The sequence below is a fragment of the Limanda limanda genome, chromosome 1 (genome assembly GCF_963576545.1).
Source record: "Limanda limanda chromosome 1, fLimLim1.1, whole genome shotgun sequence".
In the NCBI taxonomy this organism is placed as follows: Eukaryota; Metazoa; Chordata; class Actinopteri; order Pleuronectiformes; family Pleuronectidae; genus Limanda; species Limanda limanda.
This window is the reverse complement of record NC_083636.1, coordinates 26,030,002-26,139,213: the sequence shown is the minus strand read 5'-3', so window position 1 is coordinate 26,139,213 and position 109,212 is coordinate 26,030,002. Positions and strand designations below refer to the sequence as shown.

Genomic DNA, 109,212 nt, shown 5'->3' with positions numbered 1-109,212 from the left:
GACAACCGGTGTTTGCACCAGGTAATGGATTGTTTTGTTTTTTTATCCTCAAGACCCCGCTGCTGATGTGCTGAGATGCCATTTCTACCACAGACCCCCCCCCCCCCACTCCCTCCCGCCTCCCTGTAAAAGACCAAACATTATTCTATTTGTTCATTTTCCTGCCGTAGGAATCCACAGCCTTTGTTCTGCCCTAAGTGGCGTTGTGTAGAAATTAGTCCCACTGCGGTGTTGATTCTATCACAACAATGACCCATTACAGGATAACTGAAAAAACTAACCCAGATAATTGTTTATAGTGGCCTTAATTAATGCACTAATGACTGGATTTCATGCCTCCTAATGAAAATAAAGTATATTTTCAAGCATATAAAGTTTGTGGCCAATAGGGCGGGTAATTGTCATAATGTCTTCTCATTGATATTTATGTAAATAAGCAAGTTTCTTTAATCACACCATTGGAATCAGGTGGATTTCATTATAAGGCGCGTGCGGAGAATCAATGCAGCATTTATTTCTAGGCCCGTGGACAGCGGCACTTAAAGCTGAGGACGTATCGGCCCATTTGCATCTAAAACGACTCTGTCAAGCATGTTTTGGTAATGCGTTTATGAGTGTTATTCAGGCATTAGTGCCGCGGATAAGGAGCAATATTAAGGTGGATTATGTTCCCTCGCTGCAGTTAAATAGTCAGGACTGGTAGAGTGTTGTTAAATAGCTGCACTAAAGTGGCCTGAAGTTAAGGAGTCTAACAGTGACAAAGAGGAACATTCCTCCAAGTGGAATCAACATAATAAGATAAAATTAAGACTCTTTCAAACATAACAGTGCCCTGTTGGAATCTGAGATTTGAGGCTTTGCAGTCACACCAGGAAACACAGCTGAGGAGGTTTTCCTTCTGAACAGTGCTAACAGGTTTTTTGGGGAGAAACCAGTGGCGCTCATTAAGAGAAGAGTGAAAAATGCACACATTCCTCTCCATTCTGTGACTTTTATGTCAGGCAACACAATTTAAGGCAAGTCAGTGTCCGAGTTCTCACCTTAACGATGATTTTCATCATCCTGACAAATTGGAATCTTTTGCCTAACATACCTTCCGTGGCTGCCACTTTAACGTCTCCCAGGAAGCACACGGTGTTTCTCCTTTTTCCCCCAATGCTGCTTACGTCGTCCAGCCTCCTCCTTTATGAAGCTCGTAACACTGAATCACCTCTTTACTGCCTCATCTTATATTTACACAGCACAGACTTGTGTTTATAGTGTGAGGACAAGCTGTATACGACATAACTAATTAAGGATACGCACCGATTGGACGTAACCAAGTACATTTACCCAGTTATTGCACTTAAGCACAGTGTTAATATAGGACCACTGTACAGATGAAATTAGCTTTGATCAGCTGCAACGGTTAAATGCTACAAACGAATGCATCAGAGAAGATAAACTATTAAATGTGATCTGTATTAGTAATAACACATACATGACATTTTTAGTGCAGGAAAGAGACTTTCTATATTGAATTATTGTTACTTTCACACTAGTAGAGTATCTGGATACCACCAAGGAGTATATGCACATAATGTGTATTCTACCATATGTAGAGTATATATATATAATATATATATGGAAGCAAAGACATTTACTCATGTAAATGTAACTTTCAAGACGGCTTGAGAACTTTACTTTGAAATTGTAATTTTTTCACGTGACTTTATACTGCACTACATTTCAGAATGGAAAAGTATATTGAGTGTATTGTAGCACCAACATAGATATGCTCAACAGTCAAAATAATAGTATTACTAATGGCATGACATTTTCCCAGATTTCAAGTATTTTTTATTTGTAGGGAGGCCTGCTTCTTGCTACTTATATACTTTCACTCAAGTACATTTTCATTGCAGGACGTTTACTTGTGAGTACATGTATATTGTCCATATAAGTCCAGTTGATTGAATTTACTTCTGTGTATGTGTCTTTACTAAAATCTGTATTTTGCCACATATAAGTATGAAAGCATGTGGTCCATATATTTCACAGCTGTAGTAACTTATATTTACTGCGACTACTGAATCAAATATTGTATTCAAATACAAATTATTGCTTTGATGCAACCAGTTAAATCATTAAAATGCTGCTTACACATTTATAATTGTATGATAGTAATAAAAATATAATCATCAAATATAAAATATAACACTGACAGGAGCCACTCTGTTACATATAGAGTGGTTACTCTTGATACCTTAACTACAATTAGCTGATAATACTTTACCTAATTATTTATAAATAAATATAAAATGCTTAATAAAAATGAATAAATGCAATTCTTAATCCATGTATATGTATTTTTACATTGTTGTAATGTTCCTTAAAACAAAGTTAAGGCCCTGAATACCTATTCTGTATTTTCATATAGATACAAAACAATACAAAGTCTACTTGATAAAAAGCAACATACGTGTTCACATGCACAACATTGTGCAACTGCTCCCATCTGGAAACACACAAACACATACATGGATTTGTGTGCACGAGAAATGAGAAGTGTGCAGGGAGATGATTTTTCATTTTGTGTTTCGCTCCCGCTCTGCCCCCTTCTACAGAGGATCCAATCAATCTGCCAGCTATTAAGTTTGTTAATTGATAATGCATACTAATTAGGCCGTGCGCGGTTACTTTGGAGACTCTGAGGAGGTAATTGTAGGCACAAGTCCAAATGGAGTTTAAAACAGTCTGTGCCAGGTAAAAATTCATTAGGCGGATAGATTGGAGAGGAAGAGGAGAGGGAGGGGGGTGCGGAGCGGAACAGGTGGAGAGGAGGGGAAAGGGGGGGGGGGATGCGGTGAGGATGGGGGTCAATGCTGATGCCTGTCCATGGAGAAATTTCCCACCGTGATCCAATCATTGTTCCTTTACCGTGTGGCTCTCCTGCTTATGGACAGAATTTTGTTGGCGCCCGAGTTGAGTTTTCTATTCCGCTCCGGTGGAACTTATTTGATATTTTCAAACCACGCACATATGTACTTCATCTTTTATCTTAGTTTCTTTAAACTCACACATCAGAACATAGTTTGCTATAACCACCACCACCAAGGCAACCCACTCACATCACCACCTCCTTCCCCGTGTTGCCCTGCGGCTCGTGTGTGATTGACATGCATTTAACATAATGAGACCTATCTCCGGGAAGCCCTCGCGATGCCTTTGAATCAAAGGCCCCGGCTGCTAATTGAGACTGCTGTGGTGTGTTTACTGTCCCCTCTCCGGTGTCAGCCTGACGACCCTTTGAACCGTCTGTCGGTCTCTCCCGACAAATGGATGTGTCCCTCACCGTGAGAGGCATGCCAGGGGATCATGTCAAAAGCATGTTTTACAGCTCGCCTCAGTGTCTTTGTCACCGAGACAGAGTGACAGATATACACACTGTGCAGAAGGGGAAATAGATTTGACTCAGAAGTGTCGTTCGAAAATCCCCTGCAAGAGTTTCGAGATTGCCGATGTGTTGTGTTGCAGTGGAAAGGAGAACACACATTGTTTTGCTCTGACTGAATTGAAACATTTGCAAACACCTATAAGAGCGTCGTGCGCTGGGTTGACGAAAACTTTTCTCTGTCAGACAGTCGTCTTTGTTTTTTCCATCTCGCTGCCTTTGTGGCTGACAAAGTGAATTAGCTATTCTGCTGCGGTAATATAAAAAAAACTAAACATTTTTTTTGCCATCTGAAACTCAATGAAGAGAGAATGTAAACTCCACAAATTGCTCTCATGTTCTGCTGTTGTCACATTATTTATCCCCTGTTTTAAATATCGCCAGGGCCCTTTTTTGGGGGGGTTCATAATCATTCATAGAGTGAGAGATCTCTCTCTTGCAATGTGAGCCTGTCCTATCACTCTCTTTTTTGGCGACTTGTTAAATAATCTCTCTCTCTCTCCCTCTCCGCCTCTCAGTTTTGTTTGTTTCCCGCCCGCCTCGTGGGACACCCGGAGACAGACAGCCTTGCCAGATTCATTTTCTGATCAAAGCTGTTTGATTTGGTCAATTTTGCCACATTGGAGACGTTCTCTATTACTGAGATAAATAGCCTCGGGCTAACTGTCAACGAAAACTTGTAAGCTAATAAATTATTCCAATTTCTTCCAGCTGGATTTCTCTTGGGAGCCAGCCTCTAGGAAATACACTTTTTGATTAGTAAATTTCCGCCGGTGTGTGTGTGTGTGTGCGTCTGTTTGGGTGTGCGAGCGTGCACACGTGTGTATGTCTGGACATTCGGATGTGTCGTTTTCGATTAGCGGGCAGGCTGCCGGAGTGGAAGGCGGCAGAGGGGCCTGTCAGTAGAAGGAGGCCTCTAATGCATTATGCATTGACAAGGCTTTGGATCCTGCCACCTTCACTGGCACGCCTGGGAGAGGAGGCTGAGTCGGGCTCACCTGAGGGGCCGCCGCTCTGCTTTCCCTTCCCTGCTCCTCCGTCCTCCGTTCTCCTTCACACTCCTGGGAGAGGAAACCTTGACAGGAGCCAGCCTCCTCCCCTCCTGCCACCGCCGCCGCCGCCGCCGCCGCCATCGACACTGATCCCATCGGACAACCCTCCCTGGTGTGTGCTCTTTCTCTCTCCCCGCCTCTGACTGACAACACACACAAACATGCACATTCAAGACAAATAGACACACCTAGACTTTCTTTTTTCGCTCCTGGCCTGGAAATGGGCCGACGGGCAGAGAAAGTGTGTCATCAGCAGAAACGGACAGAGTGAGAGGACATGACTGATAGGCTGGAGGGGAAAATTGATCGGCTCCACGTCTCCCAGCCAGGCGGTCTGTCCTCCCTCCGTCGCTCCGTCCCTCCTCCTCCTCCCCCTACTCCTACTCCTCCTCCTCAACCGGGCCTGTCTCTCCACTCAACTAGCCCTGGTGACTCAATAAGGCTCAGCATGCTCCACATCTCCGGCCCTGCTCGGCTGAGTTTAGGCCGGAGCAGATAAATAGGTGTGCGTTTGTGTACGAGCACCAAAGCCACACACACCATTCATCAACCTACCAAAACTGTCCCTAGATGATTACCTCTTCCAAGCTCCCCAAAACCAGGGGGAGGGAGATAAAAGGGGGAGATGGTAAATGAAACTTTTGAGGGGTCAGTGGTTTTGTACTTTGGCTATTCATCTTCTCTCTCACCTCGCAGGGGCTGCCGAACAGCAGGAGTGCTGCTGGGTAATTACCTCTCAGCGTGCCGCACTGCTTCATTATGTCCTGCAACTCCAATCCACTGAAACATTTGTAATTTAGTCGGGGAAGCTTTGCACAGGCCATGCTGCGAGGAAGATGGTTGTGTGTATATGCTTGCGTGTGTGAGAGCCGTTGTGTGTGTGTGGGTGTGTGTTAGCCTCTGAGGGTAATATGTGTATGCATATTATTGGTTGGGATCATTTCTATCTCTGCCTATCCCGTTTAGGAAATGAATCGAAATTTAATTCATCAGTTGCAGAGATTGCCCATTATTTTCAATGAGTATTGTTTTTCAAATCAGGGACTGGATCTGGATTTACTGACCCCGGTTGAATGGGAATATTTCAGTATGCATGATGCATACAGAAATATTCTTTCTGCCGAACACTGTGGTATTTCCACATGCTCTGCAGCTACTGCTCAAGGAAATTGACCAAAACCTGACATGCCTTCTTCATGCTTGGCTTCAGCGTGAAACACTAAAAATATCAGTTGGACTAGAAGTTCCACGTCTTTCCTATCACAACCTTCACCTAATCTTCTGTGCCAAACCATCGCCCAGTGACATCACGCTAAGCTGGAGTCAGACCAGCGTCGCTCCACTTGTCACGAAGAGAATCCAGTGAGAACACAATCATACGTCCAAACCCCCATGGGGCTGCAGTGCAGGACGAGGCCTCAGTCCCTCAGATGTGGACTCAGACGACAGGACGGATGAATGAACAGGCCTTTGTTTTGACAGATCCGGTGGGACTGGGGTTACAGTCCCTGGCAAGATGTGTTTTCTGATCTACTAAAGGCTCCATTCTGACAGGAACCACAGCGCTGTCACTCAGACGGCTCTGTAGACGACACGTGTGTTACCTCTCACTTAACACACCGAGAGGCTCTGTGTGATCCACCAGGCTCAGATGAAGCTTGTTCTAAAGCTATGACATTAATCAAGTAATTGTCTAATAATGCATTGAATTCAATACTTTTTGTTATTGTCAGCAAACTCAATTATAAAGCAAAACACCCAGATTAGGAGTGAAAAGGTTTTGAAATGGTAGATCCTGGTAAAATTCCTAAAATTAGTTGCACCATCACAATCTTTAATTATTGTTGTTACCATGGTGATTTGATTGGATCTGTAACAGCACCTGTGTTTCGATTCAGCAGCTAAATCCTTCAGAGGGCAGAGTCTAACTGGCCCATGAAGACACGCCTCCTTTCTGGGCCACATAGACTCTGATGAGATGGTCTGGTCCACAGCTGATTTCCGTGATTGGCATCATCAGCTCGACCCGTCCTTATTGCTGTTGCCTGGGAAGAGAGATGATGTTGGACACGTAAGAAAGTTTTAACTCCACTTGGTTTATTGCACTTCAGTGTCAAACCGTTTTTTGAAAGAGGTAATGGTGCCGACAGGTGAAGAGACACCGTATCAAGCTTCAACTCATCCGAACCGGAAAGGGTTTACAGGTTAAAACTCAAGCATTGGACGTCTCGTCACATACTGGCGCCATACCTCTTTAAAATATGGTTTGTCACCGAAGCACAAGGAATCCTGGGATAGATTGGGCTGGGAGAGATCCACCCGTTGGAGCCTAGTTACTCTGAGAAGAAAGCATTTGTCAGCCATATTTGAAGGAGTCCTCGAAATGGAACACGTTGTTCGTAATCAGTCTTCAAATGCAGCCTCCAAAGGATGCAGCTCCTGAGTTGAGACACAGCTAATATAAGCAACTAGTGCTCTGGCCATAGTTAGCAACAGCTAGCTTCCACTGTCACTTGTAATGAATTATGAACCCTCTCTCCTCTGCTCTATTAGTTTTGTGTTTGTGATATATGCACATTGGATTAATTTGAACCTGCATTACAGGAAGTAAAACAAAAGTCTCCCTCAGCAAACTAACGCCTTTCTTCCTTCTTCAATGTTTATGTTGCACAGTTGATATTGTGTTATTTACATGTATATATTGTTATTTCTATCGAAAATAAATGTATCATTACAATATAAAACATGGATAAATTACTTTGTGTAGTTTAGTTTGTGTATCAGTACATACTTTTTAACAGTACAGCTGACCCCAATGATCATTTACGTCATTTTAAATGTGCAAATGTGCAAAATTTTGCTCAGATAAACTTTAATATTGGTGAAAGTTAGGGTAACACAAGGGAAGAAGATTAACATTACATCACAACATAACATTACACACATTTGTTCTCTGTCCCAAATCAACAAATACATATTTCTGTAGCTAATTGACCTGAGTGAGTGTGCACATGGAAATCTCTAACATCACATACAGTAAGGCTGTACTCTGTAGCTATAATAATAATAATATTGATAATAATAATAACCTTTAATTATATAGCACATTTCGATACAAAGCGCTTTACTTACCTAGAGTCACTTTCTCTTTAGTAAATTGCCTTAAAGTAAAAGCACAGTACTTTGTTGCAGCAATGCTTTTATACTAATTGAAGTTACAGAACTTTTATTTTGAAATGTTGACAACCTCTGAAAAAGCCAACATGCAACGTATGAAAATATAAGAACAGTTAAGTCAATCCTAACATGATCAGTAACAAAGCAAATTTCGAGTTTGACGTATGAAAAACATTGACTATAATATACATATCAGATCTTCGTCGAAGATAAACCTGGTAGGATGACCTCAAAGTTGTCTAACTGCACCACAGACTGTTTATTAAACGCAGGTTTACAACGGACCCAAGAAAATATACTTATCTACAGTATACCTATATCCCAATACTTACTTTAATCAAAACACTGGACTTTTTATGTCATCCCCTCTGGACTGCTTTTCACCATCATAACCACATCTCACAAGTTGTGGAAAGTGCACATGCATGTCCTCTCGCTGTTCCCTCTTTCCACACTTTTTAAGCCCAGTTGGATTTATATCTCGTGTCGCTTCCACTTCCTCCCCCCCCCCGCCTCCCCTCCGTCATCTGAGGGCTCCCTCTAACTAAGCAGCTCCCAGACATGTCCCCACTGTTGGCCTCTAAATCTGCTAATCAGAAAACTCATTTCCCCCCCCCCCATCCACCAACTCCCAGCAGCCTGCGAGCACACACACACACATACACACACACACACACACACACACACACACATTATGCTTGTTCACTTATATATCTACAAACACACACACACACACACACACACACACACACACACACACACACACACACACACACACCCTACCACACACACACACACATTATGCTTGTTCACTTATATATCTACAAACACACACACAGACACACACACATACACATACACACACACAAACAATGCTTGTTCACGTATATATCTACAAACACACACACACACACACACACACACACACACACAGTCCTTCTGTAAGAGGTGGGGCCTTACTGTAGGAAAGAGAACCCCCCCGCCCCATCCACAGCCCTTCCCGCGCCAGCTCATCTCCCCCCCCCCCCCCCCCCAAGTGGAGAGGAGAGAGTGTAGGGAGGGCAGGAGCAGCCAGCTGGGTTGTAGGAGTAATAAAGAAGGAGAATCAATAGGGCATGCAATGGAGCCAAGGTGCTGCCATTCATCACGCCGCCTCCCTGACTCCCATCATTCATCATGCTCAATGAGGCAGCAAATAGGAAAATGACTATTTGTATCAAACACATCTGCACTCATCCACCAAGGTATTTTATTCCCATTAACTCTCAGAGTAAAATACGCACAGGGTTGTTGTTTCCCCCCCCCCCCCCCCAACACCCCCCTTCCTCCCAGTGATTTTGTGTGTTTGAGTGTGTGTCGTCTTTGTGTTGCGTTTACACGCGTCTCTCTGTTTGCACAGAACAGTGGTGGAAAAAATTTCTTGGGGCGAGGAAACATATTTATGGTGGAGTTAGCTTTTTTTTTTGTGCCTCCTACTTTTTCTTTTTTCTCTCTTCTCCTTTGCAGACAAATATTTTTTATGAGTCAACCACACCCACATCCCCACCCACATCAGCCCGGCTCCCCTCCCAGGTCGCACCCCCACCTCCCCATCATCCTTTATGTGCTGTCATTGGTGGGTTTTCATGGATGTCTTCATTCTCGAACAACGACTACAAACTCACACACACACACACACAAACACACACACATTCGAGCCGGACGATTCTATTTGCCTTTTGGGTTTACAGTCCTGTAATAAATCTTTGCGGTTGACTCTAAGTGTGGGTTGTATTATTCCAGAGCGGCTTATTCATGCCTTTGCTCTATAAATTACCCGTGCCAGGTAAGATGGAGGTGCGGCACAGCAGCTAAAGGCTGGATGGGATGCAAATGTCGAGGACTATCATCATTATAGTGTAATACCCCATGAAATGGCAGGGTCATTACAGTCTATGGCAGGATCATTATTGTCTATGAGCTTTATGAGGGTTCCGGGGAATGAGAGGAGCGACAATATGGGAAAGTAGGCCGGCGTGCACGTGCGCTCGCAGCCGCTCCAGCCTCCTCTTCAAGGATCTGTGATCCAGCTCCGCAACCTTTACATTAAACTAGTGCTGTTTGTTTTGAAGCTGCTCCCCTGGTGGCAAACCCATCACATCATTATGGGCCCACAATTTTAATTGGATCTGTCAAATTGTAATTAATGTGGATGATCCTGAAATCACAAAACATAAACAACCAGATTCTCATTAAAATTAAAATAATGCAATCGCAGTTTTGAGGAGCGCTCTCTGCTTTTTTTTTTCTGTGTCTGCCGTCTTTCTGCTGCTCTCGTGAGAGGACGCCATTATGGTTCGCCATTCGCATATGTGATGAGATTTTTGCTGTTCCTCACACATCCTGGGGTCGGGGGGGAACTGCTGATCGAGCCGAGTACAATCTGAAACTTTTCTGAATTAATTGATTTGTTTTACTCTAAATTTGACTTCCAATCTTGACCATGTGATGCTTCACTCATTTCATTAAACATTCACAGTGGATTGCGATAACGAATCAAACAGTTTTGAATCATCACATTGCTGCTGCTGATCACTCAGGTATGAGCTGTTTATTGAACCCAAGTACAGGATGGTAAATGGCAACCCTCAGATACTGTTGTCTTGGAAACAACAACTCATCCTGGCGTCCATATTCAAATAAAAGATATACGATCAACAATGTTTGCTCTAAGCCTACACGGCAAACTATATAGTTACATTATCACTGCTGCTAAATTACAAGAAGGCCGTACAAGTAGTATATAAAAACATCAAAACAGAACAATTTCAATTAGTTGACTGCCTAAGAAGGAAAAACAATCACAATCACAACAAAGTTGTGGGATGCTGGTACTGTACGTTAATAGGAGTGCTTCATTGAGCCTGATGTATCCACTGTGTTTTTCTATTAAGTATAGTATTTTAGTCTTTATTTTATACAAAACAATAATCCTCCAGTGTTGCGGATAACACCTCATCTTCCATGAAGACTGGGAGGATACCCTGTGTATTTTTTTAGTATGCTGATTATATTCTAGAAATTGCAGTGTCTTCAATTCAACTTTCCCTCAGTTTAATAACTACATTTGTTATAAGATTTTATTTAATTATTTTATAGGTGTTTTGACAAAAACAGTAACATGTCAAGATGGAACATGAACACCTGACCCAGGACACACTGAAATATAGTAACTGCTGGTGAGCTCTGAAATCCTTATCTCTTCGAACAGGTGGATACAATACAAGTGCATTTAAATAAATATTGCAGATTTGATATTTTATCGGTTAACAGTAAAAAATTTATATGTTTTGGGGTTGTACCAGGATTAATGATAAAAAATAGACGTAGATGTTAAATAACTGACAGACTTACATAACAATTAGTTAAAAAAAATAAAAATAAGTGAGCTGCACTGCAGTAAGAGTTTTTTTTTTAAAGATCAAACATCAATGGTGGGGACTTCTTTCAGTGGTGGATTAACCCACATTTGATGTTTTAATATTTAAAGCAGCAGGATGTTGTGCGTGAGATTGATGTAAAATAAAGAAATGTGCACATTATCAGGATGATGAGGAATCTTGTCAACCAGTGCAACAACGTGGATCACTGATGTGTGCGATGGAGCTCTACATTACACGCAATACTTGTTAACAAGAGCAATTTGTTGTCAGTTTTTGGTCATTTCATGGTATTTGTTGACAGAAAAGGAGAAAAAAAAGATTATTACCAGACTTGTATGTTAACATGATAATGGACAGAACGAGACAGAACAACCCCTTCAGACAGTTGCTCTAATTATGCAGAAAAAGTACAATAAACTGCGCTAAAACCAACAAATTCCTGTACTTAGTACAAATATGAGTTACATGATCTTCTTCCAGCCCCCATCAAGTTTATTACAGGCATCAAATTAAACTGTGTTTTATATCTAATTGGAGATAGATATGAATCATTGTGTGACATGTGTCTGAAGCTGTTCCAGCCCAGGGAACGTTATTATTATCATTGGTGTCAGGCAACCGATATTTCTCACTAACCTCTCAGTCACAGCAACCTAAATGGTATCGCAGCATCCTTCACTAACATCTAACAGTGCTTCTTGTCACCACGACAAGGCTAACAGGCTCCCTTCTTACTGGCCCCATATTGTATCCATAAAGTTCTATAAAAACCTTTGCACTCCTTCTTCCTCTCTCCTCCAAATCTCCTCCATTTGGCCGTCTGCCTGTGTCCCACTTTCCTCCAGGCCCCTTGGGGAGCAGCCGGCAAAGTCACAGGCTGCAGGAACAGACCTTTCAAATTCATAAAATTCATAGGATTTTTCACAAATGAATGAACACAATTTTCTACCAATTTCCTCATTATGCAAATATGCAAAATATCGCATTTAGGCCAATTAGGGCTCCACACAGTTCCAAATTTAACCGTTTAGGCCGTAATTGCAGAAACTATCAAATAATTACCGCCACTAATTGTGAATATTTGTGACAGATACAACAAATTCTCACACAAATTACATTTTATTCAAGGAGCCACTGAATGCCACTGCCAGTAGTTTTTTTCTTGCAAAGTCTAATTTAACTTACATAATAAAGCGAATTGAGTGCTTGTTATCAAATTTGAACAATTCATAAGGCTGTAATGTTTAATGATGAAGTAAATTGGTCTGAGATCCGCACAATATTTTACTGATCTCCTTCACTGGCCTTTCTATCTGTGGGAAAATGTCTCCCACTATTACTGTGTCTGTCACAAAGTCTTTTAGAGAGTGATGGCTGATACAAGAGGATGGGTCTCACTCCTACTGCAGAAAAAGCTGATTTAAGATGAACATTTTTTTGTTAAAACCAGACATTTAATAACAATATCGTGAAACATTTCTGTGACAAAGCCTTTCTTTCTTTTTTTCCCCTCCCTATCCCATAATAAACTGCAGGGAGGGACGGGTGCTGCATTCAGGGAAGGTCATCTTTGGACACGGACATCTATTCTACCCCTAATGCTAGACACAGGCATTTATAACTGTCTTGCTGGTGACCCGTTAGCGGATTATGGATGTCCCCCTCGGGCAGTGATTTGTTTAATCCGTGGAAATGGTCCTGGTGCTATGTAAACAAGCCAAGTGCGGAATGAAGGTGGCCATCCAAGCGTGGCGGGGAGGCCCTATTTGTCAGGGACCCCCACATAAAATACGAGGACGGCGTTGGAGATGTGATGGCTTCATTTTACACACAGGGCAGAAAAAAAAGAGACTATTGCAGCGAATTTAGCCACAAGAGGAGTTTTGATCTCATCGTGCAGGAAAAAAATGAAGTTTTACTCTAGTCAGCAGATGGCATGAAAGTACCTTCGAGTTAATTGCCTGGTTATAATATTTTTTGATTAAAGATAATCACTTGACAATCAAATAGAAAATTGGATGATTTTGTATTTGTGCTTTCTAGATAATGACCAAAACTACTTCATTTATTTATTTTAGTCTTTTAGCCTTTTTATTATTATTATTTCTTGTAAATTATGTGCCTTATTAGTTTTTATTTTTTTTTATTTGATGAGCTCTTAGATGAATAGTTGGATGTTTTGAGATTCACTTATTTGCTTTCTCTGTTATTATGTCTCATAGAAATTATAGTAGCCTAATGCATACACAACAAATTAGAAAGTAAACATGGTTTCAATAACATAGTATTTATATAATAAATGTTGATGCCATTCGTATTTTCAATGTGTTTGTTTTGACCATAATACCTGATGTTCAGTACAATTTTCACTTCAACTTTCAATTCAATTCCACTGTTTAAATCCTCAGAACTTATTTGAGTTAAAGATATTGGATGACAAGTAGACGACCAATAGAAGTATGTCTGTGTGACTAAAGCAGCAAGCTTAGCTTACCTTTGCTTAGCTTAGCTTAAGAAAGCTGAACCGCAGAGATGTTTACTGAGACCCTTAATGTCTTCTAGAGGACGGCACACAACAAAAAACATGACCCACATATCATTATGCATTAATATCCACCAGCCTGCATTCTTATTCAATTCCATGTTAGACGTTCAGATCAAATGTACTGAACATGTGAGAATCATTAAGTTACAAATAAATATCCCTCAAAAAGTCATAATTATCTGGGGCCATTCCTTTTCAAGTAAACACACACACACACACACACACACACACACGCACACACACACACACACACACACACACACACACACACACACACACACACACACACACACACACACACACACACACACACACGCACACACCCACACACACACACACATGGCTGCAGCGTTGGCCCCTCATGGAGAATGATTTTGGGAGTGAATAGAGATGAAGGAGGGGATATTAAGTCACTCTATATAACATCCAGGACACAATGCTGCAGTGATTGATGGGGGACAAAGTGGTAACAGCAGGATAGGGGGGTAGAGGGGATCCTTGGAGACAGCAGGGGGGAGTAAATATGAGAGAGGAGGTGAACAGAGAGAGAGAGAAAAAAACACATTTCAGAGAAACCAGGCAGAGTTTTGAGTCTATTTGTATGAGTAATCAGCCGCCCATCTACCACCTCACACACACACACACACACACACACACACACACACACACACACACACACACACACACACACACACACACACACACACACACACACACACACACACACATGCGCACAGACTGCTCTCCCTCTCTCTGTCAGCCGTGTTTACTCACTGATTTTCTCAACAAGACAGCCATTGACACTGGATGGATGGGGCTAATCCGACACAGAGAGGAACAGCTCTGCCGGGGTTACAGGTCTGAGATGGAGCGCCCTCGACACACTCCCCTCACCTAATCTTCCGGCAAATATTTATCACTATCAATTTGGCCTGACTCTGTGACATTAAAATACCACGTATAGATAACCTCTCGGTGGAGAATCGATCGAGGGCTGCTGATGCCGGCCCGTCCGGCTCCGTCTCCCTGCCTGGCGGACCAGAGGATCAGATGGAGAAGGTCACTTTAGTGGCACATCACACCTGATACCAAACAGGTCATCCGTGCTGCTGCTGCTGCCGCCTCTCCCAGGGAGGCCGTATGCATTTTAATGCCCCCCCCAAACTGTGTCCTGCTGCCAGTGGTGTCCCTGAGATGAGATGAAGGGGGGGGCAGCATTGGGGTCTCCTGGCAACAAAGTGAGGAGTTGTTTCACTTCTTTAAAACGACAAAAAAGATTCAGCTCTGAGGAAACTAAATAAATCCAGCTTAGTTGTGATACATTTTTGGCATCTTTCTATTTGGACTTTTTTTTATTACCTTTAAAACTTCCCACATTCACTTTCTGTCATTTCTTTTTAGCACAAACTCAACTACAAGCCACGAATATAACAAATATGTCTGTTTAATCATATAAAACCATGCATATAAAGCCCACATAAAGAAAAATATATCGTTTTATACGTCAAACTATAAATGAAACAACTAGAATATAGTCTGTTTAAATATATTTATGCCCTGTGTGCTCTTTCTACGACGCACGCATGTAAATCACTAACAAAATTAACAATTCAGTTTTTTAAATGTCTTTGGAAAAATTGTTAATTATGTCTTAATAAACATTTGTTACTATAGATAAAACAGGCTCCTTGTTCTTATCCATAAATTGACAGACACCAACAGGTCACTCAACCCCTCCAAAAGACGAAACATATTTGACTGATTATTATTGATTGTGTATGTTTTAACCTTTGGTCTTGTACGCACGGCACAATAACGTATATAGAAGTCCATCAAAAAGAAAGAAAACACGAGTGAACAGGTCATAAAGGCTGCCAGTGAAGTGATTCACACACATAAACATCATAGGAGGCAAACAGCCCCTGATACCCATCATCATTTAGATTAAGAGTTCAACCTGCTTCCTTTGACCTTGATTTACTGCTGCTATATCTTGTTAAGTTGCTTTAAGGTTGTTAAAATCATCATCTCACTCTGACATTACATCACTCACAGTAGCCTATACATATTCTGTATCAGCTTGTTCCAGCTGCTGAAGCTACATAATGAAATGATCATGGGAGGGATCAAGGCTCCACCTCATAGAAAACATTCTTGTGTGCCGTTTTCGACACTATTTTCCTATTTGGTGTCTCTTCTACTAGAATTTGAAGTTGTGTGGCTTTGAACAACGTGGGTTGCTGATGGTTAAAGGCTTTTTTACATTACGTGATCAGGTGCCTATAAAATCATTTGTTACACAGACTTATTTTTCATGTAAACTATTGGTTTTACTTTTGTTTGAAAGTACATTTACTGAAGTATCGTTCTGAGGTACTTGTACTTGACTGCACTCCATTTTTCTGTCAAAGGGGTGTATTCTACTTATCTTACAGTTTGACAGGTTTAGTTTATAGATTTAAATTTTGTATACACAACATAACTGAATGAAATATGCTGCATTGTTATAGATGAAGTGCTAAGAGTATAAACTATACGCTCCACTGTCACGGACTACAACATTAAAATGCAGCTCACACGATAATGCAGCAGTAATTATAACTCAATAATATCTAATAGTATAACACTCACAGGGGCCATTTTTTACAATTAGGAATAATTGCCATACTTTAAGTTAATTTTGCTGATATTTACAGTGCAGAATTTATTACTTGTTATCGAATGTTTTTTTTATTGCATTATTGCAAATAACTATAATTAATTGGAATACTAATGTTTTGGGTTATTGCTTGTTGATACCACTCTTTTTCTACTGTTTTTATTGCGTTTTACACAGATGGAATCTCATGTAATGCTTGTGTTCCATGTGGGATGATAAAGATTGAACTGAGATGATCTCTTACCAGAGACAATGTCCCTGAGTCTGGATAATTCAGTTGTCAGAGCTACTGTACATTCTAATGGGTCTGAGGCTAATTTAAAATTAACTTCTCCTGCATTTTGTTCAATTCGGAGCACTACAAATTAATATGCACTTCCATTGTTTTTGGGACAGAGGCACAAATGTCAGAGACAGATATCTCAAACCCAATGTCCGCACGGCTTGATACCTCCAAGGCAGTAAGATCATGACCTGACCCTTAAAGATCAGTGACAAATAGGATCTGGAAAGGCAGCCAGATAAATATCCAATAATAACACACTTCTTATTAGTCCTCATCCAGTCAGAGATGTTATTTTCCCAACTTTATTAGAATTCAGAGTCAGAATCACATAAGGCTGGGAAGGGATGAGTGTGTGTGTGTGTGTGTGTGTGTGTGTGTGTGTGTGTGTGTGTGTGTGTGTGTGTGTGTGTGTGTGTGTGTGTGTGTGTGTGAGAGAGAGAGAGAGTACTGTGAGTACCAGCTGATTTCCTCGCCTCCTCTTCTTCTCGCTAATTGACCAACGACGTTCATCCGCACATTTCTCACTAATTTCACATTTGCTATTCCAGCAGTGGCCGAGGCACGTCTCGAGGAATACATCTCAGCCTCAGCTAAGATGTATTCTCACCTCTGCTACTGCAGAGTCCATCAACGACCCACTAACACACACACACACACGATCACACACACACACACACGCACACGCACACGCACACGCACACGCACACACACACACACACACACACACACACATACACACACACACACTTACTCAGTTACAAATTAGCCGTTTTGCTTGATAATGTTTGATAATACAGGCTGATTCAGTCAATCTCTCTCTATCTCATACATACAAAATCTGATGGAGACAATTTGTCAAACTGTATTGATATCTGATATCAAACACACACACACACACACACACACACACACACACACACACACGAGCACCTGCATGCATGTTCATATAGGCTATAAGACAATAACAGACTCCGAATGAACATGTACACCCACACGCACGCACGAGCGCACACATGGTCGCATACAACGCAAATAAGGACTACGTATGGACATATAAAAACGCTCGCACACAAACACACACACATACGCGCGCACTCAAACACGCACACACACACACCTGCACGCAAGCACACATACGCACGTTCATATACACGCACGCAGCAGCAGCGCATTAGAAAACTCCAAAGTCATCCAGTTTGCTCTAATCATTACAATTAGTCGTGAATTATCACCGGACTCTGACAGACGTTCCTTGTAACTCTCTTTTATTTCCACCCCGCGCTAATCAGCGGCTCTCATTACAAACGCTGATTAAACTGCAAATTACCCAGCAGCGGCCCCGTCCGCGCCCACCACAGCCCCGCTCAATATCAATTAAGTCCAGCAGCCCGTCTGGAGTCTCTCGGCGCTTCCAAATGCTTGATAGTGCCACTTATTAGTTTGGAAAACTCGGAAAATACCAATAATCAACGGGCATGAAGCTGCAGGAGGAAAGAGCCCAGGGTTTTCCCGGAGCTGCGCTCGGCTATAGGATTTATCTGATGCTGCCATGCATGCAGACCTCCATCACTCTTGATCCACGTCCACAGTGGGGGAGAAAGACATATATTGGACAAGTGGTGGGGTGGTGGTTTTTGAAATAATGACTTGCATTAATGCACAGTAAACCTCAAATCTAACATCATTAGATGGTTCCGGTTGCAGAGAGGTTCCTACCCCCGCATGTTAAACCATTTAGTCCTGGAATGATATAAATTAATAGCAGTTCAAAAGAAAACCTTGCTCCTGCATGTTTCTGTCATAAAAACATGTCAGAGTTCAGCAGGAGGAGAACTCATATATTCAGATGTTTAGCATTTCCATTTTTCAGAAAATAATACTCCATCATAAGTCAGCAGAATGTATTTAGAAAATACTTCAGTATATAATATACTGTTTATACAGTATATGAATTATGCCTGGACCATCATTCCAGATACATTAGCACCATGTTTAAACAGAGGTTTAACCTCATTAAGCTGGTGCATGCTGGAGGCACCAGGAAACAGGTTTGTCATTTTAAACTGTGTTTTATTTACAAAGTGCAAAGGCCCAGCAACCATGCATCATTTTCATTTATAATCAACTTCTTTGAATTTGTACTGAATTGTGGTATCAATTGTATTTCATCATCGTCCTACAAATAAACATAGACAACATAAAGCTGTAAACATAATGTATTTTTACCTCGATAAGAGTTCAGATTATTCTCTTTTCGAGGTTAGTATACACAAACCTACATCGTGTGACATATTATTTATTTTATATCAAATTTATTGGTGAACGTAGACTTGTATTCTGTATGAATTTACCCTTATATAGAACAGTTAAATGTTTTTTTTATTATTATTACGCTATTTGGAACTTTAAATGGACAAAAATACACAAAATAGTCAAACTGAAGTCAGTGAAATTGTATTACAAATAACAACAGCACCACCATAGTCCAGTACAGATTGCCCTGATTGTCATTTGACCCCCTTCTGAATGACCACGAAGGGTCATATTATAATTATTTCTCACCTCAACTATTTCTTGTTAATGCTGTGTTCATCAACGTTGCACCGCTAAAGGAACTTTTGTCCCACATTGAGACAGTGACAACATCATCATGGATGAGAGAAGGTGTGAATTACCTCCCTCTGTTGTAACATCTGCTCCGCTAATCAGCTGTAGGTTTTGTTTCTATGATAAGTGGAGAAGAGCAATTTAGACATTTCAATTCTCTTTTTAAACTGTATGGTAATTAGTCAATTTCTCTTATCTTTATGGAAAAAGCTGTTAAATACGCTTTATATGCAGAAATGTGAGAAACTTTTAATTGTTTTGGTGGAAGATGATGATACAATACATATCAATATAGACAAATATTTTTTTTTTCTTTTACACAAGTAGCCTTGAAGAATACTATGAAATTGATTATTTTTCCACAGATCACACCGATCAATATCAGATGCACAAAGATTCAAATGATATTGAATGTGCTGTATTTGTAACACAGCTTCATGAGCCATGTCAATTGTTAATCTTAAGTGATATATTGTGTGAATTGGCTTAGAGTCAGAGTGGCTTCAGAGTCGTATAAAAACTAATCTCACACGGTGTCAAATATTTATCTGTATATAGGGTTTGATGTCTGTTCAAACTAAAAGTGAAAACACAACATTACAGAAATGAAGAAATACGCTGACCTACATATGGATCTGCCGTATATGTAGATGTTGTGAGATGTACACTTAACCAGCAGAGTAAACTTTGGTGTAAACTGTGATTTAATTGTCCACTCAACTATAAGAACAATGCAAAGAGTTTCATTTGAGGCTCTTAGTGTCATTGTGGAAAACTGATTTTAGATCAGTTTGAAATTATTGTGCAGTTGATAGTGTTTTATATCTCATATTTTGTTATGCGGTGATCCGAGGAGACAGGTAACAAATGCAAAATAATTTATTCTTGAACACGCATAACAGTACATGTACTTCATAGACTGGACATGAGTATTACAAATATTGTTTTATAAAGTATTTAGCCTGTAGATAATGAGCTGCCGGTTTTAGAACTTAAAAAACTTGGCCGTCAAAGTTTCTTAAAACTTGTTAATATGCTCTGCACGAGAAACAGAACTAAGCCGACATATTTGTGACTACTGATTATATTTCTGTACCACATACTTAGGATAATTATGAATTTCAAATAAGAAAGTATCATTAAAAACAGAGTTAAGAAAGAAAGATATACTGTATGTAAACCACATAGCACACACACACACACACACACACACAGACGCATGCACAAGCACACACACACACACACAGACGCACGCACACGTGCTCATAAATGCACATATAAACATGAGCTATAAACATTAACCTTCTTTACATCTAGTCATTATCATCACAGCCTATCTCTTCAAGGGTTAAAACAACATTATCACCACTGATATAATATAATATGGTATATTGATATTTAAATGATATAATTAAGTTGGATAATGTCTGTGCCTAGAATACTACTGGTTTTAAGATTACAATCCTCCATGTGTTTTGTTCTCCACCACGTTTGTGCACTGTGATAACACATAACCTGAGTTAAAGAGGAAAACAAATTTTTAAAGTTTTCTCTTTTGAATCAGATATGATATGTTATTCCCTTTTGACTTTCTAACACAGTACATTTTGCGGTATTGCAGTCCAGTTCTGTTTATCTTTGATTAAGTTTGAAGTGCTTGTACTACAGTATTTGTGATTTATGATTATATTTCTAAATCGTGTTATTTTTACTCCACTACAGAACAAATGTATTATGGCAGATTAACTACTCCAAAATATGTTAAGTAGGTAATAGGGACTTAACACACCAATATTTACAAAACTTCACAGCCACAAAATGAAAAAGCTTTATTGACAATATTGAATGCAGAAATAGCTTTATTCGCATTTAAGAAAAATCCAAATACTGTAAATGTTAATACATGTATCTCAGTGTCCAAAGTGTTCCACTGTACCTCCGTCATCCTGATCGCTCTCTGATCCTGTGCTCGATTTCTCTGTGATCATCTCTTCAGGACTGACTTCCGGCTGCACATCGTCCACACAGCACCTGCGTCACTCCTCTACTGAGCATTAAAAACAGTATCTACAGCCATGGCTCACCCGGGAATAAGACAGATAAAGATAAAGACTGGCATCGTTAAGCGGTGAGTCTGGTTCCGCTTATCGTGGCATGTTTAGAAAACCACTCACGTTGCAGGAGCTAGTTAGCTTAGCCTGGTGGAGCGGCCGGCTCTGCATGAAGCCAGGCCGCGCATGGGGGACTGTTTGCCGCGGAGGTGTTCACTCTACTCCGGTGTTTCGCCGGGGCCTGTGATCAGTGAAGTGACGTTGAAGCAGTGTTTGTTTTCCATGGCGCTGCACTTCATTACTGTTGGACGGATTCTCGATGATAGCTCTGGTGCTACAACGTAAGATCGTCAAAAGCTCAAAGATGGCGTAAATAACGCACATGGGTTTATTGTAGCGGTGTCTCAAGTGTGTCGACTCATGCTAGCTGTCAGCTAGCCAGCTAACATATTGCTAAGAACAAGTTGAATTTGTGACTCTTTGGTGACTTTATGCCCGATCCACAGTCATTTACACTCATCACGTATACCAGGGGTGCGATATATTTTGTTCTTATGACCTCACATTTGCTCAATTGTATCACAAAATAAACCATCACCAGATCAGCTAGCAACACATTTATTTAGTGCTGTCAAATGGTTATTTAATTCAATCTTTAAATAGAAATACCTTAGCCAGACTGCAGTGATGGAGGTATGTGGTGATGTAGGGAATTCATTATCTAAACAGACACGAAACAATAACAGGGTCCATGGTTTCCAGAAATACTTTGTGCTCTGTGTTAAACTACCACATATCACGTGGTTTACTGTCACAGCAAAGTACAGAAGTTTCAGGCAGTAAAATAAAGTGAGGATGGTGTACTGGTTTTTATTTACCAATGTTTTAATCGCACACAATCTAGTAATCAGTTGGTGTGACTTTTTACATTGAAAGCAGCTCAGACTCGCCTCTGGACACAAGCACACAGTTTGTCATGGTGCTCAGCAGGTGGGTTGTTCCCAGTATCTTGGAGAACTTGAGATATTGAGATCAGTCCTCTGTGGAAGGTGGTGGGGCATTTATTACAGGACTCCTTGTTCTACAGGCTCTGAAAATATTTATATGTAAGTTTGGGGTTGTTGCCCTGTTGCAGAACAGATTTGGCACTTATCAGAAACTTCTGGGATGGTATTGTGTGTTGAATGACAATCAAAAACATCTTAAGTGCTTAAATCCCTATACAGGGCATCATAAGGATGTCTTATAAGTTGTCAGTAAGTCTATTTTGGCACTTTATAATTTACATCTACACAGTTCAAAACAGTACATGTGTCAGAAAAGTGAAATAGTCAAAACTATTGACATGTCTGCATAATATTATTAACATTTCATGCTTGCTAACATTATCATGTTTATCAACACCACTGCAAGCCACGACTTCAATGATCAGCATTTAAGGAGATTAGATTAGAGATTAGGAAATGATCTTTATTTCAGAATGTAAACTAAATATTAATATAATTATTTTTCTTATTTAGATGGGTTTTTTTTAAATTTTCTTTTATGATTCCGTGGGAATAAAAAACACTTTTTATATATATATATATATATATATATATATATATATATATATATCATATTAACTCACAGCAACATACCATAATGCCAAACCTTTGTGGTGGCTCATCCACTAACCACAGGGTTGGTGGTTCGAGCCCCGCCTCCTCCAGTCTGCATGCCAAAATACCCCCGGGCAAAATACTGAACCCCCAAAGCGCCCCTCCCTGACGGCTGTGTCGGCAGTGTGGGATAAAAGCTGTATACGTAAACACAGGCCATTTACTCAGCATCTGTTGCATTGAGAGCAGTTTTATGTCCAATTCTATTCACTTTGTTCCTGCTCTACATTGTTTTCTCGCTTGTGATGAATGTTGCTGGTAAATATACTGGGGGTAGAGTGGTCATCCTCTAACCACAAGGTTGGCGGTTTGGTCCCAGTCTCCCCCATTTTTGCATGAGTGGTCATCAAGATTAGAAAAGCACTATATTAGCACTTAAGATTTTAAATTTTTAAGATTTTAAGATACATTTATTTGTCCCAAACACATGCACAGACATGCACATGCACACTCATGCAATTGTAGGGAAATTTAACCTCTGCTTTTAACCCATCTAGTGCAGGACACACAGAGCACTATTTGATTTGATATAATTGCAGACCACAGACGATACTGTTTAAATTTTTGTCTTTTGGCAAAATAGGAAAATTGACACTTGCTCTAAACATTTATGATGAATATAAACCAAGCATTTAAAAGTGTGATATCATCAGAATATATCTAATATGCCTTTTGATGTAAGAGTGTTTGAGCTCATCATCCATATTAAGTGTCTATTAATAGTGCTTGCATCTATTCAGAGTTTACATCTGAATGTGGAGAACATATTGTAGCTATCATGAGGTGCTAGGTTCAGTGTAGTGGTGTGTGTGGTGGTCTGGGTGTGTCTCTCGTCGATCAGGCAGACCTCTAATTCCCTCCTGTCAATGGCGTTTTGTAATGTGCTATCGATCGTGTTTTGATGAGGGTCAGATTGCTAACAGGCTCCCTGAGGTGGTAATGATGGAGGCTGGATTTCCCACTGGGGATAATGTCACACAGTGTCCAGTGTAGGAATAACAGCAGTGCTGTAGTGTAGCAACAGTGTACCTCATCAGAACTGTCCCTAACCAACGCACTGGTGTCTCTGAGAATACTATTTGGACATAAGGCAAAAGTTATTACATCTCACCTCCTCCAGGCCAAGAGTGCTGCCATGACACGGACCCTTAATCAAGCTGTTAGGTTTAAATGTACAGACTGCCTTCGCTTTCTGTCTCTTCGTAATCTTGCGTTCCTCCCGTTCAGTCTCTTTCTCCCGTGCCTCTCTCCTTTTTCCCTCCTCTTGCCTTCCTCAGTCCCTCCTCCTTTTTAGATATTGAAGTTTAGAGGAAACCTGCCTGCTCTTTTAGCCCGGCCTATTTCCAGTGGCTTTTGCACATTCCATTCAGTGCCTTTCTGCCCTAGCGAGGCGGATGCCCTTAATAAAATGACAACAGTAATTTGCCTTTGTCATTCCGGTCCCAGCACAGACTACATCGTGGCTCAAAAATACAGTGCTAGAGGAGGCGGCCAAGTGGTGTGTGTGTGCGTGTGTGTGTCGGCTCACTCTAATTCCTTTTTTTCTATTTTCCAGAGAGCTGCCTTTTCCATTAAGCCTGAGGTGGCAGGTCTATTTAAAACCAGCCACGACCCCACCCCTCATTCACATAGTGCTCCAAGTCTGGGAGAAATAAGAAATTAACATCAGGACTGGAAGGGGAGGAATGGACATTTTGTTATTAGACTGTCCTTCAGTTTTATTCAAATTATTCCAGCCCTCCTTCCTCCATCTTTTCCCTTCTCTTTGCCACCTCTTTTTCCTCTAAACAGACGACATCACTCATTCTGCATCAAGCACGAGAGTGGAAGGCGCGAGCTGCTGCTGCATATGGTGCCTGTTTAAAAGCTTCTTGATGGAACTGTATTAGAATCCATGGTAATTGATGTAAAATATGACAGAGTGCTGTTGGCTTTCTTGGCTAAGCAAGGAGCAGTGCAACACGGAGGGAAGGGTCTCCAGTAATTTGACTGATTAATGAAGGATCACTCACTTATGCACACGCAGCTGATTTTATGAAAAATGAAATTTGTGTTGTCATTCCAATAAGCAGGCACAGCCGGAAAAAGACTATTAGCTGGGAATTATTATCAATAGCGATATTTTCAAACTCCATTATGCCAATCAGGGTCGGAATCTGTTTAATAGATTTTGTTCCATTTGGCCCGTAATTGATAAATAATCAAAATTTATCAATGTACTCAAGCCCATTTTCACTAACAATCAAGGAAAAGAGGCCCATTTACCACCTGACTTGGTTCAAATTAGGGACTAAATTGATGATCAATTAATCTCTAAAAAGGAGTAGTAGGGTGTGTGTGTCTGTGTGTCTTAGTATCTGTGTGTGTGTTGGAGGTGGATATAGGAGTCAGATAAGCGTAGTGATAAGGTGCGAGCTGGAAGGCATCACAAAGTTAACAAGGACAACAAGAGGTTTTGTATTTTGTGGCTGCTGCTGATTGTCTTTTGTCGCTGAAAATAAGGACATTTTAAATTTGGGCTTATTTCAGATAGGTAACAATAATTTAATTCAGAAGTTGGTTTGCTTCCCAGTAAGAATTAACAATCTAAATGTTTATCAAATGACTGATCAAACTCATTCAATGGAATTTGTCTTATTTGTAACTTTTGTCCCTGCAAAGTTTTTCCTTGTATATTTTTGAAAAACAATTTAACAGTAGTGCACTAAAACATGCTTAATATAATTGGAGGAACGAGACAACTCTCTTAAATGATGGACATATAAAATACTTTTCGGGCAAAAATGCCAAGCATGTTGATTTGAATCCAGCTTCACAAATCTCACTCCCAGCTCTTTTTATACGTTTCTAAAATTCATCTTTTGGTCGTGAACTGCTGGACACACAAAACAAGCATGAACATGTCACGTTGACTTTTTGGGAAATGATTATACCATACCATAGATTATGGTAAGTGGTCTGAATTTATATAGTGCTTATCTAGTTGTGATGACACTCAAAGGTTTTTACAGTGCAGTGTTATGCTATTCACACACATTCATAGAGTGGCAGCACTTTAAGAAACAACAAATTAACAAATACTTTCAGCCCAATTCTCGCTAAAATAAGAAAGAGGTTAAGACAGTTGTTTATTGAGGAACTGTACCACTTTTTATTTTTACATGTAATTTAACCAAAGTTACATTTATTTTACTAGTGCTATTGTTGTATTTAAGGTGTTTTCATTTAGAGACCAAAAAGGAGATTTTGATTTATCAGTTGGACACGAAAAACACTCAAATGACCAATAATTTTGCACTGTATACTGAACGTTTAAATAAGCCATTCTTTGATAAAAGGATCGCCAACTAAAAAAAGTTTTGATATTCACAACCTGTTTCTGCTGCCAAAAGAATGAGCTTTCCAGGGTTTGTTGTTTGAAGCAATTTCTATACGCACAATAATTTACAGGATCGCACAGACTTTTATAAAGCCTTGTATTTTCGAATTATTGTACATGAATCATTGTGTCTTGAGTAAGAATCTTATCAGGCAGAGGCATTTGAACAATATTCTGTTGTAATAGTGAGTGGTTGTTCCGGCTATAAACCATCTTTCATTCAAGCACATCCTGTCCTGAGTTGGTTTTAGATCCCGGTATGAATAATAATAGCTTTCATATGGAAGCCTAAATTGAGGCTGATCTCCACATGGATACCGGTGTTGTCTGAGGCCTTGCAGCAGTGAGGAGGAATGATGTGTTCGCTGGTTGTTACTGAGGTGTGTATCTTGCCATCCTGCGGGAGATGATCTCACTGTGTCCCCTCAGTCAGAGTAACGTAGGAGAGAATGAGGATAGATGGCCTCGTCTGTAAAAGGTGACCATCACAGCCTGCCTTTTTCATGGTTCAGCCTATATTATCTGTCTGAGAGGCTGTGCATTTATGTTTCATGTTTGATGGAACAACAACTGTGTCACTGCCTTTAACTATGAACTGTGTTTTCCTCTCTTCCCGTCCTCTGCAGGCTGGCCAAAGAGGAGATTTCATATATAACTGAGGCAAAACAGCAAGAGGAGAAGGTTGCGCGCCTTAAAGCTGAGGCTGGAGATGAATACGTTATCAAGAAACAGGTATGGGGGTCCTTTACTTCTATTTGTTACTATACTTCTTTGATGTTTTTGCGTGTCTTAATTTGACAGCTTTGTATTCATCACCAACTGTTATGATCCTTTAGTAGGTGAAGAGGTATTTTTCACTTTCCAAGTGTTAGAAGGCAAATTGTATCTCGATGATTTGAGTAACCCCTCATTCATGTAATGAGGTCAGTCCACAGTGATAATGAAGAATTAGGCTTTGAGAGGACAATCATTAGTGATTTTGTAATTTGCTTGATGCAGATGTAATTATATCATGTTACTTTAGAGGAGTTTGATAATTACTGACACATGCTAGCAATTTAGTGTCCCTAACAGATCACTGGCCCATATCCTGTTCTCCATTCTCTGTCACTTTGCCTGCAGCCCTCCATCATTTGCGTGTTCTTTGCAGTTAGCAGTTAAGAGCGCGGACATTTGTATGACATGCGTCATGCTAGCTCGCTCAACATCTGACACACAAACTCTATCTGTATGAGGAGAATTCTGTGCTTTGTTTTCACTTTAACAGAGAATTTAAAATTTAAAGCGAAAAGACAAAAGCCAAAGACAGGGTCATTGATTAACACAGTCAGATACAAGGGTACAGTTCATTACACAGGGATTCAGGCCAAAAAGGTGAAATTCAGAAGAATGCCAAATAAAATGCATTAACCAGTGTGTCCAGAGAATAGCAATCACAGTATGTTAAGCCAGGCTCCCAGTGTGGCTCTATGGATGTCTCTCACTGAATTGTGCCATCCGCTGTGGGATCGAATCCAAGGAAAGTCTGTGCAGATGTTTATGAGAGAGTATGTGTAATGACTTTGGTGATACACTGATTTGACAGATTTTACTCTTCTGCCATCAAGTGGTTGACATTTCTGAAATGTCTCTACGACTATTGGATGCATTGTCACAAATACCTGCAAATCTAAGCATGTTGACATTAGCATTTAGCTCAAATCAGTGCTGTGAAAAAATACTGCAGCTATATCTTATTTGTATACAGTATATTGGCTGCACACAGCATGAACCAGGAGATGCTAGCAGTGCTAGCCAGCTGCTGGCTGCTATGTTTGAATGCAGATGGTGTGCTACACACAAGCCTGTAAGAGTTGGCACTGCTTTTAAATAAGTTTAACTTACATGGAGGCGACAGAAGCACCAACATGCCAGTGAGACCCAATTCATCCATCCATCCATCCATCCTCTATACTGCTTATCCTTTGCGGTGCTGCATGGGGAGCTGGAGCCAATCCAAGCTGACATTGATACATTTTATTTTACAATACATTTCAGTGGTATGATTTAAGATTCATAGAAGAGATTGTAAGGACATCCATGTTTTTCTCTAGTTAAAAGCTGGAAGTTATATTTAGCAATGTCTATGAAAACTTCAAAACTTCAAAGCATATGATTACATTTTTGTCACTTGCAAGCATAAAGATCTTTAATAAGCAGATAATGCATTTATACATTTCCACATCACAAATATCTCTTAAGAGAAAGAAACGAAACACCTTTAATTAAACCCAATTGGTGCCAAATTGTAACTTATAGAAGCTGACTTAATTGACAGTAACTAAATAAGTGGGTCCACTACTAGTTAACTACACTTCCTGCAGAAGTACTAAGTTCATTTGAATTTCTTTTGTACACATTTCAAGCGGGAGCTTCTGTGCAGCATCCAATTCTGATTAAATCTACTGGTGACATTAAAATTCAGCCTGTGTTTTGTTTTGTTTGTTCATTCCCAGCGCGGCGGCTCGGGCTGAGCAGCCGGCTTGGCTGGTGTTAAATGGGGGAGTTTGGGAGGCCAGATGGATTATGGTTGGAGATGAGAGGTCTGAGGCAGGATGGATTAGAGGTTTTTGTTTTAATTGAATCAATACACTGTAAGTGTCATCTTTATCCAGCACTGATGGGATCATTCCACTGCACTGGGAGGGCACTGTGACTTTTCTCTGTTTTAGCACTCCTCTGCTTAGTCTGGCTCACCTTGTCACATCTACATGGCAACCGACTCAACTAGTTGTCTACCGCGTTGCAGTATGTCAGTTAGTCTGCCAGCCTGCCCGCGCACAAGTTCATCTGAGCGCCTGTTACTGTGCATAGCCGTGTAATGTACCTGTGTGTAACTGAGTCCATGTTTTGACTCTCCAGCTCGACAGAGGGCTAGGTGAGGAAGCATCTGTCATGAGTAAGTGTGTCTGACAGCGTTAGCCAACTCTTCTCTGCTCTTTAGGGTGCCAGCCGGGGGAATTCCACATTAGCCGCGGCTGTGAAAGTTCCCCAGGTTATAACGCAGTTTCACTCCAGGCGTAGTAATACCTGTTTACGCCTGATCACAGTGCCCTCGGCTCAGGGTTTCTTCATTCATTCAGGTGTGCAGTCAGATCGAGGCTGTCTCCTGCTGCCCAACTCCCTGCCCAATCGATAACTCAATAACATTTTTCATACCGCCGGCTTGTTGGGAGATGTTAACCACAGCAGTGTGCATGTGGGACAACCTGCACGTTACTGTCAGAAACGAGGCAACAGCCAATGAATATTCCTGTGTCTGGCTGTTTATAATGAATGTTGAAACTTTGAAAGAAAACATGTTCAATAAAGTGTTGATTTTTGTGAAGACTGGTAATGAAAAATAAAATTGGGATGATGTGGTCTCTTGTGGGGTTTCAGATTGAGGTGTTGCAGGAGGCAAGAATGATGGTCCCGGACTGCCACCGCCGACTGTCCATAGCACACGAAGATCTGACGAATTTGCTTGTAAGTATCTGATGATATGTGTCCCCATTAAATGGAAATATGAGAAATTGTTTCATCTCATAACATGAAAAAACTGTTCTGAAGAATCTCTTAATCCATTTTTGTTTCTATTAATTTTACACATTTTTAGTCATAAATCTACTCTAATCATTTGCTCTTTGCCACCAAGTGGTGCTTGCTTTAGTTCTTATCCCAGCATATGAAGATAGGACATAGTTAAACTACAGAGAAACATTACGTCATATTTTCATGGATAAAAATGTACCAACAGGCAAGTTAAAGAAAATCAAATATTTAAAGTAAAGATGTAAAGTAAAATATATGATGTAAATATAGTAAAGATGTAGTACAGTAGCATTTTTTTTGGCCAGCAGATGCAGAAAAACATAAAAAGAAGCTGACAGATGCACTGACCTGACACATCATCTTTTATAGCTGTCATGACTGACATATTGGCAAATAATTGACATTGTATAGATCCAAGTTCAAATGCTAGATGTTGTCTGACTTGACTGTCTGCGTTGACGGGAAAACTGCTGCATTCAGACATGTGCGAAAGGCAAACTGCGGAAAAAGACAGAATTGTATCCGGAATTTCTCCGGTGTTTATGTACGAAAACTTGAGACTGAATCCTGCAGTGAAGGTGCTGTTAAGCTAAAATAATGATCAAAAACTAAAATGCATTAAACATTTATTGCAATACATGTAGCTTCCAATGCTCCAACACTGTTCATACCCCAAACTAAACAATGTTTATTTGTATTGCCACCGCAGAATCATGCTTTCACCCAAATACACTTTAGCTGAATAGGAAATGTGGAGCGCAGAACATAAAAACTTCTGCTCAGTTAATTGTAAGGATGTAGTTTTTATGTCTCACTGCGAAATAATGTAATATTTACAAATTGAACAAATAAGACACAATTACCAAACAGGCACACAACTATAAACTACGGTAATTAACTATCAAAGTTACACAGTGGAGTTTTTGCTAGCCGAAAGGTTGTAGGATCACGTATTTTATCACCCCTATGACACATACACGAACCCTGGTAGGTAAAATGTGTTCCTTACTGGTTGTCTGTGTTATAGCTGTAGAAGCTAAATGGAAAAAACACAATGGAAATAGTATTTCAATACAATTTATTGTTCTGCTAATAGATTTAGAATGTTTGATATTTGGTTAATAGGATTTAAAGGAAAACTGAATAAAGTGCAACACCAGTGATGGGCTTAAGAATCAGACTTGTCCTTCTTTTAGCTTTACATTTAAATTTGTTTATCAACTTGGATCCTTTTTAGCCGGTCTGCCATGCTCAAAACAGAGCTGCAGGCAGAGGGAGCTAACCTGCAATTAGCAACATGACCTCATCCCTATCACTCATCCTCCCCTTTTATCTTCTTTAACGCAGACATGCGCATATGCACATGCTCATCACAGATCATTAACAGTGCTGTCACCGCGGTGACCACCACACAAACCCACACACACTTGATTTAAGGACATAGACGCCATACAGTCACCTTAACACCTGATCCCTTCCTTTACTGCTAAATTAAGATCTCAGAAACATGACAGTGAGTGAAATACGACCTCAAGTTTTATGTTAATGAAGTGACATCCAGACAGTTTTGTTGGAATATTTTCACATTGCGTCACTCAAAAAAGTCCAAGATGAGGACTTATCCCTTGGAAGCCAGCTCTATACCTCATTATGGCTGCAGGTGGTGGCAGTGCTTTTGTAAAATGGCAATAAAACACAGCTGTGGGTCTTTGTGTGTTTGTTTCTTCTCAGGAAGCAGAAGTGGATTTGGCCGAATCAGAGGAATTCAAAGATGCTCGGAAGATGTTGGACTCAGTGAAGCTTGAAGGATGATTCCTTATGTGTTTCTTGTTCTCACTGTGAGATTCACCTCTTTCTTTAATGTGCATTCCCTTCATCAGGCCATGGAGACAAACTGAATCCGATCAAAGCCTCTGCTCTTGATGTTATTATTTCTGCTGTTGACTTTTCCCCATGCCAACACATTTGTTCATGCTTTTGTTCTGTCTGTATAATCCCACATTTACCATAAAATGTTCAGTTTATTACAGTCAACGAGTGGAGTTTTTTTTTTTTTTTTGTCATGTATACACTGTCTGGCCTTAATGGATACAATTAAATACAAACGCATGTATGCCATTCATCTAATGACAATTCATTTGAAGGTTGTGGTCTATTGTTTAATCAATCTGAATTAAATGGTCACCAGTGTAAATAAAGAAACTGTCGATCACTACAGATGCTACAGTGTTTTATGAAGTGATAATTTTCCTCCCTTGTTTTTTTTCTTTAATTTAGCTTTTGTTTTATATGTATCTTTCAGGACATTAATTGGCTTTAACCCTTGATATAACACAAACTAACATGAGGTGCAATTAACATTTTTTTATTCTGTTGATTAATCTATTTGAAGTCATTGATAGGGATTCTATTTTCAATATTACTCAATAATATAACAGACAATCTTTCTGAGTAATCTGGTTTCAAAAACACTTTATAGATCATCAGTTTTTGGACTTTCGATCAGCTAATCATCAATCACACATACTAACTGCTGGATTGACTTACAGTGTCTTCGCCTGCTGGTATTCCTGTTAACAGCTCTGAAATGAATTGTGTTTGATTCCTACAATAAAGACAAGAGCACTTTGGGCATCCCTGTCAGTCAGATGACAAATGTTGGTTATGGCCATGAATGACAAAACCGGGCCGCCTGACGTCCCTGCGGCAGCTCCATCTCTTATCCACATGGCCCTAAAATAACGATACCTAGTATTAAGGCTGAGAGAGTCCTTCCTAAATAGTCATACTAATGAATGAACTCAATTGCCAGACAAATTAAGGTTACATTTGACTTGATCCTTATTTTACAGATTTCGATAATTATCGGGATCACCCCAAAGTCTCATTACCGCCCTAATGAGGCGCTGCTACTCCGTGACATCTACCCACTCCATCTCGTTAAGGAAATCGCTCTTCAATGCTGATTATTTTATTTGGAGGTATAATTATATTTCTTTCGGATAAATCACGGCCTAATCGAGTCCGTACAGAGGGCAGCAGTGCTAATTGAGGCATGAGATGCGGCGGTGGTGCGCTGCACCTGGGTTTATGTGACCAGAGGACCCGTGCAGGCTGCTTGCTGCTCTGTGAACACGTACAGGCTGGATAAGAAGTATCCACATCCTGTACCGACTGTGTACAAATACTCTGTTAAGATCTATACACTCTCACTCAGTGAAAGGAAGTATCATTTCAAAATATATAACCGTAAAGGAGCTGATTATGCAGCAGAGTGGTCCCTGGAAAGAGTTATTTATCATGTGATAAAAAAATGTATTGCATGCCTTTGAAAGCAGGATGTTAATATTGACTGTTTTGGGTCCTTTTATCAATTCAAATCCATATTTTACTGATCGTGAAAGCTGAGAAATGAGGAGCGGAGTAAGATACTATATTACTTAAGGATCACTAAAGTAGTACATAAAATAATTAACTTGAGTACTTACTTAATGAGTATTCTCAGCAAAGCAATTCATTGCTCATGAATTGATTTGGGCTTTATTGAGGTTGACGTGATATTTTTCCTGTGCAGCAGCAGCAGCTCCTCGTCTTGATATCTTCATTTCTTAAAAAATATTTCCTTCCCTGAAGCACCTGAGTTGGATTCTCTAATGATCAGTGAAATCTAACATTAGGCAGGTTGATATTACACAGAAATCTAGATGACCCTAGAGCGAACTAACTTGCCATTTCCAATCTAATAGTGGGAGAGTTATTCAGCTGTGGAAAGTCATTAAGTACTTATACTCAAATACTGCACTTAGTGAAGTCCATAGATCCAAGCTATAACACAGAGAAAGTCTTAATACTTTATGTACTCCATCAGTTTTTTTTTATACTTGGTTATTGGTATATTAGGGGGGGGGGTAAAAATGTAGAGGATGTGAGCACTTCTATGGTTTTTGTAGATCATGTAAATATTGTTATTAAGTTTATTGATATAATTCATATTAACAATAAACCATAGGGATAGAGCCTACATTTATAAAGCAGCACAGTTGGGGATGATGCTGCGTTTGCCGCAAATTTAGCCCGTGTCAAACGTTTGCCGCAGACTGCACAGAGAGAGAGAGAGAGAGAGAGAGAGAGAGAGAGAGAGAGAGAGAGAGAGAGAGAGAGTGTGCGTGTGTGTGTGTGTGCGTGTGTGCGTGTGTGTGTGCGTGTGTGACTTGCAGCATCAGCATCCCCTCCTCTCGACGCACAGTAACTTGTTTTTCTCCTCAGAAATCTCTAACTGAGTGAATACAGACTGCACAGACGGATCTGAGAGGGAGAGAGAGAGAGAGAGAGCGAGAGAGAGAGAGAGAGAGAGGAACAACGAAAAAGCACCGGGGGCCTGCGCGTTGGGTTGGGATGAGCCAGGTGCGCATGTGACCAGGAGGTCGTGGGTTCGAGCCCCGCCAACTGCGCGTCCACCGGCCACAGTCACACACATGGATCCGACGCTGACGCTCCGGTGCACCACTTACAATATAAGACCTGCATTTAATTATTTTTTACAGTTTTATTAAAAGTCAATCCTCATCTCCACAACGCGTGAAAATGTCTACTTTACACTCAGATGCGCCGCATTAACTTTGCGGCGGCCGAATTTGTTTGTCTATTTTTATTTGTACCATGCATGAGATTGATGTGAGCACGAGGAGAGATGAAGCAAACTGTGCTTTGGTCCTTGTTTACCCCAATTAGAGCCTCACACAGACACACAGACACACACACAGACACACACACACACACACACACACACACACACATACACACACACAAACACACACACAGAATCTATTGGCACTATTAAGTGAAAAGTATCCTTTGAATTAGTTAAACTAAATGCATTGGATGTAAAAGGAATACCAATTTAGATTTCTCAAAGAGCAAATTGATTCATATAAAACGAATTATAATAAAAATGATAATAATAACTAGTATTACTATTATTATGATAAAATAGCAAAGGGTTTTATTACATTTTCAAAATAAAACATGAAATCCCTTCAATCTATAACCAGTTCAATAGTTTTACAGGCACCCAGGGTTTGTGGTAATCAAATGGATTTATTCTGTTTGGTTAGAATAAAAACACTCATCCATCATGACGAATCTCTGTTTATAACTATGCTGCCTTTTTTTTACACTGAAACATGAGGGAGACTAAACAGTGTATAATAAAATTCATAATTCTTTTAGCTTTATTCTTTATCATAAATATCTCATGACAAATACATGATCCTCTCTGACTCTCAGGTTAAATATAAACACGAGCAGTCTTTCACTTCTTTTTTTGCATACATAAAATATGGAAACACAAGAGAAAATACTATCAAATTTCCACATTATCATTAAATTAAATAACCGAAGTCTGTATAAATTGTCACTAATTTAGTTATTCTGGAGGAAAACAAATGTAATATTGGCTTTATCCCCCCAAATACGAATAGCCTGATCTGATTCAACAACACATACAGTTCCAGTTTTAAACCGTTCAGTCTATACCTCTAAAAAAAAAGAGCCGGGAGAGGACACGAAATATCTCCAGTTGCGCATCTTCTCCTTTCCCTCCCTTGAAGAAAGACGCAGACATCGGCGCAAAGACGAGATCTCCTCCTCATCCCGCATGGCAAGACGCGTCCGAAACAGACGCCCGCACACGACTCCACTCCCGTGAATCCCTCCATCCACCCCTCCCTCCCTCCCTCCATCCCTGCCCTGTCTGTGCCACCAGATTGCAGACAAATAAAAAGATGAGCAGAGGCAATTGGAGCCTGGATGGATGGAGAAAAGAGACCAAACGAGCCCCGGGTTCACGCTCGGACGCATCCTTTGTACCACTTTTCCAAGCACGTAATAAATTAACGTGACATCTGTCAGATTTATTTTTGTTCCTAAACGTTTGGCACATTGTGGTTTATTCAGTGACGACACTTTTTGTGTTTCATCCTCTTATTTGAAAATGAATACAAAACTCACTTCAGGCAGTTTACTATAGGAGACATTGCGCATAAATCCCTTTTCCAAGTGTCTTGATTACGCGTTTCAGTTTCCAGGTGCCATCTCATTACAGTAACTGCGTCGTCTTATCAAAGCCATGAGTCCACAGCTCATGTCCAACTCCCTCCACTTTCCGCCGAATTAATCTGCTCACACATCATTTACACCGAGGCCCGCCCCCCTCCTGACAGTGGGCCCTAAATACTAGTAAATCACCACTGATTTATACTGATCTCGCCCTGATATTTGCAATAAAGGCGCACAGATTTGGCACTGATTACATAAAAGCCTAATGGCCTTGAAAACGAGCCGTGGTGAGAATTAGGTAGAAAGTTCGTTTGTTCGACTGCACTGGAGGATTTAAGATGGTCTCCAGGAGCCATTTAGAGTCGTGAGGAGGTCAAGGAGACTACAACATTACGGTAATGATGAAAATAATTAATGCTAGTTTGAGTTTGTAGACAAGGTGTGTCATGGAGTGTATGATCCACAGTGTGCTGCCTGTTCATGCTGTGCCTATAGTCCTTATGTGAATAAGTCCCAATTCTTGCGCGCAAAGCAGGGCGCAGAGCAGCACGCACAATTAAACAAATATTGTGGTGATCCAACATTTCTCGAACGGGTCGAAGCCCTCACACAGATATTAGATCAGGTTATTTTATTGGATGTAATTTGGAGGAGAAATCAAAGCCAATTACAGGAATGAGGAGGAATGAACTTGTGGATGTGAGAGGAAGGAGGGGAGGAGGGATGGGGGACGCTGGGGTCTCGGGCTGAGGCTGACATACCTCAGGCTTCAGCTCTGATTGGTCCTCGTTTGGAGCAGCTCATGGGTTCATTCCGCCGTTAAGCGCCTCCCCGTTCCTCTAAACTACATTATAATGCAGCCAACCTCCCTTTTAACCACAAACCGAATTTGCTTTCATTTAGGCGATATATATTTCTTAAATAGGTTAAAGTCATAGAGATTTTTTTTTGTTGTTGGTGGGAATAGCATTTCGCCCTGGAGCGGTGCGCAATGCTATCTCATGCCGACCTCCTGGATGCTCGCCTCGGTGAGTTATCATCACCAAACTCCGGTCTTCAACTCTACTGTAAGCTGGAGCCACTTCTAATCCTAAATCAAGCTCAGAAAATTGTCAATTTGCTTCTTACATCATCTTAATGTGGCTGAAGTGAACTAAACTCGCTTAATTCATTGGAAAAGTAATTATTATTATTATATTACTGCGTAATTTGATTTAACCATTTTCTGAGATACCGTGTGAACGAATTGAATTAAGAGTATTTAAGGAGCAGATTGTAATGTGTGCATGCTGTAGTTGTTTCTGTCATAGAGCTGCGATCATGTGCTTTTTTATTTCTGCTTTGGTGTTTCTGTTTTTAACCTGGATGCTTTAATGCATGTGCAGCATCATTTTCTACTGACGCAGAAAATTTGCTTCAACTATTCCTGATTTCTTCCATGTCGCCTGTGTGCTGTTTAAAATGCCTAACCATGTGTTTCCCTCCTGTAGAGCAGGTGTTCACTGTTCAAATCTCACCAGCTCTGCTTGCCTTTACAGGGATGAAGGATGCCGCGGCGGAGCTCCTGGGCCACAGGGAGGCTCTGAAGTGCAGGCTCGGCGGAGGAGGACCCGACCCGGGCCACTCCGGCGAGCTCGGTCCGGGCTCGGACGGCGTGGAGGGCTCCACGATGCTCCCCGGTGAAGACATCAGCGGCGGCGGCGGCGGTGGATCCAACACGGTGCAGGTGAACAGCAAAGATCAGGAGAAGCAGCAGCAGCAGCAGAACAGCAGCAACTCGAGCCAGTCCCAGCAGTCCCAGAAACAAAAGCGGCACCGGACACGCTTCACCCCGGCGCAGCTCAACGAGCTGGAGAGGAGCTTCGCCAAAACGCACTACCCAGACATCTTCATGCGGGAGGAGCTGGCTCTGAGGATCGGCCTGACGGAGTCCCGAGTGCAGGTAGGACGCCTGGAAACACACACTGTAGTTCTTATTCACTCATTCATCATCATCAGTGAGTCATATTGAAGCAAAACTCAAAACAATGACTCGTGTTGCGCCTCACATGTGCGTAAAGCAGCAAGAAACTGCATGTGTTAAATGAAAATATTTTTTAAACATGTGTTTATATTCTCGTAAAAATATTTATTACAACTAAATCTCCACCAGCTCCAAAAATAAACCCAATCTGTTCACTGTTGCCATGACAGTAATCAACATGCAGGACCCGGAGCATAAATTGAAGTGAAATTAAATTCTCCTAACAGCAGTTTTTTAATTTACATTTGTGACCGAACATTTCTAACTTATTGTGTTCACTCTCTGCGTTGCAGGAGCATTGTAACATGTGTGCAAACTAATTTCAATATATTATTTCCAACGCACTATCGACAATTTTTTTAGCTTCTATTTAAAACTAAAATGAATTTGCTTTTACAAAACTGCATTTTATTAAAAATATAAGTTTCTCATGTCTGTATTTCGGAGAAACTGAGAAAATTTCATATCTAACATGTTAAATTATATCTGATATTGGTTTATAGTTTTTATTTTAATCATAGCCATCATTACAAAAACACTTCCTATTTTTCATCGTAATAAAATGTTCTGCTACATTGAAATAATCATCTGGAATAAAAATGCAAAGCAAGATACACATTATAATGATTTCACTATATAATTAAAATGTATTTTAATATTCACAAACAGTCAAAATGTTACATGTAAACAGATGAAACAAGTGCAATGTGTTATTTTAAATAAATATAGCTACTCAGTAAAAAGATAACAACACACAGGTTGTGTATTATTCTCTTTCAATGCCTTGCCCAATGGCAGTCCATGCTTGAAAACCTCACTCGGATTGGAACCAGCAACCTTGTGGATTATGACTAGACGTAACAAACATTACACGTTGAGATTTATTTGTCATTCGTTCACAAATTTATTTTAGACCAGTGAATGAAAAAAGATTTTATGATGTAAAACTTATTTTTATTTTAACTGTATCCAATATTTTATGTTTATTTGTTTTGGATCCAGTTGTGGGTGTTTTTCTGATGACTTAAGTAAAACCTCTTATTTCTGAGGGATTGTTAAAACTGGTCAAAATTTTGCGCCCATGTCATTTCCTATAAATAGAGGGAACCAGACGATTATCTTTATTGCACTCGTTTAATCGTCTCAGATAAAACTGTTTTCAACCTTTACATACATTTTAACCTTGTGATCATGAGGGTAAGTCAGCACCATGACTCCATCCCATAATACTGTGCGTTGTCCTCGGTGTCTTTAGTCACTTCCAGTTTGCACACTGTAAAAATAATTCCTAAAATATGAGGCACATTAAGGAATGATAGCTGCACCGCCTTATTAACCACGTGGCACATGCACTGGAGCTGCTCACGTGTGAAATAATACCTTAATAACCGTTATTATAAGAGTCACTTCACTTTCTACATAACATTTACATAAAATAAGAATTAGTGTAATGACGCTCATCTGTTGTTATTAGAGGGATGGGAATAAGACGCAGGTCCAGAGTCAGTTTGAGCCAATGCGCATGTCTCCGCTTCTCCGCGCCGGACGCGCACAGACCGCGCCCGTGTCTCTATTTTTAAACAGAATGAGAAATTGTGGTTTTCTTTTCTCCTGAAGTGTCATGTTTCTCGGGCCGGGTTTCACGGCTGGCTACGCGAGCTGGAATAAGAGTGAGATTGTCCCTCTCTTATTACCGAGCCCCACTTTTCTCAAGCAAATCTCCACATTAATCATAGAGGCCCGCTCGCAAGCAAAACCAGCAGCAGCTCAAGGACCCGGGCGAATAAAGTCCGTTCACCAGCGAGAGCCATTTGTCACCGCGCTAACATTATCTTTATTATCTGACTGCCTGCTTCTTCACTGGCTCCCACCACCACTGTACAATCCCCGAGGAGGGACACATGATCTTATATAAATACAAATATAAATGTGAATTCTGCGCACAAAAAAATTGAACAGTTATCAATAAAAAAGAAAACTACTCACCATCTCTACAATGTTGGAATATTGCACACAAATATTAAAGTGGCATGATTTTTTTTTTACAATTATTTTACAAAATCATCAAAGTTCTTAAATTTTAAGAAAGCTAAATAATAATCATTATAATAATAATAACGAAAAAAATCCACTTGCCTCTTTGGCAAAGTTGATATTTTTTGATATATAAAAATCTGACCTCCGTGGACGTTATTGGATTGTTAAGCAAAATAAACACGTTATTTATTAAACTCATTTTAAAAATGAATTGTTTTCATATCGTTGTTGGGGGACATTTAGAGACCTGAGCAGCTGGTGGGACCCTGGAAACCAGAAGTAAACATAAATCTGTGTTTTCCAGGAGCTGATTTATTGTTGGTTGTTCACATTATCATCATGATCCCGGCCTGATGTCATAACCTTCTTTATGTGCTCTGATAACATGACCTGTCAGTGGCCCAGCAGCCATCCCAGCCGCCTCCTCTCACCGCCTCCTCCTCTCTGTCCGCAGGTCTGGTTCCAGAACCGACGCGCCAAGTGGAAGAAGCGCAAGAAGACCACCAACGTGTTCCGCTCTCCGGGCACTCTCCTGCCCACGCACCACGGCCTGCCCCAGTTCCAGTCCGCTGCGGCGGCGGCAGCGGCCATGGGCGACAGCCTCTGCTCCTTCCACGCCAACGACACCCGCTGGGCCACGGCAGGGATGCCCGGCGTGTCCCAGCTGCAGCTCCCGCCTTCTCTGGGTCGCCAGCAGGCCATGGCGCAGTCCCTGTCCCAGTGCAGCCTCGGCGCCGGGCCGCCGCACAACTCCATGGGTCTCTCCAACATGTCGTCCAACGGCGGCGGGCTGCAGACCCACCTCTACCAGCCCTCGTTCCCCGGGATGGCGTCCTTATCCGGCCCGAACAACGTGCCCGGCTCGCCTCAGCTGTGTGGCCCGGACAGTGAGGTCTGGAGAGGGACAAGCATCGCGTCGCTGCGCCGCAAAGCGCTGGAGCACACAGTATCCATGAGCTTCACCTAGTACGAAGAACTTTTCCTCTGCGTTTAGTTCTTATTCATCCATCCACCGGGAAAAATACAAGCAGGATACTTGTTCACATCACAAAGAGCAGAGCTGTACACCTGGCAGTTTGATTCTCTCCCCAATCACAGACCAGAGGGAGAACTGAAGCTATTTATCAGGCCTCATGGCCTCTATCAAGCATAGGGCTGGTTCTGTTTAAAGCTATAATTTATTATTTCGCATGTAGCCTATGACGACTATTTATTTGTCTATTTAAATTTAACTTATTGGTTTGCTCAGTATATATTTATTTGGCACAGCCCTCGCCTGTTGTTGCGGGGCTCCCGGTGACTGACTGGTTTTTGAAGACAATTTCTGAGGATACCTTGAAATACACAACTGTAGGTGACATATTTCCCCTTTGTTTTTTTTCTCCAAACCTGCTGCACAGCATGCAACTGTGAAGGGCCAAAGGCGCGTGCACGGTGGACGTGCAGAAACAACGAGGAAGTTAAACAGCATGAGCACATGAACGATTTCACCAGAAAGAAAGAAGAGAGGGAGGGATGAGGCTGTGGTGGTTTGACAGGAATCAGGACAACATGGAAAAGGACTTGACTGCATGTGCTTTCCAGGGCAAAAAATAATAAGTAAATAAACAAATACAAAACTAAGGGACATACTACAAATGACGACATGGAAACTGACTCTAACTATAATCTGTTATATAGGATGTTTTGTGTAGGGGAAGCACTCTCTTCCCATTTGGTCAGTTTGTGATAACTTATGTTTCCAAGAGTTATGTCTGTGCTTATTATCAAATATGACTTTCTTAAATGTTTGAACCATTTTTGTTTCATGGACATGTTTATATCAATTCAATGTAAATGATCAAATAAAAATCATTTTCGATTATGTCACACCGTGAATCAAACCTCCTTTCTTGAAAGAAATTTAAAGGCTTTAAAGTGAAAGACTCTGAAAACCATGGAGCTATAGGTAAAAGTTTATTCAGCCTGTTATAAGGAGCAACCCATCCAAAGGGAAGGGAAGAAAATCAGATGAGTTTCTGGCTTTCATCCAGTTCAACCAGTTTAAAGTTCCATTTCCAACTAAATAAGGAATCTCCTTCAAATTGGCATCTGTGGTTCATCTCCACCATGGATGTCACCACCGACCAATCATCTCTTCAGTCGTGGCATCATGTGTCAGATGATCGTCTGTAAGTCAAAACAGGGTGAAGGTGGTGTGAAGCCATTTTATTTTCCATGCTAAAAAATGCACATGCAGCATCAAAAATATGTTGTGAATCTTGAACGTTTTTTAAACAGGCCACGATGTCTATGTGTAAGCATCATTGAAATACAATCCTTTGGGCAGTTGGGCAAAGTAAAGGTGCGTTTACCAACAATGTTTTTCAATTAGTGCTATTTCTGAGTATTTTAATCATTAAACTTTGTGACATTTCAGAGGGAAATATTTTCAGATTCTTACTCCACATTTATCTGCCAGCAGTTAATTAGCAGATGTACAATTTACTGATTAAAATTAAACAACCCAAAATGAGCATCACCTCAAGCTACAACACTAAAAATGCTGCTTCCATGTTAATGCATCAATAAATATAAGAATACAATAATCTAAAAAGGCCTTTTTTTGCATTATGAATATACTTTTGATTTGTATACATTGTGCCAGAGTCAAAATAACGGATAATCAACAGAGAGTCTTCTCACAAAAACACTCAATCCCCTATGACAGATTTGTCAAAGTCAATCAGGACCAAACTGACAAATAAGCAGTGGTTAGCCAAAGGTCTCATTTTTGCCAAAAGCCTGAAACAAGATGAAAATCCAGTGACTGAACGTTGCATAACTCTGCTTTATACTCACAGTCCCTTAATTAACATTTATAAGCAGTATGTCAACATTTTAACACATTTTAACAAAGTCATATTAAGATATAGCTGAAATAATTCAATATATTAACTAAACATGTATTTTACATTAATATAACTCTGTTGAATTGAAATTGAATCATTGTGTACTGTAGCCTCCACTTCTGAGTGCCCATAAGGAGGAGTTATATACAAGTATATAGACTATAAATAAACACTTGTATCTGCCTACATCCCTTCTTAATGTTTAGTCATTTATTAAATCATTGATTCCTGCTCATGAAGAACTGTTTAATCTCCTAAAACAATGGAATAAAAGATCTTGATGACTTTTCCACAGCTCATTAATTAGTAATAAAACAATGAAAAACAGACATGTAGGTGTCATATCTACAACTATGTGGGCTGTAGACTCTGAGCTGAAAATGCTCATATTTCAACACCCCTCACACCATTGTCAGAAATTCTTATTAAATTCTCCAAAGAACTGGTGTGGCTCAGGGGGTAGAGTGGATATACCACCGACCAGAAGCCCATTCTCCGTACCGAAGGGATCTTGGTCGGGATTTTAAACAGCTGTGCCGCTAGTACGTGACAGAGAAAGTAGATGTTCATAGATCAAGCTATACATGTGTGTGAATGGGTGAATTGAAGAACTATAGTGTGAAGTGTTTGAGTGGTCATCCAGACTAAAGCTCTATACAGACATTTACATTCTTGTTGTGTAGACTTTCAGTCAGAAAGCAAAAACAGGTAAAAACAGTTTTTTCTCTCCATTAATTGAGCTCTGATTAGTAAATGAAATCAGAGTAATCCTATATTCTGATTCTGTCATGTCATGGTTTGGTTTTTCTGATTTTTCTGATTCCACCAACTTGACAGTTTTCTGTTGCCGGGGCGCTGCACAGATTCTGTATGTAGGCGTCTATTTGCATTGATTGTTCTCTTTTGTGCAACCCACAGGTTAGTGCGTCATTTTACATTTAAGTCATTGGAGCCAATCCACAATGAGATGTGCTGCACTTTGTGTGGCCTCGAACCTCTCTCTCCCTCTGCTCAGCTGCTCTGGCCAAAATAATGTGAAAGTAATGATGTAATTATATGATTATAATCATGAGGAAAGAGAGACATGGTCGTGGTTTAAATACTGACACATCCTCTTCTGGTCTGTATGAGGGAATGTATTCATTGCTATGAAAGCTCCATCAGCTGTGGCCATTAGGAAGATACAAACAGTGAGAGATTTGTGATGGAAACCCCTTTTTTTCTCTAATGCCTCAGTCTGCATCATGGTAAACAAAGCCAGTGTAGATCGGTTGCAGTTTGGCATCAGGGTGTGATAGTAATCAAAGCTTCCTCTTATTTCATTCATATCACTATATTTTTGTTTATATATATGTATGTGATTAAAGTCTCTTTTCAAATGAGAGTAGTTACAGTGCAATAGAGAGAGCTCCAGAAACTAGTGTTACTAAATGTGAAGAAGTAGATCTGATCCTCAGATGATTTCATTTATGAATTCAGTGTCTGTTTCCCTCTCTCTGCGTCAACCTGAGTTTTAATAAACAGGAACCTCAATGACCCGATATGTGGTCCTGAAACTACATCTCAAGCTGCTGTTCTCCTGTCATAATGGTCATAAAGGTACATACTCAGGGGGCAGATTGGATTTTATGAAAATTAGACCAGATTAGACCACTTAAACTGGATTTTTGCAGCTCACTGGTTAAACAGACAGTAAATAGCTGAAAAGGTTAGATCATTTCATTTTTTGCATATTTTCTTTGTCAGGTGTATTTTCAACAGCGGAGGTTTCTCATCACGGGTGGACCTCGGAAAGATCTTCTAAAGTAAGGTGTAATTTGTTTTACACACAGGGGTTTTTCTTATTGTCAGTTCAGCCTCAAGAAATTCAGATTAAGTTGGTGAGGTGGAGGAATTAAACCCTGCATGCGCGGCCTCAAACAGTCGGTCGGGTCAAGCAGACTCAATTCGCAAATGGGACATCCGCTCCCTCGGTGCCATGACAGTTGGACAGTTATTGGGTAAAACTGCTGTTCCACTCTCTGGAGCAACAACTTGGGAAGTGGTCGAAGCAGTTTACTGTCACAGGAATGTAGGAGCACCCCCACAAGAGGTAAATCGTGACCACAAGATCAAAGTTGTTTGCTGTTAATGCAGCTGGATGCAGAAATATAAAGAATATATTGTGTCATATCATTTCATATCGTATCGTATCGTATCGTATCGTATCGTATCGTATCGTATCGTATCGTATCGTATCGTATCGTATCGTATCGTATCATATCGTATCGTATCGTATTGTATCGTATTGTATCGTTTCGTATCGTATTGTATTATATTGTATTATATGTTACTTAAGGATTTGTTTGACTAGTGGCATGGCAAATTTATTTGTAAAGTACAAATAAACAAGGCAATTCAAACTGCTTGTTCTGAAACAATCAAATGAAGGTTTAAATCTGCATTCAACAATGATTTTACCTCATCAACATATAAAATAAGTGCTAATATTTAAGATAAGGCAGCTGGTTCTGTCTTACAATGACTGTTAAATCATCCCTATCAGTGTGCCACATGGAAAATGTTAGCCCCCCCCTTCAGACTTTGCCATTTATTGGTCTGACCCTCTCTTCCTCCTTGAATGGTCAGAATAGAGGATCACATTTGCTATGTACTGGACACAGAATGTGCATTTCAAATTGATCAAAATTATATTTCAATGTTGACAGTATATGTGCCACGTTTGTCTTGTTGTCCTTCCATTAATAATGTGTTCTGCATATTTTAAAAGCCTAAAGATAATTTGTGTCACAGAAATATGTTTCTTCTTTCCTTTTTTAGATTCACGAGAATCCCATGAACCCTCAGATTTATTTTGTGACCCTTCAAGATCTCCCTGCTGAAAACTACTGCACGAGGTGCTTGCTAGTAACGTATGTATGTGTAGTGTATTTGGTAAATTAAATTAGCAGAATTTGTGAATGTTGTAGATACAGTATAGTCAGGGGTGTTCCCGATGTCTGGGTGTGTTTATAACCAAGAGGAGGCGATTGGGGGGTGGGGAAGCACAGGGATAAAGATTTTTGTAGTCTGACGACAGATGTGAAATAATATTACATAAATGTAATAATTTGTTTCACTATCACCCAGGTTAATTAGTTTGTGAAAATGGGCAACCTATTTCTCATTGGGTAATTTGTCACGCGCTGACGAGGTAGCCAATCAGTGACCCTGCTGTTGGTGGGATCATTCTCCCAGAATGCTGTGCAGCGAGTGTGTCGCGGAAAATGTGAGAGCGAGCCAATGTTTACCTCCTATTTATTCCACACAAATAAATGAAATCAGTCAATAAACCATCCAAGGGTGAATATGGCTTTCTCTGTCCGGGATTATGAATGAGAGCTCATTAATTTCCCTCTGTGTGTGTGTGTGTGTGTGTGTGTGGCTGTGTGTCTTTGGGTGTGTGTTTGTGTGAGATAGAGAGAGAGAAAGGGAGAGAGAGAGAGAGAGAGAGAAGGGAAAAATTTGTGTTTTTCTCATTCTTGTATTGGTGCTTGCATATAGTGTGAATTTCAGTTTTTTACAGATTTGTATGAGAGAAAAATATCTGAATGAAATAATGTCAATTTATATTTATGATTATTAATTAGGCTTCTGCATTATAATCAAATCAATTGCAAATTTATCCCTGTATTTGTGAGTATCTTAACCAAATGACAATAATAATTGTAGATATTTGGGAAATCCGCCCTCACATCTCCCTGTGAAATTGCAGCCAGCTGGTTAGCTAAGCTTAGCTTAGTCAAAGGTGACTGCACTTCTGCAAGTTCACCGATTGACATGTTGTATCCCATTTGTTTAATTTGGACTAAAATCGAGAATTATTATTGTTAGAATTATTACATTCAGCAAAAGTGTTCGAGAAACACCCATGCATCCATCCATCCATCTATCCATCTTTCCATCTATCCATCATCCATCCATCCATCCATCCATTGGGACACAAATGAAGAGGGCATTTCATACCACTTGATTTGGTGAACTGATGCGATTGATGAATTGTCTTATTAACTGTGGCTGAATTTGCAGACACATTGTTCCTTATGTAGACTGTGGTGTTGGCTGACAGTCGTTGGTTTGAGACAAAAAAATGTGGGAGCCAGTTCCACGAGTTGAGTGTTAAATACTGCTCTCATGTAAGTAAAGTAGATATGAATCCATAGCTCCAACATAGCTCAACATAGCTAAGCATAACTGGATCCCTCTAGGGCCCAGCATGGAGAGTGAGGACCACTACTACAACATAAATCTGTGTTAATGTACAAATTTGGTAATGTAAGAATAGTTTTGAGACAGTCATAAAAATGTGAGCCTTCTCTTTTACAGCTCACAGATATCAGTTGTTAAATGAACATGTGGTCATAGGTCACCAACAATTTCAACACTTGGTCTTCCAAAGTTTACGTTTCCAGTGTCTGTCTGAGAAATTGATCAGTTTGGGCAACACATACCATTATTACCGATGGAAAAAAAATCGAATCCTCTTTCCTGCTTTTTCGGGCAAATACATGTTAGTGGCTCAACATCGACATTATGAATCCAAATTCATGAGAGCTTTAATTTTATTTGACAGGCAGAGTCTAGGAGTGTCCCCGGTGATTGTTATTCCAGATGGCGGCGAGAAAATCCCATTTGAGGGTTTTATTAATTTTCGTTAAAGAATGGAGGAGGTTCGCCGATGCTGTCTTTGCCGTCTCACTGTCGAGCCTGACTGACACCTCGCTGCTCCCTCCATTTGTCATTGTTTGAAAAGGTCTTAATTGTATTACATGCAAATGAAGAGATTTGATTTTTGCCCATTATCTATTCATAAGAGAAAATGAACAGAACATTAGTGGGTCACCAAATGAGGGAGGGCGGAGGAGGAGGGAGAGGAGGGTGGAGAGACAGACAGTGATGATCAGTCAGACAGAGAGGAGGAAGATACAGTGTAGAGGAGAAGTGGCAGGTTTACATTGCTGTCCTGTAGCGGCTCCTGACTTTAGGGATCGCTCTAAAACAACAATCCCTCCGCATGTCTGAACTGTGTGAGGGTCTGTATGTGTGTATGTAATAGGTCAAGGTTGATAATTAAACTTTGATGAGTGAAACACTGCGATTACAGTCACACTCACGTGACAAATCAAAGTGACAGAAGCTTGAATGCACTCAGCCCTCCTCCCTGGTCAGCTGTATAACCATCATCTCCGGGATTCTGTGTCATATATATTCAAATCGTACACTTCCCATGTGTTTTCATCGGGGCAAAAGAAACAGACGAGTTTAGAAAATCATTTTTGAAAAACACAAATTTATTATTTCTTATGCTCAATTGCTGTGATCTCTTATCGCTTAGAGTAGTTATTCTCCAACTGAGAGAGAGAAGAAAAAAATAAGTTATCACCCAGCTTTACAACAATCACTGTTTATCCCCACCTCCCACAGGCCTAACATCCCAGATTGACATGACAAATGACAAAAAAAGTCGTTATCATAAATCTGAAATAAGAAACTTAGTTAACATGAACACAAAATAATGAAATTATTTAATAATACAACACTTATTAACCAAAATGAAATAAGAAGAGACACATAATGATTACATGTGGATATTCGGTTTGGCTCAGGGAGTATCCTAAAGTAGGGTAGGGTTTATTGTCAAACAATATTTGTTTGTTTTCTGTATCTTCTTCCATTTCTTTTCAAACAGTTGGGTAAGTTTCTAATCCTGCAATTTATTAACTCCACTTTACAAATCTACTAACCTGAGGTGCCTATTTCATGCCGAAGCAATAGTCTTTTTGAAATTAAAAAAAGAAGGTGAGAGAGAAGGAAAGAAAGAAAGAAAGAGAGAAAGATAGAAAGAAAGAAAGAAAAAACGCTTCTCATCCCACATCTGATCATGCTACTACTACTGTTTAAAACCAACAATCTAGCAGTTGAATTGACTTCACACACAGATTGCGATTGCTGTGAAATTATGAGAAACGATTTTCAAAGTGTATTGTATTGTATTTGTTGAATTCTTTGCAGAACCACTCCCATTACTTTGTGTGTGAACAACCATGAAAGAGGAGAAGCAGTCTGACAGTTGAACCACCGTTGCATTTCACCCTGCTCCATGTTGGCAGCTTGACTCTCCTTCAAGTGTCGTCATTCAACAGGCATGAACACTTGTGTCGGTGGGTGTGTTTGTGTGTCTGTACGAGTCAGGTGTGTTGTAAGAAAACTGAGACCTTCAGACTATTTTTGTCAGGGAATGTTGAACCAAAGAATCTGTAACTGTGACAATACACATTTATTTTGTGTAACTCCGACACCTGAGGTGCAACGGCTTCACAGGGGAACTCACCACATCTCTGGTGTTGGCCAGCAAAAAATAACTGTTTCCATGTACTGACAATAGACTGAAAACATTTCCACCTACTGTATCCTTTAGTTTAAAGAATGTGAGGGGCAGATAGATAGATAGATAGATAGATAGATAGATAGATAGATAGATAGATAGATAGATAGATAGATAGATAGATAGATAGATAGATAGATAGATAGATAGATAGATAGATAGATAGATAGATAGATAGATAGATAGATAGATAGATAGATAGATAGATAGATAGATAGATAGATAGATAGATAGATAGATAGATAGATAGATAGATAGATAGATAGATAGATAGATAGATAGATAGATAGATAGATAGATAGATAGATAGATAGATAGATAGATAGATGGATGGATGGATGAATGGTTTGACAGACAGACAGAGAGACATACAGACAAACTGTTTACTGTAGATAGATAGATAGATAGATAGATAGATAGATAGATAGATAGATAGATAGATAGATAGATAGATAGATAGATAGATAGATAGATAGATAGATAGATAGATAGATAGATAGATAGATAGATAGATAGATAGATAGATAGATAGATAGATAGATAGATAGATAGATAGATAGATAGATAGATAGATAGATAGATAGATAGATAGATAGATAGATAGATAGATAGATAGATAGATAGATAGATAGATAGATAGATAGATAGATAGATAGATAGATAGATAGATAGATAGATAGATAGATAGATAGATAGATAGATAGATAGATAGATTGTCTGTGCAATGGAGCGCCAATTTAAGGGGACTGTTGAGCCTTGATATAGTTAGATGTGATTACTGAGTACTACTGTATTGTATAAACTACTATATGAGTACTATTGTAGTTTATTTTGATACAATCTTAAATTCACCATTGTGCTACCATAGGTACTCACAAATTCACAAAATCTGTGTTAATCCGCACCTGAAAATAATCTCCTATAAATACAATTTTTTTACGGTTTACACCTGCTGCAGGATCCAACAGATTTTGGGCCCAGTCTTAACTTATATTGACTTATTATTGAATAACAGCAACCTTGTTCTTAAATGAGCAGACTGCAGCATTTGGGATTAATGAAATGAAAGTTGATTCTCTTAACACAGAAATGGAAGTCAGATCTTTGTGATGGACACATCTGACTGGAGGAAGCTCTACCACATGTTGAGGTGTTAGTGCAGATCTGATGTGGAGGCAGAGGCCAGTGTGCTAAAGCAGAACACAGTGGAATCCTGATGAAGAGGGACAGTGAAGTGTGTTGGTCAGGAATGAGCCTCTCTCTTCTACAAGACCCCTCCGAGCGCGAGGGAGGGCGGGGCCCCGTTATTGAATGCGGTTGTTGGCCCATTGTTAAATTACAGCTTAATTCCTTTTCCATCATCATAACCATTTGTTTTCCTTACAGGCTGGAGATAGGGGCCGAGGCGTTCAGGCATCGCAGAGCGGGCGGACTTTCCTCTTTGCTCTGACTCTGTGTGGCTCTTTAGTGCTGTGAGTGCTTTGGTTGCCATCGCATCATGACTTCACCTCTTAGCTGATTCCTGCCATTGGTCATATTTGACACCTTGTCTACTCCGCACGGAGGCCGCTGCACTCAGGAACCACTTTCCTATTTCCACTTTGCTCCCTGTATTTCTTCCTGTTACCAACCTTTCTTTTCTCATCAGGTTTTTATAATCGTTCTTCATCTACCCTTTATATTTATATTTTAATTGTTTAACATTTTGTGTCTCGTCGTCTCCTCTTAATAATTTGCTAACTTTCTTGTTCATTTTACCAATGGATTTCTTGGAACCATCTTGGGTTGGAAATGTTGGTTGATGCTGGTCCACCACTGCCTCAACAGCTAACGTACTGATGAGGATAAACTCCATTGACTTTGGTGTTAATCTGACTTTTCCTCTGCAACAACAAAAAAAATGTAATATTATTATGATTATTGTTATTATTATTATTATTATTATTATAGTTGCCGTGATGACAGTTGCTGTGATTATTATTTTTATCATATGACTGGGGTCAGGGTTAGGGTTAGCGTTAGGGTTTTTTGTTGTGGTTCAAAGTGCTGTTTTTGCGACTTTTCATTTTGCTTTTATGAAAAGTAGGAAAAATAATGTGCAATATTTATTTAAACAGTGCACCTAAATGCATCGAATAGTATTTTTGATAATGACAATCAACAGAAGTTGTACTCGTACTTTAAGAACATGTTCCTATCAATACTCTTTTCAATAATGGAGTATTTTACACTGCTATCCAGTTAAATGGATATTATTTTTGTTTTTCAGTGAAACATTTTCACGAAATATTCGATACATTCTGCGATGTATTGATGCGGTGTCTAAAGGATAAATCTGACCTTTGGTGATTGATTGATTGACATGATATTTCATCTGATGCCACCAAAGAGTTAAAAATCCCATATAAACCATGAAAATAGCTCAACGTGCATCAGATCCACTTTACACTACACTTTACACACTATGTATCCTAATGACTTTGGTAAACATTTGACTTTTCCCCACCAACACCATGATGTTGAAATAAATCTTATTTTTAGAGTAATATCAGAGTGATTCCTTTTAGAATTTGGCACAGACACTCATGTCCTCCCCAGGAAAAACAATAACAACTTTATTGAGCCCTGTCATGGTGAGTATTGTGACACGTAGATAAACTGATGTTTGCATGTGGCTCGGAGCTCAGCTGTGTCTGCAGCCTCACAGAACATCACATTCCCTCACATCTTTTAATTATACAGCATAGTGACTCAAAACACTCCTTCTACAGTCTACATATTTGACCCATTCATTCAGATCTCTGACAGGCAGTTAAACAAACAGAGCATCACCCGTCCTCACATCTAAAACCCATTCCCTCCACCTCAGCCAATCCCTCTCCCTAATCCTCCTCCTTTCTCCAGCTGCCCTTGAGCTTTTCTATTACCACATGGAAAGCACCTCGCAGCCCCTGACAAGCGCGGCGGATCGACACTAAATCAGAAATCAGTGCCAGCCGCAGATCTGAGCCACCATGAAGGTCACAGGCCCTACACTGCTTGTCGTCTCAATCGGGGGAGCAGGAGTAGATACAGCGAGGGTGATGTGTGACCGTGTGTCTGGTGTGTGTGTGTCTGTGTGTGTGTGTGTGTATGGTGTGTGTGTGTGTGTGTGTGTGTGTGTGTGTGTGTGTGTTAACAGGGGAGACACAGAGAGGAGAGAATGCAGAGTGGAAGAAGAGGATGTGGAGGAAGAGCAGGTCAACAATGATGCATAAAGTCATGGGAGGGAAGAGATGAAAGAGGAGGAGCAGATCAAAACTGCAGGTAGAGATTGTTTGAATTTAAAATAAATGTTTAGTCCTTTTTAATTTAGACAAATATTAATGCATAGGAGATAAATACAAGGGGAAGCAATTGGCAAAAGTATTTGGTTATGTCTGGCTAACAGGGGTTTGAGCCCTGTGTGATCTCATGGGATTGTTACACACTGCCATCTAGCTGTAAAAAGGAGAATGACACTGATTTAAGCAGGATACACAGCTGACTCAGTAGAGCTCCATTTACCTAAAAATATGTTTAGCTCATTGTTCCTTCATTCGCATGTTTGAGTTTCACAGTACAGACTGATAAATTAGACTGAGTTTTTACATTCATTCAAAGGGGAAATCTCTTTTGAAAACATTTGAAAAAGACATTTGCATGAGGTATTGCCAAATTGAGCATTTGTTTATCTAGAGAGCCACTTTCTATTTAATTGGGTTGGATAAAATGTTAACGAAAAGTTAATATGTAATGGTCCCTTCTCTCAGTACGACATAACATACAACCATCAAAGCCAAGTGTCATTCCACCTTCTCACAACTAGGCAGGCACTTTTTTTTTCTTTTTTAAAAGGCCTACTTGAAAGTGAGGATTTTATATATTTAATATTAAGATATCGCAAAGATTGTGGGAAAAGGTTTGTTCAACTTTTATGAAAACTGGGTGGGCTCTAAATTCACTGACTGAGCCACTGTTTTTAGTCACAACAGGAAACACTGCTTTAACAATTATTAATCGTATTATTCACTGAGCGAGAATGAGTCGATGCAATTCCTAATGAACTTATTGAAATGTTCAGGCGTGAAATAACAGAGTAGATTTATGTCAGTGTTGTTGTACGAAGGTACAGTTGTGAGTTACTTGCACTTTAATACAGGATTTTCCCCTCTTCATGCTACTTTACACTTTCTCACATTTCAGAGGAAAGTATTGTGCGTTTTCTACACAGATTTAAATTTTACAGCCATGTTTACTTTACAAATTAAGATCTTCCATATAGAACATATGCAAGTGCACCAAGACAAAGCTAGAGATGGATCTCTCAGAGTCACAAGGCGGTCGGAATATCAGAGACAAAAGACCCTCAACACACAAAGGCAGCGCTCCAGCATGCTGACATTGTGGGCCAGGAGGAGGAAGTTTGGGCCTTGGTCAGAGTAGACCTTTGTGAAACAAGGCTACTCCATCAGAACAGTGAAAGCTGGCAGTCCTGAAAGTCCGACGTCAGGAGGAGACAGGAAGATGTGTAAAGTCTGTCACACAAGCAGGACAGGGACTGAAGATGGATTGGAAGAGCAGAGGATCAGCTGGAAGGACTTCCTGAGCTTCCTGCTTAGGTCTATGAGGTCCTTCCTCCACCCAAAAATGCATCATGTACCAAAGCATAATGTCAAACACAACTTGAGTACAAACTGATGACATTGAAATCAGATGATAATAATAATAATAACATAATAATCATAATAATAATCATCATCATCATCAGAACAGTTCATGTGATCTTTAGTTTATCATGTGACTGTGGGGACTTTTTTGAGGTACTCATTTTAACAATGCAATATAAAAGAGCACATCATATCATTTTCAGCAGGTCTTGTACTTTTACTTTAAGTACATGCACCCAATACCAGTTAAATGACAATAGCTTTGTACACGAACTTAGATATGATTTTGAATAATGGATTATTACTGTTGTATTGACTTAAACTGACTTGGAGTTAGGTCTTAGTCTAAATGGAAGATCTACAGTTTTTCTTTATCTACAGCAGTGTTAGTATCACTTCCCCATATTACTCGACCTGAATGAGACTTGTCCTTCGGCAGCTTCCGTAGCCCCAGTCACATGAATGATTTGTTGTGGTTGTGAAACTCTGCTTTTCCCTCACGCAGCTCAAACGTCTCAGTATCAACTTTACATTTGTCAGGTTCGGTGAGAGATTATCTCTTTTCTCTTGGTGTCAACATGTTGCCACACTCTGGATAAACAGGACGACGTCTATTCACCGGGTGCTCTGTTTACGCTAATGACTGGTAAGGAAACCCTCTTCTGTAGCGTTAGCTTGAATCCTGAGATGAAGATGTTTCATCATTTATTGTTTTGAAGTAATGTTTATTGGTTGATACACAGACATGTGTGTGTCACTGCTTCATGTTGTGTCTCCAGCTAACGTTAGCTGCTAACGAACGATGCTGCGCTGGATTCTCAGTGGTCGTGAGGCTCAGGGCTCCGTGGAGGTGAGCTGTCATGGAAATGTTAGCTTAGCTCCTCTCATGTTTTAATAAGGGCTCGACTTAATTCCGCTATTTGTCCTTCACTTTCGTATATTGTCCTATTTCCTGCTAGTCCTCTTCCCCACAGCATCTCAGAGGCTAACAACACTAGCTGCGTTCACCTGACAGCTGCACTTGTCTGAACACACACACACACACACACACACACACACACACACACACACAAGCATTGCGTTAAAAATATCAACAGGATCCACATGTTTACTTGTTTGGTATAATATACTCTAGTGATTCCTTTCCATATTTCATATTAACTGCTCAGGGTGAAATTTAACATGTGTTATGATAAAAATCTGTGCTGATATTTGGGGTCAGGAGCTCAAAGTGTTTCACACCAATATTCATTTCCTGGGACAAAAAAAAGTTAGATTTATTAACAGCTGTTAGGGTCAGGAAGGTAAAATGATCTAAGAAATCAGGGATGAGTTAAATATCTAACAACGTGTGCTTCAGAGGTTTTTCCTTACCTCTCCCAATAATATCACAACGATTCAGATCAATCCAGGGAGCCGTAGGAGCAGGTCTGACAAGTCTGAGTACACAAGTTAACTGTTTGTAGGGTAGACAAAACAAGCGCCATCTCAACAACAACAATAAAAAACATGTTTTGTTATATGAAAGTTAAGTAGTTCAGACAGGTGGCTGCCAGCAGAGGCCGTTATTAAATTAAGATTTCAGACACTACAGATTTTTTTTTGTATCAAAATTTACCATCTCTGTTGTATTTTCCTCTTTAAACATAATATGTTATTTTTACATAAGAACTCTATAGTTGAACAGCAAACTGGCTAAATCTTTTAAGGGATGTAAGGGTTATTTAACATCTTGTCCTCCGTTCTAAATGTACCAACTTTCTCAGATGCTTTTATTTGTCACATATTATTATAAACTGAAACTATTTAGGTTTTGTACTCTTGGTTGAACAAAATTAGACATTTAAAGACAGGCTCTGGAACATCATGGTGGGCCCTTAATGAGACTAAATGATAAAACAGTTAATTGAGAAATAATCCAGATGAACCTGGAATGATAATACATGTTTTCGACAATAAAGATAATACATTTTAAAATAAATTATAGCTGTCAGATAAATGTTATGCAGTAAAAGAAGAAATAAAGTTGAAGTACTTTGAGTTACTTTCCACCACACACACACACACACACCCCCTCTGTGCACCTCAGCCTGTTTGTCTCACCACTTTCCCTCTTACGTCTGCAGAAAAGCCTGGTGTTGTGCATTGGTGAGGAACAGCCCAAAAACTGCTTCACTGAGCTGCAGGTGCTGAAAGGACATTTTGACATTGTTCGATTTCTGGTGCAGATTGATGACTTCAGGTAAGCAGACCACAACCCCCCCCCCCCCTCCCCCCGACCCCCTCCCTTACTCTAACCTCTCTCCTCTCTACCCTTGGCTGGCCTCGATCCCCCTGTGATTGACAGGAGATCCTCACCTACAGCAAACTTACAGAGCATGACAAGAGGCCAATCATCACCACTGTGTGATTGTGCGTGTGCACAGTACGGTGTAACCAAAGCCTGTTATTGTGGTCGGCACACACATGCACGCACACATATAGGGATTTTGCACCTGCTATTTATTCTGCGGTGCTTTGTGGAAGCATGCTGCACAGTGGCATGGTACAGTGGGTCCGCATAAGTGGTCAGATTGGGATTTATAACATAACTAAGTACGTGTGTGTGTGTGTGTGTCAGGAGGTGTGGGATGCTTCACGCCTGGCCTCCTCCAATAATAACCCCCTCCTCTGGGTCGTGTCCTCTCCGCACACACAGGTCCACAGTCGGGGGCAAAGGCCAGAAAATTCTCTCCGGATTGCTTTTGAAATCCGAAAACGTATCCTAGACAGTTCCTTCTCTTCTCATTTTATCTCTCTTTTTTTCATCCGCTCATCATGTCTGTTGATTTTGGGAACAGGTAGTGCGGATGCTCGGGGGTCAAAGGGCAAATGAAGGTTGTAAGCCCCCGGACAGATGTTTTTTAAGATTCCCCAGGTGGAGATGGACTTGCAGGAAACGATTCCTCACTGAAATAGAGATTTTCTTGCAGTGTTTGACTAGTCAACCTGCTGAAGATGAAACCCGCCGACATGTCTGAGGTATATATGTCACACGAGTCTGGTTTCGAGAAACAACTCATTCCTTCCATGTAATCTTTTGCAGATGTGCCTCAGCTGGGGACGACGGCCTTGTGTTGGTGTGGAATGTTGAGGTAATACGTTGCAAGTTATCCTTGTTAAATGTTGCGAACATGGACCCACTAATTTCAAAATATTTTTTTTTTGCTTGGCTGTTAGACAGGAGAGAGGCTGCAGGAGCTGAGGGGCCATTCCCAGCAAATAACAGCCATAACAACCTTCACCTGTAATAATGGCCTCACATCGCACACCTCCCTCATCACGGCCTCCTCAGACAGAAGTCTCAGTGTATCCTTATAACAAAAGACAGAGAAAACACCATAACATTTAAGAACACTTTTTTATTCGATTCTCCTTAATCCTGAATTTTTCAGTTATGGGACCCTGATACAGGCAACAGGGTTCAGACCATTTCAGATCTTCAGTCATCTGTAAAGGTAATGTGATGAAGCTTATTACATAACTGTGAGTATTGTTTTGCTTATTGGTCTTGTGTCTGGATAATTGCTGTTGTCTCTGTGTAGTAACCTTCCCCCTAATCCTTCCAACAGGACACACGTCTAAAGTGATTAATGTGAAGGCAGCAGCAGAAGCACTTGATTAAACACTAACAGAGGGGAATCAAACACAAGTCTTATAATGCCTTATTAAGAACACAAAAACAACTTCACCTCTTAACTTTCATCCCTAATGCACACATACAAAAAAGTCAGTGAAATTAAACTATAAAGAAAACATATTTTTACACATTTTTGAAACTTGCGGTGATATATTTATTTGGAATATTTTAGTAATAGCCCTTCGTCAGGATTTTGTGTGACGAAATTGAAAAACAAGTTAGAGTTCCACAAAGGTGTAACATCTATTGCAGAACTGTTAGGTCACTTAATCAAGCATGCATAAAACAGTATGTGTGGATATACATCATGTAATTAAGATAATCTATCCAGCAGATGAATTATTAGTCGCGAGGTGTTTATTAATAAATGTGTCAGTCTAAGACACAACGTAATTCTCAAGATGAGCCAATTCTTCAAGAAATTTGTCATATTCTAAAATCCATGACATTACTGTGCTCACTGTCCTTGATTATCTGTCTGATGGTAAACAGAAGCAAAATTGATAATATATTTTTTTATAAGTTAATAAAATATATTTGTGGTAACATTTACAATATCAAAGTGTGTATTTACTTTTTATGTTAATATCAGTTTCATATCAGAAGCAGTAAAATATAATTGTCAACAGAAGTAGTTATTTATCTGCTAAATTATACATAAATCCAAGTTTCTGATTTGTGCAATTTAAGGCTTCAGGGTGCTTCTGCTGTCCTTGTTCACCATCACAATCCATTCTGAAAGCTCCATTCAAAGATATATATATTTCTATCTGTAAACTGTAATCAATGTATTAAAACTTGAAAGTATTAGGCAGGAAGTGTTCAGCTGCAGAAATGCTAAATACTTCCTGGTGCTGCACATTAGATTTCCTTGTATATGTCAGTCATGGCATCTACGACACAAACTCTTCAGACTTAATTGTTGGTTAATTGCTGCAACTAATTATATATGATTCTTTCTTCACTGGAATTGTGTGTGTGTGTGTGTGTGTGTGTGTGTGTGTGTGTGTGTGTGTGTGTGTGTGTGTGTGTGTGTGTGTGTGTGTGTGTGTGTGTGTGTGTGTGTGTGTGTGTGTGTGTGTGTGTGTGTGTGTGTGTGTGTGTGTGTGTGTGTGTGTGTGTGTGTCCAATTTAAAAATAGCACATCTTTATTTCACCCAGCTGTGTGTGTCTTCCCTCAGTGCTTGCTGGTGCTGGAGCGGCTGTGTGTGTGGTTCTCCGGTGGGGAGGAGCTGTGTGTGTGGAACAAAGACTTTCAGCTGCAGTGTCACAGACAGAACCACAGCGACACTGGTGAGGAGAAAACAAAGGGGAAAAAATAACTGTCACAGAAAAACCTTTTATTAGTCGTCTGTTGCACCAACTGATTTCACCCCTGACACCGCTGTTTGCACACATGCTGATTACTGTTGTTGTCGCATTTTACCGTTTTGCAGGAATAACTGCTTTGATAGAACTGCCCAAGAACTGCATAGCTGCTGCCATGGATAAAGAAATAAGTAAGAGAGAGATGTTACTGATATCCCCTAGCAGGATTGTTTATTACTAACAGCATGTCATGAATGTAAAAAGGGAAAGCGAATGGCTTTATAATAATGTGTATTTCTTCCTCTTTTCGCAGTGATCTACAGGTTGACCTTTTCTACGGATTCTTCTGTGTCAGTGGCTGAAATGCGCTGTCTGTCCGACCACCAAGACACGATTCGAGCTCTTATCAACGTCAATGGTCAGTGTCCTCGAGGAAACATAAATTATCACTTGCAGGTGTCGTGGCAATTTCTACAATCCCACTCTACCAACAAGGAACGACACACAATTCTCTTACAGTATTGCCACTCTTTAATGCTCAAAGCATGGTGCATACAACAAAGGTTGGTTTCTTATATGCACACCAATGGGAAACAGTTCTTTGTCTTTATACATTTGGCTCATCCCTCCCACTCTGGTTGGGGTTGTTACAAAGTCAAAGGTTTGGATCTTCTGATGAGATCCAGGCAACAATGCCTTAGTTCAAACAATCGGGCCAAGATTCATTCAATTGTACAGGAAACAGCATGATCAAGGTTTCATTGTATGAGATTCAATCATGAATTAACATGATCATATTGTGGTCAAAATGTTACATTTCCCTTAAACAGGGTACTTGGAGAGCACATACCTCAGCCGAGGCTAACACCCTATCTCGCCCTGGATCAGCCCTTTTATCCAAATTCTGACAAAATTTAATCTGGTCATGCCCCAAACCCTCCACAAAATTCAATTGGAATCTTTTCAGTATACTTTGCGTGTCCTGCCAATAATCAAACCAACAAAATCGTCCATAAAAGCATAAACTCCTTGGCGGAGGTATTTAAAGCAACTTTATCTGACTTTCTACGTACAACTTAACCGTGACTGTTTTGCTTTGTATGCTTCCATGTCTTCCTCAGACGGGCTCTTTGTGAGCGGGTCCCATGCGGGCGAGTTGATCTTATGGGATGCCATTGATTGGAACATTCTGGCCTACGAGCACATCCTGTGGGAGGAGTCGCAAACCTGCGCTCAGTCTGAGATACGACTGGGGGCTCCCAAACCCAGCGAGATGTCCATTCAGCATCTCACCACCAACGGAAAGGTGAAGGAGACGGGAGGAGTGGATGTAGTTTTCTGTCATCAGAAAATTATATGTTGTTTTGTTGTTGTGATCCATAAAACAAGTAAATAATGTGTGTGTGTTGCAGCTCATCCTCGCAGCGGTGGGCAGTGGTCTGTATGTCTATAGCATTCGGACCAAATCAGTGGTGGCCTACAGGAAGGTTGCCCATGACTCCAATGTCTTACACACCATGCTGCTGTCGGACAGGTAACACATCGCACATTCTTCTTATCATTTCCTGTCTCTACCCTCTCCAAAATATGATTGTGATTTGTGACCTTTTTTATACCATAAAACTCGTACTTGTGACCGCTTTCCGTGACCAGTTCAGCCAGATTTTCTTCCTTTTTATTAGAATATGTTTAGAGTCAGAAAGACGTGACATAATTGAGTAATTAACAAGAACAAAAAAGCAAAGATTAGATGAAAGCGCCTCAGACTTATTTAGACTGAACATTGAAACTAACAGTTTTCATGCATATCAGGTTGCCACTACCCTTGTTCTTTCAAAGATGCTCTTGTAGATCTTAAGGAAGCTTCAAGTCAAAGCTTCATGTAAAATACGAAGGTCAGTTTAATAGTTTGAAAGTAAGGAAATAAGTAAATTTGCTTAATTCTTTTTTTATTTGAGGTTATGCCATCTCTGCCTTTCATGCACCTGTCAGAATCTGTGATGTTTAAAAATGAAAGTCAACGGATGGAGCCTACCAGAGATCAATTTGTTTCCTGTGATCAATACATTCTAATGCAACAAAGAATATATACAAATATTGATTGATTGGTATATATCAGTGTCATTCATTAAATCATGTCCAGATTGTTTGGGCATACAAAAGATGAGACAGCAAATACTGACACAAGGATCACACTGGAAATCATAATATTGGGTTCAGAGGTCAACAAGAGAACATTCGGTTTACTTCACTGTCAGAAACAGTGTTCTCTGGTTCATTTTCTAGAATTGTTTCCAAAACTTTTAACACAAAGTGTTTTTGTTAATAGCACATCTGGTTTGTAAATGTTTTTTTTATACAGTGGTTTCTTTAGTTCACTGTTCATGGGGCAATGAAAGTAATAATGAAATTCATCTCCATCAACATCACAAAAAACACAAATGCTGCTCGTCATGATTGACCTTCCTTTGTGTCTGCCTCTGTCTCAGATGCAAGTCCCAACCTGGTACACAGGAACCTCTATCATATCTGTAAAATCAATGTAATCAGGTGATCGGTCTGGTGTTTAATCAGTCAGCTGTTGTGTTTAAATTGTCTTTGACTTCATTGTAATTTCTCAGCTTGAGTACAACACATTGCATGTCTGTGTCCTAACAGGAAGAATAACTAGAACAGCTTGTGATTGACATTCAAGCTCTGACACTGTGTCTGTTTTAGCGCGTTGATGTCCTGCTCTGAAGACGGTAGTGTGAGGATGTGGGAGATCCAGGACTTACCGCTGCCTGGGGAACCTGCTTCTCCAGGTGACTGACACACACACACACACACACGTACATACACGCACACATTTTCACACATAATAAATGCAGGAGGAGATTCTCTGCTCAGATGCATTCACACACACAGAAATCTCCAGAGGATTCAGGTGAGGGGTGGAGCAGCAGGCAGAGACAGGAGGTAATGTATTTATTACACTGCAGAGATCACATTCTAGTTTTCAGCACATTGACACCGGTGTCAGTCCTTATCACCAAAAATTCTTTAGACATCTTCCTCAGTGTCTTCTTCATCTCTGGTTCCTCTTTTCCATCCTGAGATATTTGAATTATTTTTGTTTTTTATGTTTGTATCTTTTGCGTGTTCAGAAAGTTCAAAGACTGAGGAAAAAATAGCCTCCACTCAACTTGTATGTGTGTTTACAGTTGAGAGTTTTGATGTGAGGAGGAACACTAATGCAGTCCAGATGTGCTGCTGTGTTTATCAAAGGAAAAGTGTTCTCTCCTGGCACTCAGAGAGGTTTTGTATTGTGCTTGAGTGCGGTGGTCTTAAGTTGAGTGTTTGTCTCTGTGTGCATTTTGTCTTTGATGGTCTGGCTGCTTCTAGTCAGTGCAGAGCTGTGCTGATTCTGAATAGATCTTGGCTGGAGAGAACATCCCTCGCTAATCATCACCAAAGGCCTGTTGTTTGCTTTATGTCTCTGTAGCAAACCAGAAACCAACTACATGCATCTCCTGTGGTCTTAAAAGGAAAAAGTTGGGATATTTCAACCTGGCGTGTTTCACGTGAATGTGGACATTTCAAGAATTATACTTGGCAATGAAGACTTTAACAAAACAACACTGTAATGTGAAAGGAGTGACTACAACAGAAAGACATTTCACCAACCTCTGCAATTCTTCTCAGCTCTGTGCAGCTGTTTAGCATCTTTTAGCTATTTGTTTTGTTTTTTTCAGCCTCAACACTAAGGTGTTTTCAGTGAAAAAGCTACAAAAATCTACTGAACTACTTCATGTGCCCAGCACCAAATCGCAGATGACCATATTCAGAGACCAGCTGATGAATATGGCGGAGCATTTAGCAGCTATGGGGGCATATATTTCCCCTCGGAGTAGGTAGAGAGCAAAAACAGAGCTGAGGGAGAGGGGATACTGGACACACAATTCTAAATGCTTATCTTTCTCTTTAATAGCTGGATGTGTACATACCCAAATGTTTTTTAATGAGTTCATCATATCAATATGAAAGTGGATGATATGTCAGTGTTGATCCCAACTTATTTCCATTACCCTAAAGTATAGCATTTGCAGGTTAAAGGCAAAGTGCGGCATATTTCTCCTTAATGTGGCCATTGTGACTCTGAAAATGGGTAACTTTTCATTTAAAACCTCTGTTGTAGAAGTTAAGAGAAATGACTTGTGTAAATAGTGTCTATTGGGGCAATCTGCTTGAGCCTCCTACAGATGTACATATAAACCTTATCAATTCAAATGCAATCTGACTTAAATGAAGTGTAGAAAGTAGCTGGAATAGCCATGATGGCTAAAAGCACAAGGATCTACATCCAAGTAAACTTGTCTTATCACATGGAACCGTTTTATCCATTTTCAATATGAAAAGTCGATTTTGTCTTCAGTAGTTTCATTCATTCAATATTCTACATGTGGTTATTTTCAACTCAGGGTTCTTTGGGATGTGGACATTTGGCCGTTCACAAAAACAGACCGGTCCTCCAACAAAGAAGATCATAGATGTCCCCAGCATGAGGACTCTGGAGCTGACCGGGGACCTGATCGGACACTCCGGGGCAGTGCAGGTAGGATGACGTGCAAACGTACAGCAAGTCTCGCTTCAAGATGGTGTGCAGGGCTGGACTGGGAGAACAAAACGGCCCGGGCATTTTTTGGCTCAGACCGGCCCACATAATTAGCGGAGCACATCTGCCATTAAATTGACATAACTTATGTCAAATATATCACAACAACCTGTAATGGAGAATAATTGATCATTTAGTGTACATGATCACACCATTAAGGATCAACACATAAGCACAATGAAACTTCTGAAAAGAAGTCAGAAAATGACTTGAGTAAAAGTTTTAAGTAGCTCATATTAAAAGTACTTAAGTATCAAAAGTATCTGGTGTTGAAATGTACTTAAGTATCAAAAGTACAAGAACTAAAATTAAAAATGCAAAGTGCTTTTTATAGTAGGTCTATACAGACACAAAACAACCCAAAATGTTTCTCCTCAAGATTTATCTCAACTGACTGAAAAATTACAACAACAATATGCATATAATGTATAATTTTACCAATTTTGAACCGTAGATGCTGAGGTTCAAATAATAATGGACCAGTGCATCTGAACTTCTAATTAACTATAAACAAGTGCCTCTTGTGTCTGCCCAAGAACATTAATAAACCACAGTATAACCACTATACTATAGGCACACAAAATAAGACACTATCTCTTATCCTATTCTAGAGGAAGTAAAAGTCGTAACAAGATTTCTGAAGGTGAACCTGCGGAGGGATAGACCAACCTCTCGCGCTGCACCCCCCCCCCCCCCCCCCCCAACGGCAAACACGCCACCGGACCTGCACATCTCAGGAGGGAGCGAGCGAGCGAGCGAGCGAGCCGTGGGTAGAGGCGTGCGACGCCAACCTCCGCTGCTCAAGTAACGAGCCAGTTTGGAGAATGTATTGAAAATTGAAAATGCGCGCTCACATGTCTGCCTCCACTCGCTCATCACTGTCGAGTCCTCCACGCTCGTCTCCCGGCGCACCTGCTGCTGCTGGGCTGGTGAACCCGGCACCACATAGGTCCGTCAGTTTGGCACATTTAGCAGCCTCCACCTCCAGAGACTTCAGCTTTTTTTCCCGATGCTTCTCAGCGCCACCCGGGCGTTTTTTTACTCTTATTATCCATTTTAAGTTTCTGTCTCAGCAGCAGCCCGTCCCGCGACTCCCCCCGCCATAGCCATGAGGTCCCGCCCCCCCCCGCCCCCGGTTTGTGTTGTGATTGACAGCACTGTCAGGGCTCTCTGAGCCTGTCAGCCCATGATTGATTGACAATGACAAACAATAGACCAATAATAGGTGTCGATGCTGGCAACACACTGCTAGCCCTCTGTAGCCAATTGGCCGGCCCAATTGGAGGGAATTTAGACAGGAAGAAGAGAAAAAAAACAAAACAACAACATAGCGGACCAGACCGGCCCACATTGGGTCAACGGCCCACCGGGATTATGCCCGGTATGCCAGATGGCCAGTCCACCCCTGATGGTGTGACAGTAGCATAAATATATATATATATATCCTTTTTCATTCTGTTCAGATGTTTGTGAGCTTCAAGCAGAATGGTTTGGTCACATGCTCGACGGACCACCTGCTGATTCTGTGGAAGAACGGAGAGAGGCAGACGCACCTCCGCAGCCTGGCACTTTTCCAAAAACTGGAGGAGAATGGAGGACTCTGACCTTTAACCTTTAACTCTCTGCCTTGACCAGGAGAGGTGGGACGGCGTTGGTTGATGTTTGTGAAAAAGTAATTTAAGTTGAGTGTAATTATTGTTGTGTGCGTTTACTTGTAACAGTTGCCTGCCTTCTGACTGAAAACCAGTATTTAACTTGAATTTGAAAAACTCATTAAATACCTCATCTAAGAAACAAATTTAATATCTTTACTTTCAGTCTTTTGTGATTTAAGTGCTGTGATGCTGGGGCGTCCCTCTCAGGGGTCAAATGCTGGTTCATTGCATGGCCAAATGGTTAGGTACACATGTGCAATCTCTACAAACTAAAATGGCATCATAAATTCCTCATTTTGTAAAAGTTAATTTTTGTTAATGTTATAAGTTTATTACTGCGGCCATAGTTTAAAGTGCTGTTACTTCATTGCGTTATATTTTTATACACAAGTGAGAATGAGGCAGTACTACTCATCATTAGCGCTGACCTCTGCTAAAACATAGTTGAATTGACGCCTTTATGACAGTGTCAAAATTTGTTATTTTAGTCATGATAAAAGTTGACTCGATGACACAGCAGTTGTACTGGGTTGCATTAGACTGTACCTAATAAAGTGTCCACTGAGTGAACATCCTTTTGGTGCGTGTTTCTTCATGTTTGATGTTTCACATTTCTCTTCGTAGAGATTTGTCTTCCCCATCATCTTGTCGACCAAAAGCCTGGTTGTGATTCTTTGACCACCTGTTTTCCTGCGAGGGGGGGAAGGTCCTATCTGGTTTTGATCAACACAGAGTCCGAGCTGTTACCATGCTCTAAATCAGCTGGATTGGTGTATTTGATGTCCTTACTCTTCTCCTATGTATCAGCTAAATGAAGCTGGGGACAGTTAGCCTGGCTTGGCACAAAGACAGGAACAGTGGAAATGGCTAGCCTGGCTATATCCAGCCTCAAAAATCATTTTACGATATGCACAGCACAATCCCACCACTAAACCATAACGGATTAAACAAAAAATATATAATTTATAGTGCAGTTTATGTGTTGGCAGTGTGTTGTTTTGTTTCTACCTCTGGAAAGAGCCTGGGCAGTTGTTTATCCCTTTTTTGGCCATAATATTAAGCAACACTGACCAAGAATTGGATCAGTTTCCTCATCTAATTCTTGGCATAAATGTACTTCCCCAAATGTCAAAAAAATGTCCTCTAAACACGCTGCTGCCTTTCATGTAACAGGCACATCTTTAAAGAATGCTTTAATTGTCTCTCACAATACATTTGTTTGACAGGGAACATCAAAATAAGACATCATAATCCAGAGAGAGCAAAATACATTAAATCTTTCAAACAGACATGGTCGATTTTAAAGTGACTGACGGAAAGCTTGTGTCACTACTATGCATGAGGCAGTAAAATCTTTCAAAACACACAGTACAGTTCTCATCGCCAGTGATGATGATGATAATGATGCATTTTCTTCTTTGAAAAATAATTTGTATATAACATTATCATCATCTAATTGTTCTGTTTATATGGATGATATAAAACCACACAGGATCGGCACGTTGTCGCAGCCACGGCCGTCAGTGTGGAAAATGAATGACCGATATAGAAATCTCTGGAAGTGATGAAGGCTTATCATTACATAACAAGCAGTTGTACAATCGGGTTCGGCCTCGGACACTCAGAGAGAGGCTTCAAGCGACTGGCTGTAATCAGATCTCATTCATATCGTTATACAATCCAGTCACTGCTCTGCACAGCAAAAGGCAAGTTCGTCTGAAATACTTTTAAATTGTCTTTGTGAATAGAAATCTTGCAAAAATATCTTCTCGTGGTCAGTGAGAGCAGTCATGAAACACACAAACATTCAGAGCTGGAGCCACATTTAAAGTCACTCTAAATAATAATAAAAAAAAGTTTTGTTTTACAGATGTGAGAGACTCAACCCTGCAACATATAACAGCCTAAACACAAGTTACGCACGCAAATCTCATAGAATGCAAAGCAAAAAGTGATATAATGGCTTGAGTATGTACAACAACAGCAGTTCCATCAGGTGCTTTACAGTGTATTGCAACATGAGCAGACCTAAACACTGAAACAAGATTAAGGCGTTGATTAAGACCTCGATCAACAATAAAACACTACATCATGGTGAACACATTGAACATAAACCAGTTCTGTCTCTTCCAAGCAAAATGAGCTGAAGTCAAAGCTGACGAGACAACGGTTAAATTCACATTGGAGCCAACTGCACCTGATTCGGTTTGTGTCGTACACGTGTAAAAGCCTCGGCTGTACAAAAGAAATGAAAGAAGGTCAGGACCGTCGGGACGGAACTGTGAACACTGACTCACCAGGTCAACTCAAAGCTGAAGCATGACGCACCCAAAGTCTCTAGTTTTTAAATATCTAAAACTCCTATGGCTTTTTCTTGTGTTGTTTTTTTCTTTTAAGAACAGGAACTATTTCAACCAAAAAAACAGGACTTGTTTCTGTTTGACCAAAGAATAAGGCACCTGTAAAGAGCTCTCTGTGCCTTTGGTTAACACTGTAGTGTGCGTCTTTCTGGATTGACAATCATGATGTAAACATACACAAAGCCGCATGTCCTAGTTCACTCATGACCTTCATTCAAGTCCAGCCTTGGGACAACTGGTAATGGAGATGAATGAAATGTCGTCACTGTACTAAAACAGCAGCAGTGGTAGTCTGCAAATCATATTTTATTGATTTATAAATTAATTCAAATGGTTCCCATGTGGTGGAAATGCTTTTCTCACCTTCATGTGGTCAAATTTTAAAACAAAAGTCCTCTAAAAAAATACAGGGATTTATTGTCAATGCACAACTTCTACAACTCCCCCAGTTGGTCACCAGAGGGCAGACACATCATAGAAATCTCCACAGATCTGATGGCCTTTGTCAGACGAATCGAGATAATTTGGAAATAATGTTTTGGATAAAATAAAAGAGCCAATAGCCACTAGGTGAGAGATTTAAAATACAACAATAAAAATGTGTTGAACAGAAACCATGTGAGGGGCAGAGCTGATCCTCCATTCATCTGCCTCATCAAAACAAGTGTGTAAAAAACATCAAAGATTTGTGCACCACACAACAGTCACATCTTGTCACAATTCAGAACTGATTGAACTGTTTTTTGGGTACAGGTGTCTACAGTTAGTGTCTCTAGAGCTATGCATTGTAACATCCGATAACTCAAACTTAACAGCTCGGATACAGTGCAAGTCAATTCCAACAATTTGTACTGATACGCATAAGTCTCACTTTATTTGACGCAGATCTCCACCAGTCGCTTCCACATTAAAACAAGACCACGATGTAGAGGATATGACCAGCAGATATTTGGATGAGATATTTCAGGCCCTTTTATGTGACTGCAGGATCTTTAAATCCAGACATGACGACACAAAACCGTCCGTCTTTGAGGCCACCTCTGATGACGCGGCTGGACATTGAGGAAGCCTATGTGCTGGGTGATTGGCTCCTCCCGACTGGAACCTGGAACATCAGGCTAACTGTCTCTGGAAGTTGTAGGACACAGGGGGCGTCTGACTGGCAGCAATTTGGCCCCAGACACAAGTCAAAGTGTGACTCATACTGCCGGCCACGCCACAGCTTCTTAAGAGTCGATCAATCCGGCTGAGCACCTTCACAGTTTCGAAAATTTGAAAAATTGAACTTTTTGAGTACACGCACATTCACCAGCAGAAAAGAGGAAATCTCTTTATGTCCTTATTATCAGTCAATACCTGTAGCTTTGGTGCTTTGGTCGCCATCTTAATCACCTTGATTCGTTTACATGAATAGACAGATGCAGAACGGAAAGATTTGATTAAAGAAACTTTAAAAAGGACAGAAAATGGTGAAAAGCGCATTAAGCGAAATGAAAAAGTCCTGATGAGCTAAAGTGCAGGTTTCTGGTGTGTTACATTGTATGGTGCAGATTGTCGGGTGAGCTGTGAGGTCCACACAGTTTCATAGAGGTGCTATTGGGAGCACGACAGGGAGGGGCTCAAATGACAACCTGTTCTCCACTGGCAGCACGTCACCTCCAACTCCAACCACGCGAGAAAAGAGGCTGTGATTTGAGATGGAAACGGCGTCTCAGCGTTCATCAGGGCCAAGATGAGACGAACTGTTCCACCCTGCTCCGGGTGATGGGGGCGAGAAGGCGATGAGGGGTTGGTCAAGAAGGAGGGGGAGGGCGCAGGCTCTTGCATTTCATCTCGTCCAAGCCCTTCCAGTACTTGTAGTTTTCTGACAGGTGCTCCATGAGACCAGGCAGGCTGGCAAAGGCTGCAGGGAGAAGCACAGGAAAGGTGATGTGGGTTGAAGAGACAACAAAACAGACACAAACTATGATGCTTGGTTGATTTAAAGTTTTTCACATTGAAACAGTTTTTGGTGGAAGTTAATAATCCCCCCCTTCTCCAGTTTGACTGTGAAATGCAGAGACATGGAGTTGTTAAAGTTGAAGGGGAAGTCAACTGATTTAAAGTCTGCTCATAGGTCTTCGGTAATAATATTATATATGTAAAGAAGTTGGTCAAAGCTGCAGTGTCTTCAGAAGCAGCAGTGTGACCATTTGTCTGAGGTGATTTCACTGGAGTCGGTGTTGTTTGAGAATGAAGACAGCAAGTTTTAAAAGTACAACAATCGCAGGGTAGAAAGAATTAGAAAAAAAGTGAGCTTACTAAACCTCTACGGCCTATTCACCTTCTGTTTGAGGCCAGCAGCAGAAAGCTACATCAACTGCTACTAGTGGTCAAATTGCATTGTGGGCAATGTCGGCACCAGGTTTTATTAAGCTAGAAGAATACATAGAATAGAATAGGCCGATGAAGACCACCTCTTTCATGGGCCGGGTAGACAATGAAGGCCAAAAACCGAAATCAGACGGTCTGGTCCACGTAGGATTTCTGTGATGGGCTTCACCAGCTTGAAAAATGCAGCATCTGAAGGATTCAGCCCCTGAGTTAAGACACAGCTAACATATCTTCAGATCTTTTGTTAAAGTGACTGTTGGTCATGAATCCATTAATGTTTTAAGAATGCAACGATAAAACATGCTGCTTTGATATGAATCAGAAAATGAATTTCCCTACTTATAACACTCACTGCTTATATTGATAAATTATCAATTACTGGTAATTTTGTATCAGAAAGACGATAAATTAGGGAAATAATGATTTGATTGGACGAACTGTGCAAAGAGTTCTTTTCCAACTCTTCCACACAAAGAAAATTATGAAGCGAGCTCCTCAGGGCCAGTGAGGAAAGGGGGAACAATTACAACAACCACTAACTCTATCAGTGCAAAAAATGAACATGTGGATATCATTTTTAAGGCTGAAAATATGACCCTATCTTCCAATGTTAATAATGAGTCCTCCAGGAAACCGGGAATAACCCCAAGCACCTACATTGAAACGCCTGCGATGACTACACACACCTGCCGTCAGCCTCTTCCTGTTTTCATTCCACACAAGCTATTAAGCATGAAAATCTGTGTTTGTATCAGTGTGTGTGTGGTTAGTTCATGTACACTGGCTTATGTTGTGTACACTTTGGGATGTAGCTCCCACATAAAAGGGCTGCTCGGGTGAAAGGTCTCTCGGCCTCTCTCTCTCTCATACACACAGATTTGGGTTTGCCGAGTGTGTGTGTTCCCAAGAGTGTGTGTGTGTGTGCGTGACCCACTCAGGCCGTGTTATTAACATCCGGAGCTGCTTGTTGATGGCCCACTCTGCGTTTCGGGAACCAGCAGTGGCTCCGCTGTGGCCTGACAGTGACCTTGGTGGATTGAAAATCGGCTGCATGTGTGTTTTTGTGTGTATGTGCGAGTGAAGTTTTACTCGACTGCTACCCAGAGATCGTAAACCCCCATCCCCTCGACTATTTTCCCAACTTCCCTTCCCCTGACGCCCTTGCAGCTTCTCTCCGTCCCACTGGCATTTGGAATCTTTCCGTGACATCAGAGCAGTGTTGACAGTAAACAAGTCCCCTCTTGGGAAGACTTTGGGAAATTCAGTGGGAATGAGGAGCTACAAGTGTTTCCCTTGACTTGTCCTCCTCCTACTCCTCCTCCTCCTCAACCTGTTCCTATAATTTCCTATCCTTCTCTCTGTCTTGAAAAACAAGAATGAAGAAATAACTAAAGGCCTGAATCTCATAGAAAGTTGATCAGTAACTCAATTTGGCATTTGATTGTTCAGTTGGTCTACCATCACTGTCCAGACTGTATCTACAAACAACTACTGGATTGCTCTGAAGTTTTGTTAAGAAATTCATGGTACTCAGAGGATACGTATTTGTGAGTTTGGTGTTTCCTATGAAGTTTAGTCAATTTGAACTTTGTACTGGATACAAGTATGTTTCCTAAAGTCGACAACGAGCCTGCTCGGACTGAAGGAGGTTTGTCATGGAGTAAAAATGATTCCTTTAATTCAAAGGAATGAAAATGTGCATTCCAAGGAAACAATGTTTACTAGAAGTGGACTTAATAAACCACCTGTCTGACTCACAAACTAAGAATGCCACCCTGACCTTTTACTAGCATAATCACACTTGGTAGAAATGTCCAGTATGTGGCTTTATTCTGAGGTACGCAGTCTACTTACATACAGAACACGGCACAGAATAGGTTGATCTTACCATCCCAGGCGTCGAACATATCAGTGATGAAGTAGTCCATAAAGGAGATCTGGGATTTGGGCACGCTGCAGGTGTTCCTGTCAAACACCGGCATCACCACTGGCAGCCCTTGTCTCTTCTCCTCATCTGTCTGCAGGGAACACACAGAGAGATCACAAGGGAACATGAAGGCAAACTCAAGATGCAGTTTGCCACATGGAGGAGCCAGAGACGTCAAATGAGATGAATCCACTCCCCCACGCAGATTTGAACTGCGTTGTTCTATCAAACTAAGCTGTGTTGGGGGGGGGGTCCACCCACCTGTGCAAAGTACTCCTCAGAGATCCGTCCTGCCCATTCGATGCAGAGCTGGAGCGGCCTGCAGGGGTTGGCCACATCCGCACATTTGATCAACATCCTCTTTATCAGCAGACGGTTCTCCGGAGAGTTCCTGATGTTCGCCTGACCCTCACAGTCACTGTTCATGCTCTGTTGGAAAGACATGAAAGACACAAGTCCTTTCAGTAAAACTTCATTCGACATGTCTATTATTAATTGTTTAGAGGTGCGTCAGCTTAACATGCGAGAATGTGAACGGATGCAAATGATAAACTAATAATAAATGACAAATCACAGATATATCGGTCTATGAATCTGAATCTTACACAGAGACAAACAAAGCCCCCCCCCACACTCACACTTGTGCTGGTCTCTTCTATTGCAGCCATTGGCTTGTTGATGCTGTTGACGAACTTGCTGACATGCTCAAAGTGCCTCGTCATCTCTGTGGCCAGCACCATGTCAATGATGGCCTGCCGCAGTGTCCGGAACTGATTCCTGCCACCAGTGAAGAGCACGAAGAGGATACAGAAGATTCAAGATTCAAGATTTTTTTTAATTGTCAAATGCACAGAGATAACATGAAGCAGTCACTGTCAATGAAATACTTGGGTCACAGGCTCTCTTTAAGCAATGCACAGTAATTTCAACCCAAAAAAATAGAAATAGTATAAAATAGAATAAAAAAGAATAAAATAGAATAACAATAAAATAGAATAACAATAAAATAGAATATCAAAAATTTAAAATAGAAAATATATATATCTAAATATATATATATATCTTTACAGATGAAGAGAAAAAAAGAGCAACAATAGTTTTATTGTTCAGTGTTATTAGTCGTATACAGATGGAGGCCTGCAGCTGAGCATTGGGGAAATATTGACGCCACTAGGTGCGACTACAGACCTGTCGATGTTCTTAAAGATGTTGCTCTTGCTGTCCCGGACAGTGAGCTGGAAGGCCAGGGCTGCGTGGTGGCTCTCCAGCACGGCGGTGTCGTTGTAGAGGATGGCCAGTTCACTGCCGGCGTTACACAGGAAGGAGTTGGTCCGACCCGGGTGGTCCACGTCGTGCACTGTGGCTGCTATCAACGCCGCCACCTCATCCAGCTGGTCCAGACTGCTCTAAATGAGACAGCAGAGACAGAGGGGGGTGTCAGCTTGTTGGTGACTTTAGAGGACACATTGAATGTTCGAATGGATTATTGTAGACACGCTGTTGACTAATGTTTGGGCCTGTTGGGCATGTTTTGGATGAAGTGCCAGTAAAAGCAAGATAACACCAGCTTGCTCATAATCTATGTAGGAGTTATAAGTTCTTTGGCATTTTGCGACACCTCATTCAAATAAATAGCAGTATCATCTTTTTTAATAACAGCTGTAAGGATATATGAAAGGTGCATGTGTGCCATCATTTCCAATGTTCTCCTCTCTCCTCTAACCTTGACTCTCTCCTTGCGAAGGAAGTAGGCAGTAGCGTGCAGCACGTCTGCGGCGTGCGTGGAGTTGTGGTACGAGTTGGAGGAGTGGTAGCTGCCCTCAATGAGCTGCAGCCAGGAGCGGAGCGTGGCCTCGGAGCAGTTCAGGAACTCGCACACTCCGAAGCTCGTGAAGATCTTCAGGCCGAGGAAGGTCAGCGGCCTGCAGGGGTCACACAGTGGACGGGGTCAATGAGCAGCACGTGTTTTAGCAGTAAATCAGTGTTTTCCCAAACTTTACCCTATAGCTCTGTATTCTACTCTTTGTAATACATCAAATGTCATATTGTCTTCATTGGACACTCATCTACTTCAAAGTTTCTTTTTTACACAGGTGTAAAATGTTATCTTCTGAATCAACATTAAATATGAATAAACAGTATGTATACAGTTTAGAACATGAGTAAAATTGAATTTCAATCTTAATGACCGGAAACATCGGAAAGAGCTGAAAAAGCAAAGCATATATAGGATTTACAATGGGTTATGTGAGAGACTTTCTCTTTACCTGGCACACTGACTTCATGCAGTACCTGCAACCGATTGCTTCCAGTCTCTATGCTACGCTAAGCTAACCAGATGAGGCTGAAGCTTCCTATTTACCGTGCAAACATGAGGGGTATCAAACTTCTCATTGAATTCTCGCAGGGAAAGTAAATAAGTGAATTTCCCCAAATTTGTCAAATTATTATTATGCATTTTATTTTTAAAAGAATATTTGATATGCACCCAATTCTTGAAGGGAAAAGGCTGATATTCCAATTTAGAAGATGATTTTTATATAATCTGCTGAATTGGAAATCTGTTATACCTTTTGTGCGTAGCTGCCTCCAGCTCCAGGATGTTGAACTCCCAGCACTCCTCATCATTCAGCATCTCGGCGATGGGGGGAGGCACGTCATTCAGAGTGACTGGTAAGGCCAGCTGGCTCTGGCTCATATCTATCAGATAGACACGAGCGTGCGCGCACACACACACGCACAGACACACACACACGCACAGACACACACACACACAGACACACACACACACACACACACACACACACACACACACACACACACACACACACACACACACACACACACACACACACACACACACACACACACACACACACACACATTATTCAAGGTGATTTGACCATAAAAGGGGGCAAACCAAGAGGCAGCTTTGTCTGAGATTTGATGGAGAAATACTACAGTGAGTGTAGAAATCTTGGCTCTCTCTCTAATATCTGTACACATGTGCAAACATACTGCTTAAGTGTCTCACTCTGTAAATCTGATCCTTTCAGACCGTGGCAGACAGATTGTGTGTGATTAGATTGTGTAAAAAAAGACACGAGAGCCGTCAGAGCTGCGGCTCTGAGGAAAGAAAACCGTCCTTAACTTGATGAAAAGGAAGACAGTTTCTTGGAAAACAGACTCTTTAGTTAGATCTTCTCTCTGTTAAGTGCTCTTGTGACTTTAATCATCATAATGGGGTTACATAATGTACTCAGATGGAAGAATTCATCAGAACATTGTGCAGCTTTCAGCAGGACAATAACCACCTAAAACTTGATATTTATTCATGAGATTCACTCCAGGCAGCAGACCTCAAGTTCCATGCTACCCATGAGGATGAGGGCCACAGGCTAAAAGTCTGCTCTTCTACCTGTTCTTAGAGTGAGTCAAGAGTGCTGCTGAAGTTTAGCCTGTTCAAACAGGATAATAAATAGTTTTTATGTTATTCTCCACAGTACTTTGAGGGTTCGAATGACATCATCCTCATTTTCCTGTTGGTTTCATTGCACCTGTTTGCAGATGGACCACATGCCCCTTTTATTAGTACATAGTGCTTATATGGTTTGTTAGGTAAAATCAGTCAGGCCCCAGTAAATCTCCGAGGAGCTTCAACCAGACTATAGCTGTAAACAGCCAAAATATAAGTGAAAACGCCTGTTGCAGTGTGCAAGGCCAAGGCTACATCCACATTATGATGCTTTCCTTTGACAAGGCATCCACCCTGCCACGGCTTCCACACTACTCTGGAGCTTTAGAGCCGATAAAATGGAGAAGTTTGGAAACGCTGCTGGCCCTGTTTTAAAACTGATAGGGAGCCAAAACACTTCATCAATTTGGTTTGAAAAACGGTGTTTGTAGTAGTAAGGATGTAGCCTACAATATAATTTACTGAATTATTATATTTTGATACATGGTCAGTGGCATATTGTTATAATTCTTTGGTTATTGAAAACATACTTTTGCTGAAGACATATTCATTTCCGGAAAGTCTTCGCAGCCCGTCCTGCAGAAACAAAAACAGTTCAATGAATTACACATATTAGCTCCACTCAAAACATTCCAGCAGATATTCAGGAATGGGAGAATAAAGATTGTTCTTGTTTTCTATGTATGTTAAAATATCCGACAATAACTGAAACCAACAACGTTAGTCCATCTCTAATTCTAAATTCTCACTTCCCCGGTCTGTCTGTTGGTCTCTGCCCCAAAGCTCTACTCACATGTGCAAGTGGATTTTTTTTTATGGCTCAGTAATATCATGAGCCATAAAAAAGCAGAGTGGTTTCTAACAAACACGAATCAAACTGGCATAGATATTGTATTTGTTTTAGATTATTTTCACCCAGAGAAAACAGTGATAACAATTAATTGTGAACAACAAATGGAGCTTTGTGGCACAGAGGAATAATACACATGCTTTCGATCAACAGATAATAAATTATACGTTTATAATGATATAAATGCAATGAATAAAATATTTCACCAGACTTATCTTTGAAATAGACTAAAAACTACATCATAATAAAAAAAAACATTGCTGGATGTTGCTGCACTCGAATGACAGATCTGAAAAACATCTGCGTGCAGAGACACGCCTCATAAATTAAAAATAAAACGCAAAATAAACAAAGACTCAGTTGGCCCCCAAAAATACAGATTTGATTTGATTGAGGCCAGAACTTTCTTTGTCCATAAATAATACGCATTCAATGTCACATGGATGAGGTAAGAAGGTTTTTACAATGTCATTTAAAAACGTCTGGCTCTAAACTATTTAGTGTTTCAAACTAAAACTGAAAGAGCACACAGGAAGTATCAGCACCGCCTCTTACACTCATGAGCCCCCCAACCAGGTCGTTGGTGTGGGGGTCATCCTCTTTGGAGGCGAGCTGAGGGGAGTAGAGCTCGGTGGTCCTCAGGATCTCCAACACGCGATCCAGAGCCTCGGCTACTGTCACCGGACTGCTCTCCTGCGCTGCATTGATGATGTTTATTACCTGGGGAGAGGGTGGGGGGGGGAGAGGAATAAAAATGCTGTTGCAAAACATACACTGCATACAAACAAATGCACAAAGAGCCCTCTGCAAGACACGCCGTAACAGAGCGCTCCTTTCTTTGTGCATGTGTCGCGGGGATGTGCATGTGATGCCGAAGACTGGGGCCAAACAGCTAAATAAAGCTGTGTCCCGAACACACAAGAACATCACAGGACCTGCAGCAAGAGGCAGAACGAGACAGTGTGACCCGCTGTACACTGTATATCATAAAAGGGACAACCCAGCCTACAGCTTGATTCGATTTTATTGCTGCTCACAGTGTCGGCTCCGGAAGCTCTGCACATCATGAGGCAGGGTCACGGAGTATTCGGAGAACACCAGAATAAAAACAAGCTCACCACCACATGCACAAACAAATCCCCCCCATCATGTGTGGAGAGTTGGTGTGGAACAGTGAATCCAAAAGGCATGATGCTCTTTCACAGCAATGGTTCATATTGTGTAATCAATCCTGAGAAATGTATCTTCTCAGGACTCTACAATGTTCGGAAACTAACCTCTCAACCCAGGAAGAAAGGCCGGGGTTGTGTGGGAGTCATGTTTTTGCTTATCTGTTTACTACAGCGTCCTATTAGCAGTTTTTTTCTCAAAGGGTTCCAAAGAAAGAAAAGATTTCCACGAAGTCTGGTCACTCTGTGGGAAGTTTAAATATAAGTTGAGGAAAAAGAGGCTGTGGCGCATCTCACTAACGGCAAATCATATTAGTTGTGTCTGTTACAAGCCTTTTATGAGCCAAATGTTATGTCCTATTAGCAGTTGTCAGAGGTGAACCCTCCATTATTGTCTCAGTCCAACACCACTAAGGCAGTGAGGACAGCTCTAATGGACACTGAATGGCTTTGCGGTGTTGGGATAATCCACTAAAATGCTTCAAAGTGCCAGGAGTTGAGCAAACAGATCTCATGTTTGAATGGAGGAGCTGCAATGGAGCCCTGAAGCACTTTCCTGCAAATCAAGCTGGTAACGTGCCACAAAATAACTCAATTCTTGGGGGAAATCCAACGCATGAAACCTGCTGATCGCTGGTGGAGGAATGAACTCCGAGTGATTTTTAAAGTGCTGAAGGCATGAACCTGCGTTAAAGTGATTCCTTATGAAAATGTTCATTGGAAGAATAAGACCCCTGAGGACAGGTTACTGCTAAATCTGAACTGAGCAATAATTAGTGCAAATATGCGTAAGTTCAGTAAGTGTTTTGATCAGAATGATGTAAAATCCACACTAAATGTAAATATCTTTGGAAAATTGTTCCATCAATTGATAAATCCAGTAATATAAAGCTTATAATAGTTAATTAAACAAAAGCCAATTTAAGCACAAACAGATTGACAACTCAAGTCCCTGCAGGTGGTGCAAGTTTTTTCACTTCTGAAGTAGAAAATACTTTTCCTCCCTAAAAAATTTAAAAGCATTGCACCAGAGATGAAAAATTAAAACGAGGCCAAATTTTGCTAATTCCTCATGTCTAAAAATAAACTATGGTCTTTTTAATTAAACGTAAATTATTAGAAAAATAATGAATTATTCAAATGATAAAAAAGCTCCAAGGTGATAAGTTGAGAAATAACAAAACCTGAAAACTCTTGAAAACTAATGTTCCATCATTTTATTCTGTGTGGGACCATTAGTTGTAAAATGATTTAACGCTGAGAGCAGCATACCTTGGTGATGGGAGCCTCGATGGTCATAGAGTGAATCCTGGCGACGGAGGAATATCTTCGATTCTGTAAACTGGGAGCTGTAATTGAGAAAATAATGATTTTTAAAACATTGATAATCATAGTATGTCTCACTGATTATTAGCCAATTCAAACTTAAAAAGGGTCTGCAGCTGATAGCCCTAATCAAAAGGCTTGTGAATAAAAGGGAAGTTTATATGGAAAAAGTATAAAGAGAAAGGAAACGTAAATATAAAATGTGTAAATAAACGTTAGGAGGAGAAGAGTTCTGTTTTGATTAGAGAAGCAGCACTCGGCTGAAAATAGGAGCAGCTGCGTCAAAGTGAGATGAAGGGGAGGTTCGTGATGTCATCAGCTCCAAACATCTCTTTTAGGATCTCTTCAGTTCTGACTCATTCTCCAGTTCGCCATCTTCAATTCCATTCTTCATCTCTTTCTTTGCCACCCTCTTCCTTTGTGTTCTGGCCTTTGTATTCTGACTTCCCACTGCATACTTATTTCATCCCCCTTGTCATCTTCCAGCACTCGTTCGCTACCTCTCCCGCTCGTCCTCCCTTATCAAACTGGTTTCATTCAGACACATGCTGCACTTTGAAAGACCTCACCGTCACTGCCGCGGGAGCTGAGCGACCTGGCATCAATTGAATCTTTCCTTCGGTCCCGGTGACGTAGAGAATGGCACTCTGTAGAGAAGTTGAGGGAAGTAATGGATATTACATATACCTTATATACAAAGGTATATAAATAAAATAAATAAGATGTAATTCAGAAAAACATAATTTATAAAATGATTAATTCATTCAAAGGCATTTCCTCGAAGAAAAGTCTTTCTAACTTTCGTCTTAATCCTTGATTAAAAAAAAAAGAGAAGGAAAACCTTTTAACCAGTGTCCCAAGTTAAAAATGTAAAAGCAACAAACTCATGTAAATACTGTATATAAAATAACCATGAATAATAAATATAGATAATTATGCATGATAATGTACTTTGCGGCTAACATGTTTGTTTGGATTGGAAAAGATTTGCAAACTGAAAAAAAAAGGAAAAATCTCTCAAGTGTAGCAGATGTGATTTTGTTACTTCCAGGTGGTTAGAAGAGTCTGACAATTCTGAAAATACCACCAGAATAGTTATGTCAAATATCTCAGGTTATTTATCTTTAAGGAGAAACAGATGGTCATACCTTTACACTAAGATTGCTTTATGGAGGTAATATGAAAAAAAGTACTTACAATTAATTTAGCTTTTTTTTTAAAAAACAAGATTTATATTTACACTCCATTATAAATATTAACTAACAATATAATGAATTGATGCATACCGTTACATAATTAAAAATGTATATAATAACCCTATACTACATTTAGTCAGTCTTGGAAATCCAAACATTAGCCCTGAAACTCACATGCAGAGTCACAGAACTGATCTAAACCATGCTACTTGATAATCCTCCTAACATTCAGTGTTAAACACCTCTACATAAAGAGACTCTGGTAACATTAAAAACATGAAGTGGTAAGTTACCTGACTGAGAATGTTCCCCACTGCATCTCTCCTCCTTGTTGAACTTGTGGATCTGTCGGACAGAGAGCAGCAGCAGATTAAAGTCGAAGCCTGGACTGCGACCAAGAGTCGCTGCTACTTCACCTTCTCTGAGATCTGATTTCCTGCTCCATGGAAGCAGCTCACTGGCAGGATTATAATTCTGCTGATTAAAGACCTGACATGAGTCAGCGATTTGATGCACTTTATGTTTGGATCTTTTCATGGAATCTACATGTACAGCTCAGTCCATCGATGTGTTTCTATTTACACTGAATACTGTATTTGCATGGAGCATCACTCTGTGCACAACTTGAAAGCAGTGAGAAGTTTAATTTCAAGGATTCTGTAAAACTACAACCTGTGAAGCTGGTGACAAATACATACAGCACTCCAAGCCAAAGACCAGAATATAGAATAAAGGTATTATTCCATAAAGTTGTATAATTTCTGTTTAAACAGCATGTAAAATCTGCATTACATGACTAGGTTGTGTAACAAGTCAAACCACAGTAAATACACACTAGCCTTTAAGTAACAGCTAATTTGACCCAGTCATGATGAAAAGGGAAGAGAAAAAGGCTTGTCGTAAATAAACTATAAATGGACAAGAAAGTTGAAAGAACAGCCTTTGTGTATCTACTGAATGATCTCTTTACATTCACTGAAGATTAGCCAAAGGCAGATTGCAGTGTCTGTATCATTGTGGTCTGTACCAGTGTAAATATTCTTTGGGAGTTTTCTTTCTCTCTTTATTCAAAAGTGTGGTCTGTAAGTTGAAGAGCAGGACTTATTGATTACACGTTCCCATTTTGTGCTGCTCTCACTCGAAACCCTGAGCTCACACTACTTGTGCTTAGAGTTCCTTCTCTCCAGCTTCAGCTCCTCTCCTTCTCCTTCTCTGTGAAAACGTCTGCTCTCAGATTTTTTCTTGTGCTATCAGATGTTTTTGCTAAAAAAATTTAACAAAACTCCCCAGGTGTAGTGTTTGACAGTTAAAATTATCCCTGTCTCCAGTCCAGTTGAATGCTGGTCAACATGGAACGGCAAAATAAAGGTTCAAGAGTTTCTTCCATTATGGGAACACTGTTGCTAGCATCTAAAAGAAAAAAAGTAAAGCTCAAAAAAATTCACATCTTAAGATTCACAAGAGTGTAATAATAATGGATGTATAAGCTGACATTTCAAAAGTGTTGTTTTTATGAACCCCTCAGCACATTTCCGCTTGTTCATAATAATATATTTCCATGCAGGTGACAACATGTACAGAACATCCTGTTAGTCACACTCAGGATGTGTTGATATGGACAGAGTCTCAAATCCGGTTACAGAAGATCTCCCCTCAACCTGCAGTGACTCACTGCACCTTAACGTATTCCTGACAGTGCTTCATGCACAGTTATGAGATGATCAGCGCTTACATAAATATGAAATGTATTCATTCATTCTTATGAAAGAGAAAAAAAATAGAATTTTGATGTGGGGAAAGTGGTTCCTGAAATGTCCGCATATCAAATATCATGTTCAGGATCCATGTGACACTGTTGCTTATTTTCTCTTTTTCCTTTTTAACTATCTAAGTTGCTTGCGCTCAGGTCTCCAGTTCATCCCATGTGGAGTAAATAGGATTAAGACAGTATAAACACTTCTAATGACATACAAGGTTGCCAGATTTAGCTGGCTGCATTTTAATGGGCTTCTTGGGCTGCGAAGCACAAACAGACATTTCGAAAAAAAAAGTCAAATACATATTTTGAATGAACTTCACTGAAGCTGGGTAATAGTTGAGATTTTGAAGAGCTTTAATCGAGAGGGAAAGACAAACAAAATTGACCCTAAAGCTGCTGTAAGTCTGGATTGCTTAGACAAATACTAGTAACTAAACAACACAATGAAATGGAAACCGTGGTGTACAGCCAAACGTCTGGATGGGAAAAGATGAGGAAAAATGTGAGATTGTTAGTGCTCAGAGGAGAATGTCCACAGCCTCAGATCAGTAGGATCCTGAGAGGACCTCAGTGGCCCTGGCTAAAGGTGCCTGTTGTGGTACATGCTTCTCAACATGATTTATTTTGAAATTATATTGAATATTTAACTTTTCTTCCTTCTTTGCTTCACTTCCCGTCCATAATGTGGTGCAGAACAAAAAAAGACAACTTGATAATACCACCTAGTTTGACAGTGCACAATTCAGGTTGTGGGGAACGACTTCCCTGATTTGGAGAATGGGATCAGTGGCTGCCATGTCTGAGGTTTTCCAATCCCAACAAGCGGGAATGAATGCTATTTGGCTTTGGCAGGCAGATGCCAACGGCTGACTCACCTTATGTGCACATGATGAAAGAGAGCAATAAGCTAAAGCTATAGTCACCGTGCAGCTTTGCCTGAGGTATAAATAGCCCTGGCGCCTGGCTGCTAGCCCTCCCAGGCCTTAGCCGGGGGATCCTGGTGCTTAGCCGTAGCTTAGCATAGCATGACGTTATTGGCCTGGAAGCCAACTGAGAGCAGCGACTCACCTGCTTCGGAGTAAGTGTGGACACTCCTCAGCAGAGCTGGCAGCCTGCGAGGCTACATGCCCCCATGAAGTATTTAAGTCTGACACTTGAGACAACAGCTCATTTGAAGTATTAATGTTAAACTTGGAGCCAGCAGAGTTTTCAATCAATGCTCAAGTCCAGTTTGGCCTCAGTCATTCATTTCTCCGCCCGGCGTGATTGGGCCAAGTTGTATCGTAGCATTAAAACCGATGACGGACTGACATTTACTTCAGGTACACGACAGCGAAACCAACTCACGTTGAGCCTCAGAAGTGCTCATTTGTTAATTAAGTTGCGTAGATGCATTTTCCTTCACCAAACAGCTGCTAGTAAGGCCTGTAAGCTGAAGATTTATCATCTGAGCCTGCAAATCTGCAGTTTGGACAAATTTCAGAGTCAGTGATTTCAGGTTTCAAAGTGCTGCTAACCTGCAGGTGCTGTTTATTATGGGCTGGAACAGCGGAGGCAAGGACAAAGTGTTCCAAGTTTGAATTTTTGCCTCTGGTACCAGGATAATTTGATCAACTATGGAGATGTTTACTACTCTGTTTTACAGCTCTTGTTTGACTTCTGGTAAGGTCTCCTATTATTCTCAGGGAGAGTGTAGCTAAACAGTTAGTGATGTATGAAATCATGAGGCCCAGCAACAGAAGGAAAACAAAAAAAATATAACTGAAAAGAAAATATGTGTATCATTTGACTCACCTGATTGTTGTTGTCTACGTGAGGTCTTTTTATGGCTACGAAATGTCGGATTTTGCTGTGGAGAGCGAGAAAGGAATATGTCAATGATTATGACAGAAGGAAATCAACAGTGTGTGATCACTTTGGGTTGATTGATGTCATCTTACCCTCCTTGGCCAATGACGGGTGTTATCTTCACATGCTGTTGTATACTGTCGCCTGATTTCTTTTTGGCATAGTAAATACCTTGCCATTCCTTCAGAGACAACAGAAAGAGTCAGGCCATGTAACAGAGCTCATATTTCACAGATGGATGGATGGATTGGGTGGGTGGGTGGGTGGGTGGGTGAATGGATGGATGGATGGATGGATGGATGGATGGATGGACGTACAGACAAATGGATGGATAAATGGATGGAAGGAGTGATGGATGGATGGATGGGTGGGTGGATACATGGGTTGACGGACAGACGGATGAATGGATGGATGGATGGGTGGATACATGGGATGATGGATGGATGTATGAATGTGTGACCGACCTTTCCTTTTTTGATGCAGGTGTTGATGGTTTCCAGCAAGTCGGCTCTGTTCTTGTCACTCTTGGGGAGTTCGGTCAGTTCTTTCCCGATCAGCTCCCCCTTGTGGTAGCCCATCATCCGCTCAAAAGCTGGGTTCACATACTGGGACGAAACAAGGGAGGTGTTATAGGTCACAAAAATCAATATTTATTATTATTTTTATATTTATTATTTGCATCAGTGTATCTTTACTTGTTGTTTGTTAGTTAGCAGGATTACACAAAAAAACACTTGACGGATTTCCATTAAACTTCATGGAAGGGGACGGTATGGGTCAGGGATTTCTTTTTAATTTTTTCAACATAACAATATAGGTTTTTTTTCCACATTTTTGTTGATTTTGCACAAAATAATCACGGATCTTGATGATAATTAAGAGTTATCAGTTACAGCTCCACATACAAATCTGGATCTAGTGAATTTAAATGGAAACTGTTGGGCCTTGGTGGAGGTCTGGGCTCACCTGACATTCTAGTCTATGTGTCTTTACTTGTTGTCATGTGTTATCTTTAGGAAACTCTTTAGCAATGTTTCTTTCAATTCCACAATGTCCTGTTGTTGTAAAGACGTGCATCGCATCCACAGCTAAAAATAGTCACCAACAAATACAATTCTCACTCCAGCTTGAGTTAAAAACAACTGAGCTGCTTCAGGAAATAATTTATACTTCTTTGATATTTACGTCTTTAGGAGGAACCAATGGGCGTTAATCTGTTAAGAATATGAAAAAAACATAGAACCCTCATGCTTAGGGACAGATTTAATGTTTTCCTCCCTGTGTGTGCAGATGTTGTCTCTACCTGTATGATGTGGTCCTCATTGGTGATCTCCACAGCCTCTTGACAATGCTCCAAAGCAGTGAAGACCGAGTTACAAGCCCTGTGGACGAATAAAAACGCAGCAACTCAGGACTCAGGACACAGGATCAGGAACTTAACTGCAAACACGACCTTTTCATATACATGTATGTGTGCGGTGTTTTTTCTCCGCTGTACCTGAGTTTGAACTGGCAGCGCACCTCTCCATGCTCCATCTGTATGAGCTCATTGTAGCAGGCTGACACACTGCTGTTCTCCACAAACCTCTGGAGGCCAAACCAGGTTAAACGGCGTTTGGAAGAGAGGGAGAGAGACAAGTGGAAAATTGAATGAGTCAGGATGGCGACTTGTTTTGCAGCTTCCTATGTAATTTTCACACCATCAAAGACAGCTGACAATAAGTGCTTCTTTCAGTACTGGCAACATGCTGCTATTTGAGTAGCCTGAGGTCACTTAAGCGGCCGTTGAAAAATCTATTAGAAACAATAGCAACACATTGAGGCCTACGTTTGTCTCCCATACACACACAGTCACAAGCCAAGGCAAGTTGTCGGACGTACTCTGCTAAATCCAGCGCAGAGGAGAGGAAGAACAGATGGCTCCTCCTGGTCAGGCGGTCTAAACGGTGACAGGAAAGTATTATTAACATCTGCAACCACAGAAACATGCTTGTATGTGGTCCACACCAGCAGTAAAAGCCTGAAGAAATCAAACTCACTTTTGTGGCACGACGGCGAGAATAACTGTGTTTTCTGAGGGCTTTGTGGCACGAATCAACCTGGAGAGAAATCAGGCGAGGATTAAAAGTCTGGAGTGACGACAGGAGTTTGTTTCATCCACACTTTGAGCTCATGAGAAGTGGCTCGCGCTCAGGTGCAGGGTAAACACTGTGGCCGAGCTTCGGGGTGATGTCATTGCCACAAAAGATGGGCGGAACATTTCTGTGCAGAACACAGAAACACCAGCACACAGCATGTGCCTCAGAGGTTCCACCACAAAGCCCCACCACTGGAACAGAGTGTCATTGATGGAGGATGAAAAGGAAGAAGAGAGGGAATGGATGATGACAGAGATCCTCATGGGGGGGGGGAGGGGAATAAGTGTTGGAGAGAAAGGAAAGGAGTGAACGAGCAACGGACAAACAGGGAGGAGCAGGCAACATGGTAATCAGGAGACAGCGGAGACAAATGGGTCTACTCCTTCATTTGGGGGAATAATTAAGCACTTACAATAAATCACTCTACAAAATACACGGTGGTGGCTTTTAGTGTAACCAGTGCAGTCTCTAACAATAACTACAGCCCAGACATCTGCAGAAATCATGACCACAGCAAAAGTCTTCCCTAAAAATAACGAGCAATATGATTATTTCACCATCTTAATACCAAGGTGAGGGAGTTTAGACAGAAAGAAAGTCTTCACGTTGCATTTCCATTTAATCTCCATGAGGAGAGACACCCGGCAGACTCCTCCTCTTTTTTTAAAGACATATCTTTGAAGGTGTGCTGTCTCCCAGCTCTGATATGTTTTATTCGATCTTTTAACACTATTTTCATCTGCAACATTTTTATTTTTGTATTTGTGCGCTATTGCTGTGTGATCTTCAATTTGCTTTTGATTGTTAGCTTTTTAACTTTTTCCCTGATGTTTGCATTCAATTTTATTATTATCATTACATATATCCTTGTAATGACACTTGAATATTCACATAGGTATTAATACAACAATAGGACGGAAACACTTTGGGCCATAGAAATGCCAAGAATTCGGACATGTTAAACATATGGTACTAAATACTTTCTAAATAAATCTCAAAATTCAGGAAAAGAGGAGGGTCTTTTGCTGTGCAAAAAAAATATAGGGATGAGGAAGAAAATAAATGTTTTTAAAGCTTCTACAACTGAACTTTATCACGACCCAGCTTTCACCTCATAAAACCTCACAGTCTGCAACTCAAATGCAAATGTGTTTCAACAGCGGCGCATAACATGTGACATGCAGTTTTATCCGCTGCTGCTTCATTTTAGAGCAAAACACAGAATTTAGCAAAGACTAGACCTCGAGACATCAGTCTGTTTTGCTGCAGCTCCATACGCTACATATACCTGTGGTCCTGCAAGTGAACACTAGATGGCGAAAACAAACCCTCCAACCTCTTTGACACATGAATGTCCTTGAAAATGACTGATTTCAGGTTTATAAAAAACAACACATACTTAAGGTGCTGATTATTTTTTTCTGTAGTCAATTGTATAAGCTTTTGTTGTAACAAAAATAGGGTTTGGCTTTTAATACCTTACATTTAATGATATAGGGGCAGAAAACACATCTGAATTCTTAGAATAAAAACACAAGACATGTTATGCACGTCACTGAAGTCTTCAGCCAATCAGAGCAGTGTTGTGACGTCACAGAGGCGGCCCCAAGGGGCTTCAGCTGGCAGAGAACATCAGTCTGAAAATCCTACCCAGCATGCATTGTGTGAGGACCAGCATGTATCACATTAACACAGCAAGTCGAATGCACCTAATGACATAGGATTCTGATAAGATTAATGTTAAAGAGATAAATCTCGTCAGAAATTAGACAGTGTTCCTAACTGTTAACAAAGCTTGATGTATTCAAGCAACAAAATATGCACTGAGGCTGAGCTGTTTAAAATGTGTTTTAGTTTTTTCTTTTCAAACACTATTAAGTCGTCCCACTTTATCAAACATGATGAAGTAAAAAAAATAAGCTGAAGAGATGTAGCATAAGATCTGCAGTTGTCAGACAGGAGTTCATGGTAAATACAGTCTGTCCCGGTCTGTTTAAACTGATAACTAGCCCATAATCATAATCAGTTATTTTTCTGGGACAGAGATGATCCCAAAAGCACAGAGGGGTGTTGATTGATCAATGATGATGGCCTCTCTCCTGCTAGGACTATTCGTTCCCTGAGTAGTCCCAATAGAAGGACCAATTCATTAATGAATAATCTGTTATTGTTGCTTACTGTTGATTGAATTTTTGCTTCTTTAAAAAAATGTGATACACCACTTTTTTTTCTAACCTGATACAAGTGTCCCATATTATCAAGTGACCTGTCCCTAATGATCAAATCTTTTTTGCCCTAGTAAATATGTTGGAGAGGAAGTTCTTCCAATGTCAGTCCCCTGAAGTGAAGGCAACCATTTGCGTCAGGTCACAAAGTTCAGGCTCACCGGCAGACAGCTTCAGGCTCAAAGTAGCGTGAGTGGCGTCCATCGATGACTATAATCTCATGGTGCTTGTCCAGGAAACACTCGACGGCAGACTCTGGCGTCCTTGCGATGTTGCATCTGAACCCGGCGCGGTCGCAGGCCCACCAGAAGGCATCGCTTTGGCTGTCCTCCTTGGTGAACACCAGCAGGACCTGAGGAGGCATAAGGGAAGGGTCAGTGAACGATGCTGCTGGTGATACTCATAGAATATCTACTGTATGTTAGTATGTCTACACAACATTTACACTTTAGACAAGACATTCTCCAGACCTGCAGACCTCAGCTGTAAGAAAAACAGCACTGTGTGGTACCAAGGCCACTGGCATTGATGAGGCTGAATACATGATTGTTAAACCATTTCAATAACTTTGATCATAAAGTTTTCAGAGATTTATAATATGGCTGGTCCGCCAGACTGTGTTGCATGTAGGGCGAAGAACCCTATGGAGTCTGAGGTCATTTTAAAATATGAGACTCGTATAATGTCTGTTGGCATCAGCTGCACCACCACTGCATGAACTATGTGGAGGAACAATATGTTGAATATAGTGAACAGCTCCATGGATTGTTTATATTAAACTCTATAAAATGATCTATTCATGACAAGTTTAAAAACAGTTTTTTAAAAAAAAATTCTTAAGTAATTTGTCACCTAACATTTAAAATTCAGGGAAATTTGGGTGCTGTATATGTTTATTGTAAAGGGCATGTGCATTATGGAATAAAAGCCTTTTAATTTAGTGTTTGGTTGGTGATGATTAGTTTGGTCAGACTTCCTGCAATGATTTTCATCTTGAAACAATACTTAACGTAAAACAATAAAATACCCTTTTTTAAAGATGATAAAATAATCTTTAAACAGGTCAGAGTCAGCAGTGGTGGCACATTTTGTTTTGTCATTATCGATGTCAGTGTGTGATGAGTCGTTCCCTGAGTGGCATAACACCTCTGAGGAGATTTGATGATTACGTTGTATTGTTCATTCCTGTGAGTGTGTTCATCTCTTTGCTTGTTCTCCCTGTGCACATGCACAGGTCGCCGCTCTGTCTTTTGCTCAGTGCATGCTGGGATAGACTCAAGCCACCTCACTGATCCTGAATAGGGGTATTTAAGCAGGATGGATGGTACAGCTGAACAGACAGCATCATGTTACCTTCATGTCAGTACCCTCCTCTGAACTGAGTGTTTCAAAATGAAAACTGTATTTCACACCAGCAGACATGAAGCATGCAGAGCTCGTGTTTTTGATCCCACACTGTGTTTTGACCATGAGCACACCAGCCACCTTTGGTACAGTGGTGAGGAAATACAAGACTGCAAGAGACACATACAGTAGACACCCCCACACACATACACACACACAGGCAGCTGGGCTGCAGCCAGAACCAACAGTACTTAGCTCTGCCTCGCAGCAGCATCACCTCCTGACTCCCTCAAAGGACAACAAAGGATAGAGTGACAGACGGAGAGCATGGAGGTGCAGCAGAGAGAGAGAGAGAGAGAGAGAGAGAGAGAGAGAGAGAGAGAGAGAGAGAGAGAGAGAGAGAGAGAGAGAGAGAGAGAGAGAGAGAAAAGATAATGGAGGAGTGGCAGGAAAAAATAGCCAAAAATCAGGAAGAGCAGATTGATATTGAGCCATGAAGTCCTTCACACCTGGAGATGAGGCTGACAGAAAGAACAGGTGATAATGGCAGGAGGAGAAGAAGAAGAAGAAGAAGAAGAATTAGAAGAAAAAGAAGAAGAAGAAGAAGAAGAAGAAGAAGAAGAAGAAGAAGAGGAGGAGGAGGAGGAGGATAGAGGGAGAAAATGAGCTAGCATTGGTGAGTGCCTGTGAAAGGTCCACAGTCTTTGATCCCGTGCTGGCTTGTGTAACCACGGCGCTGCTTTGTGTAACCATGGTGCTAGCATGTGAAATTCCACACACAGAGGACCCAGTCGACCCTGGGACGACGCCGACCGCACACGTCTCCGACCCGCCACCCAAATATGTCACCAGCAACAAGCCTGGTAGGAGGCGCCGTTGGTCTTAATAACCCATCATATGTGCACCCGGTCCAACACAGACACATGGCTGCACTCCATCATGTCTGTTGTGGAATCACACACACACACACACATCTTTGTTTAATTAAAGGTAGGATAATTGTACACAGATTAACGTATGTTTGCACAATTCCCCGATTAGAGCATCCTTATAATAAAAACACATTTTTATATATTTAACTACACAAACAACACTTCTTGGCCTCATGATTTAAAAACAGCCTGCAGTTGCTTGGCGTTCGGTTGTTGGCACAGCGGATTACGCCTGACTTCTGCTGCGAGCTGACTCACATTTTCAAAGTTCAGAGGTTAATCCGCCATGTTTGCACACCCAGGCCAGATGCCATCTGACGCTGGGAGAATCCCCAGCGCAGAGAGGTGTAATTGAGCTAACTAGCTCTGAGCGCTTTGTCTGTGTGGGAGTGTAACACAGTCTGAGCCAGTCACAGATAGTAAAGATAGTGCATGAAGGTCGAGGAGGCCTTTCGGTTTTTTCTATATTTTACTTCATGAAAGTCAAAGCAGCCAAACGTGATTAAGTCAGCACAGGTGACAGTGTGACAGAGAGCAGGGTCTTTTCCCCTACAGAGATTTTAATGCGATGCTCCCATAACAAAATTAGTTTTTTATGTTAATTATGAAATGTTAACTCAATATCAGCTTAGCTTTTTCCCCTAAGTTTATTAATAAGCTGACTCAGCAGCATTTCTGAGTCTTTCTTTTAACAGAAATAAAGACACTCCCACACCCTTACTCACTCATGCTTCCCTGAAGGGTGTTTGCTGGGTTTCTTAAGCTTTGTTGGATGAAAAACAGTAGTTGAATGTGCAAAATGATTCACTCAGGACCAATTTGTCCAACATTCTGTCAGTGTGTTAGATATGGATGAAAATAAATCATTCCTCTTTTTGCCAGGAACCTCCTGCAGCCTCTCAAGGACCCTTGGGGGTCCCCACACACCATTTGGAGAACTCCTGCACTAATGAAATGAAAGAGATTGTCAGATAAATTTAATGAAAATATTTATTTGTTGTGCTACGTGGACCTTAACTTCAGATTATATTGTCGCATCAGGAAAGTACATATTTGGTTCACTCAAGCCTCAATGAATTTGAGACATTTGTACATAATGTTTAAAGTTTAAGAATAAAGTTTAAAATATACGTGTCTTCAAAAACGCAAGGGGAAAAAAACCCAAAGCACATTTAAATAGTTTGCTTGGTCCAAACAATTAAGATTGTTTGACAAGATTTTTTTGTTGATCTATTTGATTGATAAACAAAAGGTTTCAACAATTTCTTATTCTTTATCATTAATTAGTTAATGTCCTGGCATCTTGCAGGGAAACAACAACGCGTATACAAAAACAATAAAGCAGAAAGACAAAAGTTGTAGTTTTCAACAAGATTTATGGACACTGCAGGAACGTGCATGGGAAATATACAACATGTGTGCTGCTCATAGACATGAATCACTAGATAAGCTGCAGGAGGGAGGTATCTGGAAGAGGTTGAAGCTCTCCAGGGCTGTGAGGCAGTTAACAGTAAATGTCAAGGAAAACTCACAATATATAACTCTCTCCCGCAGAGCATTTTATCTGGCTCTTTTCATCTCCCCGTTCCTGTGGAAGGAGCGAAGGAGGAGAGGGTCAGGTTGGGTCGTGGATCTAGAAGAAGTGTGCTGCTCTGGGGGAGCAGTTTAAGGGTTTTATGGGGCATGAGACGAGGTCTTGAGACGGCTTCTTAATAAAGCCCTTGGTCCCTTTACCTGCCTGCTGCCAGAGATCCCTGGTACGATGTTATTTGCAGTGAATAAAGAGGGGGAGGAGGTAATAGAGCAGGATACTGTAGCTCAGTATGGACATGAGTGGCATGCCTGGCCTCTCACATCACTGCACTGGAGTGGGAACCGAGCTGAACTCAGACACTGCTGGAAATCGGTCAAACCAGCGCAGCTCAACCCGCAGCAAATTAAATCAAAGCGATAAACAAACACCTAATAAAGTAGCTGATTCCTGATGTAGGAGCAGCCAGAACCGAGGAGAACCGAGGAATGCTTTGCGGTACCTGCACCTCAACCAGCTGGTAACCTGACAGATGCTCTTGCTTTCTCTGTTACATAAGGGCAAATCTGAAATAGAACATCCTAATCCCTGACCAGAGAAGGATGAGCACAGACAATCCCTGAGTCAACTCCGCCTCACCTTGCAATATTCCCCCCGAGTTCTAGACGGGCCACATGAGCCTGAGGCCAACCCTCAACCTTCACACACATTCAGCATCCTCCCACAACCATGACTGCGCTACACAACTAATGAAAGCTCATGCATACAGGTCGTACACCATCCATCCAACTCTCCATCCAACCATACATACCCACATACATATAATTCATCTTTATACATTTTCAAATCAACTAAAACATACTATAGGAGATATTGCTTAAAGCATAGACTCATTGTTTAAAAGAAAGGGGTTATGCATGAAAAACAGGACTAACTCAATAACTTAATAAGATAAACATTTTAATTCATTTTGTCACTTACACTGAGATCTCTAAATGGCCCGCGTGAACAGGAGGAAAGATTATAGCGAACAAAACCTGTTTCCTTATGAGCATCAGAGCGTTTAAAGGTTATGAAAACAAGTTCCAACGTTCAGCCTGCTGTATTTACCACTAACAAGATAGGGTCACTGGTTTCCAAGAAGAAAAAAAACTGCAAAGATCCCAGTGCGACCTAAACATAGCACTAGTATAAAGATCTTGGTGATTACTTCCTATTCTCAATGGCATGAGATAGACAAGTTATGGATAATTGGAGCTTGTGGTCTGAGTAGCTTCACCAGGTTGTACTCATTGCTTCTTTTAACATGTTATATGTTCATTGGAAATGTTTTTCATCCACTTGTTGCTACTTTTATTAATGTTTTTCATTGTAGATAATGCAGAAAAGAACACAAAACTAACAAGAATGGAACTCAGTAGAGCACAAATCTACACTAAAGCCCAACAGTCCTTTAAAATTCAATTAACTGCACCATCGATTCACACACTCATAGATATCAGTCAAGTAAATACGGTCTTTCATGAACATCCATGAGTTATTCTCTGGGAAAACAGTGAAAATGTTGAAAAACACCCTCTCTCATGATCCAAATCTATATCAAATGTAATTGGTTCTTCCTTGGCTCATAACGCCTCTTTCTACGAAGTTCTGTGGAAATCTGTTCAGTTACTTTTGTGTAATCTTGTTACAAACAAACAAAGGGACCAGAGTCAAAACATTACCGACTTGGTCGAGGTAAGAAATCTGAGCAAGGTTGACAATAACGGAAATCATTTCAACTGAGAATAATAACACAGGTTAGCCCCAAGATTTGGTTAAACATGTAAAACCTTTCCACATGCTATTTTCTAACCAGCATTTGAAATATTTCGTTATCACATGTTCTTCTGTTTTCTACAAGTAAAATGAAATTTTCTGAATCGTCTGCTATTCAAAACCTTATCTGTTCACATCAGACATCCCATAAAACACATGCGATGAATAAAATGATTCCAGAGTCTGTGTTCATTCTTACCTGAATTGGCTCTTGGGTCAGTCTCATAGGTCCCACACATTCCTCTGTAGCTGAAACCTGCAGGCGACAGATGAGGATGTGTGAGTAACTGTCACAATCCCAACACATAAAACACACACACTCACAAAACAAAAACAAAAGAACAACCCGTGAGCATTTCCTACCATTTTGCCATCGATGTCCAGGAGCATATTGACATATTGCTTCTCCTGTCCCAGTCGCACTTCACCACATTTAACCTTCTTCCTCACCTCCTTCTTTAAGTTTTAAGGCTTCACAGAGCAACAGGACACTTCTTCCTCTCATGAGTAAAACGACAGTAATATCCTTGAAAAACAATAAAAATCCGTGCATATGGTTTCTTTACTGCCGAATTTGTGATTGCATCACTGCAGACATGGGTAGTTACATGTGGTATTAGCGCCCAGAATGGAGCTTCCCACTGCAAACCCTCTTTAGAAGGTATTAGCAGCCAGCACAGATTGAAGTCACAGGTTTACTAGCGTAATCCTACTGTAGGAGAATCCAACACTGTGCTGTGTGGATCTATATATATGTGTGTGTGTGTGTCTGTGTGTGTGTGTGTGTGTGTGTGTGTGTTTGCAGCTTCACCAGGCGTCTTAACCACATATGTCATTCTGGTGTGAATCAGCAACTTTGCAACATGTGCCACCTTTGAGCATATGCATGCATACACATGCTTATACCACACTGTTGAATCACACATGAATCAGCTGTGTTACCAGAACATATTGTATCATCAGCTTTGTATCGTGCCGGGGTATTAGCCATCAGTTATGTCATTTGTTTGTTTTTTTAAAAAACATTCTGTGTTGAGTGGTGAATCACTTTACTCATCGAAAGGGTTTTGTTACATGTTGTTCCAGGTAAAATATTCATAGAACACACACTCATAACACATAGGGAGGGGAATCCTGCAGATTAAGGTGTCTCTGCAGCGAAGAGAGCCTGAAGAGAAATATCCGTGAGGGGGGGTGTGGGGGGACCTCACAGCTGTTTGACTACAGCTGTGAGGTACACAGGAGCTGGTGACTCGAGCACTCATCATTACAGACGTATTTGTCAGTGGTAATTAGGCTTAAAGGTGGACGGTCACCACCAACCACCGGCGAACCATTCACGTCATCAAGTACCTTTGGGAGCTACACAACAAACCTCAAGAGGCTAATTTGGGGTTTCAAGCATGTCGCTTCGAGTATGAACAAACTCGTACAGCATTTTCTACTGACAAATTCCACAAACATCTGTCCATATGTGAAAAACATAACACCTGAACTGTTCATCCTATCAGCCTCACACTTGGCATGTGCATTATAAAATGCCCAGGACACTCAGTAAACTTTGTTAGTATAGCACCTTTTCAAAACACAGTCACAAGGTGGGTTAAAAGTCAAAGGTTAGGTCTGCGGCTCGAGTTGAATTTTCCTCTATAACCTTAGATAAAGAAAAGCAGTGATTGGCAGCTGGCAATAAAATGAGACCTGCCCCATCATTTTGATAATCACATTATTTCTATTTCACCGTATTAGACTGAATTCATGTCCAACAACTCACAACTGGAAAATGTGCAATAACTTTTACATTCACATGGCTTACAGTGAAAGTTGTCACTAAAAAATATAAATTTGTAGTGACAAATTCACCTTTGAATGTATATATATATATTTTAGATGTATTCAATTTGACTTTATTAGAATTAACACAAGGGACAAGCGAACAGCTCATTCCAAACAGGCAGGTGCAAAGTGAACATTGTTGGTTATAAAACACATCCTTAGGTTTTATTCAGTCGAATCCTCAAAAACTGAACCTGCATCATCAGGACTGCCTGGGAGACTATGACAATTGACAGTGACAGAAAATGGTCTGTTTCCATAGTAATAAGCTGATTAAGAACATGAATGTACATGACCTTTAAATGGCATAATGCCCAGTAATACTTTGCGTCTTATTTCCTGTGCAGAGATTCTTTTTTTGGTCAGCAATCCAAATCAAACACATGCCTTCCTGAATTTCTTACTGACATAAACAAAATGAATCATGTGGACACAGCCAGCGGCGCTGAAGCGCGACAGTAACCGTTATCATTGAGTAGGTGTGGGAAGGCCGTCTGTGGTGTTTATATGCTGTTAATGCAAACAAAACACTTCACGGAGCTGCTTCACATGAACAATTCCCAAATGTAAACAATGGTCATGTCTTTTATTGTTATACAGGTTTTAAAAAAGGGGGTAAGGGACTTATCGGATGTTCATTTGGAGACTGTTCTCCAAAAAGAAAAGCAGCAAATACTGTGTTTATGTTCGGCTGACAAAGCCCTCTAAGGGCTAAATGAAGGATGTAGCGAGAGGTTGTTATATCAGGGTGGTTGGGTCAGTTAGAGTGTGAATAAAAAGTAATAATAAAACACAGAACTACTTTAACCTCAACAAAGTAATTTTTGTACCTAAACCAACAGAAACAGCTTTTACTTCACCCGCTATGTAGTAGCAGGCAGGTGTATTGTAAGTGGTGGCGTTTGTCTGTCCGTCAAAGTGATAACTCAGGTAGATTTTATGGTTTGATTTAAGGTAGGACCTCTCAACCAATTATATCTATATATATCTATATATTTTGGGAGGATTATTGTAAATGTTAACAGTTTGTGCTGCTCTAGGTGACAATCTGTCTGTCTGTCTGTCTGTCAGTCTGTTGGTCTGCCTGAGGATCTCTAAAAGGTAAAGCTGCAGAAATGTAAAAAGAAAAAGTGTAGATGTCAAACATATCCATCTAGGCCACATTAGTTTGTTGACGAGAGTATATATGTGATGTCATGGGGGACCTCACATCACAGCGGATTTGACTCCGGGAACAAAGAGATTATTGCAAAGCTGAGCAGAAATCACTTTCATGTCGTGTTAACTGTGAGGTCAGAGAAATAAGGTAATCAAGTAAGATGCACATCAAGTCACTCCGAAAGATGAGGAGCGTCTGGTGGGTCAGACCTGAGGCCCTGAATCCTCTTTGAGTGTCAGTGAGAACAGTTAAAAAGCACAGTCCAAATATTTCTGTGTCCTTGAGGGTTGGCTTCGTGAGAGTAAAAAGGAGCTATCTTGTTTTATTTCAGAACACAGCTAGACGTAAAACAGAGCAGGAAGGTAAAGCGGTAGTAATGTGTACATGGAGAGAGATCCGTCAGTGGAGTCAGAAGATGATGAAGGAAGTGTTGGTGTTTGGTTACAAAATCCTTACGGAAAGACAGGAAGGGGAAGGAAGTGAAGGAGGATACAGGATAGAGTAAACAGACAGGGGTCTTGGAGAGGTAAGGTGAGTGGTCGCAGGAAGATGGATGGATGAGGAGAAGAATGAAAAGGTCGGAGAGTCTGCACTTGATTCGAAGGATTCAGAAAAGGAAGGAAATACAGCAGAGAGGTCAGAGCTGTTCAGAGAGTGATGTTGTTGGAGGAAAAAAAACACACATTCTAGAGGATATGCAGAAAATCCACATCATTTAAAACACACTAGGAAACAACAAGCAATGAAATATAGATAATAAACAAAAATCTTCAACTGGCGACCCTTGGTCAAACTACACCCTGCCCCCACCAACACCTTCATATCAGAACTACATAATATAAGGGGTGCAAAATGAATGTATACTGTTGCCATTGAGTTAGCTATGACCTCATTGCTCAGATGTTTAAGAAACATTTGTATATATAGTTCGTCACCATTAAAATTAGGCTGAATTAGCTGTTAGCTGTCCCTGTTAGCAATAAACTCATGGATAAACAGACAATGTAGAATGAGTAGACACTACACCAAGGACCAACAGTCCCCTTACATTCAATAAAGCTGCATCAAGCTACATACACTGCAGCCGTATTCAGACATGAACTCAGGAGGATGTCCGCACAAATGGTTCCAGCCTTTCTCTGGAGTTTGTCTTTCACACATGCAGCCCGAGATACTCCACTCGTTCACAACAACACAGAAATCTTTAGATGGTTCAGGTGAGAAGTGGTGCAGCAGACAGAGGCAGGATATGAAATAATAATTCTGCTGCAGAGTGTTTTTGATGCAGCACATCGACACCGGTGTCAGCTCTTATCACCTAAAACTCTCAAGAGTTTTTCATTTTTGCATCAACTTGCTTCTGGTGAATCCTATGGAAGATCTTCTGCTGTGTTCTCATATGGGCACGTTCGGACATTAGAGGAACTCCAGAGAATGCCCCTAGCCTGTAGTACAACATTTCTCACATACAGCTCCTCCAAAGAATGTCAGATTTTATGAAGTTCAGTGCATGCCTAAAGCAGCTTCACAGAAAACAGTTCCTGAAATATGCCTGATTTTTCCCCCACCAAAATCCATGAATTATTCTTGAGGAAACCAAGTGAAAATATCAAAAACACCCTTTCTGTCGAAGAAAGTGACAAGAAAACCCCATGAATCAGACAATAATAGGATTACTTTGATCCTGACGAAAAACTTAAAAACATAAGGATTCTCAGACAAGTTGTTGAGTTCTCCTCTGGGGAGTCTTCTCTGAATTCTATGCGATTTTTGGAGTGTTTCAGACCGGACTGAGCTGTGTGTCTGTTGACAGTGAGGGTGAAATCAGTGGAGGGCCAAACTCTTATAAATAACGTTTGTTTTTGTCCCTTTCATCCAAGTCAGAACATCTCTCCCTATGCGCTCCATCTTCCACCGCAAACCAAAAACCTCAGACGTAGATCTTCATCTAAGTGCAAATTTGCTACAGCTTTTCTTGATGTGTAGCTGCCTTCCTCTTTTCAGCTCATTCCATTGTTTTAGTCTGTTTTTGTGAAGCACTTTGGAATGTTAGTTCTGAATGGTTCTGTATAAATAAACTCTTCCTTACTTACTTACTGGGGCCCAGGTACATCATGTCATCACATACACTGTACGGACATTGTTAGGACACAGAGTAAACATTGTGCTCCATTTCATTGCACATATAACTGTTCGGTTTGGTCTTCAGAGAGCAATAAAGCTAACAAAGTTACGGTATGTTTAACGTATTCTTTTGAAGGTGTACTCACATTTTACAATGATTGCCGATAATAAAGATGAGACGTCGGTTTACATCATGGCTGGAGAACAGAAAGAGCTGTTTACACTTACCGGCCAACGTATAATCATTTTGAGTAAGTGACAGAGGGGGGGTGCACTTCTCATCTAGACTTGACCTTGTGCTTCTTTCTTTGAAACTCTGCAGACTGACACATTGTGACGTTGTGGAGGCCCTTTGGAGCCGGGCTAAATCTTCCCCTGATCCTGTGCATTACGGCACCTTCATCTGAGTCTGAGCTGACCAGTCAAACGTTACTTGACAGTTGATTTATTGCGGACAATGCCAGATAAATACCAGGCAGTTGGCTTTCGTGGTATTATATTACTCATCATCGCGGGCCTTGGTGTTTATGTGAATCGCAGTCCTTGCAACAAGGCCTCCGCTTATCTGCAGTGCACGCGGCCTTCTGTAGTGCCTCCATGGACTTGAGGTCAGCTTCAATCTGCACACACTGCTACACTTATCATCTTTTCTTATCCTTTAGACACGATAAGCTCTCACTGATCAACTGATATTTTGATGTGGGCACACTTTGTCATGTGAGCAGGCTACTTGAGTGCAACCTTCGGATCTGATGATCATGCTCCCAATAATAGCACATCCCAGATGATATTACCGGCTAATGGAACAGAAGCTGTGCAAAAAATCCTCTTTCTTCTGATGCCTATTTTGAATTGGCTCTAGAAAGGTAACACTCTACTTTCTGTTTTATTTGTTGATGTGCAGGTCTTGTATTTAGCCTGTTAACCAATCAAAACTGATTGACCTTTCTCTGCTCCACGGTCCTCCAACATTAAGACACTGGTTACTCCAATACAGTTGGAGTAACCAGTGTCTTATACCTTAGATGTAATAAAACAACAGAAAAAAAAGAAAATACCTCCATACAGCTGGTGTCATCCAAGATTTGGCTCCAACAAACTTTACCCCAGTTTACTCCTAACACTTCACCCACCCCTCCATTGGCATAGTGGTGAGTAGAGAATTAAGGATTTAAAAACTATCCCTTTACCCTATACACTGATCGATCAGTGTTGGCACTGCACAGTCAGTCAGAACACAAATATCCACTGGAAGATTGTGGAGTTACATTAGTCTTGGTTTGGCCATGTTGGTCAGTCAGTCCACCACTTTGTTCTAGACTAAATGCAATTAAAAAAAATGTAAATGGAATTAATAAAGCTCGAACTGAATTATTCTCTGAAAAATCTACAAAATGTTTTAAAAATCTTGCAATGTTAAAGAAATAAAAAAAAACTTTATGAATCCGTCCCCTGATCCAGAACAGCAATAGAATGTAATGGATTTGTCCCTGACCCATGCTGGATCCTTCCACCATGTTTTGTGGCAGTCCTTTCAGTCGATTTTGCTGCTGATACAAACAAACGCAGACAAAAACATAACCCTCCTTATAATAAGGATAGAAAACAAATACACTGGAAAGTCTAATTTGCCCAAAGTTGCGAATATCACTGTTTTAAGAGCTGCAGAAAAGTCATGACATATCTGGTTGATTCTCTTCATTTTGCCCAAGAAATATAATGGATACACTTGCAAGGAAAATGAGAGGGTTTTGTTAAGAACGATGCACCCACTAATAGAAGTGAGTAGAATGAGCAAGGCTCAAGACTAAAATTTCAATCCAGACTTTATATACTTAACAATTTAAACTGCAAAAATCTCTTATCCTCAGGTGCCACAATCTCTGATACGATACCCTTTATTCTGTGGCACATTTGAAAACTAGAAAGTAAAGCACATAAAAGCATGAAACATTCAAATGCATTCTGTGCTCCAATGAGAAGAGAAACACACAGCTACGGGAACTTATCTGCATGTAAACAGTTTTCCTGACATCCAAACTATGTTCCACTTCGGGGCCTGCATGACATTCCTGCTCTCACACACCCCCTCTTCCATCCAGGCTCAGACTACGTCCTCAGTCAGTCGACTAAATCTCAAGACACCGTTTAAAACAACGTGCATCCCTCTCTGATCAAGATCTCTGTCCACACCGCAACATGTCTCCTGTCCCATTTCAAACTCTGCTGCTCTCCCTCGCCACTAACTTAGTGTTGGCGTGCACTCCAACTCAAAGTGGTCTCATTTACCTGATCATTGATTTCTTTTGTCAGGCAAAGAGAGAAACAGCGGTGATGGAACTACAGCTCAAATGTTTAGTGGTGACTACTATTATTTGTATTTGCTGAGTTTGTGTTGTGGATCAAATCATTATTTTATAATCGTGATGTTGCAAGAAAACCACAAATTGAATTTCTGAAATGGTAAATGGGTTTTATTTATAGAGCAGATTTTATAGTCCTGATGAATCACTGAGTACACTTATCCTGAGCCATTCACCCATTCACACACACATTCATACAGTGCATCTATGTGCAACTTTCTGTCACACATCAATCACACACAGCCGGCACAGCCTTCTGGGGGTAATTTGGGGGTTCAGTATCTTGCCCAAGGACATGCAGAATGGGGATTGAACTGCTGACCATCTGGTTAGTGGACGTCCCGCTCATCCACGGTTTCTTTGGGCCGGTTAAACTTTCTGTGCAGACACAACAGATAAAAGTTTGACAAAAAAAGCGAGACGTTCAACCAGCTCCTCTATAGCTGCTTATTTGTCTTTTTCTAGGATTCTCTTTTATTTGATATCTCCTACTGATGATTTTGAAGGTATACGGTAAATAAATAGCTGATTAAAAAAAAGATACTTACACCACCAGGAAGAGAAGCTCTACTATTATACACGTTCTACAAGTGGGTCTTGTTAGATTGAGGTTGAATCTCACACACCTCTGACTGGAAAGGAATCAGGATTTTTCAACACTGACAATTAAAATGATGCTCACGGAGCAGAGAGAAGACGTCACATTACTGCTTTGGTGGATTATACTGTACATTTGTGTCTGATCAGAAATATGTCAAGTGAAAAATAGGACCAAGATGTCCCATAACGCACCATCCATCCATTTTTCATGGTGCCATTCACGTTGTATGTTTACACAACTCACTAATGATGTAACTGTACATTGCAGAGAATTATATGCATGTTTATAGCCTATACTTCTCTGGCCTTGTTTTTTGAGACAACACAGAGGATAGGGGCGCTGCGTGCACTCAGTCACATGATTGCAATGTGTCAACCACAATTTAACTCAGGGATTTAAGATCAGAGCATCTGTTATTTTTTCACAAACAATGTGTCTTGACGAGTGTGTCATTGAAATCTCGTACATTGTCACCTGCGTACTGTTTGTGTAATGATTCTATTCCCAGTCTCAATTATGTATTTCAGTTTGCGAATATAAACAAATTAAGGAAAGTTCCTGTACAGTCAAGTTAGCAGGTTGGAAGGACTGTGTTACTTAGATTGGTTTGGTGAGGTGTTGGTGTCTTTCACTGCTCTGATCAAAGAACCTGTTGTTCCTGGAACTTGTGTACGTCTGAAAGAGAGCTGCTCGCCGCGATGCTGAGAAACTGCTCTTCTCTGTATATTCTTATAAGTCAGTGACTGTGTGAGAGGCCCCGGGGGGGATCTCTGTACAGGCCACCAGCATCAGCTCCTCCACATGTGACTCTTCACACCCCGGCCGTACTGACCAGAGGGGTAAACAAATGACTTGTGCACATAAACATGCACACACACACCCACGCACACACACATGGGAGTGTGGTCAACGCCATGGCAGATTATCAAGATCCTGCAGGGAAAGGCAGATTGTTTTAATAATAAATGGTATCATTGATCCTCAGTCAGACCCCAGAGACAGAGCGGAACTGAGGGAGAGCAGAGAAACAGCTGACCAACTTACAAAACACACACAGCAAACACACATTTTGTGTCTCCCTAAACTCATGACACAAATCTATAAAAGGTATATTCAAATGCTGGACCCGTTTGGACGACTACATATTTTCATTCAGTCCAGTCCAGCGCATACTGTGCCAGTTTTCCTCCTTATTAAGACAAGGCAAGTGTGTAAAAATGTATAAATAGTGAGAATGAAATAGCAATGAATTCGTAGAGCCTCTATAAAGACTCAGAAGACCACAGGTCCAAAATGTGCAGTTAACCCAAATCAAATTGTGTAAAGAAAGCTTCTTATTCGAAAGTGTCTTTTTGGCTTTGTACATTTTTACCATCCAGGCCTGAATGGGTTAATGTATTCTGAGGGTCTGATGACACGATCATCTGCTGAACTACTTCTTACCAAAACACAGCCATATCCTCTGGGGTTCGATCATAAATATAAGGAAGTATCTGTTCACATGCTCCCTCATGAGAGGGATCCATCAGCAAGGAAAAAAGCCCACAATTAATATGATAAGACGTGTACACAACTCCACAAGTTTAAAGACTTCCCAGAGCACTGAGTGAGAACTGCTTAAGGACTGTGCCTAACTCTGACGTTTAAAAACCCATTATATGTATTAACTTAATGAAAATCTTCCTATAACTTATTTATTTGATGTATCTTGTTGAGAGCCTTTCCCATGTTAGATGAGATGAACTTATACATGACAACGAGCTGAGCTTCTTTTGTGTGGTAAAGTTCATTCTTCACCTTTTCTTCTCAAACGATTTTAACTTCAGCGTATACTAATGACTTTTTTCTGAAGTTTTCCCTTTCGAGAAGAGAGTACACGTGTCATCACAAACTTTGTGTGAAAAGAAAAGCCTTAACATGTGGTGTAAAGCTCCAGAAAAGGAAATAAGTGCACTGTGAGTTTCTTTTTCTTCAAACAAGTAGAGTTCAGTTTTAAAGTTCATGATCCTTGTTTGAAGTCATCAGGATATAATGAGCTTTTAACTTAACCAACTTCATTTTTACTTATTTCATGGCTTAATGACTGAGATTAAAAGGTTGTTACCTACACTGTCTCCAAGACTGAAGTTAACAATATCTCTCTGTTTGTCAAGTTTTAACTTTAAAGCAATCTTAAGAGTAGCAACTCTTCTTTCTTATCATTTTTCAACGGTATAATAGCAGCACTATGAGCCTTGAACAGTCCCTTGAGATGAATCAAATTGTAGGGATGAACCCACGTTGTAAAACCACAGATGAGACTTTGTCTCTTGGCACTTTGACGCACACTTTCTTTGATCCTTTGCTTAAGAACTAACCAATTGGATGCACATTTTTGCTCATTTGACAGAGTATTCTGTTTCTGGGAACCTTCGCCCAGGGCTGCAGGGCCTTCGCTTAAAGATGATAAACAATGGTCTGGCAACAAACTTTCCTTTTTATATGACACAGAGTATGGACTGTGCAGCGTCCTGAGAGAGAAATGTAAAGAAGGGATTTCTGGGGGGGACAACTTGTCCTTCTACGGTGCATTTGGAGGGGAAAGAAGGTGGAGAAAACTTCAGCAACACTTTGCATGTCTGAGTTGTTCTATATGCAACAAGTCTTGATGTTATGTTCCTATTACAACATCACTCGCTTAGCATTAATCTAACACTTAATAATTGCCTTGTGACATAGATAGTGTTTATTTTGTGTTTGTTAATGTATTTGTCAGTAACTATGACCCCTCTTGGTCATTCATACATGAGCTTGTGCTATAAACTCATCATGAATGAATATACAGTAAAACACAGTTATAATGAGATATGTTAATGAGATAAATTCTGATTGTTGACAAATACTGTGCATTAATAAACACTTTAGATGACCTTCTATATGCGTACACTGCCACATCATAGAGTGCTATAGAGCGTATGCTTATAGATGCTAAACAAGGGGAATGAGATCCATGATCCATGCCCTACTGAAGTCATTTTTTGAATGAATCCCTGAATCTGACAGACAACCTGTCATTTATCACATGCTCGTTTGGGCGATGCATTGAAGCGTGTGCCGGATGAACTCACACAGCCACTGCCATTACAACGGGATCCCTCCTGCACACTAATGGCTGCAGGTCTAAAAGCATGAATGGGATCAGACTGAATGAACACCTCTGGATGTGGAGCAGCGGACAGGGGCCTCCACAGGTGACACACAACCAGACACACAAACAAACAACCAGACACACAAACAAACAACCAGACACACAAACAAACAACCAGACACACAAACAAACAACCAGACACACAAACAAAAACACCCGAGGAGGCCTCCCCCCTGACGTGTGGCGTCTCCCATGCCCGCGGATGATGCCGACCCCCCCTCCGCTGTTACCTTGACGCCCGGGCGGCTGGTCTGCGTCTCGGCCTCGATGTGGACGTGCCCCCCCCCGCTGTTCTCCCGGTGCTCCCTGCAGGAGCTGCTGCGCGAGTGGCGGTTCTGGTAGGAGGCGACGGAGGGGGGGGGGATGCTCTCGGCCGCATCGGTCTTGACGAAGAGCCCGTGCAGCGTGGTGCCCTGGGAGATGGTGGTGGTCTGGTGCGGAGAGTTGGACTCGTCCGAGTCCCGGCAGTAGATCACCCCGCTCTGAGAGACGTGGATGCTGGGAGCGCAGCCCATGCCTCCGCGGAGCCCTGGGAACCGACGCGGACGCCCGGGTACCAGCTTCCTGTCGACCGCGGCCGCTGCGGGCTCCGGGCATCGGCTGCGGGCTGGGGTCGCTCTCTCCTCCGCACACCTCCGTCCGAGCACATCAATGGAGGGAAACGTGATGCTTCAATTCATGCGTCCTCCTCCTCAGCCTCCGCTAGTGTGGGACCGTGGCGGTCGGCATCATAGCTAGGACCGAACCGTGTTTCAGGATGTAGTCTGGACCCTCCTGGATCAGCCGCATCTATGAAAGGACCCGGACTAATGAATGAAATGAACAAATGGACTGAACCACCTGGCTGCTGCTCATCTTCATCCTTTGCTTCATATCCGGCGTTGTCTCATCCCATGTGACTTGCTCTCGTTGCCCGTAGCAGAGTAAAGACATCGCTATCTCCTGTGTCTCTACTCCAGTTGTTCTGCTTGCTGATCATTGGCCACGGTCCATCTCTCTCTCTCTCTCTCTCTCTCTCTCTCTCTCTCTCTCTCTCTCTCTCTCTCTCTCTCTCTCTCTCTCTCTCTCTCTCTCTCTCTCTCTCTCTCCACCTCTCTCTCCATCACACTTACGTCATATCACTTCTATCTCTCCATCATGACCCTCTGGTCCTTCCCTGACTCCAGGGGCCACACCATTCTGAATTAGACCCTAATGCCTGTCAAAGTAATGGAGGCTTGATCAAAATCCACTTAGAGCCTGAACCACTTCTCACCCTCTCTTTAAGTGTAGTAGATTTACTGGTATGATCGTATGCGTCTTGAATTTGCCATACACACTGCAACCGTCTGTTATGGTGGGGAAGGGTCATAAAGCAATTCAGACTGACCTTTGACATCTGCCCTTTGACAGTGCTGTCAGGGTATATGGGGAAATCATTGCCCTAATAAAGATGACAAGGGTTGCAAATGAGGATACTGATTGATTCAACGATTATTTTCTTCATTAATTAATCATTTGGTCTATAAAATGTCTGAAAAAATAATAGATATCACAGTTCCAAAATGTCCACGCTGACATCTGTGCGTTGCTTGTTTCGTATGACCACTTGTACGACATGCAAAGTCTCTCACTTCGACTCTACCATGATACATGATGAAGAAGAGCAGCAAATATCTCATCTGAGAAACAAAAAAAATATTCTGATTAACAAAACAACGAATTGTTTCCTTTCCAGATGTCTTTTACTATATGGTACCAAAACTACATCTAATTCCACAAACATCAGGGAGCTGATCTCCACCATTCATAAAAACACTTCCTGTTTGGCAATTGGTCTTCAAAGTTAAATCACAGCATTTGTTATTTTGCTGCAATGCTTTACATCAAGCTTAATTAAAGAGCTTTTATTTTGAAAAGTTGTGAACTCGGGTTTGAAGCTTGTGCCGATCTTTAAACAAAGCTCTGAAATAGTCAACATGCAATGTTTGAAAAACTAACAGTCAAGTAAATCTCTCAAACTTATATTTAAACCACACAAGTGAACAACAAACAACAAATTCAGTTTCATTTAATGAAAAACATCAGACCAGGTAGGATGAACACATTTCAGTGTTTTTCTAACTTCACTCTGCACTATAGACTGGATATAAAAAATGACAAGGAATAATTCTGTAGTAGCTCCAGAGCATTAGCACAGGCAGGTTTAGAACGGACACTGCACTAGTAATGAAAATGCAGGATAACTATGCTTAAACTTTTAAGTAGCATATGAGCTCCTACAAAAAAACTTTTTGTATAATGGGTTAATAAATATTTTTTTCTGAATGTCTAATAAGCCATCACATCTGCAGTTGTAAATGTAAGAAAATTGTGAATAAATGGAGGATCTACACCAACTAAATTGATTTCACACAATTTAAACCCAAACACTTTTGGCCCCTTGCTTGCTTATTACTCATTATAATGATTTATCAACCATTACTAAACTTAGTAATACTTATAAACCCTTAAGCTAATCAATATGTCCTCTGCACATTGCAGGTATGAATCACCATCGGAAAATATGACTTTAAACATAAAGACAGGAAAGTTAAAGCCTGTGTCTTTAAACACAATCTTTTTGTTATATGCCGTGAGCCAAATTAAGAGAAGCACTTTTAACGCAGTATGTACATTTGGGCTGGCCCGGCTGTGGCTGTGATATTCACCAAGCATGTCATGAGTAACACTAAAAAAGAAAGGTCCACGTCCCTTTATAGTTCGGACTTATTTACCACATAACAATACAAGTCTGATATTTTGACTCGCATAGGACAGACCCCTTGGAGCTTAACAGCTGGAAAAGAAGCCCCAACACTTTTCTATAACTGATGTACATAATAAAGGAGGAAAAGGTCCCATTAGGAGCCACGTGGTTAAAGGAAATGTAATTTTGATTATACTTTAAGAAGTTACTCCAACACTGTTTAATTCTGACGTATACATTTTGAACTTAAGCATATACATTGTCTGCTATATTCATACTCCACCAACTTTTAGAAGGAAAAGGCCTTTGTAGTACACTGCTTGGATTTGATAGCTCCATGGATTAGTTATAAGTTATTAGTTAAATTTCACTTGTAAAACATAAGTCATTGCTCCAGATGAATCCCACCAACTGTATGTACAATGTTAAAATAGCTCCATCTCTATATCATAAAAATGCTGTGCACACACTCACACATTAGTAATATGAATCCATCAGTGTGATTTATACTAGTATAACACTGACAGGGGCCTTTTTCTGAATCGAGTACCCTACTTCTAATACTTCAAATACATTTTACAAATAATACTTATGTATTTTTACATTATGAGTATGAGCTTGAGTATATTAACTTTTCTCCAACACCTGGGTTATGCACAAAGTATTGTCTGTGTGGTTGTTTATGTCTGAGAGCAGTGTGTACATTAGATATTATATTAACATGCTCAGCGCTTATGGTCACCTGTTGAGACTACAGCCCCCTGGTGGCCGGCCTCACACTATCTGGTGCTCAGATGGATTAGCAGCACCCCATTAAACCAGCATTTTCAAGCTAGAATACCCTCATACATGTCAGAGTTCACCACCACAGCTGTTCAGTTATCGCTACATCATTCTATAGGCTTTATTTATAGGCCACCGCACCCAACTTAGCCGGCAGGCTGGTAAACTACACATACGGAGTTTACTGCTGTCAATAACTTTGTAAATTGTTTTTGTCATATAAAAAGTAAAGCCTACACTCACTTTGTTGCAGCGAACAAGTCTTTTTAACCCATACATTTTTGACATTTATCTCAATCTAAAGAGACAACTGAGGTATTTGCAGCAGGTACAATATAGCATAAATACATATATATATACACACATCTAATCACAATAAGTTTTATTTTATTGTAATTTATTTGTTTGTGTACTTTCTGACTTTTTGACCTATAATAGATAATAGTTTCTCTCTACGTGCATTAACTTAAGGATTCATAACATAGACAAATTAGACTTTTGTATTTTTCCCATTTGAAACATGAAGCAAGATTTCTTCTGAAAACTTCAGTAAAAGTTCTTACCTTTCGTGGCCCGTTTGGAAATGAAGCACTCTCCCCTGCTGTCAGTCCACTCATGTCTTAAAGCCACGAAGTCAACTCCTTCAATGTGAAATCAACATTAGTCTAAGTCTTTGTGCAGAATGTAAATACATATGTAGATCTCACGGTAGAGACAATAATAGCAGCCCGGGAACGTGGGGTCCCACAGGTACTGAGCAGTGTGTAGTTAGTGAGACATCGGCCCCTGAACTTCATAACCCTGGTGCAGCAGCCTGCAGAGCTGGTGTCCGTGCGGCCCTAGTGTCCTCATTCTGCAGATACAATAACCATGTAAATACACTTCAAGGTAAATCCTTC

General features: G+C 40.7%; 4 protein-coding genes across 9 annotated transcripts; 3 read left to right on the top strand and 1 right to left on the bottom strand.

The window, feature by feature from the left end:
• Positions 1-21,175: 21,175 nt before the first annotated feature.
• Positions 21,176-31,874, top strand: tbca (tubulin cofactor a). The gene is made up of 4 exons (XM_061080216.1): positions 21,176-21,309; positions 26,899-27,004; positions 29,693-29,779; positions 31,577-31,874. The coding sequence occupies exons 1-4, from the start codon at positions 21,257-21,259 to the stop codon at positions 31,655-31,657; spliced, it is 327 nt and encodes a 108-aa protein (XP_060936199.1). The 5' UTR covers positions 21,176-21,256; the 3' UTR covers positions 31,658-31,874.
• A 5,019-nt stretch (positions 31,875-36,893) lies between these two features.
• On the top strand, positions 36,894-40,929 carry otpa (orthopedia homeobox a). 2 transcript variants are annotated; one of them, XM_061080700.1, is made up of 3 exons: positions 36,894-36,930; positions 37,441-37,844; positions 40,417-40,929. In XM_061080700.1, exons 1-3 carry the CDS (start codon positions 36,894-36,896, stop codon positions 40,927-40,929), a joined length of 954 nt encoding a protein of 317 aa, XP_060936683.1. The 2 variants fall into 2 exon arrangements, with proteins under 2 accessions (XP_060936683.1, XP_060936675.1); XM_061080692.1 differs by having other exon boundaries at positions 36,894-36,969.
• A 13,511-nt stretch (positions 40,930-54,440) lies between these two features.
• On the top strand, positions 54,441-72,891 carry wdr41 (WD repeat domain 41). 2 transcript variants are annotated; one of them, XM_061075481.1, is made up of 14 exons: positions 54,441-54,611; positions 54,745-54,815; positions 56,092-56,207; positions 57,051-57,099; positions 57,185-57,313; positions 57,400-57,462; positions 58,826-58,937; positions 59,081-59,143; positions 59,266-59,370; positions 60,074-60,258; positions 60,365-60,486; positions 61,671-61,756; positions 63,413-63,546; positions 72,586-72,891. In XM_061075481.1, the coding sequence occupies exons 2-14, from the start codon at positions 54,768-54,770 to the stop codon at positions 72,598-72,600; spliced, it is 1,227 nt and encodes a 408-aa protein (XP_060931464.1). In that variant the 5' UTR covers positions 54,441-54,611; positions 54,745-54,767; the 3' UTR covers positions 72,601-72,891. The 2 variants fall into 2 exon arrangements, with proteins under 2 accessions (XP_060931464.1, XP_060931456.1); XM_061075473.1 differs by lacking the exon at positions 72,586-72,891 and adding an exon at positions 65,070-65,831.
• pde8b (phosphodiesterase 8B) lies at positions 69,415-105,317 on the bottom strand. Of its 4 annotated transcripts, XM_061075445.1 has the most exons (23): positions 105,033-105,317; positions 93,732-93,788; positions 88,069-88,259; positions 85,584-85,643; positions 85,426-85,483; positions 85,043-85,131; positions 84,848-84,926; positions 84,009-84,149; positions 83,637-83,725; positions 83,491-83,545; positions 80,231-80,282; positions 79,311-79,388; positions 78,688-78,764; positions 76,802-76,966; positions 75,923-75,972; positions 75,698-75,699; positions 74,492-74,621; positions 73,645-73,843; positions 73,110-73,327; positions 72,560-72,698; positions 72,183-72,350; positions 71,883-72,012; positions 69,415-69,524 (listed from the first exon to the last, which is right to left on the bottom strand). In XM_061075445.1, exons 1-23 carry the CDS (start codon positions 105,315-105,317, stop codon positions 69,415-69,417), a joined length of 2,622 nt encoding a protein of 873 aa, XP_060931428.1. The 4 variants fall into 4 exon arrangements, with proteins under 4 accessions (XP_060931428.1, XP_060931419.1, XP_060931436.1 ...); XM_061075436.1 differs by lacking the exon at positions 75,698-75,699 and having other exon boundaries at positions 75,927-75,972; XM_061075453.1 differs by lacking the exon at positions 93,732-93,788.
• Between the last annotated feature and the right edge of the window lie 3,895 nt (positions 105,318-109,212).

Bases quoted from the DNA above. Each gene is read 5' to 3' on its own strand.
- tbca (XM_061080216.1), top strand. From the start codon at position 21,257: ATGGCTCACCCGGGAATAAGACAGATAAAGATAAAGACTGGCATCGTT. The intron at 27,005-29,692 runs GTATGGGGGTCC...GTGGGGTTTCAG, and splicing joins AATACGTTATCAAGAAACAG to ATTGAGGTGTTGCAGGAGGC. The intron at 29,780-31,576 runs GTAAGTATCTGA...GTTTCTTCTCAG, and splicing joins AAGATCTGACGAATTTGCTT to GAAGCAGAAGTGGATTTGGC.
- wdr41 (XM_061075473.1), top strand. From the start codon at position 54,768: ATGCTGCGCTGGATTCTCAGTGGTCGTGAGGCTCAGGGCTCCGTGGAG. The intron at 57,100-57,184 runs GTAATACGTTGC...CTTGGCTGTTAG, and splicing joins TGTTGGTGTGGAATGTTGAG to ACAGGAGAGAGGCTGCAGGA. The intron at 61,757-63,412 runs GTGACTGACACA...TTTTCAACTCAG, and splicing joins TGGGGAACCTGCTTCTCCAG to GGTTCTTTGGGATGTGGACA.
- otpa (XM_061080692.1), top strand. From the start codon at position 36,894: ATGCTATCTCATGCCGACCTCCTGGATGCTCGCCTCGGTGAGTTATCA. The intron at 36,970-37,440 runs GTAAGCTGGAGC...TTGCCTTTACAG, and splicing joins CTCCGGTCTTCAACTCTACT to GGATGAAGGATGCCGCGGCG. The intron at 37,845-40,416 runs GTAGGACGCCTG...CTCTGTCCGCAG, and splicing joins TGACGGAGTCCCGAGTGCAG to GTCTGGTTCCAGAACCGACG.
- pde8b (XM_061075445.1), bottom strand. From the start codon at position 105,317: ATGGGCTGCGCTCCCAGCATCCACGTCTCTCAGAGCGGGGTGATCTAC. The intron at 88,260-93,731 runs GTAAGAATGAAC...ATGCCTCCTCAG, and splicing joins TGACCCAAGAGCCAATTCAG to GTCCTGCTGGTGTTCACCAA. The intron at 72,699-73,109 runs GTCTGTAGTCGC...CACTGGTGGCAG, and splicing joins ATCTTTAAGAACATCGACAG to GAATCAGTTCCGGACACTGC.